This window comes from Arvicanthis niloticus, chromosome 2 (assembly GCF_011762505.2).
Source record: "Arvicanthis niloticus isolate mArvNil1 chromosome 2, mArvNil1.pat.X, whole genome shotgun sequence".
NCBI classification, from domain to species: Eukaryota; Metazoa; Chordata; class Mammalia; order Rodentia; family Muridae; genus Arvicanthis; species Arvicanthis niloticus.
Genome location: NC_047659.1, coordinates 37,895,644 through 38,039,822, shown reverse-complemented (window position 1 = coordinate 38,039,822; position 144,179 = coordinate 37,895,644). Strand labels below are relative to the sequence as shown.

At 37.8% G+C, this 144,179-nt stretch overlaps 2 protein-coding genes across 2 annotated transcripts; both read right to left on the bottom strand.

Moving 5' to 3' along the window:
• Positions 1-24,334: 24,334 nt before the first annotated feature.
• Positions 24,335-34,349, bottom strand: Tbr1 (T-box brain transcription factor 1). The gene is made up of 6 exons (XM_034495618.2): positions 33,090-34,349; positions 32,360-32,514; positions 31,728-31,849; positions 31,036-31,194; positions 29,863-29,924; positions 24,335-26,861 (listed from the first exon to the last, which is right to left on the bottom strand). Exons 1-6 carry the CDS (start codon positions 33,779-33,781, stop codon positions 26,006-26,008), a joined length of 2,046 nt encoding a protein of 681 aa, XP_034351509.1. The 5' UTR covers positions 33,782-34,349; the 3' UTR covers positions 24,335-26,005.
• A 3,830-nt stretch (positions 34,350-38,179) lies between these two features.
• Psmd14 (proteasome 26S subunit, non-ATPase 14) lies at positions 38,180-129,071 on the bottom strand. The gene is made up of 12 exons (XM_034496830.2): positions 128,898-129,071; positions 119,500-119,634; positions 117,327-117,378; positions 76,738-76,809; positions 76,400-76,519; positions 73,615-73,685; positions 72,546-72,696; positions 60,626-60,733; positions 53,685-53,759; positions 52,043-52,168; positions 41,245-41,307; positions 38,180-38,579 (listed from the first exon to the last, which is right to left on the bottom strand). The coding sequence occupies exons 3-12, from the start codon at positions 117,372-117,374 to the stop codon at positions 38,481-38,483; spliced, it is 933 nt and encodes a 310-aa protein (XP_034352721.1). The 5' UTR covers positions 117,375-117,378; positions 119,500-119,634; positions 128,898-129,071; the 3' UTR covers positions 38,180-38,480.
• Positions 129,072-144,179: the final 15,108 nt, after the last annotated feature.

Genomic DNA, 144,179 nt, shown 5'->3' with positions numbered 1-144,179 from the left:
TATTCAAGGGAAGTGACAGTAGTCTGTTAGTTTGAAGATTTCCGTTAAGTAGAGTATTATTATTTCACTAAGTAGCCATACTACCCAATCACCATTAGTATCTATGTTTAGACCCATAAACCTGGGCTGCTCTAGCTAGACCTTGGTCAGAGAGGCTTCTTTTTGCACTGAACTCAATGGAGAGATGCCTACCTGGTCTGAGAATAAGAGATTGAATATTCAGCCCTAAATAAGACACCTATATCAACACTCCCACATACACACCAAGGTTCAGAAAACATGGTGGAAGAGGAGACAAAGAAAATGTAAGAGCTAGAGGATGAGGAGGAGTTTTGGTTGTCAGCACAAGATTAAGCCAGCCAAAATCCAGGCACAGACCCTAACCCGTAATGAGGAGCTATTGTCTAAGTTTCTGGTGTAAAGAGACTCTTTCTTTTTTTTGAGGATGTAGCTACAGATAGGATTCCCATGCTCCAGTGGATGGTCCAATACACATGCAATGAGCAGCAATAACTGGACTTAGTGTGTTAAAAAGGAGACATGAGGTTGGAAAGATGATGTGTTGGGAAATATAAGGGTCAGATGAAGAGGCAAAATGAGGGGTATATATGATCATATTTAATTGTACACATATAGGAAGTTCTCAAGAATAAAGAACAAAAGACATTAAGTAAATATTTACTGAGTAAAACACATGCCAGGAAATACATACTAAAATCAATACAAAGACCAATAGATCCCTGCTTTAGAAATGAGTAAAATCTAGTAGGAGGAATAGGCATGAGCAAATCATTTAAATATAGTCTGACGCCAGGCAGTGGAGGCCACACCTTTAGTCCCAGTACTAGGGAGGCAGAAGCAGGTAGATCTCTGAGTTCACGGACTGATGTACAGACTGGTGTACAGACTGAGTTCCAGGACAGCCAGGACTACATGGAACAATCCTGTCTCAGAGAAACAACACAAAGACACAGCTTGATATACGATACGGGAAGGTAGCACACAAAATGTTCTAAAACACATGACACTTTTTCCTCGATGTTAAACTCTTGTATTAACAAATTTTGCTTCTTGAATTGACCATCTTTAAAACACATTTTATTAAAAATCTTTCAACAAGGAACTAGAGAGATGGTTCAGGTGCTAAGAGCACTACCTGTTCTTCCTGATAGCCTGGGTTCAATTCCTGATACCCAAAAGGCAACTCACAACAACCTACAACTCTAGTTTCGGGGCTCTGACTTAGCATATGGGTTGTACACAAGACAGGCATGCAGGTAAGACAGTATACATTAAAAAAATAAAATATTTCAATAAGAATTACTGAAGACTTGGTAATATTTCAAATACAGTAGGGACTTCCTTCCCCAAATCCCACTATGATGAGTACACAGCATGTTCAAAATTGTTGCTAGAACTAAATTAAATTATTTATAAAGCCAAAAAGTTATTATCAGTGAGACAGTTTGTTTTCTCCAAAATGAAGTTAGTTTTATAGAAATCTTATTTAATCCAAAGTAATATAGGTTTTAGGATTCCTCAAATTATCCCAATTTCTTAAAAACCAGTTTGAACGCCTTATATCAAATCATCTGCAAAAGTTCAGTTCAACCAAACAGCAAAACAATTTCTAAAACCAGAGTTAGGTGCTGGATACTGCTTTCATTTGAGTTAATTAAAAGTATTTGATCCACTATGGTGCAATTCAGTGTAAGATCTTTAAAAGAATCGATTAGTCAGTGCTAGTTTCAGATAACACCTAATCTAAATGCCAGAGCTTGTGACTGGATTTTATCAAGCTCTAGCTATTAATTATTGACTAATCTAAAAGGCGGAAAGGTTGTTTTTATTTTCTATGCTGGCACTTCAATACTGAACAGGCTGTTATTAAAATCAGCATCAATTCCAATTACAAGATATATTGGAAATTTTGTGAACACTAAGCAGAAACAGGCTAATTAAGGGCATTTACAATACCAAATGTTGAGAGACCTAGCAATGCAGGTTCTTGGGAGGGAAGACATATAAATCTGATAAACAGTTTCCTTAACAACAGCTACTAGGATATTATAAACAAGAATAAAACAAATCCTACAGTCTTTTGGCAGATACATTTTGGTAGCCTCCTCTTGATGAGTTACCAGCAATACTATCCCTATGAATAAGCTATCTATTTATGTAATGTGAGTTTATAGATAAACTCCAAGTCTATCCAAGTCCCAAATCTCTCCTTCCTACCTCAGTACCAGCTAACTGTTAGAATTTTCTGGGGTACTTGCAAAATCATAAGTGGCTTACCCTCTGCTCCAAAGATTATTTGTTTAGTCTGGGTGCCTGGTTTGATAGTGGCGATGGTGATTATTGTTTAGTTCGTGGATTGACTTTTGTAACTCAAAAAGGACTAGAGACAAGACACCATCTATAAAAATAAAGGCATAGTTTGGGAAAGCTCAGAGCAGCAAAAAGAGTTACCACTGGCCCTCCAGTAAAATGCAAGCCATAGGTTACCCAAACAGATGCTCATGCTAAAAGGAAAGGGAGCAATGCTTCTAGAGAAAAGATTATTTACCACTACCAACAGAGAAGTCTTGAGAATTTGAATGTTTCTACAATAAGGTATAAAATAATTTCTCTAAAATAATTAGTAAGACCTGGAGAGATGGCTTAGTAATTGAGATCAAAGCAACTCTTCCAGAGGATCATGGTTCAATTCCCAGCACCCATATGGCAGCTCACAATGGGCTGTAACTCCAGTTCCAGGGAAATCTGACACCCTCTTCTGGCCTCAGCAGTCACCAGACACACACATGGTACACAGACAAACATGCAGGCAAAACACCCATACACATAAAATAACAGAATTTTATTTTTTAAAAAATAATAATTATCACAGAAAAGCATTAGCTCCCTTTTATATTCTTTACATTTGCAAACTGGTTCTCTTTTCTTTTCTTTTCTTTTCTTTTTTTTTTTTTTTAAGACAGGACCTCGCTATGTACCCTGCTTGGGCTGGATGCTCTATGTAGACCAGACTGGCCTCAAAAGCACAGAGATTTGCCTGGCTCTGATATCCTGTACTGGGATTAAAAGCATCATCACACCCAGGAAAAATAGGATTTTGTTATTAGAATTAAAAGCAAAGACTCCTTTTTAATATATACTTTATATCACTAAATGAATTAAATCTACATACTAAAGACCTATTGGGGATTTATTCTTCCCTTCAGTTCTTAATTTCAATTTGATCCCATTTTTTCCCTTCATTCTGATTTTTATAATTATAATTCAAAGAGATCAGATACATCATTTGTCCTTTTAGAAAATGTTTTATGTTATCTGTGTAGTGTTTTATCTGCATGCATGTCTGTGCACCATATGCATGCCTGGTGCCCATGGAGACCAGAGAAGGATGTCAAATGGCCTGCAACAGGAGTTAGAAGCGGTTGTGAGCCACTATGAGGGTGCTGAGAATAAAACCTTGGGCTGCTGGAAGAGCAGCCAGTGTCTTCAATCACTGAGCCATCTCCCCCACCCCTGTCATCTACCTTCGAATAATTGTTACCAACCGTCCTTACTTCCTAAAGTCAACCCTGGCCCTTACACTGTTTACTGTTTCTTTAGGAAAGTTGCTTACATCCCTGGCCTCAATTCCTTCATCTGCAAAAGAAAAGCGAAATAATATGGACTTCACAAAATTGCTGGTGCTCAAATTAGTTGATATATGCTTAAGTAAATTAGAAGAGTGTCAACAAAAACAGTCAATGAATATTTGTTATTTATATTATCACTATAGTACTTATAGGTGGTTTTTTCTTTTGTTTTTTAAAACTCAGCTGATTTCCAGAGTTCCATAACGTCTTTGGCAACCATTTTTGCTTCTTTTTAAATGCATTATTAGTTGACTTATATATACTTGATTTGAATTCCAAATCCACTTCTTAACAAATAAATCTAAACAAATTGGTTTAAGGTAAGATTTACATGTATAACAATAACAGTTCAAATACAGTCCAATTTTAAAAATTGAAAGTGCTATACAAATTCTAGAAGGCTATCATTTCTTCCTTCTCTTCCCAGTCCCTAACCAAGTATATGTCTATTGCAGGCAGCCCTGTTCTTCCTTCCAAGACAAAAATGACACTTTACAGAACTTTGAAACTCTTCAGTCAGAGCAAATTTCAGGTGAGCACAGTGATGCAAGCCTGTAATTCCACTTCATAAGAGATCGAGACAGAAGGATCATGGTTCAAGGCTAGCCTATCTATATGTCTAGACCAATTCTAGATGCGTACACACACATAGATTTCACCTTCCACAATAAAAATCTGGGACAAAAGTGGAATGAAAAGGGCAGGGTATCCAGCAATGCAGATCCGGAGTGAAAACCTTGCTTTCACTCAGCAGCGGTTTAACCATAGGAAAGTTTACTTAGTCTGAACTTTTGTACCTCAACTGGAAAACACAGCTGGTACTCATCATGCATGGTTGATAGAGAAAAGTGGTTATAAGCTTTATAACGCATCAGGAATAATGTAACACTCATAGCTGTGGATAAAGATGTGCACAGAAGGCTGGAGAGATGGCTCGGCCGTTAAAGGCTAGGCTCACAACCAAAAATATAAGATGTGCACAGATCATATGTCTCAGAATTAGTACATGAACATAACATGGAGGCAGATATTTCATGAGGAGAAAATGATAGGGTAAACTAAACTAAGGAGTGTGAATAGCTATTTGGGATGTGGAAATAACTGATGATCTAATTCAGCTTTAAAATATTCTTGATACTCTTATACTCTTATCTCTAAATTTAGTAAATAAAAATATAGTTTTGGACTGAGCAGATCCCGGGCGGCAGCTCTGCACCCACTCTCACAAACCCAGAAGAAGTGGGCCTCCCAGGAGCTCAAACCTAGGCAGTATCTTAGGTAAGGAGACAGCAACACCTGCCCCAAACAGGGAGTAACTGGGACCCACTAAGACCCAGGAATTCACTCCTGGCCCGAAGCACAGGTTCCTTCCGGTCTTCGCCTTAGCACTGAGCAGATCTTGGGCTCCAGCTCTAACCCCAGTAGTAACACCCACCCCACAAAGTACTAAAACAAAGAAGATAATAGGAAAGACAGGCTCCAGTCAGAGACAGTGAGTGCACGCACATAGCACTAAGAAAATCCAGATGGCAAAAGGCAAGTGCAAGAACATAAGCATCAGTAACCCAGGGTACTTGGCATCATTAGAAGCTAGTTCTCCCACACTAGAAAGTCCTGAATTTCCCATATCACCAGGAAAGCAAGGTCCAGATTTAAAATCACTTCTAATAAAGATGATAGAGGACTTTAAGAAGGACATAAATAACACTCTCAAAGAATTTGAGAACAGGGGTAAATAGGTAGAAGCCCTTAAAGAGAAAACACAAAAATCCCTTAAAGAATTACAAAAGAACACAACCAAACAGATGAAGGAATTGAATAAAACCATCCAGGACATAAAAATGGAAGGAAAAACAATAATGAAATCTCAAAGGAAGACTACCCTGGAGATAGAAAACCTAGGAAAAAGATCAGGAGTCACAGATGCAAGCATCACCAACAGAATACAAGAGATAGAAGAGAGAATCTCAGGTGCAGAAGATACCATAGAAAATACTGACACGACTGTCAAAGAAAATGCAAAATGCAAAAAGTTCTTGATACAAAACATCCAGGAAATCCAGGACACAATGAGAAGACCAAACCTAAAGATAATAGGTATAGATGAGAGTGAAATTCCCAACTTAAAGGACCAATAAATATCTTCAACAAAATTATAGAAAAAAAAAAACTTCCCTAACCTAAAGAACGAGCTGCCCATAAACATACAAGAAGCCTACAGAACGCCAGAAAAGAAATACCTCCCATCACATAATAATCAAAACACAAAATGCACAAAACAAAGAATATTAAATGCAAGGAGGGAAAAATGTCAAGTAACATATAAAGGCAGACCCATCAGAATTACATCAGACTTATCACCAGATACTATAAAAACTAGAAGATCCTGGACAGATGTTATACAGACCCTAAGAGAACACAAATGCCAGCCCAGGCTACTATACCCAGCAAAACTCTCAATTACCATAGATGGAGAAACCAAGATATTCCATGACAAAACCAAATTTACACAATATCTTTCCACAAACTCAGCTCTACAAAGGATAATAACAGGAAAGCTCAAATACAAAGAGGGAAATTATACCCTAGAAAGAGCATGAAAGTAATCCTCTTCCAACAAATCAAAAAGAAGATAGCCACACAAAGATAATTCCACCTCTAATAACAAAAATAACAGGAAGCAACAATCACTGTTCCTTAATATCTCTTAACATCAATGGACTCAATTGCCCAATAAAAAGACATAGGCTAAAGGACTGGATATGTAGACAGGACCCAGCATTTTGCTGCATACAGGAAACCCACCTCAGTGACAAAGACAGATTCTACCTTAGAGTAAAAGGCTGGAAAACAATTTTTCAAGCAAATGGTCCTAAGACACAAGCTGGAGTAGCCATTCTAAAACCTCCAGCCTGAGAACACAAAGGGAGGGACTCATGGCTCCACCTGTATAGGTAGTTGAGGGTGGCCTTGTCAGGCATCAGTGGAAGTGAAGGGCCTTGGTGCCTGAAAGTTTGGATTCCCTAGTGTTGGGGAATTCGAGAGCAGGGAGGTGGGAATGAGAGAATGGTGGGATCACACCCTCATAGAAACACCCAGAATTATATGGATTAGACATGATAGAGGCAGGCTGCCAGAAGACTAGATTCCAGAATTCAAACAAAAAATTATCTTGATACTAAAGTCTGTTTTGAGAATTGTATATTGCAGAATACATAGCCTTGGTGTATCTACTCATCAAGCAAGCTGAGAAGACCTGCTCAAACCTCTGATATCCTGGAATTCCAGCCGGATGCAGTGAAGACACAGCATCAGAGGCTTATCAATTTACTCTCCCCCCCCACCCTCTTCTAATATCTCAATGTCCATAATCAGCTTGAAGAAGTTAATAAAGAATCAGTACACATATACCCTGGGCTTGGGAACTGAGGTGGTTAATATTGGGCTGTCTTTTTAGGGAAAAGTAGTGGTTTTGTTGGAACAGGGAGGAATAGCTAGGACTTACTGCATAGCCATAACCTATTGGTAGAAATATGTATAATTGTTATTAAGATGAAGTTACAATCTCTTAAATGGTACAAAATTTACTTTGATTTCAAATTTAAGGTTTTCATTGGTACAAGTTTCTTATTGATATAAAAATGAGATTAACATTGTTACTCTCATAGGCATTGTGCCTATATAACACATTTAGGAGTACAAGGCTTAGACCCAGTCCTTCTTTAACTTTTTTGACTGATTTGAGATGGTTAGCCTGTGAGTTAAGGGTCTATAGCAAATTCATGGCTCTGAGTTTATTGTTAGAGTGGTTTCTATATTTTATTAGAAATAGCTGAGAGGAGTTAACAGACAAGAGTCCAGATTACCTTACATGGATAGTTGGTTTTCAAAACGTCAGAAGTCCACAGAATTGACGTTACAAACACTTCTGTATTAGTGTTCATTTTGATTAGAAACCTGTTTGCTCCTGACAGCTTCCTGTCTTGGATTCTAAGAAGAAATTGAGCATCTTTGGAGTTATTCTAGTTGTGGTGAGACAGCCAGTAGGCAAGAATTGCCTCTTTCCATCTACAGACAAATTACTGTCCAGAAAAGGACACACTTGCAGAATAGTCGACTGATTATATCTGCCAAAACAGAGTAATCAGCCCTTAATAATTCTGCATCACTAGGTCTGTCAGATGATCCTGGGCCAGAAGGCTGAAGATCGGATGCTCCAACATTCTGTAGTATAGGGACTATCCAGGTGTTCAGTGGTCTCTATAAATTGGCTAAATTTTAAAAGCTAGGCTTTGTGCTTCCCATAATTTCAGTTAACTCAGTCATTCTGTATTTCTGACAGGGTTGAAGACTTACAGTCTCATAGCCAATCTCGGCTACTTACTTTGAGAGAAAAGATTTGACAGGATGGTTTTCAGCTGACATTCATTCTAAAGCCAAGAAAAAAGTCAGGTTCAGAACTAAGTCTTTTAGTTAGGAGAGATGGCAGAGGTTCTGCTTAGTCAACAAAATGATGGACTGGGTATTAGGTCTATCTTGTACCTTACTGATATAAATTGGTATAGTTATGCTCTAATTTTATTTTGAGAGAAAAGTTTTATTTTAACAGGAAGGGTGATATGTAGGAGAAGCTAAGGTGGGAGGAGTAAGGAGAGGAAGAGGAGAAGAAGAGGAGGAGCTAGGAGATGGGAGGGGGAGGGGGAGGGGGAGGGGGAGGGGGAGAGAGGGAGAGGGAGAGGGAGAGGGAGAGGGAGAGGGAGAGGGAGAGGGAGAGGGAGAGGGAGAGGGAGAGGGAGAGGGAGAGGGAGAGGGAGAGGGAGAGGGAGAGGGAGAGGGAGAGGGAGAGGGAGAGGGAGAGGGAGAGGGAGAGGGAGAGGGAGAGGGAGAGGGAGAGAGGGAGAGGGAGAGGGAGAGAGGGGAGAGGGGAGAGGGAGAGAGGGGAGAGGGAGAGGGGAACATGGAGGCGAATGTCCTGTGTCTCCAGCAGTCAAAGATAGTTGGTATATCTAGGTTGGGTATTGGGTTACACTTTTGATTGTATGGGCATCTTGTTATTGAGCATTACCAAACTTAAAAGCCTTTAACATTTTTTAAAAAGTTACTAATTAAAAAATATAGTTTTGAGGGGTTAAAGAGATGCCTCCATGGATAAGAGCACTGGCTGCTCTTCAGGAAGACCTGGGTTCAATCCCCAGCGCCCACATGGCAGTTCACAACTGTCTGTAACTCCAGTTCCAGAGGGGATCTGACACCCTCAAACTTATGCACATTAAATTAAATTAAATTAAATTAAATTAAATTAATTGTGTGTGTGTGTGTGTGTGTGTGTGGTTTTGAGTTGTATCTTTATCTCAATGTAAAGATTTTGTGTTGAAGAATTAACTTCTAAAAGCCAGCATTTACAATTTTTTTTTAATCAAACCCCTTCATTACAGAAGTGATTATGGACGGTGATTAGTATGGGATTAGGATGTAGAGGTAGTCCATAAAATTTCACAAAAGTTCCCTATTATCAGCTAAGAAGAAATGCATTATGACAAAACCAAATAGCAAATCATCTGTTTGCTTGTTTTGTGTAAATACCTAAGATTTATTCCATCGAGACCAGTAAGCAAAAGGAATGAAATGAAAAAGGCAGAAGGAAGGCCACTGTATCATAAATGCTGTTAAAATATCTGATAAAGGCTATTCACTAGAGGTTCATTGCAATGCACTGAGAAAAAAAATGATCCTTCCATATTTAGACACAAATGATAACAAGCTAAACACCCAAGAAAAGATATGATACTATTACACAACACAAAAATCATGCTTATTATTGCTACCTATGTATTAGTACTGAATTTTGAAAATTCAGTATTAGGACTGAATTTTGTTTGATGAAGATTCTCTGATTACTCTACCCTAAATAGCAATTCCTCAGCTTGGTACTTAAAACTGAACCTTAAATCTTCGAATATTTTTTAAACAAACAACCCAGGACATGAATTTTTTTCCATAATTCTTCTTTTCAAAAATTTCCAAGATCTTTCCAGTCAATACATAAGATAGGGCACATATTGTCAAGAATAAGTTGTCAAAGTGAATATGAAATGTGCTTCTTAAAATATCATTTACACATTTACCAGATGGTAAAATAAACATGTAAATTGTTATCAAGTATATACCAACTTTGTATTAAAATTTTACACACCACAGGAAGGGTGTAAAAATTATCACATATTGTATTACTTGTTCACTTAATAGTTTATTAGCATCTCATAAACATTTTCTTTAAGAAAAATATTATTTAAATGGTCAGAGAATTCATATGCTGCTAGTCAGAACCATATTAAGTTATGAAAATTCCAGAAAATAAAAAGTCTTTTTGTTTAATTGGTTAAGTACAAAAGAACATTGAAAATAAAATGGATTCATAAGCTAATAGACTTAATACCTTTGTGAGATTCAGGATTATAAAGATACTTATAAAGCTAGACAGCATGGTGGACAAGCCTTTAAGCCTAGCACTGGGGATGCAGATACAGGATGCAGAAGCAGGTGTAATCTCTGAGTTTCAAGCCATCCAAGGCTATGTGGAGAGACATATATATTTATATTAAAGATTTCCCAGAACATTCAAGATTATAGAGAGCCCTATTGGTGACAATTACTACAATAATTCGAAGTAGTACATATCAACAAAAACAAGAATATTAAATCTGTTAGATTTCTATCTTTTTTAAGTTTCTCTCTTTTTGAACCTGGGCTTCAAAGGTTTGAGCATCAGTGGGAACACATGGCTCCTTCAAGTTCAATGACAACTTTTAAGGAATTATGTTTATTTTTGTTTGTGTGTGTATATGCATGCCTGCCACATGTGTGTAGATGCCTACAAAAGCCAAAAGAAGGTGTCCCTGGAGCTGACATCAAAGGTGTGTGAGTCACCTGATATGGTTTCTAAGGAGTGCCCCAGTTCTCCAGAAGAAGCATAGCACTCTGAGCTCCTGAGCCATCTCCCCAACCTCTCAAAAGTAATATTTAATGCATAGAACCAGCATTATACTGGCATTATTCATTTGTCACATGTCATTCCATGGTGGACAGATCTATCAGCAGCATGGTCATGAAAAAAATGCTATTTTAAAAACACACTGTACCAGAACATCTTAGAATCACCATTTATCTCTTTTCTCAGAATGAATATTTTGGATCAGGAAAACCTAACAGTCGGTAGCAGAGCCCAAAGCTTCTAGAAAGTGTAAAATTTCTTTGAAGCCACATTTTTTTAAATCCATAGAAGCCAGACATGGTGGCACACACCCATAATCCCAGTACTTGGGAGGTAGAGGCAGAAGGATTAGGAGTTCAAGGCCATATTTGGGTACATACCAAGTTTAAGGCCAATGTGGGCTACTTAACATCCTATCTCCAGTTTTTCAGTAGACAAAGTATGCATGAATGCCAACAAATAAGGCTTTACAAGCCACAGAGTAGCTGAATTTACTGTTATGTTTGGCCAGCTCACATAAATCAATAAAATGTATGTAAATAGACAAATGACTTGCACCTTTTGAATTTTGTACATTAAATCCAGTGATTACTACTTTCCTAGGATAAAACAGCATGGACTGATCCATTAGGCAATATGGAAGTTTTCATCTAGTGTCTGACATAGAAGAACATATTTCTGCACAGTATTCTCAGTAATAGAGATGTAATAGGACCAACATGAGGAGGCACTGGAGAAAGGGAGAAAGTCAGTGAAGAGGAAACCAGAGCCTTACCCTGGGTCAACAGAATAGGTTCATATTTATTTGTTTCATATATGCACACCAGTATATCATGATAGAGTGAAAATATTTCCCAAGATTCAAGAATCTTGTCCTCACTGGAAATGATACACAAAAAATGGTCATTTTATTAGTGCCTCTTTATTTTTTAATAAATCTTCAAAATGAATTAGTTCCTGATCATGTCACTTAAGAAATAATACAGTATGAAGTAACAGAAAGTAACTGATATATTAAAGTTTAAAAAGTAACATTTTTATTAAAAATGAAATGGGGGGTATAGAGACACAAGCCTATAGACCAAGAGGCCAAAGCAAGAAAACTGCAAGACCAAGGCTAGCCTAGGTTATGTAGCAATAAAGTGTCTCATAAAATAAAAATAAAAGTGAAACACGTAATTAACAAGTTATAATTATGTTATTTATGGCAATGTAACAGTTTGCTTACAAACTGAAAGGACAAAGTGATGTGTTAACTGCATGATGCCTTTCGATTAGTATATTATAATTCAATCAAAATTTTTAAATAAATTAATGATTTGCCATTCCTTTCTCTTATACATTGGTAATACATTCTCTAATAGGTTATTAGATAATACAATATCATTTGGGTTTTTTTGGTTTGGGTTTTGGTTTTGCTTTGGTTTTTGATTTGGGTTTGGGTGGGGTTTTTTGAGACAGGGTCTCACTCTGTAGTTCCAACTGGCTGTCCTGGAACTCACTATGTAAACCAGGCTGGCCTCAAACTTACAGAGACCCTCGTGCCTCTGCCTCCCAAGTGCTGGAATTAAAGGTATGTACCACCATGCCCAGTTCAGCATTTATATACTAGATTTCTATAAGCAAAATGCCCTCATACATGAACCTTACTAATATAATAAATGCTCAGTTTATTAATGAAAATTACATTATTTCTGTATTCTACCTTCAGATTTTTAATTTGTTTTAAAATGAAAATAATATACATTCCCCACAATTGTTTTAATGTGTGTGGGTGCATGTATGGCGCTCACAGAAGCTAGAAGAGGTCATCAGGTCCCCTGGAACTGCAGTTACAGGCAGCTGTGAGCTGCCAAGTGAATATTGGGCACTGAACCTAGGTCCTCTATAAGAAGAAGGTGCAAGTGCTCTTAACTGCTAGGTCATCTCTCCAGCCCATTCTTCTCAAATTCTTCAGAAGAAATTGACAATCTAGAAAGGCATCTCACCTTATTCCTTCATGTCTTTCCTTATGTTATCCCATTCCGAGATTACAAATTCCCAGTTATAATGATCCCTAGTTAGTACATACCTCCCAATTTTACATGCCAATTTCTAAATTTGTCAATACTATAAAAATTTTAATTATGTCAAGACTGACATAACTGGAACTGATAAGAAAATGGAGTAGCAAATCTTCATATATTTAGAGAGTAACTACAAATTTTGTATTGCTTATATACCAGAAAATACTTTTAGAACTTTATCCTATGGATACAAGAAAATATGGATAAATATACAAAATATAGTTTTCACAGTAGCAAAATCCTAGCAATAACTACGAGTTCATAAAGAGATGGTTATGTCAGTTATGATTTTTCCACACAACAAAATGGTATAGATATTAAAAAGAATGAAATAGCGTGCAGTGGATGGAAATACAGCCTAAATATATTAAGCAGGAAATATAAATTGATACTAGAAGTCATTTAAGCTTAATCACAGTGACTTCTATTGATCAGAGTCCCATTTTTCAGTGATGGGATAAAATCCAGGGCCTTGTTAATCCTCAGAGAGAGTATAGAAGTTTCCAACCTTTTCTATTGCCTTCTGGTTGCCTCCTGACACATTCTGTTTTCCAAGCATTAACATTTCTTTTCCTTTTTTATTCTTAATTATGTGTTTGTATGTAGGGGTAGGTGCTGAGCCTATAAAAACCAAGAGGGCATCTGATCCCTTGGAACTGAAGTCACAAGTGGTTATGAATCACAAAAGTGTGTGCTGTGGACTGAACCCAAGTCCCGTAGAAGAGAAGTCAACGGTCTTAACTGCTTAGCCCTTTCTCGAGCATCTCACGCCATCTTCTCTGTCTTCTAGACCTCACTAACGACTATTTTTCTATCCAAGTGTCTGTCTATGTTCTGAACTGTTGTATAAGTCCAGCCTCATCAAAGCCACCATGACTCCCTCACCTAGATATAATTATACCAGGTCCTATGTGCTCAAGGATTTTCTCCTATGCTTCGTCTGGAACTTATCACTTAACCATTTTCCATCATGTAGAACAATGTTTTCAGAAACCACAGAAAACATGCATTCAATCCACATGTCTTACATGTGCCTCAGTCACAGCATTAACAAAGGCTCACTAAATTAAACACTCATCACACCTACATAAGTTCTTGCTGTTTCGGTTTATATTGAATAGGGAATCTTCGGGGGTTTGTCTTTCTGTAAAGAGATGCTACTTTTTGAGAAAAAACCAACAGCACAATGAAAGGAAGAAAGTTCATCTCAGCTGTAATAAACCTCACTGGAAAACCACACCACTACCATCACCTGCATCAAAGGAAAAAAGATGAATGTAGCATTACCTATTATTACTCCTCTCTCAATGAGTAGCCCATGATGGGGAAAAAAAGCTAGTGGGACACTTAGTTTGAAGTCCAGCCGGAAGAGCCTCTGGCTAATAGCAGAGAAATCCTGAGGTTTGGTTCAGGTATTTGCATATTAAACACATCTTAGTGAGACACACTTGTTAGGATAGCTAAGAAACAATCGGCAGTATTGCTTTTGGTTTGCCAAGAACAAACTAAAACCTTTTCACTTAATTATAGTTTAAACTGCAAAAAAAGAGCAAGCATAAATAAAACCCATTAGTCCAAAGACTTTATTTTAGAAATATTGTATCTTCTCTCTTGCCAAATTGCATTCACTAATAAACAGATTTCATTTTTACCATAATTTCCCTTTTTTATTAACAAGTGAAACTAAGAAATAAAATAATCAAAAGATTGGCAGATGGAAACAAGTGAGAACCAATGTATACAGCTAAATCAAAAACAGGAAATGCCGCAGTAATAAAAACTTGACTATATATTTTTCTAGGAATAATACTAAGTGAACAAACAAAAGAAGTATACTTTATACAAAATCTAAGGGTCTTAAAATAGTCTAACATACATTATTTTTAAAGGATAGATAAAATATGATTTAGAATGATAAAATATAGCTTCAAAAAATAAAGCCCAAAATAAGGAATAAACTAAAAGCTGTGCATTTGTTCCAATCCTTTTACCATTTTTCAATCTGGGAACACAACTAAATTTAGAAGTGAGCTATAATAAGCCATGGTCACATGACTGCCTAGTTTCTTGAGCATTAATAAATACTTAATTCCAGCACAGATGACATACTGCATTTGAGAAAAGGGAATAGTAGAAATAAGAACCTAAGAAATAAGAATCAATAAGTTTAATTTTTCTTCTTGTTCATTCCCTTAGTTTTAAGTCCTAGAAGCTGCAGATTTGCAAACACAGCAGAAGCTCAACATCAAGTAGGGTATGGTGCTGCACTCCTGCAACCTTAGCACTTGGCAACCTGAAGCAAATAAATGGGAGCTCAAGATTATCTTGGGCTACATAGCATGGCCATGGAAAACAGTTACACACACACACACACACACACACACACACACACACACTCACACCTTACCAAGCCTTTTCTTTTAGTCTTTGGATTTTAGGCACTTTGAGTCTGACAGCTGGTAAGGCTTTATAAGCTACATTATACTTCTCAGCAAATAAACAGGTCTTATTTCATTCTGTAATTATAATTCTTTCATATATATAAATAGTATACAAAACACAAATGCACATAATATACACTTTTTCCCAGGGACAATAATATCAAATAGCCCTCCACACTTCTGAATCTGAATCTGAATAAATAAAAAATGCAAGTTTCTATGATATTTGTATAATAATGTATTGAATAAAACTTCTCAAATATGTAGGTTACTATCTGTTTGCTGAGTGATGTGACCATTAACAGTAAATGACTTGGGAGGATGCTGTGAACTATAAAGCCATTCAAGTAACTAAACAGCTTTGCATCTGGCTTGTACTGATGAGAAGAAATCACTCTACCTGACATATTTAAACATCAGATGCCAAATAGCAAATACTTCCAGAACGTTCTCCAGTTTCATTTTTTTCCAGGTAAAGACTACCATCCAGCTGATGGAGAGTTCCCAGAGGCAGCACCTTCCTTTCTGTTTTCTCATACTGAGCTGCAGAAAGAAAATGGATCTATGCAAGAAGTGAGAAAACAGTGTACTTGAGATCACTATTTTCAAGTCAAGAAACAAAACTGCTCCCCTAAAAGATGACCATACTGATACATGATTTAAAAAAAAAAAAAAAAAAAAACTGGCCTAGAGAGGTGAGTCAGTGAAAAAATACTCACTGCCTTCACAGAAAGGTTCAATTCCCTGCATCTACATGGCGGCTCATAACCCTCTGTAATTCCATCCAGGGGATCCAACCTCCCTCTTCTGACCTTCAAGAGTACCACAAACTCACATGATGCACATACATGAAGGAAAAATAGTCATGCACATAACATAGTAAGTAAACCTTTAAAATGTAGTTTTTAAATAAGAAAATAGTTATTTTAAGGGCTACGAAGTATATCTTGGTGACAGAGCACTTGGCTAGCATCTAAGAGGTTCTGGATTCACTAATCACACCATATGGAAAAATAAAGGTTTAGAGTAAATGATCAGTCTTCGATCTATGTGGTCATTTTTACTTTTTAATTACTATTATACTAGTCCTGAGGTATGAGATTTATAATGGACAGGTAACATTTGCCACCATTAGTAGCTGAAAAATTAAGACAAAGAATTCAACCTTTCTTACCATTAAAAAAAAAAAAAAGGTAAGATCCAGGGCATGCTAGCACACACTTCTAATCACAAAATATTAAAATTTATATAAAAAGATATGATAAAGAGAAAAGTATGCTTAGCTATCAAATTAACAGTATACTTGTTAAGTTGTAGCAGAATACTTGTAACAGAATCTTTTGTTTTTCAAATGTAAAGCCACTACCCAAGAGGATCATGAACTGTGTTTTCTAGGTCATATCTATAATTTTCTATTCAATAAAATCCAAAGTAAGTTTAAAATACTGAGACAAATTGAATATAGTAAAGATAAATAATACGTTGTGAGCCTTTGTGTTTCATTTTAAAAACTTTGAAAGACACTCTCTAGCAGGAACTCTATCCCAGCTCATAACATCTGAATGTAAACTTCATTAAGAAGCCAAATTTTTATCAGCTGGGCAGTGGTGGCGCACATCTTTAATCCCAGCACTCAGGAGGCAGAGGTAGGCCAATCTCTGAGTTTGAGGCCAGCTTGTTCTACAGAGTGAGTTCCAGTCAGCCAGGGTTCCATAGAAAAAACCTGTCTCAAAAAGACAACAAAAAAAGTCAGATATCCACAAACAGACCAATTCACTACAGCTGAAATGCATTTGAAAGATTTCATTTTACAAATGAGAATAGTGTAGATCATCATAAAGTATCATTTTGTAGCTAGGCACAGTGGCATATACCTCTAATCTCAAGACCTTGGACATAAGGGCTGGCAAATTTCTGTGAGTCAAGAGTAGACTGATCTACACAGTGACTTCTGAGCCATCCAAAACTGTGTCGGCAGACACTATCAAAAACAACAAACAATAAAAATAAAGTATCTTCCTTGTGTTCAGTTTCTACAAGCCACTAGAATACAAATGTCCTTGAACTCTATATTTTTAAAATCAATTAATATAAGTAACTTATATTCTAAATGTCCATGGCATCAACTTCAAAATTTTAGTTACTTTATATGAATATTTCTTTAACATAGTAAATTTCACCAGCTTCTTATTTAAATGGAAATTATACTGTGTGCAAATTAAGCAATACTAAATTTAAGGGCTGCTAATCCTTATTTGGAAGTAATTATTTTCACAAATAGATTGTTAAAAGTGTACTATAGACTCTGGTAGGAGGGTATAGTAGTTTCTAAGGCAAAAAAAAAAAAAAAAGTGCATGCAATATAAAATCTCCACTCACTTTTCTTACCTTTCTTTGTTATCACGCTAGTATGCACATGCACACACACACACAATTTATGACTATATAAAAAAAGGAGTAATAATGATGTGCTTATTTTAAAATATATAGTACGTATAATTGTATAGTCGTGAAACCTCTTGCACTTTGATGATACATCTCATATTGCTGCCTTAGAGGGGTTAAATTAACACAAAGAAAAATTAATTTTTAAAGTCTCCATTTTAATCCTCATCATGTTAAACTCGAGGTAAGAATAAAGAGAACATGACCTTTATGTCAGAAGCTTCCAAGAGGAAAGCCAAATAGGGAAATGTAGACTATCAACTAAAATATCAAAGCAAAAGAAAAATCATTAGGTAGGTGTAGACAATGAGATGAAGAAGTATATGAATAATAATGTTTTAAAAATGAAAGTAGCCATTTTTTTCACCACCTGGAAATCAAGGAAGAACAGGATGGGGTGGGGGCAGGTAAAGAATTCTGCATGAGATTTTCAATTACTGTTTCCTGGAAGCCTCATGGAGCCCACTCCTACCAACCAATCCAACACACAGAGCTGTAAAATAAATAAAAGGACTGTCTCTATAAGAGAAGAAGAGTACTGCCAAATAGTCTTTCTCACAGCTATCCTTCCACATCACTTGGGACACGACTAGCAAATTTTCTTATGACAGATGTGTATGTGGTTCTACACATTGAAAAGCAAACTTTTTTAGAAACTTTTTTAAAAAAAAATGAATGGATGAATGAATAGGCAAGCAAGCAGAGCAGAGAAAGCCAGAAAAGAAAAGCTAGCAGGAGAAAGTAAAGGAGTTACAAAATCTATAATAGCAAGTCACAAAAGGGCTAATTATGCCCTAAAATAGCTTGGAAAATAAAACTATATGGTAACGAGGCCATTGCCTTTAATTAGGAGAACACTGATGAACACAGTAAGAAAGATTGTAGTAGTGTCCATACAAATGAGGAAGCTGAATTGAAAAAGATCAAAGAAAGCACTGACAGATGGATCCTAAGTACAAAAGAGATCAAGGATAAACGCAGTAGCTCACATAGCTAAGGAGGTCCGATATAAAAAGAATCCAAACCAGTAATACCCAAAAACATTAGATAGTTCTTTCCCAAATACAAAGAGAAACTAGATCATAGAGAAGTGAGTATGCAGATGAATTGAATACAGAAACATATAGAGGAAAAACCATAATTGTAAGTATGGGAGGGGCTAAATAAAAGGACCACTGCACGTAATATTTGCCTCCCACACTTTAAAATTGCTTTTGGGAAAAGTGTAAAAGTTGTAACCTTAAATAAGCAGACTGATGAGTCAGGACAGAGTTTATAAAGATTCAGGTTGAGGGTGGTAGCAAAAGAAAAAAAAGAGTAGGTTCAAAAAAAAGTTGTTGGCAAGAGCTGCAACAAGGGCAAAATGAGTGTCAGAAAGGGACAGAGACGAGGAGGGAGGGCCACGTTTGTTGAGGAAGAAGTCAGTATGCGTCTTTGACTTTCTCCACAGGAACAAAGCGGAATGTGAGCATAAATTAAGAGAATGAGTGCCAGAGGGGAATGAGCTGTAAGAATCATTAACAATGTAGTCCTTTTAAGGAATAGCAAATTAAAACAGAGGTAGAAAATATTTTATTTGAACAAAACATGTAGCATTCCATGTTAAGTAAATGAGAGAATAAATTCTCCTTGCAGTTTCTGATTTCTCAAAAGAAGGCTTCTCAATAGTAAACACTGCTATTGTTTCGTAAAACTATATCTAAACTTTTAATTTTTCATTCAGAACCACAAGAAATTATAAATGTACTAGCCATCATAGAAACACTTTAATTAGAAATACTGTTTTGTCTTCCACAAATTCTCAATCTAGCAAGACATCTGAAATAACAGAAATATATATGATAACGGAACAGCCTCAAAAAAATTATTGTGCTGATTACAGATGGCCTAAACTGAATCTACATAAGGCCCTGTATATTTTATTCATGGAAGTTCAAGAATATTAAGCTACATATATATGTGTATACATATACATGCATATATATGGTAAGTTCATATTATAAATGGAGAGATTAAATTTTGAATTCCACAAAGTAGCCTATAACTGAGTGCATTACAAAGAGAATAGTTGATTTTATTCATTCATGCTGTAGATACAATCAAGAAAAAAGTGTTATCCCCTGTGCATAACAAGATATTCTGGAACTCTAGAAAGAACAACTTTTTGATGATAGAAGACTACAAATGTCTAAATGTTCGTGCAAGTGCTTATGATAGTGAAAGAAGCTACTTAAATAGCACAACTCGAATGTATCTGAGGTAATGGGGTTTCTATTAACTTTCCAAGGCAGACTTAGGCCTGCCTCCAAATGATGTGGCCTGCACAGTGTGCAGTGGAGTGCGGTGTTCTACTTGTTTGCAATGGTTTTATTTTTCGACTAGTTTTTATCACACTTGGCATGAACAAGGGAACATGTGCTTTGCTAAATTTGAACTTTTAAGATGAAACTGAATTAACTGAGAACCAAAAAATTGCTTCTGAATTTTCCTAAGATTGAAATGCCTTTCTTTGATGGTAGGAATGGCAAAATCTCCTGAGAGTTCAGATGTGAGTTAGGAAGGCCCTGTAGTTTAGAACAATGCTGTGGGCTTTTTTTTTTTTTTTTTTTTTTTTAAAGACATCTAATAAGATTGGGTTGAAATGGCTCTTCCACCCATATAGTACACTTTTTCTAGCAGAAGTACACTACAGTTAAACCTAAAAGGACCTAAGTAAGTAATAAATCTGATACAAGCAAAGTTTGTTCTATTTTCAACCAGAAAGTTTAATTAATTTACTTTTTCTTGAAACTTAGTATCTAATCATCAAAACACAGGTCCAACTGTTACCTTGAAATTAATTCTGTACTTCTTTTTCCTATTGGCATTAGCTATACTGGCTAAAACCACAAGACACATCTTTCTAGAGATGCCTTTCCATCCTGATCTCCATTAGCCTCATTAAAACGGTGTGCCATGATACAAATTACAAATGCTTCTCTGTATATACAATGAACACTCTGTCATGCAGATATTTCTAAAGACTTGAAATCCGAAACAATTTAAAAACAAAATTGAAGTAGAAAGTGCAGGATATGTTTTAAGTAATCTGGTGACAAGTAACAGGTCAAACATCTGTGAAGAATCAGCTTGTGGTTCAGCTTCATTGTACTAATAATGTCACAGTTAGTATATTTATTAAATTAAATATTACCAGCAAGGGTCTTTTTAAATGCCATGTTCCTAATACTAGATTATATATTTATTTTAGAGTTACCATAGTAAGAAGGGGAGCTATCAGTAGAAAGTCTATTAAGCCAAAGTCTATTTTGCCCGCATTGGATTAATGGAACTATTCAAATCAAATTTTTCACGCCATGCCTTGACCACTGCTTGCAAAGCATACTGTGGGTATAAAATACACGCAAGGCACATACAATCAGCTCAGATGAGACCAGTGACTTATACACCATCAAGTTTACTTCATCGTGAAAGCAGTGGGGCTTTCTTTCAAGTGAATATATTTCTCTAAGTGTGGCAACCTAATACACAAGCCAAAGAGAAAAAAGAAAAAGACATGCAACTCTCAAAACAGTTAATCTAAACTAAGTATATAATGCAATGGCTAAACTCTTGCCTGTTTTGTCTGTTTTCTCTGAGAGACTCTCATCTTCTTTATCTGGCAAAAGAAAAATCTTCAATGACTTCAATGACTTTAGTAATTTACAAAGATTTGAAGTACTTAAACGGTCCCAGCTATACTTTAAAAAACTGATTTTATATTAAGCTACAATATTACTTATTTCAATATTAAAATTAGCCACACAGTTGCCACCATACTAAATATTTTAAAATCTGAATCGAGTTAATGGTCTAAAAGTTGTGTAGTTCATACATAAGCTTCTCTGTTGTTGCTGTTTATTTCAAGAGAATCTAGACAGGTTTGTTTTAACACAGGATCATAGGTTCTACTTTTTTTTTTCTATCCCTGTGACTAACTACTCAGACACATGTATGCAAGGTGCCACATTTGAGACCAAGTTGAATGTTTTTATAAAATAATTTATGAACATGGATTGTCAGACTATCAGCATGGCTTTATACTCTTGAAGAATGTATATGGCCTCCATTCAATAAAGTTTTGTTCGTAAACCTGGATCTAAAAGAGCCTTTAAAACTTCAGTGCTAAATGAATAGATAAAGTCACCCCTCAAAACATGAGTCACATAAGAAGTAAGAACTATTAACAGTTGGACTTTTATAGTTATATTTTAACAGTTATATTTTGTCAGAAAATATAACCTCAGAATTTAAGGATATTAAGTTGTCCACATACCCTGTGTCCCTAACTGCTAATCGCTCCTATTGTTTGTTTTTTAAAAAATCGGGAGCAATGTGATTTGTGAAATAAATGGGTAAGTTCCAAAAGATTCAAAAAATAATAATGAAAATGCTGTTAAGTGGTTGAAGGCTATTATTGAGTGCTGAGGACTGGCTTTGCTGCAGACGGGGCAGGAAGAGCCTGAGGCTGGAGGCGCTGACGTCCTGGCCCTGCAGCAGGACCCCAGGCTTGCCCTCCACCCGCGTGCCGCCCACTGTCCTGCTTGTGAGGCCCAGGCTGAGCAGCTTGCTTAGGCCTGAGGCCTAAGGCCGGGGCTGCACGTGCGTGCATCAGCCTGGGTAGGCCTTCGGGTGTCGGCCCTGGCGGCCTCAGGCTGGCATCGGCCTCCGCCGGGCGGGGTGAGGCCCCAGGGCGGCGCCTTCTCGGCCCCAGCAGCCCTGGACGGCCAGCGCGTGGCCGAGAGACTGGAGGCCTGCAAGATGGCGCGCGGGTGGCCACGGGCGGGAAGCGGGCGAAGGAAGGCCGGGGTAGCGAGCTCTCGCCTCTTTCCTGCCTTCCGTTGTGTGGAAAGGCGCCATGGAAGGCTGAGGGGACTGAGTTTCCAGCGAGGGTTGGACCCTCTGGGTCCTCGACTTGGGTTAGCCGCCTGGGGCGTGACCTGGGCCGCCCCCGGGGCCAGAGTCGCCGGTCCTCGGAAAGGAGGCGGGCTCCGCAGCCACGGTCCCCTCACTCCACCGACACCCGGCCGTCTCCTGCCGAGGAGATGGGCTCGTGCTGTCAGGGGGACCAGAAAGCACACAGCTCCCCGAGAGGAGCGCGTGGCTGCAGCTTTACCTCACGCTGACTCAGTCCACACAGCAGATGGCGGAGCTGCGAGGGAAACGACCTCCCCAGTGTTTTTAAGCTCGCTAAGAGCAGCTAAGGCGCAGTCTTTCGGCACGAGGCGCTTCGTTCCTGTGAAAACTCTCCTCCTCGGATGCTAAGGGCTTCGCTTACGCACTTGACACCACTCCGGGCCTCGCCGGGCCCCGGACCCGGGGAGGCGACGGGGAGCTGGGATGGGGGAGCGCGCCCGGGCAGCCCGCGGCCACGCGCCCTGGAGCCCTGACCCCCGCGAACGAGCGAGCGAGAGCGCGCTCCATGCGGCCCCGGGGCTGCACGTGTTGCTGCTGCTGCGGCTGCTGGGCCACCGGGCAGGCGAGCTCGGAGTGCAGCCCCGGGCGGGTGCACGGTCACGGGAACACACTGTTCCACTCGTGTCCCTACACACACACCGTTTTGGGTGCTTTTTTTTTTCTTGTCGTCGTCTTTGCTTCTTAGGTGAGGAGAGGGGAAAGGAAAAACAAAGGGAAAAAAATCAGTCATCGGGTTTTTTTTTTCCCCTCTCCGTGGCACGCAAGACTCCACGGAACGCCGTCTAGCGGCGGGATTGTCCAAGGAAGGCAAGTCGGTGCAATCAAGCCCCTGACTCTTCATTTTAATTGCAATTTTGAAGCTTCTTTACATCTGTCGCACCACAAAGGGGACGCGGGACAGTCTCTGGGTGCTGATAAGTTTGGTTCTGTCACCCCAGGAAACTGAGACTAAAGGAGGAAAGTTGAAACATTCTCTTGTCCCTTTTAGGAGTCACCCTCTTCTTTGGAGACAAAAGTAAAGAAGTCTCCTCTGTGAGGTAAAGACAGACTTGCAAACTTTCTCATGAAATTCCTCATCGCCATTTGCTCTCAAGGGTGGGGACATGAACTGGGTAAAACTGTGGCAAGGATCCCATTACAGAAGGCGACATCACCCTCAATCGCCAACCCCTCTCCAAAGCAAGTTTTTAACTCGGTTCTGTAACAACAACCTTTCCGTGTGTTGGTGTGTTGGTTGTGTGGGTCTTTCTCCATCCACCGCACCCTGAACAATGCCCCGAAACCTCCCTCTCTAGAGATATAGGCCCTTCCGAGTTTGCACTTAAAAAGATCATCTCCAAGGCCTCTTTGTAAAACCAAAAATTTCAGCATCTGCAGACAACAGTTTATACTGACTTGCCTTAAACTGCACCCTATTCTAGCCTAATGCCTCACCACTTACTGTGTGAATTTTAAAGAAATTCTTAGCTCATCTGCAGACCCTCCTCTCGCTTCAGCTTCGGAGAGAATGAGAGCTAGGATAAAGACAGTTTATATATTTTTCTAGAAAAAAAAAACCATACAGCAGCAAAGAGAACTACACTCATGGGGAATAAAATAACTGTAAATAAATAGGAAATAAGTTAATCCCCGGTGGTACTATAAAACAACGGAGTGTCAGAGTGGCTACTGTTAGACTGTCCAAGCAGAGGGGAGAGGGGCTAGTCTTGGTTAACCCTTAAAAGCCATACCTATAATAATTCTTTGCAAACTGTAAACTGCTCTCAACACCGTATTTAGCGTTTTACCAGATTTATTTTACTTGTTATACACAGACGATACAAACGAGCAGAAAACAAAACGATTCTCAGTGGAGTGTGTACTTGTATAAATTATCCAATTCACAGACAAAACAAAACAAATATAAAAATCACAACATTTGATTTACAGAAGAGCCAAAGTATACACACGTTAGACCCTGAATTCCGATTAGGAAAAAATCCCCCATAGACTGGAATCTAGATTGAATATTGTGTATGATGCATATTTCACATTGATTTTAAAGTACAAAAAAAAGTTTAAGTTTGCTACACAACATTAGAAATCCTACTAATCTATTTCCAGGGGGATTAATGCTCCTTATCAAATATAACAAGACTTGGGGGGGGAGTCAGTCTTACTTGCAATAATGCTAGTGTTTTCCCAAGAAAGTCAAATTTCAGCTGTCTCTAAGTGGTGGGGGAATCGTTTTCAAACTAAAATGCAGTAAAATATACAACTCACACAATTTATCTTCACTAGACTACACTATAGTTACCAACAATTCAGTCATCTATATCATTAGGAGATTATTCATTACAAAGATTTACAGCATATAAAGGTGGAGTGGGGACTGAAAAGATAGTCAGAAACAGTTTATCAGCATATTTGGCACCTGCACAGACCAGTAATGGATTTGGCACTTTGGGGAAAAAAAAACAAATAAGGCAAAATAATATTGCTGTTGTGGGGCTATTCCGTTTAGGAGGAAGGGGGAACACATACAACTCCAGTTAAGTCTGCTTGGCAGGCATCATGTCACTTAATCGGCTTGCCTGGGAACAGACAACTAGCTTTCACAGGTGTTCAGGTGGATTCTCCTTAGCTATGGTGTGTGCATTGGGGCACATAGTGGTTACATCATGCAAGGAACTGAGAAGTGAGAAAAACCACCACTATGAAGTGTTTCGTGTTTCCAGAGCCTCTTAGAATATCTTTAATAACTCACAAGAAAACAAACGGGATGGGGGAGAGAAAGAATGAGAGGAGAAAAAGAAAAGGAGAAGAAAGGAACCGAATAAAAAGTTAAGCGTGAACTGGTTTTGTGCCTTGACAATGAGAATAAAAACTAGCCATTCGTTACAATAAATTAACACTATATACAATCATTTCACAGGCTTTGTTCCACTAAAAGTATTAACATCCCTACCATCCATCCATCCATCCATCCATCCACTCGGGTATAAGAAAGGACGCGCTGGGTGGGTGCAGGTTCTAGAGTCAACATCCTATGGTTAAATAGGGAGGCCAAGACAAGGCGTGTCGGAATCGCTGCTGCCTGGCAGGATTGCCCAGGTCTCCTAAAGTTGAAGAGTTTCATTCCAAGAGAAAGAAGGAGAGGGCGATGGGGGTCAAGGAGAGAGAAAACTAAAAAGAGACGGGGAGGATCATAACTTCACAGACGAAAAGTTGGAAAACCACAAGGTTTACAGCCAGGTTAAAGGTCGGTGCGCTAACTGCAGAGATGGCTGTGCAGAAAGAAAGAAAGAAAAAAAGAGTTTTAAAATCATAGTGGGAGACCTGCACTTATCCCCGCAGACGGTCATCGAGGGTCAAGTGAAAGAGCGAGTGCGCAAGAGCGGGCCTGGGGAGGAGGACGTGGGACCGAGCTGAGGGGCCGGGGGCACGGGCGGGCGAGCGGGCGGACGGGCTGGCGGCCTAGCTGTGCGAGTAGAAGCCATAGTAGCCGCCTATGTCCTTGGCGCAGTTCTTCTCGCAGTCCCGCTGGGCCAGCACCTCGCTCTTGAGCGGGGACGAGCTCTCGGACACCGGCGTGTCGGCCGGAGAGATCCGCCTCCGCTTGGCCTGCTCGTAAATCCCCGAGTCGCTCGAGTCGATGGACTTGATGGAGGAGGGCGTCTCGATCCAGCTGGAGTCGGACAGGTCCTTGGGCTTGGCGTCTTCGGCGGCGGGCGCCAGCGGCGAGCGCTCGGCCGCCAGGCCCTCGGCCTCCTCGCCCAGGTAGGGGTTGGCGCCGGCCATGCGCGCGGCCGCCGCGGCGCTGTTGGGCCAGCAGGGGAGCACGGAGCCCGACTTGGCGCCGCAGTACTGCGGGGGGCTGCGCGCGCCCCAGCCCGAAGGGTCGGCGTAGTAGCCGAGCGGGCGGCCCGTGCAGCCGGCGGCCTGCAGCGGCAGCGCCTTCACGCCCGCGGCCGCGTACGACAGCAGCGTGGCCGCGTTGCCGGCGAAGTCCGTGGCCGTGTCGTAGGCCGAGGCCGCGAAGTCCAGCCGGTTGTTGGCCGGCGTCACGAACCAGCGCTGCGGCGACGGCGCGCCCGGGTCCTCGGCCTGTTGCGGGGACAGCAGCCCGTTGGTGTGAGGCACGCTGCGGTCCGTGCCCGGCCCGGGGCCCGCGCCGGCGCCCGGGTGGAAGCGGGCCTTGGCGTAGTTGCTCACGAACTGGTCTTGCAGGAAAGAGCCGGCCATGGCGTAGCGGGCGCCGGGCACGATCTGCGAGCGTGGAGAGTCGTTGGGCGACGGGGTCAAGCGGTCCATGTCGCAGCCCGTGTAGATCCTGGGGGGGGAAGGGAGACAGAGAGAACCGAGGGGTGGCGCGGAGGTCCCTTTAGGGTCCTGGAGGGAAAGCCACCTCTACTTTTTGCCCACCCGCACACCGGCTAGCTGTAGATTGCGTTTGCCATACAGGATGCAGAGGGCAGAAGGTCATACACCCTCAAGTTCCCTGGCCTAAACTGCACTGATGCCAGTTCATCTGCTGGAACCTGAGCGGGGCGCAAAGTGAAGACTAGGGATCTTCCATCGTCCCCTGTTCCTGCTAAATACATTGGGACCAAGATGGGGCCTAAATCCACTTAGCCAGCCAGCACTGGTGCTCACATTATGGCAGAGTTATCCAGGCACCAAGGTGCTATTTGCCCGTGGGGCCTTTCCTCTCTAAGAAATCTGAGTGAAATTTCTAAACAAGTGACCCACTCTCTCCACCCATTTAAGACCTCCTGAGTCCATTGAGTTGTTCAGATGATTCCTTTTCTTTCTTTCTTTCTTTTTTTTTTTTTTCTAGGTAATTTAAGAAAACCCCAGAGGGGAAATCAGCCCGGGGAGGATGTGGACTGATATGTCCAGGTGATATCGTCAAAGGCTGACTTCCACCGGCCTTCAGAGCCCTGGAGGATTGCTGCTGGAATCCTCTAAGGTACTTTTTGTCTTTCCCTTATGTAAGTCCTTTAACTCCCACCTCTACCAATGTAAGCAAACAAGAAACTTGGAAGAAAGACTCATTGATCAATAAAATTCTCTAGAAAGCAATATACTTTACTGTCATCTTTTCTACCCAGCCTTTGGACCATTACTAGAAGAACAAGTAGAAAAGAAAGAGCCTCTGGAGAAACTTACAGTTACCACCCTTCATCAAACAACTCATCCCTAATAACAGCTAACCCTCGCAGAGTTTAGATGTGCCTGACTGTACAGATAGAAATTATTCACATGAGCACAGATAGATTTATGTCGCTCACAACAATCCTCTTAGGTACTGTGTATAACTCGACTTTCCTGATGAGGAAAGTTCAAGAATCTGTCCACTAATCAAGAGAGATTGTGTTTGGGGGAATTACTTTAGGTAAAATAAGTGTTTGTTAATGGGCTTAGGAGATCCCATAAGAATTGGATGATGATAAGTGTTTCCTCACACACATACACACATACCTCTCTACTTAGCTCACACATAAGTGTTTGCATCTTTAGTCAACACACTGTTTGAAAGAGTGCCTCAGTATTGTCACCTCTTAACCCCAAGGGGAGAAAACTCCCCAGGGTGTGGCCAAGCAACCTTCTAGGGTCCTCTGAACTCTCTGGCCCTCCCACATCGCTCTCTGAGCAAACAAGGCCCACATTGCCAACCTTAAGGAGGAAAGAGATCATCAAATATACTCAACTCTCTTCCATTCACCAAACCCAGGGATTACTTTTGTACAGATAAGAAACTTATGTGGATTTAAAGAAAGGAAGGGGCTTATTCAACAGAAGGCAGCACAGGAAGAGGGGCAGATGAGAGTACCTATGGCTGCTCAGGTGCCTTCTGTTTATCCCTCCCCCACCAGCACCAAATAAATAAATAAATAAATAAATAATTTCTTCTCCTGAAACTTAATTCCAGTTTCAATTTAAAAAAAAAAAAAAAGTGGAGGGAGACAGGAAGGGAAACAATTAAAGTACACATATCTTCTCTGTTTACCATCACAATATTTGTTAAAGAAAAAAGCAGTCTGAAAAAGATAGTTTAGATGCCCATCCAGGTCTCAGACCACTTGGGATTACTGAATTGATTTGTGCAAAATAAATGCTATGAACAGATGTTCTTAACAGAATTGAAAGCTCAACATCCATACAACTCTCTTCCAGTATCACTAGTCTCCTGGGCCATGTTCTTTCCACTGTATTGGGCCCACCTTTTTCTTCATATTGTAAGACCTGGAGTGGCAAAGTTTTTATTCCATAGAATCATATTCATGAGGCTGGGTTCCTTTGAACTGCTTTTGGGGGACAAGTAAGAAAGTTGGAGCTAGGAGACATCACTGATTGGTTGGACATCTTCGGAATGGGATGAAGATCTACCTGTCTCTTTCCCCACACAGTCTATTCCTAGTCAAAGACTTCAAGTCTTTAGCTCTATCCCAAAGCCAGAAAATTAAAATGCATATTTTTCCTTTATGTTTTCTAGTCATAAAAAAGTAGGTGAATCACACAATCCCACTTTACATTTTGCTTTACATAACACTACCTGAAAACTCTTAGGACTATTAGTCCCTGAGTGAAAATCCCAGAACAAATCTAGAAAGCATTCAGTTTACACCTCTTGCTGTCCCAGAGGACAGCCTTGCTCTGAGGAAGAGATATGTAAGGGGGCCTGAAGAAAGGGAACCAACACATTTAATTAAACCACAGATGCAAAAAGTAAGTGAAGACATTTTTCTTCTGAAGCTTACAAATAAGAAGCAACCATATCTCAGTGCTGCCCAGAGCCTGTAGTGACTGTAAGTTAAGTTCTGCTCACAAACTTGCCTGGTGAGTGCACATTTTTATTCAGTCCATAGTAAACTTCACAGGAAATGCTTTCACATAAAACTTGGAAATGGGTAAATAAAAGTCACATATGCCAAGGAGACTGTAACAACTGCCAGAGCCACATGCACTTTCAGGCAGAAATGCCTGGTTCAGACAGACAATTTAAGCTGAGTGTCTGCAGTCACACATACAGCATGCGCTGGGGGGGGAACCAGGGCAGCTTCCCCAGCCAGTCAGCCAACACCAGAGGCCACCAATAACTTTGGAATTTGGAAGAAAGCTACAAATGAGTACACGAAACTTTTAACCAGAATCACACAAATACCAAGCCACGAGGTCACCAGAGAGGGAACCAATAAAGTAAGGAAGGGGAAATCTCCAACATTTTTTTCACCCATTTTGACTTTCAAAGTCTTTAAACACAACAAAACATCCTAAACTAATAGCCAATTCAGCAGCTATCTGAGAAAAAAAAATGTAAAACTACTTACGTGTCATAATTATCTCGAAATCCTTTTGCAAAGGGGTTATGATCTATTTTTAGTTGTGTGATCTGAAAAATGCGAAGAAAGAGTGATTGTAACGTCACCTTCTACAGAGGAAGGTGTGTGTTTGAGAATATATCATCCGCCGTTTGGCAGGGGCTTGGTTGGGCCTACTGAGTCACTAAACAGCAAAGCTCTCTAACAAAAATTTAAGAGACTAGCAGGAAAAGAAAGTGATAAAGTATTGGGAACATTGTAAGAACCAGGTTTAAATTAATAATACTTAAAAGCATTTCAGTTAGCACTCCTGTGTGCTATAATTTGATTCAAATAGTCATTTTAAAAGCCCTTAAAAACTATAACTCATTACTGTTTTCAAGAGTTTAACCAGAGGGTTTTTTTTAAAAAAAAAAAAAAAAAAAAAAAAAAAGGACTAATTCCAATTCTCAACACCTCCACCGCAAGCAAGCAAACAAACAAAAACTGTCAACTGCGTCTTAAAATTAGGTTGATTTGAAATAATTGCCTCATTTCTGATATTTTCACTGACACGACAAAACACGGAAACACAGAACTTTTATATCTCTAGAGTCACACCAGCTACTAAAATCAACTTTTGCAAATACTTGGGAAGTTCACGTGCTAGAAGACCCCATCCGTCCCTATAATTTTACTTTATTGGCGTTCACACATTTCATGTCTACGAATGTGTCTGTATGTACTCTCTTTTCTGTTTTGAACTCTCAGAGCGGTTGTATCTATTCATTTTAGCCACCAGTTCTGAGATTTTAGAAACATTTTATTTTACATTTCATAGCTTGCTAATAGAATTCACGGGGTAGATCTGCCTGTTTCCTGAGAGAAAAGGGGGACATTTTTGAAAATTAGAAAACACACGTTTTAATGTATTCTAGTTTAAGGACCAAAGTAAAGCTCGAAAAGCAATTGGTCCTGGAAATAGGTATCCAAAACACAGCTTAGGGCATCGGTATCTTGGAGCTGGAAGCAAACAGGCAGAGCTTTTCCACCAGCTTAGTATCTGGAGGAAGTGCCTAGCAGGCCCCTACCCTAAACCTTGCAGTAGGGCCAGCTGTGGCCCAGGCTAGTCTGCGCAGAAAGATGGAGGACTAAGGGAGATGGAGGTACCACTTGCCCGTGCCCAGCCCCGAGCCTCCTTACATCGGTATTCTGGTAGGCGGTGACAGCGATGAACTGAGTCTCCGGGAAAGTGAACGTCTGGACGCGGCCTGGCTGGCTGGTGTCCTCTGTGCCATCCTCATTCACTTCTACCACGTGCAGACGGGGCTGGTACTTGTGCAGGGACTGTAAAACCACCATCTGTCCAGCGAAGAGAAAGGAGAGCGCCTTTACCGCGCGCCTGTTCGCACCAGCCTCGGGGCTCGCTCTGGGCCGGGCTGAGCCAACTGGAGGCCGCTGCCTCAGACTGGCAGTACCAGGGTAATACCAGGACTCCTGGTGACCGGGTAGTCGGGACACACTAGCCCGAGTACCTTTGGAAGCCAGGATCTTCTGGGCACGGGGAAAACGAAGCTCGAATGCCAATCTTCTGTCCCTTTCCCCTAGTCCTCCTTAGAAGAGGAACAAAGATTTTTTTCACAACCTACACATCTCAACTCTGATTCCTTTCAAAATCAACCAGCATTTGCTTTTGGAAAGGTGAATCCCATAATAAGGTCAGATATGAGGCAGAGAACAACTTTATGGAGTAAATATAATTTGGGGGATGCGGAATTGTGCTTTTTAAAGTCGTCATTGATGGAAATAAATTCTACCGTGTTTTGTGCTGCTGTAAACTAAAGAAGGGTGTGTGTCAGAGAGACAGAGACAGAGACAGAGAGAGAGAGACTGACCTGCCCATTGTTGTTTGATGCTCCCTTGTTGTTGGTAAGTTTTAATTTTCCAAAAGAGATTTCTTGCCGCATCCAGTGAGCCCCAGTGTTGGGGGAATCCGGATGCATATAGACCCGGTTTCCTTAATAAAGAAATAGCTTGTTTACATATGCTGCTCTGGACACTGCCCAGTCTCAACTCCTTAGCACATGAAACACACACACACCTCTCATTACCTGTTTTTTGAGGGGGGTACTTTCTTCTCTTAACTGGAAATTATTAAAATAGCTTTACTGTCCAGTCCCAACTCTGTACCACATCACACACACACACACACACACACACACACACACACCTTCACAGAAAGGACCATTAGCTGTTTTTTTTTTTTTTTTTTTTTTTTTTTTTTTTTTTTTTTTTTTTTTTTTTTTTTTTTTTTGCAGCGATTTCTTCCCATTAACTGGGAATGATTAAAATAGCTTTTGCATAATCCTCTCTTCTTGCCGCTCAGTCTGTCCCCTGTCCCTCTCTTCTTTAGGAAGTCATTGGCCAACCGTTTTAAAAAGTCGTTCGAGCCAGTCCACAAAAGGCTTTAATTAATCATTCTCACCTAAATAAGTGTCAAGAAAACGTGTTAATTGGAAGGACTTGCCTTGCACATTGGTGTCCGCTTTGCCACAAGGAACCCATTTGCCTCCTTGAAACCTCCAGTGATTGGGATCCGCCAAAATCACATCCACAAAAATATTGTAATGAGCGGTGGGATCGAGACCAGAAATGTTAAAACTCAAAAAGGGAAACATGCGCCTGTTTAAATTAAGAAGAGAGAGAAAACAAGAAAAAAAAAGGAAAATAAATGTTAAAGATTAAATGCAAGAAGCGGGGCGCCAGAAAGCTAAGCAAAACTTGTTCTCGCCGCGGGTCTGAACGAATGTTTACTGATCTAGAAAAAGGGGTAGTGGGAGAAGGGGAGACGTGGGGCCGAAGTCGGGAAGAGCAGGGAGCGCTCTGGAGTGGGGGACCGACAGGTACCAGTGCTCGGTGGAGAGCCGGGGTGGCGGCCTGCTTCTCCACCTGTCGGCACAGGCCAGCTTTGATGAGTTGCTCTGAATGCCCGGTAGCGGCCGGCCGCGGCTCTTGCTCCAGCCACTGGCTGGTTCTCCGACCGCATTGGCACAGCAGGCTCCCTGCCACCAAATCACCACGGTGGTTATTATCCCTTCCACTCTCCCCTTTTCCAAAACCAGCCAACTCCAGGACGCACCCGAGCGCCTTTCCATTCTGCTCCCCGACCCCACATATTCGCTGCCCGGCAGTCACAACTTGGGTGCGTTTCCCCAGGGTCACGCCTGGAACAGCGGCAGCCAAGAAAGTAGCATTACCTTCCCTGTTTAGTGATGATCATCTCCGTTTGATGCCGATGGAATTTCAGCCAAAGTGGCCTGTTGCACAGGTATACCTGCGCCTTGCCGGGTACCAACCCCGGCTGGGTGGAGGAGAACTGGTAGAAAGGGGCTCCTTGGTAGGAGTGGCCGTACTGCTGTGGATAGGGGTAGCCGGCCGTGGGGTAGCCCTGTGGCGAAGAGTTGGACAGCAGGCTGTTGTAAGCTCCGTTGGTGATGACCGGGTGATGGGCCATGTAGCGACTGGGGCTGCCGATGGAGAAGGCGGGATGCGCCGGTCCGTGCTGGCCGGGGTACGGGAACATGGCACTGGGAGCGGTGGCCGCAGACTGTGGCTGACTGGACTGAGAGAGGAGGTAACGATCTGCAGCAGAGCCATCGAAACTGTGACGAAGCTCAGAGACCCCGTCCAAGACAGGAGAGAGTTTACTTCTCTGGACGTCCCCTGGTGAGTCCTTGGAGTCAGGAAAATTGTCTGTATCTGACTGATTCGTCATCCCCCTGGTAATTTTTTTCAAAGGTGAACTTCTCTCCAGGTTGTCAGTGGTCGAGATAATGGGATGATCATGCAAGACAAGCTCAGATCCGCCCGAATGTGGGTAGCTGCTGCTCACATTGAGAAATTTCTTGGAGAGCATGATAGAAGGAGAGAGGCAATGCTCCAGCTGCATAGCTCTAGGACCTGAACGCTGGCCCTCCCGTCCCTGGGTTTTAAAGTCCTGTTTATCATAAACTAGGAATCCACAGACCCCTCACTAGACAGAAAGCACTTCAACCAGCAAATGCTTCTCAAAGGTTTGATTTACTTTTTTTTTCCCTGGGAGAAGAGATTGGCCAATTGACACTATGCAGCAATCAGAAAAGGCTCACTTTTGATCTTGCTGCTTATGCAGCCGATGAAACGGCTCTTGCCATTGGTTAGCTGCTGACAGTAATTTAATTAGATAGACATTAATTAGGATAATCACCTGGCTCCTGGTCGCGACGATCATGGCAAATTGAAGGGGATGATTTTATTGTTGGCTTTGGGGGTGGGGAAAGTGTGTTGGTTTACGTGAGCTCTGTTATGTCACCTTTAAGCTTTGTGACCACTGCTTTAGGAAGATTCAAAGATGTGCAATTTACTAAACATTTCCTAACCCCCCCCCCCTTCTCTCTTTCGAAAGGAGGGGCGGAGGAGGGAATTCGATGATGCTAGGAGACTTTTCGGATCTGAATGAGCCAAATATTCAGTTGAATGTAACGATTTCAAGTGCAAAGTATACAAAGCGCGAGCCGGTGGCCTCTTCTCGCCCTGTAAAACTTCCAGAGTCTGTCTTTTCCAGTTAATACACAGAAGCACACACACCTGAGCCAGTGCTTTGTTGAATAGGTACTGCGTGTCCTTGACGCCCCCTCCCCCACCTTTAAACTACACGACTAAATAAATAAATAAACAAACCTCCGCCGCCGCCCAGCCACAGCGTTAAGAGAGGAGATGAGGAGGCGAAGCAGCTAACCCACCCATCAACCCACCTCGGGAAGGTTCGGTTTCCGGCTGGGATACAGAAACAGTGACAATCTATGATCTCCTTTTTTAAGTTTTGAAATAATCATAAGCCGTCGCGCTGAAGTGCTTTAATGTATTTGCAGTCATGTTTACTGGGTCGTTACTAAATATTTTATCAGCCAACTTGGTTGCAGATCATCTGAAGAGCAGCTAGCTGGGGGCGGGCGCCATGGATCCTTTGAGTCCCACCGCACTTCCTCCTTTCGGAGGCACTGGCTTGGTGACAGGTTCATAAGCCTCGCCAGGAAAAAAGAGAGAGGGCTGAGTCCCCAGTGCAAATGGGTTCGCTATAAGCGTTGATCTGGGGAGACAGAGTGGAAGTGGTGTCAACGCGATGATCTTACTGGTGTGTGTGTGTGTGTGTGTGTGTGTGTGTGTGTGTGTGTGTGTGTAATGTTTACATAATCCAGAGGGAGAGAAAAAGAATCCATGCCAGTAATTTTTTAAAAGAGGATTAGCGAAAAGAATCGATTTAAAGAGATTTTGGCACAAGTAACACGATGCCCCAAGCAGCTCTGAGGTATAGAGAGAAAAGATCTCCTAGTATCTGCTGACTAGCCTCCAGCCTCAGGTCAAGAGCCCGAGATCTACAAACCCAGAGCTGCTGCGTGTGTCCAGACATGGCCAGCCTGCTCTGTAGCTTTCCTCCCTGAAGGCAAGAGGAGCAGACATGGAGAGCCAACCCCTGGCGTAGCTCAGATCCCCCAGCAAGGTGGTCTAGAGCTCAGGGGGACTAAGAGAATGCCAGGCGACCTGTCTGGCTCAGGCCCTCTGGACTCACACTCCACCTGTGCTGCAGACAGGCGGGGCCTAGGAATCTATCTCCTCCAGAGGGTGCCTCTGCCCTCAAGACGAAGGTCCAAGTGGCCAGAGCAGCAGAGTTCAAAGCTGAATGGAACTTGGGTATGGTCAGAAAAGAGTTAACAGATTCAAGATGTGCTGGAGTTTGGTCTGCAGCGGCCAGCACTGAGCACAGACTGCACCACCTCCCTCAGAGGCTGGGCGCTGTGGCTGCAGAGGGTACCAGCTGCAACCTCCCACAGGGCACAGGGAGGCCATGTGCAAGACCTGGCACTGGTGGCCATAGGCCGGACAGGTTGATGATCAGATGTCTCAGAATCAAGTAGAAGCAATTTTCTGGGAGAGAAATAATGCCAGAGCCGCCTTCCCTTTGAAAGCAAACCTTAGCTCCTATCCAGGAAGCTTCATAAACAGAATGGATTTTAGCTGTTCAGGCATTGGAGCGCCAAGGTTGGTGGCGGTGGTGGGTGAATAGGTGTGACTGTATTTGACCTCCCGTATCTTTGCTGCTACTTTTGCCCTATTTTACCTGGTTGTGTCCTCCTCTGTTTTTTATCATCAGCTTCTCTTACCAAGTGTCTCTCCTCACCCTCCTGCTTCTTAACCTCATCTTGCCCCTTGAACAGGACACAGAGCCTTAAAGTACATATATGAAGACGACAGCTCACCTGAGCTTTTAGAAGCTTTTTGCCATCCAGAACACTCCAAAGGGACTTCTTAAAAACACAAGAAATTGCAGAGTGCCCATCTAAGTATAAAGAGGGTGAAAAGGAATGCACATTGCTTAGTTTTTAAGGAACTGAATTAGGAGGTGAGCAGGCAGTGTGACCCATTTTTGGTAGTCAGCCCCCAAACCTAGTGGTTCCTCATATACAGGCTTTGCCTTGGAATTGGTGTATTCACAAGGAAAATGAGGACTACCACAGTCGTGTTAACCTTAGGGACTTGGACTGTGTATGAGCTTCCACGGCACTGGTCCAGGCAGATCATTTGAATAGTGTATAGTTTATCTCTGCACTGTTAACTAGGGCGGCTTCAGCTTCTCACAGCCAGCATGTGGTGGTGGTCGCAGTGGGATTACCTTGTGTTTAACAAGATGGTTCGGTATCAGGCTGCTGATAAAAGTGGTTATACATTATTAGATCAAGGTGTTCACTGTCTGTTAGAACAACCTGATTTTGATTACTTAAAAATATCAAAACAGACAAATGATTTTTGGTATGAGGGATTGTGTCAAGGTTCTGAAACTGATACTGTTTCCAACATGAAGCAGGCAGGAGGGAGTGGAACCTGGGAAATCAAGGAAGAGGAAGCCCACAAGGTTAAATAAGAGCAAGCCAGGTGCAAGGCAAGCCCTGCCAGCCACAGAATCTAACTCAGCCTGGGTACTGAACCCAGGCCTAGAAATACTTACATCTCTGTTTTTTTTTTTAAAAAGGACACACACACACACACTCTCTCTCTCTGTCTCTCTCTCAATTCTCTAATATCTGTGAAAGTTGTCATTAATTATAAAGGGTGAAAAGCCTATAGAAAGAAAGAAAGAAAGAAAGAAAGAAAGAAAGAAAGAAAGAAAGAAAGAAAGAAAGAAAGAAAGGAAGGAAGGAAGGAAGGAAAGAGAGAAAGCTCATAGTGTGAATTAGTCAGAAGGAAATTCACCCCTCCACATTTTCTTTAGTTTTAAATGATTAGATGCAATCCCCACAACTCCATGTTGCAGTTAACAAGACACTATCACTACATTTAAAAGATAGGACAAGCAGGAAGTGCCCAGAGCATTTCATTCAACCAGAAAAAGGAAATCAAACAAACAAACAAACAAAAATCCATTGAAATGCATTGGAAACTTAAACAATTCTACCTCCAATTTCTGACAGTTTCATCAGACGGTTAAGTGCATAGATGGCACTGTTTATTAGGACATTATTTGGTACCATGGCATACATGGTAGCCCAGTAGGTGAAATCACAGGTTACCCAGTGTAACTCTCCTTTAATAAAGAATAAGAAATACTTTGACCATATTTTTACAAGGATACAACCTAGAATTAAATATTTGTCTCTATACTGTTGGATATTCCTTGGAGTACTCAGTAAGCTGTTTTTGAGTAAGCATTAACAAAGGAAAGTTACTTGAGAAGCTATGAGAACTGCCATTAATAAATACTATGGTATCAACCACTGAGTACTTCAAACTTAATTCAGGAAAGAAAACAAAATTATTGTTGATAAATTCATGGTATTCAACTAACACTACGACTTTTTTTTTTTTCCATTTACCTTTGAAGAAAACATACACCTTCCAATGCTGGGTTACATGAAAATCTAGTGCTCTTTCCAGCAGCCAACTTCTAGGCAGCTTCAAATTGTTCATAGAATATACTCTTCAAATTTCTGATAGTTTAAAATAAAATTGCCTGTCTTTTAAATGTAGTTTTCTGAAATCCTAAAAGTCTAATGTGAAGATATGAATTTATAATGTTGGAGTGAAAGAAAGGCTTAAAAAAAAAAACTCAGCATTTTATCTGGTTACTCACTAATGAGGAAGGCACTCACTAATGGCAATCATTAATTTGTGAAGTTTTGTTATCACAGTGATGTGTTATGTGTTATTAGATTTCAAAACGCAAAGAGAAACATAGCTTTGTGTGAGATTTCCAAAGCGCTGTCAAATGTTACTCTGTCACTTCCACCCAGTGCCAAAAAGACCTCGGGAGACATGGATTGTAAATGTATTTTATTTTGTAAGCAACAATCAAAATATATTTGTGCTACTGATTTTTTTTTCAAATAGTAAATGGGATCTTAACAAAATTTGTTCACTTTGATGTATTGCTGAACAACTTTGGAATCTGCAAAACCCGGACAAAATCAACAGAAGCAAGTGCACAACTGAGATGGGAGGTGGCACAGGTGTCTCACACGTCACCAGATCACCTTCAGTGCCCTTGACTGAGAGCGTCAGGAACAAGGAAGGATGAGACACTCAGATCGCCACTGACAGCTCTCCACGCACGGCGCTTATTTAAACACAACAGTATCCAACATTGCTGCCAAACACTGGACAATATTTGAAGTCATAAGCACATCCACATGTTCTTCCAAATGACGTTTGGGGTCCTATAAGGAAAAATACAAATGTAAATGAAGAAAAAGAAAAGATGGCTGTATTACTGGTAAACTATTTTTTTTCAAGAGCAGATTAAATTAGTAATGAAGCCTAAATTTACACATACTTTATTATTCAGCTTTTCCAACACATTGTTACCTTCTTGTGGTTTCTAAATTTTTTAAGAAGCTAAGAAAAAAAAAATTACCCAATAAAAGTCTGATCTGTGCAATCAATGCTAGCTATAGGTCTGTACCACAGGTTTTCATAAAGGGGAACAGGTAAAACTCACAATTACCTGATTTTAAGAATCTGCATTTATGCACGTGTATGTGCCCAAGTGGTAAGAATATTGTTATCATTATATTTTAATGTCTGGTGATGCTTATTTAAGGCATGGATAAGGTTAGAATATGAATTCTTACTTTTATCTTTATAAAAATAAACATAAATTCCATATAATCCTAATATTTCAAGAAAATGGTTCAAGAATATTCTTAGATCAAAAGCCACTATAATTAAAAGACTTAAGCATAATTTGGACTAATTCTAAAACATTAAGAATGCTTTACCAGCTATTCTAGAAAATTGTCAGTGAAACTTATACAGGCACAACTCTTAAACCTGATCAGATCCATTTTAAATAGGACAGGTTAAAAATGAAACGTGAAATTGCATTATAATAATAAATTAAAATGTTTACTTAAGTTTAAGGACAAATAAGTTACTTCTAAATTTGAAAGTTTAAAAGATAAATATTATATGTAATAAGAAACTACTTTAAAGCATTATTTTCTTACATGTGTTTAAAATAACTTTAAGAAGTCTTCTTCCCTAGATTATGTCTTAGGTCTGCTTTTCTTACCTATAATTTCAATACACCAATTTCTTACAACTGAGACAATACAGGCTACAAGTCATTCCCAATGACTAGACTATATTACAATTACTTAGTGATTAAATCTTAACCCATTCCAGGTGAAGGACCTAAGAAAGACCAATAGTACAAAAACAGGCCTGTAACCTATTTATCACATTTAAAAAATGGACTCAGTGGTCATGTTTGTAATTCCAGCACCTGGTAAACAAAGGAAAGAGGATCTCTGTGAGTTTGATGCCATCCCAGTTTACACACAAGCAAGTTCCAGGACAACCAAGGATGTTAAACAGAGAAATCCTGCCTCAAAAAAACCAAACCCACCATGATTCTGATGATATCTCTTTTGTTTGTTTGGTTTATTGAGACAGGTAGGGGTGTGTGTGTGTGTGTGTGTGTGTGTGTGTGTGTGTGTGTGTGTGTGTGTGTGTGTGTGTGTGTAACAGCCCTGGCTATCTTGGAACTCACTAGGTAGACCAGGATGACCTTGAATTCACAGAGATCCAACTGCCTCTGCTTCCAGTGGACTGGGATTAAAGGCTTGCACTACTGCTGCCTGGCAATTCTAATGATTTCTAAACCATATCAAATTATACATTTTCAGTTTCAATTTTAACTGAGTCCTTTTATTTTCCTGTGGGCTGTTAAAGAAGAGAGACATTACTAGAAACCATAGCCTCAGAAAGTAATTTATTTAGTGAATTCTAGAAAGGATAAGGCTGATAATCTAACATATTAGATGAAAATAAGTAGTCGGAAATGAAAACAAGGCTAATATCATGCAGACTGGAAAATAGGAACTATTTATTTTGGTTTGCGGGTACTCATTTTTAAACTGTAATACTCAGAATGTACTTATATTTTAGTTCTTTCTTTAAAATATATGATAAAGTCAGGCCTTTTTGCCCTACGACTCTGTGGGATTAATTGGTTTTACGGTGAATTGGTAACTCATTTATCAGTTATCTACATTACTTCTTGTGGCAGCTGGGTGATTCTTAGAGATTTCCCATCCAAGAATGGTCCTGGCCCAAACCTACATAGCGTGTGAGATGTGACGGGATCAGAGCATATGGTAGGATGGCTGAAAGCAAAGACAGCTTAGTGTCTTGCATCTGAAATATCAAGATTCTGCCAACATCAGCAATATGATAACCATGTTCCATGAAATGGGGAAAAATGTAATCAACATTCTTTAGAAAAACAGTCTAATTAATCTGTAGATTCTTTTAATTGCTGGGTATGTTCCCCCATCCTCTGATAACCAGGCTTAAGTATTATTTCATCTTAGAAGAGCAAAAAAATCTATTTAAATCCTTTCTCACAGTGCAGTTAATAGAATTCTAAACTTTCTCAGGGAATCAGACATACAGTAACAAAAATTACCTATAAAAATGGTTACACATGAAGAAAATCTGTAGGAATGCTACCTACTTACTGAAAAAAAGTATCGTTAAAAAATGGTTATTAAATAAGTAAATCTACCACATCCTTATTATTTTATCCCAACTACAGTAAAATGATCTCTGGACCCAAAGTTCCTTTAATTTATTTTTAGTATACTATTTTCAGTAAGGACAGTATGTCACAGGTGGAGACTCATGATTTATTCTCTACAAGCAGCAAAGGAAATTTGACATCAAATAAATATAGTAGCCTTTAAAATTTCATATGTTTAAATAACAAAAGTGTAATATAAACAAGCAAACAAAAATTATGATCCTTAAAATAGTTTTATAGCTCCAAGAGCCCATCAGCGTGCGACTGTAGGTTACTGTGTAACCTATTCGTCTCCTCACCTGCTTGCCAACATTCTTTATTGCCAGCTGTTCAGGTGTCATCTTATCTTCTTCTTCTACAGCCTGTGAAGGAACACAAAAGACAGAGTTTCAAATTCTGATTTACTTTTCCCACTGAACAATAATCACCAAAGCAAAGGTGATCATAATTTTCATTCAGAACACTTTTCATTCCAACAATTTGTTGGAAAAAGTAAATTTTGTTTCAATCCGGAACAATCTTCAGGTAATGAAAACCATTATCACCATCATTTAGAAACACTTAGGAAAATGTAAACACCAGAAAAGATCACACTGGTTCACTAAATGGCACTGAGAGATTAGGAGATGGGAGTCTGAAGAATTTTTCTTTACTTAATTCCCCTCTCTCCCCTCCCACCTCCCAATAGCTTCCTTCTCCAAGTTCCCATTTCTTCTTCATGTCTTTCAACAATCAAGCCTAGTAGCTACTAGTATCTAGTAGCTACTTAATATCATTACAGACCAAAAGGAGCTACAGAGTTTTGATCTAATACATGCATTAAAAGTTCATCTCTACACATCTTTAAATCTCTACAATATGCATTTAGAAAAAAAATTAAAGTTCCATATGAAGTAACCATAAAGAATTTTATGGATTTTAGCATCAAGTTAATTACATAAATTAAAAACCAAATTAAAAGAACATGAAAACCATTTCTACTACTATAGAGTCATCCACAAATTCTTTGTGTCTAGTTAAGCTTTCTCATAAAAGCCCACAACAATGAGAACATTTAGGCCTCGATGGCCATCTTGCACTCTCACTAACCGCATCCCACAAAGGTCTCACGAAGCATCCTAACCTAAGAAATCTGCCTGTGAGCAGTGTGGGTATGTCAGAGCCTCGAGACAGAGCTTGTATTTGGTGAACTCGTGGTCTTTAATTTATTCATGGCATCTGAGAAACAGAAGATGAAGAAAACTTAGTGATCACCAACCTCCAAAACTGCTACCACAGCATCAGCACAAGCTTGGTTATAAATGGGGGTAAAATGTAGTGTCAGAAAGCAGAAACCAAATCCCACTGAGGATTCGATTTGGACACTCTAAACTTAATAATCTCACAGCTGCCAAATTTCTTCATGTGTGAACAATGAACATGTAGGAAATGCAATCATCAGACATTTCCCATAAACTGGGAAGTTGGGCTGTATTTCACACCTTCTTAATAGTTTTGTAAACAGAGAACTTGAAAATGAGCAAAGATGGCAAGTGTCTAATTTTATAAATGGACAAACTATCTAGAGAATTTTCGCCAGAAGAACCTGCCTAAAGAGAAAAGAATGGTGAATTATCTCTTGTGTCTGCTGATTACTGGGGGTGCTTATTTGTAACATATTAGGAATTACTCTCAAACCTGAAAGCAGGAAAAATAAAACTCACCAACACTCCAACTAGAATTCCCCAGACAGAGAATATGTTCATTTTTGAAGTCAGATGTCACTCTATTAGTCTGCTAGTTATGAAAGTATTTTCTAACTAGGAAATGGCTTTCCCACTTTTCAATGTCTTATAAAAATAGAAGCACCGAAAGGCAATATAGTTTATCTTTCGAAATTTCTTTCACAATTATGACACCCTACTTTGCTGACTTGAAAACATGTTAGATGAATGAAACAAGTCTCCTAAGTGTGTACTCCACACCCATTCAGTGTTAGCTGTTTTACACACATAGCAACAACAGTACTTACTACATTACTGGATGGAAGGAGGCAAGAGTTTTGGAATTTGGCTCAAAATACCAATCTACATATAAATAATCATTAGAGAGTATTTTGGATCAAATACAAGTATCAGAGAGAGCAAATATACAAAGATGAAAGTCAAAAGCACGTAAAGCTTTGTAATATTACTTGAAAGAATAAAGAGGATATAAAAAGAGCTGATAAAATTTAAAAATCTTGTTCAACATTTAACCACTTTACCAATTAGTTTTTCTATTCCCAATAATTAAAAGAGAGTTCACAAACTCTTTGAGAAGTGCAGATGGTAAAAAGTACTCCCAGCCATGGATGCCATCTGGGAGACGAGGAGCAGCTGCAGACTTAGGCATACACTAAGGTTGCAACCCCCCACGACAGAAGACGTAAGCACATCATTTCCAGTGTAAGGCAGACCAGGTCATGGCATCCAAGTCCTCCACACTTTCTCTAACCTGAGTTACCTGCATCTCATCTCCAATCTGGGCAAGACCAGTCTGTCTTCACTCACAGTGCTAATCTGGCTAGTCCCCAGAAAAAATTAAGAAATGGTAGCAGCAGTAACAAATGAAATTCAGGCACAGGCAGTGTCCTCACTAGGGAACTTCTGTGTTTATGGCAACTTCTGTGATTTGGCTTCAAAATTTGCTTTTGCATCCGTGCTCTTCGGTTTACTCAACCAACAAAAAAGCACTGAAAATGTTTGTGGCTATTCACACTAGAAACGTTTCTAACAGTTTATCAACAAAGACCCCCAGATGGCTATCCCATCACGCACGGTCTGCACAGTTCTGAGAAATTCTTGGAATTTGGTCTGTTATGTGATCATAATCCCCTCAAATGTACCCTCTATCTTAAAGGGACTTTTATAAACACTTTAACATCATTCTCTTCTTTTCTACTAATGATTAAATTTTTCAAATGAACAATGTCTCAAATTTCATCATTATTTATCTTTTAACATGGTCTGAACCCTTGGCATGTCACGAGCATTCAGATATCCACAGAGCAGCTCCAGTTTTCTGACCACCTGTACAATTAATTACTCTGGCTCTGCTTTCTCTCCCATTTCTTCAGATGCCTTATTCCATACATTACCTCTGAACAGCCCCGCGGCTGCTGTTTGTTCTTTCTACAACATGCTAGAATTCTACCTAAGAACGCGCTCTCATTTATTTTACTGTAGCAGAGGGCACACAAGCTGCTACCCAGCACACACTGTTTCACCGAGAAGCAACCCCTGTAGCACTAAGTGCTCACTTGTTTTGTGATTTTTAAACTTATTTTTCATAGTGAGTAGAACCAAACACCACTATGGGTTATAGAAGTAGAAAGTCTAAATAAATACCTTTTTACAAAGTATATTTTGGAAAGCAAAATGTACAAACATGAAGCAACTTGCAAAACTTTCTAAGGAAGAGACTTGACTATAAAGGACAATAAAACTTTTGACTACTGTCACTACTAAATAGCGATGTATGTATGTACATGTATGTATGTATGTATGTATGTATGTATGTATGTATGTTTTTGAGACAAGGTCTTGCTGTCCTGTAACTCACTATTTAGACTGGGCTAGCCTCAAATTCACAGAGACCCACACGCCTCTGCCTTTCCAAGTGCTGGGATTAAAGGCATGTCCTACCACAGCCAGCAGCATTTATGCTTTTACAAATAGTACTTTATTGAACTCTTTTTTAAAAATTTTATTTACTTTATGTATGTGAGTACACTGTTACTCTCTTCAGACACACCAGAAGAGAACATCAGATCCCATTACAGATGGTTGTGAGCTACCATGTGGTTGCTGGGAATTGAACTCAAGACCATTTAGAAGAACAGTCAGTGCTCTTAACTGCTGAGCCATCTCTCCAGCGCCACTTTACTGAACTCTTAAACCATCTTGGCCAAACATCAATCAACATTCTGCATATAAACTGGGCACTGGTTCCCTGGTGACTTTACATTATCTTTACCAAGGAACTGTCAAGCCTGTCGATCTCTCAAGGAGCTCACATGTGGCCTTTACTTGCATTTAAATCTCAGTTACATGTGATAGGCAGCAAAGCACAGCAAAACAAAAGCTAGCAGCAAAGGGCAGGACTTCGAGGAGGAAGACTAAGCAAAGGCCAGTGACTAGGTCTCAGCATCTGAGGCAGTCAGAACCTCAGGAAGAGACAGCAGCAAGGCTGCCACCATGGAAAGCAGAAGCTTAGCAGCAGGGAAGGTACCCTCAGAGAGCAGGGCGGTTCTGTAGATTTTGGTGGCACTTTAGAATGATATTAGCTAATGATAAAAGCTAATTACTTCTGATAATTTGTTTAATAAGTTCATAATTATGTCAGGAAAACACAAGTATACCACTCATTCAAAACATTTACTGAGCATTCACTGCTTAGGCTAGAAATAGAATGAGATGTGACAGCTCAATTCAGAGAGCTTAATAGTGGTAAAAAAAAAAAAAATACCAAAAATTTCAAAGTAGGAACATACCCATAATCCCACCACTGGAAGGGAAAGGAAGGAAAAAAGAGACAGGAGGCTAGTCAGCTAGGTCCTATCTTAAAAGGAAAGAAGGGTTGATGAAAAGGTATGGCCTTTTCAGATGGCCAGGAAACTAGTCAGGCCAACCATCTACTATTAAGACAAACAGATTATAGAGAGGCAAGCAAGAGCCAGTTCAGGTCTGACTACAATAAAGGGCACAGATTTCAATTTTCAAATGCTTTTAAAAGCAAAGGAATGGAATCTGGAGAGATGCCTCAGCAGTTAAGGGTACAGGTTGCTCTTGCAGCAGACCTGGGTTTGGTTTCCAGCAATCTCTAACTCTATTTCCAGGAAAATTTGATGCCCTCTTCTGGATCCATGGGCTCTAGGCATACACAAGGTATATATATACATGCCAGCACAACACATATACATTTCCAAAAAAGCAAAGCACTGACACAAACCAACTTATATCTTAAAAAGGTAATTTTTACTCAACACGAAATTAATTACTTTAAAAACCACTTTGTGTATTTGTTACACTATATAACTATCACCCATATCCTAAATCATTACACTATCCCAAAGATACTTAGGCTGTTATTTCCTGCATGCTGCTCTCACCCTGAGTCCCTGGTAACCACTAATGTGCCTGTCTGTGGCACAGAATACCTCATACAAGCATCATACAATACAGTCTTCGGTACCTGACTCTTTCATTTACCACACCTTGGAGGTTCATCTACTTTGTAGCATGCATCAATCAATACTTTATTTTTGATGCAGCCAAGTAATAGTTCACTATTTATGTCATAATGTATTTAACCATTCATCTGCTGACAGACACTGAGTAATCTCCACCTTTTACTAGTGTGAATACTGGCTTATGGTGATTTGTGTATAATTTCTGTTTGAATTCATGTTCTGTTTCTCGTGTGTATATTTTAGGAATAGAATTATTAATGGGCTACGAGTTACACATATTTTTAACTTTATGAGGATTGCTGAACTATTGTCTACAGCAGTTGCCTGTAGTGAGAATTCTGAAATTTTGGTTTCTTTTAAGGAAACCTCAGAAATATTATAAGAATATGATTTTGTTTTAATCTCAGGTGTGGGAAAATAGGGAACTGACTGTAGTAGCTGACTATGATTTGCCTGTGCTCTACCAGAGGCATGGTTGCACCAGCTGCAGAGAGTTTCTGTGATCATGTGACATTTGGATCCTGGAAACTTTTCATAGAGCATATATAAATGCTAGGACCAAGAGACAGAGGTAGGTGGTTGTTGTTCGTTCAGGGGGTTGGTTGTGCGTTATTAGTAGTCATGCTCAGAGAAGAAACAAAGAAGAAATGAGATGCAGAGAGCAGCTACAGTTGCCCTGCTCTGCAGTATTAGTAGCAATCAGGTTCCAGTTCCTTTAGATTGTCACTAACATTTCTACGTTTGATTATCTTGACTGAGGGGCAATGATGTGTCACTATAGTAGGTGTTTTTGGTTTACCCCTCCCTGGATATCCAGGAACTAGCTTGATGTAGATCTTGTAATAGTTGCTTTGCCCCTGCCTCCTAGGAGCCAACATTACAAACCAGTCCACTGTCCTTGGCTTCTCACTGTGGTTTTGATGTGCATTTCTCTAATTACTGATGTTGATGCTCCTGTGCTTACTGCTATTTGGAGAAATGACTATTCAAGTCATTGCCCACTTTGAACTGTTTCTAGTCAGTCACATAAGAGATAAGCAATGAAAATCTGACTCCAGCAAAGTCCTATCTAGGCTTCATAGAGACATCTGGTTTTGTTTGTTAAATTTTTGTGGTTTTGCTTTTTGTTTTTGGATGGGTTTGTCTGTGTAGCTCTGGCTGTCTCTTAACTGAAGAGATTTACCTGCTTCTGCCTCCTAAGTCCTGGGACTAAAGGTGTGCCCCACCACACCCAGACTCATAGTAACATTTGTTACTAAGGAAACTCATTACTTTTAAATGATGCATCATGAATAGTAATAAAGTCAAATTTATGATATTCAAAACAAAAATCGTAACAGGGAATCCAATTTAAAGCATAATAACAGTAAATAAGGGATACAAAAAGATCACATGAGTATGTAAACACTTAACTTTCATATGTAATTAGTAACAACAATTTGTCATTCAACTTTTAGAAAATTAAAAATTTCTTGGTAAACTCAGTGTGGTAGCACATGCCTTTAATCCCAGCACTTGGGAGGCAGAAGCAAGAGGATCTCTAAGAGTTCAAGACCAGCCTGGTCTACACAATGATTTCCAGGACATCTGGGCTCTATAAAGAGAAACTGTCTCAAAAAAAGGAGGGGAGGGAGTTTGTGGTAGTATCTTCAAATTGCTAACCTCTATCTCCCTCTTCTTTTGTAACAAAACTCTGATTTTCCTAAAGGTATCAATATTCCCAGCTACAATTATGTAGACTTTCTTTCTGCCAAGGGTTTGCTCATTTGGCCATGTTCTAAGAGATAATCAGATTCGCTGGCTGGACTATTTACAAAGGCTCCTAATGATTTCCTTTCCTCCCAGCTATTTAAATATAAATATATATGATATATATGTGATGGCTAAGGTTTAGCACCACTGCACTGCATCTTAAGATGACTTAAAAGATGTATGTAGATACGATGAATGTAGAGCAGAAAGGTAATTAGAGTCTGACTTTCAAGTTCCAACTAGTCTTAAAGCATACAATTTCCTATCTCCTATCCTGAAGATGACAATGTTACTTCAACAATGTGACATATGACATATATTTAAAATAAAAATCACTTTCAACGGACTGGAAAGATGTAAAAGCCCTTAGTGCTCTTCCAGAGGACTTACTCGTCCCTAGAACCCATATGGCAGTTCACAACTTTCTGTAACTCCAACTCCAGGACATCCTCTTCTGGCCTCCCTGGGCAACAGGGGAGCACATGGTAAACATACACACATGGTGCACATACATACATGCACACATGGTACACAGACATACATGCACACATGGTGCACATACATACATGCACACATGGTGCACATACATACACATGGTACACATACATGCACACACACGATGCACATACATACATGCACACATGGTACACATACATACATGCACACATGGTGCACATACATACATGCACACACACGATGCACATACATACATGCACACATGGTACACAGACATACACACATGGTGTACATACATACATAATACACACATGGTGCACATATATACACATATACTCATAAAATAAAATACAACCTATAAAATATTACAGATTACTCTCCCACTGGTAGTATGTTTCATAAACTTTTAATATTAAAAGCGTATCTACTTCATAGGTTTTTTCCTTTAATAAGTTTGAAACTTCCTCATGTTTAATACCCTTTTCCCCCATAATTCTTTTGTCTTTTTGTTCTAAAAACATTTTAACCACCTACATCATTTTTGACAAAACAGTTCTGAAAATTATCTTTTTCTTCTCTTGGATTTCTGTGTGATTGCAAACAATCTATCACATTATATTCAAATAATGTTGATTTGGCCAACTTTCCTCAATATTTATATCTTCTTTTGTTTTTCTACCAAATTACAAGACCACAATATTTCTACCTAATAAATATAATATAGAAAACCAAATACATTTACAGTTTGTATGAAATATAAAAATATCTCATCATTCAGGTTATTGTTAGTCAGTATATCATCTGACAAGCTAGGTGTCAGGTCTCAGAATCTATAGAGCTATATGCAGTAAAAACAAAATACATTTTTCATCTATATATTCATTTACAAATATGTAAGAAAGATGAGCAGTTTTCAACTCTAGCAACAGCATTTCGGCCTACACAGACAGGGTTGGCCACACAGTGTTGCAGGGGTTACAACTCAGTAATCAGAAAACCCAGTGAGTAATGATCACGCAGAACTCCTGTGTGGAATTCAGACTTGAGACTGAAAACCTGGAACATAAGAATTTAATTATCCTCAAACTCCTTTTGCTCTAGGACCTGACTGGCATCTAACAATAATTACCTTAGCTTAAAAAACCAACCAATTAAAAAGAATGCCATGAAGAACTGTGGTAGCATGGGCCTTTCCTTGTATATTTTAAGTGTTACTATAAAAACTTCAACGTATTTCTTTCAATCATAGAGGGAATTACATTCCCAAATCTGGACTCTTCATATCACAGCTTACACACTGTTTTCATTTTTAACCAAACCTTACAAGATTTTTAGTACTACAGAGATTTTTTAAACTGTAATATAGGAAAAAAACTTCTATGGATGGGCAGCAGTAACCATAAATAGGTTATTTTCTGGCAGAAGGAAATATAAATTTACTTAAATGTAATGTTACAGAGGAATAAAAATCATTCCTACAGTCTACTGAATAACAACTTGTTACAGCTTTTTAAAAACAAACAATAAAAGGTTAACTATTTTAAATGATGAACTACTTCTTTATCTAGGCTATAGGCAACATTTGCTTTTGCATCTCTACAGCATGAAAGCAACACCAGAAAGAAAAAAAATAATCTCAATCTAGTACTGGGGTGGGTTGGGGGGGTGTTCCAGCTCTAGAGTATTCTAGAACATGCTTGTCAAAACCTGACCTACCTCTGCTTGAAATTTAGTTTTGAAGACTCTGTTACTTTCACTTCAAAGCTCAGTTCTTTCAAAATAGCTCATTGTTAACAAAATCTGATAAATCTTATACACTTTCTCTTGTATAGTACTTTTTATATGATATAGTGCTTAATTTAAAAACAGCAATATTACAATTTTAATGATCAGTCTTAACTATGCCTCCTAAATCTTGAGTTTTAGCCTTTACTATTAATTCTCAATACTTCATATTGTTCATAAGATGTAGCTCTGAATGTTGATATGTGAGTATCTTTGGGTATATTTCATAGAACCAAAAAGGGAGCTTGGGAGGGAAAACAGTAAGTGGGCACGGAGGGGGAAGAGAACATGTGACATGGAAGTGGAGAGGACACCGGGAGCGGTGGGGCACAAGCAGGGTAAGGGACAGAAGAGTGGGTGCGTGGGCCCAACACCACCAGGAAAGTTGTTATTCTGAGTATCAATTAAAAACAAAAACAACAAACAAAACACATTCTTCATTCCTTCCTTTTCTGTCTACATTGAAAAGGTTATTACTATCAATAGTTTAGTAAGAAGGATATGTTAAGTTCATCTTCAATTTTCCTCTTTTTACATAATCCTATCAGTGACATGCTTCATTTACTATCAGTGCCTCCATTACCACTGTCATTACACAACACAGCCATTTAGTGTAACTCCCATTCAATCTCCCTCTTACTGTCTCTAACGTCTGAACTCAGGTGGATCATGCCTCTAATCAAAAATAACTCTGTAACTCTCTCCTATGCCTCCTCATATACACTCTAGCCATGTATACCACTTCCTAAACATATCCCATGCCTTTTCTCTTTTCCCAGCCTCAAGACTCCAAAAGCCATCCATGATTTTATATTTCTTACTCCTGAGTTTGGGCTTTTTGGACTTTCCACATGAAGATTTGTCTTTGTGTGTCTAGTTTATTTCATTTAACCATGTCTTCCAGGATCATCGTGTTACAATGGCAGGTTTTCTTTCTTTTTAAATAAAAAACAATATTGCGTTGAAAACACACACACAAACAGAGATGGGGGGGGGGAGAGACAGACAGACAGAGACAGACAAGAGACAGACAGAGAGAGAGACAGAGACAGAGACACAGAAAAATCTTACACATTCATCTGTTGGTGGATACTGGTTGATTCTGTTTTGGCAATTATGAATACTGGTCAGCAAGGCTATCTTTACCTCTTCAGCACCGGGCATCACACCAAGCTTCTTTACACAGGTTGTGGATGCAACTCAGACCTTTACAGAATGAGCCAACTTTCCAGCCCAATAAGCACATACATGTTAGCATTGTAAGTATTTTCAGGGTATTGCACCTAATGATGTTTTGGTAAGACAATTTTTTACTGCCCTCCATACAAAGCCAGTGTCTCCTTTCTGTCCATGGCACTAACTACAATGTACTATGCAATCTATTTCATGTCTTTTACGGAGAGTAAGCTCTCTGGGCAATGGCGACTTTTATGGCTTACTTTTTAGCATGTCCCAGTGCTTGGTACACAGAAGATTTTCAGTTAAGTACTGATTAAATAAAAAAATGTAAAAGTTTATTAAATGTGCTACCATGGCCAGCTTAAGAATTCTATCGGTTATGTGTATTGATATGTGTATGTCATGGGAGCTGGAGTTGCAGGCAGTTGTCCGCTGCCTCACACGGGTGCTAGGCACCATTCAGGTTCTAAGAGGAGCAAGTGCTCTTAACTACTAAGACACCTCTTAAGCTTCCCAGCTACCTATTTAAGAAGCTAATTGCCTTTGGGTACATATTTTCTATGGCTACAAAGGGACCAGATTGCCTATACATTAAGTATTTATTATCAAACCTACAAAAGAGGCCACTCTACTTTCAATTACTTATTTTGTATAACCATTCAGTACCTAATTATATACATTTTGACAGTTGTGAAGAAACAAATGACTTTTACCTTATTATAATTCTTGGCTAATTCCAACATCTCTTTCACCACCGATTCATTGTGTTTACAATGTTCACTGTAGTCCTGAAGTGTCAATCCTTCCATCCAACTCTTCTTATGCAAATTTAACAGCATCTAAAAATATAGGGAAAACATTATTTTGTTGACTTAAAGTTATTTCTTTTCTGTCTTGTAAAAAAAAAAAAAACCCTTCACAAAAATTAATGAGTTTAAATAAAATTTTATTCATTCAAATAAGTACCAGCTGGAAATATCCTAAATTTATACCAATATACGCCAGTGCTCGAAATGCATGCCTTTGTCTCTCTCTGGTACCTACGTCAGTTAAAGACAGATAGATGCCTTTCCTAATACACTGACTAAAAACGACCGACTGTCTCACATTGTTTTAACAAAGAGCTTTCTTCCCTTCTATGACAAGACACTACTTTAATAGTGTCTATGGACATTTTTTCTTTACTTTATTCAGTTATATTTAAAATTACGAGGGTCTAGCTAGACTCTAAAATATCTAACCACAGGAGCTTTAAAAAGCCATAATGAATCAAAGGATGCATTAAACTCTCATATTACACACAGGTTTGTTATAAAAACCTAATACTTATTACTTACTGACAGGACTGAAAAAAACCAGAGCAGGAAAAACTCACAAACATGTTCAGTTTTCAAACTCAGCAATACACTGGGACTGAGTTATCAGTTAACAGTATAAATAACTAGACAACTACACATTCAAAATTTTAAAGAAGGGGTTATGTGCACACGTATGTGCACTTTTTGGGTGTGGGGGGGCAGGGACAAGTCACACTATGTTGCCCAGTTTGACCTCAAACTCACAAACTTCCTATTTGATTCAGCATCTCAAAAGGCTATGACACCTTTCCTGCCTTACAAATTTGGAATTTTCTCTTACTATATTTATTTATTTTTTGGTGGGCACACATGAAGGTGAGTATGCACGTGAAGGTCAGGAAAAAACTTAGAGAGTTAGTCCTAGACTTCTACAACATGGGTCCAAGACATTCAACTCTTGCTATCATGCCTAGAAGGAAGAAGGAAGTATCTGTACCTGCTCAGTTGTCTCACATGACTGAGTTTGTATTTTGTTGTTGTACTGTGTTTCCCTAAGTATCCCCTAGTAATTTTAAAAACATTATTTATGTGTAAGAATGTGCACATGTCTGGAGAGGTCAGAAGAAGGCATCAGTTCCCCTGGAGCTAGAGTTATGAGCAGTTGTGAGCATGTGAGAAGTCTGATGTGGTTGCAGAGAACCAAACTTGGTCCTTATCTTTCCAGCCACAAGTTTATAGTTTTAAGATAGCTTTTTTTCAAAAGTCATACTTTAGAATTTGTCTTCTATTAAGTGCTACCCCTGGAAGAAAGTTAATTTGTTCTTTTGATAATTGAATATATTATGACATGTGAAAAAAAGAAAAACAAAACAAACCTCACAGCAGCAACCTGCTTGATGCTGTTGTGCCACTAGAGCTACAGTGTGACTCCAGTTCTGGGGATCGAGCAGCCTCTTCTGACCCGGAGGGCAACAGGCATCCAAGTGGTACAGAAATAGACGTGCAGGCAAAACATACATCACAGATGTAAAAGAAGAAAAAAAAAGGATAGACTTACCTTCTGTTCCAGTTCATTTTTCCGATAATTAATAGTGATGGAGTAATAATGTCTGTTTAATCCATGAATTAGTGCCTAAAAACAATTTTAAAATGATAAATTAATGTTTTATCTAATCAAACTGTTGATTATCTTATGCATGATACATCCACATCTTTCTTTCTTTCTTTCTTTCTTTCTTTCTTTCTTTCTTTCTTTCTTTCTTTCTGCATTTATGCAACGAAGTCTCATTATGGAGCTCTATCTGTTTTAAAACATCAGGCTGGCCTTGAACTCATAGAGATCTGCCTGTCTCTCGGGGTCCTGAGATAAAGGGTCTGTGTGGCCACTATGCCCAACTTTTCTGCCATGATCTTAAAGGGCATTCTGGGGCCAGTAAGGATTAGTTGGTAAAGGTCCTCATTACCAAGCCTGAGACCCAAGTTCAATCTCTTGGACCCACATGGTAGAAGAATAAAACTGACTCCTGCAAATCCCTTCCCAACAAAATAAATAAAATGTAATAAAAATTTTAAACAACTAGAAGGGATCTTTTTGTAAATGAAGAGTAAATTAAAACATTGTTCTCAGCTGCAGGTTTAAGGATAAAGCTTAAAGGACTACTGACAAACTCTTTAAAGCACTACAGGCACTTCACAAATTGAAAACTTTCCACAACCATGCAGAGGTCACAGCAATGAAGTCTGAGCATCACAGCCTGTCACAAACTAACTACTCAGAATTATTTTCTGATTTTATGTGTTTAGAGGGCAACATGCTTTTTCCAAAGACAAATCTAAAACTCTTCAATAGTGTGCAAAAATATAAAACAAGTCAATAGTACACATGTTTCTTTATCCACATTAATCTGTGTTTCCCTTTTGGTTAATTCAATTTTCACTAGTTGTGTCTTGGCAAGTCTCCAAACTAGCAATGAGGAAGGTGGGTGGGTCCATATGTATGTTCATTATAATTGTCAAGACTTCTGGTCAACTTTAGGAGTCTTCCTAAATTGCTGTCCACCTAGTTGAGATAAGGCCTAGTCACAGAACTTGGAGCTTACTGATTCAGCTATTCTGGCTGACCCATGAGCTTCAGGCATCTTCTGACGAGGTAACACATGCACACTGTCTTGCCCTTGTGTTTGTGCAGCAGACAGTCATCAACTGAGCACCTGACCAGACCCACAAGTTTGTTCTTTACCATGTCCATTTCACTAATGTTCTTCAGTGACAAGAAATTTAAATCACACCTATCAGAATTTATTTTTCTTAGACACAACCTCCAAGACAAACAGATAAATCACAACAAAAACTTAAGCAACTTATAAAACTACAGGGGAAACCAAGGTTATTATTCTGCAAAGGATATACAATAAAATGACTCCTAACTACATTCTGCTATACCCGTATCTGCATGTCTCAGCTATCATCAGAGGCTTCAAGCTCTTGCAGTAGCTGGCAACTAACACAGAGATCCACAACTCTACAAAGTGCAGAGAGTAGAGACTTTGGGGCACTTAGTCCTAAAAGATGTCTTCATCACACTCCACTCCTGAGGGAAAGGATGACACCAAGGAAGCAATTTCTTCCAGACACAACAACCAACACACGCATGAACTCAAGAGACTGTGGCAGCAAGCACAAGGCCCGCACTGGTCCAAAACAGTGAGGGTCCCAGTGCTGAGAGTGAAAAGTATGCACAAGCTCCCATCCACATCCAACTGACAACTACCTGTAAAAGAAAAAGTATTTTTCTCTGACAGAGGCTTACAAACCACACATAAATAAGTGCAGGCCCAGTGCCCAGAAGCAGATAACCAATACAAACCAAACTCAATGGGATTTTTGCCTCAAATTGCTTTGTTTGAACACTTTTTTTTTTCCTGGTCTTTTTCTTGTATACTATAGTTTCCAATTTTGTGTTTTATTTGTGTGTACGTATGCTTCTTGTGCTTTTTCTCTTCTATTTTTTCATTTATCTGTGTTTGCCTGTTTCCTAAAGAGGGCTTGTTAGGTGGGAGGGGAGATAGGGATGAACTAAAAGCAGATGGAGGAGAAGAAACAATGATCAGAACATACTGTAGAAAAAAAATTTTTTTTCAATAAAAAAAGTGAAAGAAAAAGTAACTATGCTATATATTGTTTAAGTATCTAACTCTAGCAACTTAAGTTCAACTGTAGTCTGTAGTTCACAATGGTGTGTATAATATATATACAATGGTGGATATGATTACATATTATATATCATATATATTGTATATATGATATATATATAATCATAATATATATATATATATATATATATATATATATATATATATATATATATATATAAAAATATCCACCATTAGCCTCCTAAAACACAGGCATAAAATTATAATTTATAATTTTTTAAAACAAAAGTAAAAAAATCAAAATGGTTTGGAGTTAACCTTTGGGAAATAAAGACAGAGCTAACCAAATAACCACCATTTTCTAACTAGGGTTTTTATGGTTTAAGTCTTAAAAGTGCTAAGAAGAGGTGTAAAAGTGAATACCCAGTGATTGCCTAGCATGCACTTGACACCCCACCCATTCTAACACAACAATCTAGTAGGCTCCTTCTATGTGTACAGGACAGATGAGTAAAAGGGACATTTTAAATATAAAAATTAAATATCAAATCATTTGATATTTCCTAGGATAGTAAGCTTTCACATTACTAATAGCTTCTATAAAAGTAACCTATAAAGTCAATAGAAAGCAATTGATTTCATGTAGAAATACAAAGTTGATTTCAAATGGTTGGTGTGTGAAATTTAGAGAATCTTATTAAATTCTTATCTATTTCAAAAATTACCAGATGTAGTAAATCACCTTTTACTGAACAAAAATGCTATACCATAGCAATCAGAAAGTAGAACTGCTCATGATTCCCTAAACCTGAACTTAACCTTGCACACATTAGGAGGTTTATCTTCTGGTGGAGATTTAGGTTAAGTCTGAACATTTCTCAAAGCAGACACAGCCTGACTGGGGAATGACTTGGTTGTAACCACAATCTTTGTGCAATACACTAACTGAACTAAAGACTCTACATGGAGGCAAAACTAACAATGGTTACAACCAATAAACCCAGAAGCCAGTCGCTGAATCCACAGACAGGCCTTCATTTCAAAGATTAATCATCAATGCCAATGAAATAAACAATATAATGTTTGGTGGCAGTATTTGGTTTTCAATTATATTACTCTGATAAATGTAATAAAATGTAAGACGAGCACCATAAAAGATTAGCAAGTACATGATAAAACAATAGTCAACAGTCTTACAACTTTACTTACTCACCTACTGCATACCCAGTGCATTCATTCCAGATGAGAAACTAACTGACCAAAATCTTTTTGACCTCACACAGGAGGGCAGCATACACCAGTGGTTCTCAACTGTTCCAATGCTATGACCCCTTAATACAGTTCCTCATGTTGTGGTGATCCCTACCCCCCAACCATAAAAGTATTTCTGCTGCTACTTCATAACTGTAATTTTGCTACTGTTTTGACTTGTAACAGAAATGTTTTTTTTCTGATGGTCTTAGATGACCTCAGTGAAAGAGTCATTTGACCCCCAAAGAGACAGAGGCCCCAAGCTTGAGAGGCACTGATATAGATCCAGTATACTTGTGGTTAGAGCTCTGTACATTATCTGCTGTGGACACAGCACATTACATTACAGCGCATACTTGTAATCACAGCACTTGGGAGGTTAAAGCAGAATTCTGGGTTTGAGACCAGCCTGGACCACGTGGAGCCAGGTCAACCTGAACACAGAGTGAGACTCTATCTCAAAACAAACCAAAGCACACAGGCAACATATGAATCATGCCAAAATTGTATGAAATTTCCAACTATAATAAAATACCTATGACCGTCTCACTGCTGCTGTTTTACAACTCTGCATCTTATAATTATTGAAAATAATATTTTCAAATACTTTTAACTCTGTTGCACAATGGAAGCATGCTCAGGGCTACACTTAGAGATTCAAAGCCTGGTGCATGTATTGAGTACCAATGTTTACTAAATGTCCACAGGATAACAACTTCAAAATTAATTGTGACTTTTAAGGAGCTGAAATATCAAAAAAATCAACAAGTTTTTAAATGAAATATTTAAAAAAAAATCACTAAAATAAATACTGCCATTTCTAAACACTGATAGTCAAATGCTCAAGGTACAAAGTAATATAGTTTTGTGTATTATACTAGAAGCAAGTAGCACTGTTCTAGGAATTATACTTACAACAGCGGCTTCTCTAAGAGTGAAAATAGAATTTATTGTTAACTATTTCAATACTGCCATGAACACATACAAGTAGTACTTTCTTGAGCTGGAGAGGCGATTCCGAGGTTAAAAGAGCTTGTTGCTTTTACAGAGGACCTGGTTCAATTCCTAGCACTCGCCTGTGGGTTTGCAACCATCTAAAACTCTAGTTCCAAGAGATCTGATTCCCTCTTCCAACTTCCAAAGCTATCAAACACATACAAGGTACACACACATATATGGAGGCAAAACACACATAAAATGCATAAAAAAATACTATATTTTTAGTATTCTGTTTTACTGCAAAAAGCTTTTGTTTTTTTGTTTTTGATATAGGGTTTCTCTGTGTAGTTTTGGCTATCCTAGAACTCACTCTGTAGACAAGGCTGGCCTGGAACTCACAGAGAGACCTACCTCTGCCTCTTACGTGCCAGAATTATAGGCATGTGCCAATATGAAAAAAAAAGGGGGGGGGGAAGTCCCATTATTATACTACCTAGACATAATCAAATCCAATGTGTTGGTATAAATATATAAATACAAGTTCTAAAACATGTACTTATGAAATGGAGAACTTATATATTCCATTTAAACTTTCCTATGACTATTACATAGTTTACAATGTGATGATAACCTTCTTGTCTATCATGAAGTGTAACAGAGAAGCAGCGCTAGAAAATCACCAGTGACTTCCAGAATGTATGCTGATGCATTTCTACCACTTACTTCTATGTTGTCTTGGGAACAAGTTCCCTCTTAGCATTAACTTTCCTTCAAAATAAAAGGCATGGTATTTCTGAAAGGTTTCTAATCAACAACTTAATTCTACATAGACACCTTCAAATTCTATTATGGACTTGCTATCTAGCCTGTCTTAATTAATGTACATGTTTTAAGGTGTGTCTCATTTTTGTCTTAATCCCATTTGCGTACTTTAGTGTTGAATTTATCTTAAAATTGTAAAGAACCCAGAGAGATGTCATTCCAATGAACACTACATAAACTATGATGTGTGTGTGTGTGTGTGTGTGTGTGTGTGTGTTTACAGGTTCTAAGTGGGAGACAAGATAAACTTAAAAGAATAGAAAAAACAATGCCACTTTAGCTTTTGTATAAAAGACATTTAACTGAGGCTGGAAAGCTGTTTCAAAGGGTCCATTTTTAATTAAAGATAGAAGGTAGGATTAAACACTACCAAGTGAGTTAGTGCAGAAGAAACAGATTTCAATATCGATTTTGTCTTAAGTTAAAAGGCAGTGTTTGAAATTTAAAAAAGGAAATATGCAACAGGTGGCTGCTGACTTGCAATTAGTAAAAACTTCTGGCAGAAATATACCATGTAGTAGTAATCACAATGATTCTAGATTGTGAGATGCTATTTAACCTTTTGTAGAAAATAATGAAGCAGGATGATGCTATGGGGGTGTATGAGAAAGGTCATTACCACGGGCTAAACAGACCCAATAATATATTCTCTTGGAACATGCAAGTATGGGCTTGTCTGTGCCCAATCAAAATCACTGGTGGCTTATTTCATACTCATTATTCTCTGTAGTTTTACCTTGTTAAAAAAAAATCATTTCAAAAGCAACATACTTCATTTCTTTGAGACAAACCATTTCACTCTGATGAAGTGCTAAAATGAATGCTAACAGCAAAACTGCCTAAAACTACAAAGTTATCAAGTATAACCAAGGCTGGACCACGGTGAACTATTAATGCCACAACTCCCCATAGACAACCTTAAGGCAAAACAAGGTTTCAGAAGGGAAATAGCAGTAGCTACTATAATGTCTTTGTCTTGAATGTCCTATTTAATCAAACATAGTATTTTTGTCCCATTAATTAATCTTTAGAGAAATAATTACCTACACAGACACATAGACTGTGCACTTAAAAAACACATTTAACATAATTTCTCACAGACAATAAAGACTTGTATTGAAACAATGAGGCACATAAATGGAACAAAGAAAACACTAATCACTCAAAGGGATAGTAAGTGTCTAAATACCAAAGATCCACAGTAACAGCGGTTAATATTCACTAGACAAACAAAATATAAACTTATAAAAATAATATTTATATGTGTTTTAGAGGACTTTAATCAAAGGTGGGGATATAACAAAAAAGGTAGAAAGAATTAAATACTACCTAAGAGCTGGTTTTGGGCCCTTTTAAAACACACTGCTTTTTCCTCCTTACTTTATATTGCTCTGAAGCCTGTTTAGACTCCAATCTAGACTAGCTAACTGCTCCCACTTGAAACTTTTATTAGTCCTCCTCTTAGAATGCTAACTACAGAGAAGAAAGATATGATCAATAGAGCGGTTCTCTTATACTTCCATGATAAAAAAAATTAAAACTCTACTAGAAATTGACTCATAAGAGGCAAATGTAACTTTTTGCAATAGTATTTCCATCTTTTCTTGATACATACATATATTCATACATACAAACGTAATGAGTTTTGTCTGTTGCACAGGCATGGTTCAAATCTGTAGCTTCAAAAGGAGCTGGTGTTTTCTTTTAGAAAAACAATAAGACAAAAAAGACTGCTTTTAAGAAAATTAAAATGATTAATTATTAGATCTTAAAATGATGACAGTACATTTAAATAACAAAATAGACTTAACACATTATCAAATATCATCATTACCTGGATAGATGGCTTGTTTAAGTGGCCCAGATTTGAAGTTGTTTGTCTCGGTTCGTGTCCTAAGACCATCATATTAGCATTGATCAGTCTGAAGGCATCAATAACAACCTGTAAAACAAGGTGTCAAGTCAGTTCCTTTTAAAAACAAGTGATGGTGCCAAGCAACAGTGGACAAGGCAAGATCAACTCGCATCTGTTTCTGGCCTATTTCCAGAAAATCATTTAATTATAATATTAATAAAAAGAGCCTCCTGCTGATAGTGCCATCAGTATACCACCCTCTATCTTGTAATGTAAGGTGACACCAATTATTGCGATTTTCATGAAGCAGCAAAATATTAACTTAGCATCTTTATTATTAAAAATATGTCATTACTAAGCATACAGTAAGTAACCTTCATTGCTGTGCTTATTTGTTACCTATAGTTTTCCTAGTCAAAATGAATGACGGAGAAACTAAAACTGAAAGTGAGCACAAGCTAAGGGACTACATCTAAGACCCAGTCCTGTCACATCACTTATGCCATCACCGTACTTGAAATGACAACAAAATTGCAGCCAGCACGTCACTTGCCCATGTATTCTCTACTAGTCAGATACCCTTTACTTTGTCTGATTCTGAAATGCTTTATACCTTGTCTGATGGCTTTAAACATCCAAGCCACTGTCAAGGATAGGAGGTACAATATAAGAAAACCAAGGTCACCCATGCTCTCAGTTAGAAACAATAGGTTACAAGTTCATAGAAAAAAATTCTTTTTGTCTAATAAAGATTCAAACTCCTTCATAACCCGTATCATGGTATTTAGCTCTTTCATATCAAGAGATTAATGAGAATCAGCTATTTTCTATCTTATTACTGACATGCTCATCCTTCAAATTTGAAAGAACATAAAGCATTAAAAATGTGACTTTTTTTTTTTTTTTTCGAGACAGGGTTTCTCTGTGTAGTCCTGGCTGTCCTGGAATTTACTCTGTAGACCAGGCTGGTCTCAAACTCAGAAATCCGCCTGCCTCTGCCTCCCAAGTGCTGGGATTAAAGGCGTGTACCACCACTGTCCGGCAAAATGTGACATTTTAAATATAACCATGTGATACTAAGACAGACCACCTCTCCAAGACAACCTTGAAACAATAATATAGCATTTCTTGATTCGCCTTCAAAAGTATTAAACAACTAAGACTATCAGTGTTTTCAAAGCTACTGTTATCTGGATTTGTTTTCAGTTATATAACTGTTGCGTTAATACACTGACATATTAAAAACTATTGTTTTCAAGTTAAGCTAACTGAAACACAATCAATTTTAAAGATCTATTTAAAGGGCTTTTTAGCCCAGCCTAGTGGTGCATGCCTATAATACCAGCATTCATACCTTTAATCCCAGCATTCCTGAGGAGGCAGACACAGGCAGATCTCTGTGAGTTTGAGGCCAGCAAGAGTTAACATGTGAGACCCTGTCTCAAAGAAGTGTTATTTACATCTATGAAGTGTCTAAAGGTAATAAATAAAGCAAACATAAAATCACACTAAAGCATTACAAGATAGTCTAAGGTCTCTGTACACTCCTGTTGTCCTAATGATAATAATAATAGTCAAGTTTTGATGTTACTTTTAATTCTGAGCCTCAACTTTCTCCAAAACGTCTTTTGCTTCAAAGCCAAGTATTTAATCAAAACCCTAAACAATTGCTTGTAACTATCAATTGTAAATATAAAACAGCCTATCATTGTTTTTGTCAACTGCTTTATGATTCCATCCTCAGAGTTTAGTAAAGATTATTTTTAGGACAAAAATTTGTAAATTATAGAAAATTTCATATTATATATCAATGAAATGCTTACATACATTTTAATGCCAACTATCTTCAAACTAAAACATTAGACAGCAATTTTCATGCAAAACTTTGTCATTTCAATGGAACAGTGTAAGCAGGTATGAAGCATCATAAAAGAAAATGAAAATGCCAGTTAGGTCACAGGTAAGTAGATACCATGACCTATTTTTTTTTTTTTTTTTTTGTTTAACCCTGAAATTGAGAGAGAGAGAGAGAGAGAGAGAGAGAGAGAGAGAACTTTACAACAAAGCTTTAAGAATTTAATATGTTTTTCAACTAGTAAATTATGAGCCAGATGAAATGACATGCTCAGATTGATAGTTCCTGAGCAGCAATAGAAATGATTACACTAAAATTAAAGGAATTTTCTGCCATCGCTATAGCAACTGTCTTAAGGAAACTAACATGTTCAAAAACCTGCAGACCAAAATTAGATTTAACATGCAATAAAAAGTAAATATGGCAATATATTCTACATTTTAATTTCTGTACAATTTTATAATTGCCTTCTCTGCTGTGAGAATAAGTAGATTTCTCCTTTAGGACAACCTATCAAAATAGACTCATTAATGTCCAGTACACTAATGAGCAATGGGTGAAGAAGGTGTTAATTATGCCACAGTAAGACTCAAGAAAAAGCCCTAGTGAGAACGTGGAGGTGTGTTTAAGCTCAGGGCGTTTCTCCATGTTTGTGTATTTACAGAGTGATGCAACAGAATGACAGCAAGTGGTCACTCAGTGTTAGGAAAATAAATCAAAATGCAACATACTAAACAAAGAACCTCCAAGAATTAAAGCACTGAAGGGGGAAGGAGAAGAAAGAATAATGCATTCTTAAAGCATTTTGCTTTTTTATGGCTTACTTTGAAATATGTATAGAAGAAACCAGTTTGTCTTGTGAACCTCAAAATTTAACCCAAAGAGAAAAAGAAAAAAGAAAGACTACATCAAAATCACCTCCTCACAGCAACAATAACCTCCACACTGTAGGAAGAAAAATTAAAAATTCCTGTCTATATTGAAGCCCTAAAACTCACTGGATCTCTATTTATCAGCCTGACCAGTTAATTTTTTCTGGTACAAGTGCCTTGAGACTTTTCAGAGGTCAGCGCAACAGTAGACAGCTTATAACAAAACCATTAGCAGTTTGGCTAGCTTAGGGAAACCTCTTACTTTCCTTTTTTTGTTTATTATCACTGCATGAATCTGCAGCATATGATAGTTTATAATTTCTCAGGCTTGTTAAATTCATGTTAAAGGTCTGTTTTCTTGTTGAATAAATTTTGTTCATATAATGCTGCCTATTTCATACACTCAGTCTTTAATAGCACCTTTGGTCTATGCGCAACTCACAGATCAAAACAGAGGACTAAAATAGGGGTTGATGATGCTATTTACATGTGTGATTCCTGCTGTCTTCTTGTTAGTAGCTTTAATATAATAGAAGACCTTGTCTGTTTTGTAATTAACACATCTTTACTGGAGAGATATTTGGAAGTGATTGCTGTGAATATACTGGTTAGTAAAATAAACACAATCACACACCACTTTCTGTTATCAGACAAATTTGTGAATTGTACACATTATACTCCAGATCAACAAACTGTGATATAACAGCCAAGTAGAAGACACATATTTATATAACCCTTTATTTTTCTGAAAATATGTATTCACTCTGACCTTGCAAATATAATTAGCTGTGGGATGTGCAGACTTCAGTACCATGGTTGCTTTACTAATTGCAACTCTTGGAAATAGATACTAAATATTTGGAAGCTGCCAATACAAAATAAAAACTGCATCTTTCTTGTACATCTGTCTAAGCTTACAAAAGCAAAATAGTTTTGAAAACAATACTGAGTTCCATGTTTACTCCAAGCACACCCAAGGGTCAAGGACCTATCATTTCCATTTAAAGATGAATCTGGCTTAGGATTTAAGCTGTAATTACTTTCAGATTCAGTTTAATCCATATTCTTGACTTCTTCTATGAGTGTGTGTGTGTGTGTATATATATATATGATATATATATATATATATATATATATATATATATATGCTATTTTTTTTAATCCATGTTTTTAATCAATATGCTATTTTTTTTTAATCCATGTTTCTCTAGGTCACTAAAAGACCAGACTAAATTTCTAAAGCATCATTACATTCAAAGGAAGCTTTTTTAAAAAAGCAACACTCAATGTAATTTAACAAAAAAAGTATTTTATTGCATATATACTTCCAGCAGAGGTTACTGTTATTCTCCTTCTCCTCTCATAGTGGCTCCTAGGGGCATTTCCAGCTTTACTTACATAGAAGTCAATGACCAATGGAAGTGTTTTAAAAAACACACAACAAAGGGAAGAACTGATGTTAAACCATTTGTAACACAGTAATTTTCTTGAACTCAAAGGGTTAGGAGATGTAAATATTTAGAATCTTTTATAACTCTATAGGTCACCCTAACACCTATAGCTAGTAAGAAAGAAAACAGAAAGAAAAGAGGGAGGGAGAGAGAGAGGGAAAATGAGAGGGAAGGAAGGAAGGGAGAAAGGGAAGGAGGGAGGGAGGAAAAGATTAAGACCAAAAGCAATGCTTAATACTTAAAAAAGAAAAGAAAACACAGTTAACAGCTAAGTTTCATACTTAAGGCATGTAAACCAAGTGTCATACAGAATTCATCTCTAAACCACTATGAAATGAGAAGCAGGGGAAGAACACTAGAGCAACAACAAGAACTGTTGCCTAGAAATGGCTGCTTATCAACTGCTTAGTTTGTTTCTAGATTCTTTAAAAATTAAGAATGACTGTGACCTGGAGAATACTGTGGGGGTTTGTGACCATTTCGTTACTTCTGCTGCTATGCACTGCCATGCGTCTATAAGATAAAAACATTTTCTGTCTCTTGTAAGCCCACAGCATAAAAAATTCAAAGATATCTTACTTTTTATGCCATTTCCAATGAAAAGCACTAAGAACTAAAACTGAGTCATGCCAAATGCATATCACTGAATTGCTGTGATTTCTTGGTCTCAAGTTTGCAACACGGAAATTATTTATAAAATGTCAATTTTAGCTCTGGAAAAGAAATTCCTATGTGAATGTACAGTTTCTTTCTTCATCCTCAGAGAATTGCTTACTGTAGCTACAGATTTGTAGTACAATTTCAATATACTGGGAAGAAGAGGGATGGGGCAGACCTAACATAATGTACTTTCCTGGCAAGTGAAGACATGTATCAAAATTCAAGAGTAAACCCACAAGTTTTGAACATATATCCCTTAATGAAAATAAATTGATTTTTAGAAACTAGTAATACAAAGGTAATTAGACATTTCTAGATTCATAAAACACTGTGAAAAGAATTGACTTAAATCACAGAAGGAAACTGCACAACTTTTTAGTGTTTGGATATAGTCAGCACAGTATAGGAATTTGAATGCCTACCCCTGAGTCTCCTCTCAAAGTTAAAATTCTAAGTCTATTACCTGCTAGCCAAATGACCTAAGACAACTTACTTAATGGCTCAATCTCTTTGTTTCCTCATGAATGATACTTCACAGAGCTGGTGATAAGATTAAATAATACATGTGTGCTTGTCATTACAATTCTTGTTAACTGTGGTAGTCACAGAGCTGTTCCCTTTAGATCTCTCTCTCTCTCTCTAATAGAACCTGCTGTGGACAGCACAGCTGACTTCCAAACTCCAGCTGCTGCACCTTTTAAACCACTGGGCAGTCACACCAGGCAATATATCCCTGGGGCTGCTCCCAGCCAATGACTGAACACAACCATGGAACAAGAATTTAGCCATCTCTGCCAAAATAAAGACAGCTTTGAAAAGTAACTGTGATTCAACTACTCCTATGGCCAGGCCCTCCCTGCTCAGAGCCACATCCCTCAATCCTTTATCCATTACAGGCATTTTCTCCAAATAAATCTGTCATGTATGTAATCGCATTTTGGTTATGATCTGTACAGCACCCAACCTGACACAGTTAACAAAGGGTAGCACTGTGAGGGTAGACATTGTGAAAAGTTTCCCTAAAAATCAAATCATAATTATAAATTTGCTATCCTGAGACACCTAATACATGAAAAAAAATGAGAAAATTAAAGCTCCCCCTTCCTTTCCTCCCATCAAACCCTCCAATGCACAACCTCAGTCTTTGCTTTCTTAAAAATCCATGGCCCCTCTCTGTTTTACACACACACACACACACACACACACACACACACACACACACACACACGGCAAATGTCTAGAATCTTTATTCATGAATGATAGATGTTTGTCAGCACACAGGTGACAAACAGCACACTTAATATTGAACTCCTTAGGGAACTTCTAATGAGCTTCAAGAGCCCGACACCTATGGGTTGCTGGTCTGATACCAACTCAAGAGTGCCAATTGTCTCCGGTAGCTACAGTCAGCCTACACAAAATGAACAAGTGATTTTAGATCTTGTTCTTCTAATATCAAACTGTGATAATAAAGGTGATGTTCCTACTAATGGGCTCATATAAAGTAAATGATGAAAAAAATCCTAGATACTAAGACTAAAGCTCAGTGGTGTTAACATAGCAATGGGCAAGTAAGGCATCTATGTGCATTTATTGTACTGTACCATCATCTTTAAAGAAAATCAAATTATGTCCTTCAAACTAGCATCACTCAAAAGGCAAATGTATTTAGCATGAAAAACATTAACTAAATTCCTACATATATCATAACAATTTTAAAATTTGCTTATTAATAGGTAGAACTTATCTTTCCAAACCATTTCAGTTATTAGCAAGATAGGTGATATACTAACTACATTAACAAAAAAGCTAAAAAAGAACAAATTTCACTTACACAAAAGCAGGGTTTATGGCTCACTTAATAGATAGCTACTCCGTAACTGTAGATATGGCATGACAATAAAGCCCATCAAAATGGCATAAAACAAACACATACCAAAATGAAAAACTCTAAGAAAGTATGCTTGTATACTATTTTATGTATAAAAAGAAAGCTATCAATCACGATTTTAAAACCCATCATTAGATTTGACAATATAGTCTCATTTCCGCACTACTGCTTAGTTTCCATGCATTTATCACATCTAGAGGCAGATTAAACTGGAAGTTACATAGATTAGTTTCATTTAGAATAAAAACTATACAGTAAGTCCAGTTGTAATGTAAAACATGGCTATAAACATCTCTTTCCCTGGTAATAGTCATATCAATACCTGTAAGGGTCTAATAGGTGTTTTCATATCTAAGAATCATAAAATGTCTTTGAAGAAATTTGCTATAATCAATTCTACTCTCTTTAAAAAACTAAAGAAACACATTAAAACCTCACAAAACTAAGGCCAAGGTTCAGAAAAACCTCAAGAGCTAATGTCAAATCAATATGTTCTTAAAAATTAACATGTGATGCTCCAGGAAAGATTCTTAATTCAACTCACTGTTTACGCACACAAAACTAACAAACTAACACTAAGGGTGAGAGCAGAGCTTCCTCTTTTCTGTATCTCCAGTGCATCCCTGGCACACAGTGCTCGTCAGCATGGCTGGATCACTGGATCACTAGATGATTACAGAAGCAAAAACATTCAGTAAACCAAAAGTCTATAATAATCTTATAGGTAATCGGGTATTGTCTTAAATTACATTCCTCTTAAACCAATACAGCAGCATTCAAATTATCTTTAAGCATAATCACACCACTGAAAGCAAATAGCAAGCACTAAAGTAACAATAATTAGCTCAGTGTGCAGTCACACACAAGTAAATTTTACCTCTATATAACATTTATTCCTTCAGTATTTTAAATCTAAAATTGCCATTAAAGTCCTAGTTGAAAACATACAACTGTATCATGTATATAAATGTAGCATATCAATACCTGTGAGGGTCTGATAGGTGTTTTCATATCTAAGAATCATAAAATGTCAAACTGTTCAAGTCCACGGGCTAGAGTTCCAGCAAAATATATCCCCTTTTCTCTTCATTAATATACCTGGAGAAAGTATCCTTGAAATGTGATATGCCCACTAAGAACAATTCTGAAATGAGAAGGCTCTCTTCTTTTGTAACTGTTACCAACATTTTCCTAAGCATGAACATATTAGGAGTTAATGCAGATGTATTTTTAGTAAGATTTCCAAAGATATTAATATCCTATATATTTTTTAAAAAGCTAGTTCTTACTTTCTACACTAATAAAATACCATTTATCACATGGCAACTAAGAGACGTGTACATCTATATCACTATGTATATGTGATACATACTTTCTAATCAGTGTATCATCCCAATATATTCAAAACAGTACAAAATGAATACAAAAGTTCCTGTTTTACAGATAATAAAATGAAGCCTCACAGAAGTTAGGTAACTGGTTTAAGGTCATGTTGCTCTTCACTATTTTATCATATCTCTTTACATAATTTATATATTTTTTAATAAGAGAAAAATAGAGCTGTTATTTAAATAACTTAAAACTACCACAATTTTAAAATTAACATGTGAAAATTACATTTTTCCAACTCCTAAATATGTGAAAAAAGAAAACAGGAAAGCCCTTAGAAATATTCACTTTCTAATTCACTTTTTCCTCTATTTATACTTCCTTCTAGTGCTCCATGTTTGGTGAAAGATCTATCTGAGAAAAAAGGAAACTCTCCCAGAAGCACCTAGTGCAGTGTTCGTCCTACACTCTTCCCACACGGCTGAGTCCAGCATGGAAGCGGAGCCACAGCTTACCCTGCCCTTCACCGGGCTTCCTAACTTACTCTGCGTCAACCATGGATGCTACCAAAGTAGACTACAGGCACTGTGACTGCTAGAGTTAGCAGACAGCATCTACATATTAACTAAAAGCAACCTATCAAGGAAAATCAATTCTCTAAATCTAGTATTTCTTTTAAAGATAAGTTTAAGACCACATTGTGCAGTAGTTTTCCTATGTTGCTCAAAGTAACCCCATATGAAAAATAAGTGTGTAGCAGTGTTATAGGTTCAATCAACTTGTAAAGTCACTGTCTGTGCTGGATCAAGTCCTGCTGCAGGGTGACTACATGGCAAATTAGGCAGGAAGTTACCACTGTGTCATCTGAGGCTCTGAGTATATAATATTTAGGTATGTATACCTTACAAATAAACTGAAAACTAAAGCAGAATCATTATAGTTGAAATCAAGAGCTCACTGGTAATCTCTATGATTTACTCTCTACAATTCAAATGGCAAAGAGTTTTTTCTTCTATCATTTAAAAATATTTGTGCTATATAATTCAGCACATGATATGGATTCTTTATCATATAGATTATTTTATTATTATGGTGGTTTTGTTGTTTGGTGCTAGGGATGTCACCAAAGTCCAAGGGAATAAACTTATCTAACATTTTAAAGTTAACATAACTCCTACCACATAAAAAAAATTTACATGTAACACCTACTTTAAATAATATGAACTAGTGTTTAAAATTAGAGAAAACCTCAAGTCCTCTCCTCTGACTTAGGCTGCAGGAAGCTGAATGCAGAGAGTGATAACATTGTCACATGAACTTAAAAGGCTGTGCAATGACCTCTAGTGCTCACATTCCACTCCTGAGTTACTCTGGTTATAAAGGACCTATAAAATGTAGTAGTCAAAGCAAAGAAAAAAAGCTTAAGTGCTGTATAATCTTATAGAGTTGGATTTCTGTTTATTTTTTACCAGTAATAATAATAACAGCAACAGTAACAGTAGTGGTGCCTATCTCTAGGATTAAGTCCAAATGGTTATTAATTTAATAACTGGATATTATTCAATTTATAGTTACCCTAAATAAAAACTGAGCTTACTGGACATGAATTAAGATGACAAAGAATCCATACTTATCTAAATTGCTTAAAACAAACAAACAAACAAACAACCAAACAGGTAATATTGGAATTTATAAAAACTGAAATATATAGAAAAGAGGTTTTAAAAGTTTAACAGAGTTTCAACTTTAGTTATTTACATATAGACTGTCATTTTAACTCTTGATCTAATCAGTTTTATTAAATATTTTGACAGTTTTGATAAATCAACATACTGGGAAAAGTACCATAGAATTCTTTATTTTTATAAATTATATTCTTAAATTTAATGATTTAAATAAATATCCCATCATGGATTTACTAGCATTTAGTTGATCTGTAGTGTCAAAAACTCTTGACAATTAAAAAGTAATAAATTACAACCAAACTCAGATGCCATACAGATGGACTATATACTGACAAAGACGTGTTCATTCAGTGCAGGTAACAGAGCTGTATGAATCTGGGTATAACAGGCAGAAAGAATCGCTGCCTGTATATAGTTACATTTTAAAAATGCAACAATATTTTATGACTTAATAAAGCTAGGTAATAATATGTATAATTTAATAAAGTAATTTTACATAGTTTTAAAAAATTACATAATAGTCAAGTCCTTTTACTATAAGTATAGTTTTAAATGTTATCTTCATTTTTAATATGAATTACAACTAATTTGAACTAATGGAAATTTGGTATTACACAATACTTTAATTCAAGTTTTTAAGCTAAAACTGCTCTCTAGAATTATACTTCAGAGATAAGCCATAAACACTGCTTGTAAATTACTGCGGTGGGAGCTTCACAAGTTTTAATTCTTTATTTCTAGAATAATAATTATTCTTAAATTATATTATTGAAAAGATACCTTAAACACCAGAAAATTACATTGTACTTTAAATCCGGTAAGCAATAAGGACTTTCAACTTCTTCATCTGTATTAAGTAACAATTTACTTAGTAAAATAAAGGGCAAATAATTTGAGACACAGGGATACAGCAAGCGTTCCAAGTTTCCTTAAATTGCCTAGTAAATCAGTTGGTACTATTATTGTTTTGGGGGACAGTTTCTGCCTTTGAAAAGCTACATTACATCTTACAGGATCAAGCTTTAAATAAGACCTCAATTTTTATACATCATAATAATATGGTATCAGAAAACATTCCATTTCAAATTTGTAACACAAAGCATCCATGTTTTAACAATCACACTTAGTTTGCTTCAGCTGCTGCGTACATGTAAATGTAATCCACACCACTGTAAACTCCAGGTCTGAGAGATATCACGCTAATATTTATTTTTAAGTGCTTTAAAAATTATTTGTAAAACCTGCATAAAAAGGATTCCGCAAGTGTATTGTGATTTTACTTTAACAATTATTCTGCACTACAATGGAAGTACATGCTCAAACAAGACACCTCAGCAGTATTTTAAAGCAGTAACCACCTAGCCAATTTCTCTCTGTTCTGTAGTTTTTCTAATCCACTCTCCCTGTGGTTGAGCAAAATCGAATTGCCTCTCACATTTGCAGACAGCTCTGTGAAGGTGATAATAGAGCTGCACCCTGCTGTCATGAGGCAGGAAATAGGAAAATGGCATATGGGGCTAGAAAGAAAGAAATAAAAAAGGAGGAAAGAAAGAACGAAAGAACGAACAAAAAAGAACTAAACAAGAACAAAAGAGATTTCAACAAAGGACAATATAACCCAATGTGCACTGCAAGTTAACCTCTTTTTAGAATCAGTCAGCATATTTAATCATTCATCTGGGTCCTCACTCCAAATACATGAATGGTTGATTATTAAGTCTTTGGGACAAGTTTTCATTGTCTAAAATATTTAGAATATCCAACTCCAGAATATATCCTGCATAATGTCTGAAAAACAAAGCTCTTTAAAATAATATTTTCAAGATATGCTGATATTTATTAAATATTAGTAGAAATGTATGAAGCAGGCTTTTAGTATGATTTAACATTCAAATTTATGAAATTTTTAAAAATTAAGAAAAACATTCATTAATGATTATAAATTAAAAATAAGACCCCTACATAATTTTTTAAATCGTTAATACTGTGACATACATTTAAGGTCTTGCATAATTTCAATAAAAAGCATTCCTCGTGTGTGTGTGTGTGTGTGTGTGTGTGTGTGTGTGTGTGTGTGTGTTTAGTCAAATAAGGATTTCATTACACATGTGTGTACAGAGTGGCAGTAGACGCAATGACGTTAGAAGTGACTCTACCTTTCCTTTTACACTCTGAATGGGATCCACAACCACTGCCACAGCTCTCTCCGACAAGGCTTCAAAGCTCTGCTGAGTGTTGATATCCACACCAGAAAGCCAACAGCCAAAGCCAGGGTGACTGTGATACCAACCAACAACCATCTCGGGCCTGAAACAAAGGGCACTCAGACTCAGAACACAGCAATGCATGATGAGAGGAGAGAAACAACACACTAACAGGGTATAAATTAAGAAAAGATGAAAGCACACAGGTGTGAAAAAGCACCATTAGAAACTCTGAAAGCGGACACCATATTCTCCAGAAAACATGGAAATGAGTAAGTGTGACAAAGGAGGGCTATCATTAAGAGCCGCACATTAGCAGTGGTAGATAAGGCTTTCAGTTTTTCACCTTGTTACCACACTTTCTCAGAGCCAGTTTTTACCCTTTCAGCATTCAAGTAAATATCTACTCTTTAACTCCTTAGCTCTGGGAGCTGGGTTTTCCAGGCACAGAGTACATTTTTTAACAATGGACACCAGGATCCACTGTTGTGAAAGGATTAAATATCAATTAAACCAGCAGTAGAACTAGGAACTCAGTCAAAAACCAATTTGCACTGCTCTGCTCAGCTGCTGAGCCTTTTGCTAACATTAATTTTGAAGTTTTTTCCACAGTAGAAGAATCTGAGCAAGAGAATGACAACTATTGGGAGAGACTTAGCTTGAAGGGGAAAAACACTGGATTACTGTCTTTAAAACTCATGTCTACACACATTTATTCAGAACAACATTCGGCTGCAATTCTCAAATACACAGAACATACTAGGTGTGTTGTTTACACATAAAGAAAACATAATTCTAGATGCTAAACAGAGGAACAGTATAGTCCAAGCCTATGACATGACAGCTGAGAATCTTAATAAAAGGCAGTTTTCTGATTGATAGACTTTCATTCAGGATGTTAAGATGCATCACACAGCCAGATCAACTATACTGATTCCTCCCCTAGGAATGATGTTTATAAATACCATTAACTTTAAGGCTTATTTCCAAAAATATTTCTCACTCATAAAAAAATACCCACCTTCCTGTTTGTTTCAGCATATCCAACATTTTGGCTTGGAACACTGGATCAACTGCTTCTACACTGACACCCTATATTAGAAAAAAGAAAAATTTTTTCTCTGAGTAAAATGGGAAAAGAAATATACTGTAAAGAAACAAACAAACAAAAAAACCCTACCCCCAATTTTGTATTGTAATTTTATAGGTTTTGATACATTTGCTAGCTACTTAAATCACTGATTTCTAAAACTGTCAAGTACCAAACTGCTGTTAGCTAATGACTGAGACAACACTCCGGGTGTTAAGTTTATGGCTGTTGCTCTGTATTTACAAGAAGTACCAAATAACTGACAAACTATGATTTTTTTCAGTTATACCTACCTATGGCAAGCATACCTCCTAATACTATTCTCTAACTACAACTGGTCAGTTATTGTACAATACTATTTTTTCAAAAATAAAAATAATTTGAGGGCCTGGCATGGTGGTGCACATCTTTAATCTCAAAAATACTTTGAAGAATAAGAATAATCATATATTGCCTCATAAAACAGCAATCTCAAAAACTCACCACTAGAGACAGACCACATAATCAATTCTCTTAAATATTGTCTTAATTTGCTAGTTTAGTAAGAAATGTGATTTTAACATACAGACTAAGAAGGATTTATGTTAATAAAAGTTAATATGAAGGATGACCTATTACATACAGGTCAGTGTCATTTACCTCCTACACAGCTTTCTTCCAACATCAGGACTCTAAGTCTAGTCTAGCTAAGCAAGCAGTTTAACAGAAACATTTCCACCTTACCAAAGCAAATAGCGTACTCAATTCCAACGAGGACATCCTTGGAAAATAAGAAGATGCACTCTGTTGTTGGGCTAGACTATCTTTTGGGGATTTTGTTTTCATTAAAGAGAAGGTGAAGAGAGAAATGAAGAGGTGTGGAGGAGGGTGCAGGGAGAAGGAAGAGAGGGAGAAACTACAGGGGATGACTATGTAGACATATTCTTTATAAAAAAATCTTGAGCCAAAAGAAATACTTTCTGACTCTACTACACAGAGTGAATATAAGAATCAAAATGGCCTATCTCACACCATCAAGCAAGAATCTACACAGAGGCATCGTAATGATGTATAAGAATCATTTATTATCCTAATTTTCTACATAGGGGCTACCTATAACAGAAATAAGTTAATTTTTATGTACTTTATATATTCTGATAGAAAAAGAAGATAACAGCAGACTAAGATTTAAATCTAAATATAAATTTGTGATTAACATAGCATTTACATATCCATATGAACAAAAAGTATAATGGATATTCAGAAAGACAAAACAATTCCAAATCAATTTACCAAAACAAAACAAAAACTTACCTCATCTAGAAGTACTGTCGATTTTCATATTGTTTTATATTATTTGCAAATATGTTGACTACTACAGCAGCTGCTCTGGAGAAAACTTTTTCATGTGTGTGTATGTACACATATGTATGTATGTGTATACACATACAATGGCATCAGTTAAATGTTTATAATTTGTTCCTTAGTATGTACCTTATCAAAGCAAGCTCATAGTAAGGGCCTTTAAACAGAGCAAGCAGCTTTACTTTAAGCCTTAATAAGAATACTGGTACAGTAAAGGACAAAAACCATCAGAGAAACACAAAAAATGCACAAAGTGAGAATGGTACACATCATGTTTTGAAAAGTAGAATTAATGCTGACAATTTTTAGTTTAAGCCGGTGTTTCAATGTGAGGCCAAATGGCTTCAAAATGACTATTCCACACAAGAAAGACCTTGAATTCCTCATCTCCTTTCTCCACCTCTCAAGTGCTGTGCTTCAAGGAATAAGCTACTGTATTGGCATTTAATATTGTGTTTTCACATTTTCTTTAAATCCAGCCGGGTACCATAGCACACGCCTTTAATCCCAGCATTCTAATATAGAGGCAGGAAGATCTCTGTCAGTTAAAGGGCAGCCTACTCTACATACAAAATTCCAGGCCAGCAAGAGCTATACAGTAAGACCCCTATCTCAAACAGCCAAACAAACAACAACCATAAAAAAATCTCCAAACAGGACTGGAGGGATGGCTCAGCAGTTAAGAGCACTGACTGGTCTTCCAGAGGTCCTGAGTTCAATTCCCAGCAACCACATGGTGGCTCATAACCATCTGTAATGGGATCCAATGCCCTCTTCTGGTGTGTCTAAAGACAGAGACAGTGTATCGATATACATAAAATAAATAAATCTTTTAAAAATATCCAAACAAAAAAGTATAAATGCACTACTTTTTATAAAAATCTACTGGCATAAATAAAAGGCAAAGCAAAATTGTCACTACAAGTAGTAGATTTGCTTTCAAAAATCTACATTTTACTACTTAACCGAATGTCACTCACTACCATATATAGCACACAGACTTCAAAACAATAGGAACCTACAGGAGGACTAACAAACATGTATTCAAATTTTATACAGCTTCTAAAAACTTTTTCAAATTTTTTTTCAAATGTTCAGAGTAATTAATGTAACAAACACCCTACTTTTATAGCAACTAATTTTTAAATCCAGTAAGTAATTCAGTACTACCATCATTCAGCTGATAAGAGTTCATGGTGCATTTAAAGGACTAATGATTTAATTAAACACAAGATAAAATGTGTATTACTAATCTTATGATTGCTGCTTCCTAAAACAAAGAAAAAATATAAAAAGATAAAAATTATTTTGAATTAAGAAAAAAAGGAAAAAAAAAGAAAAAGAAGCAGCAGCCAACATAAGTAATACTCACAGTTCCTGACTGTGGCATAGCAAACACATCAATCACTCTGACGGTGTAATCATCAACAAATTCGCCAAGCATTAGACCCATAACTTCCATAGGAACTCCAGCACGGCCATGTTTTAACATCTGTGAAGAGGAAGAGATATGGACACAAAGCGCTTGACACACACACCCATGTGACAAATAACCTATTTTGTTTCTGTGGAACTAAAAGTCTATTTTATAGAAATACCCTAATATTTACATAATCCTTATGCCTGAGGGAATTAAGATGACAAATACACCAAAGTAAAAAAGTGAATGCAAAGGAAGCTCTGGAGCAAGTAACTCCACCCCCTTCTTACCTTTAGCAAGGCCAAGGAAGAGATATAAACTTGTTCTGCTGTGTCCACGGCAGGAGCATCTGTAGGTGGACCCTAGAAACAAGTCCATCAATTAGTATAATATACAGAATATTGTAGTTAAAAATTAAACTTACATGTAAAATAAACTTGATTATTATGAAAGCTTCAGGAAAAAAACACCAATTTATATCCAATTACAATACAAACAATCATGAAATATTTACAAATATCAAGCATGAAGGCAACAGTTAAAACTCAGTATCCTGACAACTTTTTGATGGGCATAAAGTTTGTGTTCATCTATCTTGGCTACAAAATAATTACTGCCAATTACTGTAACATTAGTTAGCATTGTATCACAATACAATATCCTCTGAATGCCACCTGCTATTGGACTAGCTTGATAAACTGAAGGATCAACAAACACAGCAGATCCTCAGAGCTGCTTCAGCTTGAACTACAGACAGCATGCAGATTAAGGAATGGGATCACTCTGCAGAGTCATAGATACAGTGGGAGGGAAAGTGGAAGAAGACTTCTAATCCCTAGGTGAGAGAGCTGTGAACAACATACTCTCTGCACTTGTCTAATGAAGTTGTTGCCTTCTCCACACACAACAAATTTAGCACAAGAACCTCAGGTGTGAACAAACTAGATAAGGTTGGGCAGCCATGAAAATACCTCCAGTGACTGACCACTGCCTTTAATGCTATTACAGATTTAATGAGCCAACTAAGTTTCTTCCTAAAAGATGCCATTTATTCACCAAAAAACAAACAAACAAAAAATCAAAAAACCCCCAAATCTCTACTGGATATGACAGTGAACTGCACAGGGCCACTTGTGGTCTTTATCCTCAAGGTGGCCTCACCCAGCAGCAGTAAGTACAATTTCAGGCCAAGCACTACATATCATTGTAATTTTCTTTTTAAAATACTGGGCAGTCTAGAATATAGTTTCTTTTCATTTACTTTTATTTATTCTTCTTTCACATATTTTATCCCAACTACAGTTTCCCCTCCCTCCTCTCCTCTCATTCCTTCCCTGCACCTAGGTCCACTCCTCCTGTTTCCCTTCAGAAAAGAGCAGGCCTCTCAGGGATATCAACCAAAGATACTGTGACTAGGCACAAACCTTTAAATCAAGGAGGGACAAGACAGCCTAGTAGAAAGAAAAGGATTTCAACAGCAGGCAGAGTCAGAGACAGCCTCTGTTCCCCCTGTTAGGAGTCCCACAAGAACACCAAGCTACACAACCATAACATACATGTAGAGGGCATAGGTCAGACCAATACAGATTCCACGATTGTCCCTTCAGTCTCTGTGAGCCCCATGAGCCCGGCTGAGTTGATTCTGTGGGCCGTGTGGTGGTGTCCTTGACCCCTCTGGCTCATACATTCTTTCCTAACCTTCCTCAGGATTCCCAAACGCTGTCCAGCGTTTCTGATGGCTTTGACCAGTTTTACTTCTCTATACCATGTCAAATACATTAACCATTCACTCTCTCTTGCTTTTATGCTTTTACTTGTTGAAATTAAATAACTGCTTTACGCATACTCCAGTAACAATCTACATGTATTTCTATTTATACACTAAATCTGTCACCTTTGAGGGCTGTTAAAAATCTTCCAATAGTCATTGGAAGCATTAGAGCATAGCCAGTTCCCAAGTGCAAATACTTCACATATCACTGAATGCAGTTTCACTGTTTCTTTCAGATAAACTCTAAAAGAGAAAACTTAGTGGTAAGCTCAAGTACTTTTTGATGAAGCTATAGAAGCTTTAATAATCTAACTTTGTTCCTCTCGCTAAGAAACTTAAGAAAGATTAAGAAATGGAGCTGGAACACAGTTCGGTGCTTAAGAGCCCTGGCTGCTCGTTCGGAGGATCCAAGCTTGAATTCCAGCACACACGATGGCCCACAACTGTGGTAGCTCAAGTTTCTGGGGATGAAACATTCGATTCTGGCCTCCAAAGGCACTAAACATATATGGTACACACACGTACATGAAAGCAAAACTCCTATATATAAAATAAAAATAAACCTTTAATAAAAATTTTAAAGAAAGATTAAGAAAAAATTGAAGATTGTATCAAGTTAGATGTGATGATATATTTGTGTAAATTAAACTTCAGCCTTAAGATGATAAATACCATATTCAAATTATTCCTTGGACACTGAGCAACTTTAAAAACTGTGTGTGTCATCTGAGGATATTAAAATAGCCTTTTTCAATCTTTCAAATAATTATTTGCCAGAAAATAATTATTTAGAAAAAAAAGACCACATTATTACCTTAAATATATCACTGATAGAATCCAGAAACTCTTTTCAGTCATCAATGAAAGAAAACCCTGCCTCTGTTGGGTGTTATATATAATCAGTAGTTAGCGAAGCACATAGCAAGAACTCAGCAATATTTGCTGGAAAAAAATTAATCAATAAAGAAGGTACTGAAACTAATAGAACTGAGAAGGAAATTTTCCAACAGTTCTTTATGAGAGGGAACAAGCAATGCAAATAGAAAGAGCTCTTAGCTTTTCTTATCATCTATTTTCTCAGGGTTCAGAATCATACTACAGAAAGCCCTGTGTTAGTAAAAACTAAGACCCTCGCTCCTTTTCAGTATGAATGATGTCTGTAGAACAACAGCCAGTGTTACGTACTGTTCTGCTCTCTTCTCGCTCTACCTCTTCTGACTCTGCCTGCCCTCCTTTCCCCCTTCCTTCAAGTTCTTCCTAAGTGATCCAGGTTGGTTTCAAAGCCTTCAGCCTCCTGACTGCTCAGGTGTGGTCCACCTATTTTTATCTCTTGATTATGTGAGTCAGTGACTAAAACTCCTGGTGTGGGGTGCTGACTAGAAGTAAAGAGGGGTTGGTAAGTTAATTTACAGACACAGAAGAAAGCAGAGGGACGAAAAACTGGGATACATACAAAGACCTTGAGAGCAGTGAGTATCTACAGTATTTCTACATTCATCTGTTCTGAATGAGACTCAAAGATGCAATAAAGAAGAGACCTCATTAAAGACCCTGCAAACTGAGTTCAGAGAGAAATGTAAACTTACAGACAGCTTAACAACAAAGATGATCTACCCAGCCCTCAACAGGAAAAAAATGTGGTATTATAGACAGTCTACAACTAGTGTCTTTTGGTAAATAGTTCTGTGGACCAGCACATAGGTTCATGATTCAATCAATGACCTGTCTAAAAATTGGAGTAACAAGCAACATTTAAGAAATTCTTTAAGTAAGTAGAATAGGATTTTCTTTGTAATTTAGCACTGGAAGAGAAACAAGATTTTAAAAAGAATTAAAGTTACACAATAAGAAACAAGGACAAAATAACATTATCGTAGGTTCTTAACACTGACATAGAATACAACATTCTCTCTTACAAATGGTGAGGGATAGAGCTCATTGGTGATTGTTACAAAAATTAAAAGAAAATTAAAATTGAAAGATCTTTTTGATCTTTAAGTTAACTGCTTAAAAATGAAACCATAGTGTATATTTTACCAAGTCACTGGAGGAAAAAAAAGCAAGTAGACACAAGACTAACAGTAAAGCAGGTGCAGAGGTGCATTCCAGAGTTGCTCAAGGCTGCCAAGGGAAGCCTGTGGGCTGGTTCAAGGCCGGTGGGCTCATCATAGGGAGTCAAGTATTTCTGTTTTTAGGAACAGGATTGTTAGTGCACTGCAAGAGTCAGTGGACTGGACAATAAAAAAAGTTCCACCTACAGGCACCCAATTTTAGATCTTTAAAACACACGCACGCACAATCGTACATGTGTGTGTGTGTATAACCAAAATACAAGAACAATTTAAAATACTAAGTGAAGTTAAAGTAAGATGAAATAAAACTGTTTATTGACAAATCAATGATGAACAACCTCCAAGTGGATTTAAAGTAAAAATTCATAATATGTTGCTTAAAAGTAATAAAGCAAACACTAAGAAACTTAGTCAACAACAACAAAAAGACTTAACTGAATGATTAGGACAAGACATGTTTCACATTTCAGAACATCTACAGTCTAAAGCAGTTAAGCACCCACAATCCAAAAAATTCAAATGGCTAAAAATTGGAAATTTTTTTGAACGCTTTACCATTTTGACTTCAAAACATTTTGAATATGAGTCTGGAATGCACAATTTGGGCCTGAATGTTTCTGTAGAGGCCACAGTGCTGCTATGGTTCACTTGTCTTGTGCTGCTCTGCTGAACAGAGGAACACTGCACACTGTTAGATCATCTCTGTACTTCTGAAATCAACTGAGTTTGTATTTACAGTTTGTTTTTCAGAACAAAAGTGACATTCAGGCATTCCTGTTTTCTGTTAAATTTATTTATTAGGTTTTGATATGATTATGAAGAGTTTATAGAATAATATGGAATTTCAAAGCTTTCTATTTTATATCCTGCTGTGTGTATACATTAATATTACCTAGCATTTAAAACTCAAAGCATTCACTATTAAAACATTTGAGTCTAAAGCATCTTTTAGAGCTAACTGCTCTAAGTTTTTCAATCAGTATATTGATAAATCGGGCTTCTCTCCATCTTGAACCTAACCAGACTATATACTACTGTAGACATTGCATTTCATTAGCTTTCCACGTTGTCACCATAGAACTGAATATCTTACATCTTCCTGTCCTGCTTAAAGACCAGACTAAATTTGCTTCTCTGTATCATGCTATAGCATTAATCAGGAAGATTAAAGAGTTACATTAAAAAAGAAAATCAAAGCACAGCAAAAACTTTTCTAATAATGAATGTCTATGTGATCAGGGTGCAGGAACACATGACAGGCACAAAACAAACTGAATCAATAAAAGAATATACAATTAAAAACATAATATAAAATTTCTGTGTATTAAAAAGCAAAATACTCTGAAAATTTAGTTGCCTCATTTATGTCAAAAAAAGTCATTAAGTAAATAAATTTTAAAAATTACTAAGCCCTTAGCAGAAACACGGGCAAAGAATATAGAAGCTAATTATATAAAAAATACAAAATGATATAAATATGAAATGTGTCCAACCTCCCTAGCTGACCTTCTTTAATTAAAGAAATACCAATTAACACATTAAGACTTTTTTTCCCAACAAGACAAGTTTTACAGTGTCCACTTTTGGAAAGGATAATAAAGGAGACACTGAGCAGCACTGGTAACAATATAAACTGGTATAATCCATCAAAAGCAGCTGAACAATGGATAGCAATAGCATTAGGGTTGCACAAGCCTTGTGACCTATTTTTTCACTCCTAGAAATTATGCGAGTAAATAAACAAAGAATGTTTAAAGGAACTAAAATGTTCATAACTGTCTTTAAATAATGCAAATAAAACCAAGAACTTAACCTACAATTAAAGAACATTGTTGAAAGCCTCACTTTCTGATTGCTTTAGTCATCCTAAACAGCAATAGCTATACATTTAAAGCCAATCTGTTGCTATATGGACAGGGTTTCTCTATGTACCTCAACCTGTCTTGGAACTCACTACATAGATGAGACTACATCTGACCTCATCACAGAGATGCATCTGTCTCTGCCTCCTGAGTGCTGGGGCTTAAAGAAGTGTGCCACATGCACAGCTATAAGAAATATTTTAATTTAGAATCCTGGAAGATGCCTACATTAAAGTAAAAGAAAAGAAGGAAGATGGGTCAGTCAGAGTGAAAAGGCATAATGCACACATAACTACCATGCCTGTGAGAATCCATCCACAAAACTGTGGGCATATCAAATCATCACACATATGTATATCTAAAGACCAATCTTGTCAACGATAATCAATGAAGCTGAGGTAACAAAAATGAAAGCTACAAGAAGGGCGCAGCCACCAAATACACTAACGGGAAGGCAGATTCTCCACAGCTTTGTTGGAAGGGGAAGCTAACTAGTCATCAGTTCATAAATGAAACAGGTAGACTTAGTGTTTCCCAATGCAAAGTAAGTTAAAGCACTCAAGGATAAAATATTTTGGCCAGTTCTTGACTTTTAAGTAAGAGATTCCACTTATAAAGAATTCCTTACTCTCCAAATCTAGAGCTACACAGGACAAGATCATGACAGAAATCATAATATCATAATACATACAAAATACTAAGAAAACTGTGAGGATGTTAGGAAAAGATCCAAGATACAATACAGCTCTTTAAATACCTGAAAGAAAAAAAAAAAAAAGACGACAGAATACAGCAGTTGGTTGGACTAATAGTTCCCAAAGTACAAACTCTGAATCAGTCCTATTTCTATCATTTGGAAACTTGTGAGCAATACACATTTTTACTGAATCACCAGAAATCAGGGTTCTAAAAAGGTCCTCCAGTGATTCTGAGTCCTGATGAAACATCAAGATCGATGATTTCAGACTACATCAGAACTATAAGCCAATGGGAAAATGATGCAAGCTAGTAGACTGGGGTTCACTATGAAAACACTCTTGTACCTTGCTCAGGTTAGACGGCTGAGGGCTGATCAGCTCAATCATAGGCTCTCCAACTCCATCAGCACAGTAGTTCCAAGTAAGCCATTCCCAACTCAGTGTCATCAGACACCAAAATTAACATAGTCTCTATAAATTAATCTTTTCAACTTATTTAATGTCTTGAGTCTCATACTAGATTAATACGTAAGTCAATTTTCTGCTGACTCAATTCATTCTTATACCCAACATAAAACCAAGTTTATAAAAAGTTTTACTCTACAGAATGGTAGAGATTTTAAAATATTTATTTTTGAGAAAGGAGCTGCAAAACATACTATCAAAAAGGTTTATTCCTGGTTGTGATGGCTAGTTTTTATGTCACCTTGACACAAGTGAGAGTTAACTAAGAGAGCAGAGTTGAGAAAATGCCTCCATAAATCTACAGGGCATTTCTTTTGAGACTGATATGGGTAGGTCCACCCCATTGTGGGTGGTGCCACCCTTAGAGACTGGTCCTGAGTTATACAAGGCAGGTTGAGCAAGCCAGGAGGAGCAAGCCCATATGTAGTACTCTTTCAGGGCTTCTGTTTCAGTTCCTGCTTATGGGTTCTAGTTCTGCCCTGATCTCCCTCAGTCTGTCACCTGAAAGTGTAAGATGAAATAGTCTTTCTTCCCTAAGTTGTTTTTGGTCCTGATGCTTTATCACAGCAATAGAAACCTGAACTAAGATACAGGTCAAACAAGTTTAGAAAATACTGTGTATCTACCTGAACTCCCATGTTTATACTGTATGCTAAACTCTTACTGTAAACATCCATCATAGGAGGAGGGAGAAGAAAAATACATTTGTCTAAAGTTTTTAAAATCAATGAAGAAAATCTGAGGTTTCTGTTTCAGGGTAAGGAGGAATTAAAAACAAAATTTCCAAACATGTGACCAGTTACAATTCATTAAGTATTAAAGTGTGTGGATGCAAAAGTTTCCAGAACTGTGTGAGACAGTTAAAGCATATATTGACATAAAGACACAAAGCTAAAACTTATCACCAACTAGAACTAAAGTATAATTCTGATGGATAATAATATACAGTTTCCACTACAGCATACCAACAAACAATCAAATCAATTTTTCTTCTGATAGTTGAGCTTTCATGCTTTATAGTTTTAGAATTTGAAACCATTTCTACTAAGAAAAGGAAAAGGAAACATGAGTTACCCTTCCTACTTAAAAATAGTTAAGATGCCCAGAGAGGAGGAACACCAGGGTCTTTTTAATATTTTCTAAAATTTGGATGAGTGCACTGAGTTATACAGAGCAAATGCAATACTGAGCATACTTGCAACACTAGGGGTGTGTGTGTGTGTGTGTGTGTGCGTATGTAGGGGGTAATAGGAAAAAATAACAAATTGGATTAAACTCTACCATGAGAAATTTGACTCTAACAAAGCATTTAGGGTATTTTTAAAATCACAGCACAGTGAATAGAAGAGAATAGTTCTTTACTTCCACTTCACATCACAATGTCTGCCCTAAAGTCCTTCAAAAGCTGCAAATACACCTTAATGGTGCTCTCTCTATTCTCGGAGACCTGCTACTGATAAATCTGAAATCTGTTTTCCTCTCTCTCTTAAGTTCCTATCTCTGAATCTATAATACATTTCTCTGTGGTCACTGAATTTGACTCTTCAAATTCACGAGACAAGAATCTAAAATCTCTTGCTCTTAAATACAACCCCAATTTTCCCCTAACATTAGTTTAATACAGTGGTTCTCAACCTTCCTAATGCTGTGACTCTTTAATATAGTTCATCACGTTATGATAACCACCCCCACCATACAATTATTTTTGTTGCTACTTCATAACTATAATTTTGTTTTTAATCTGAATTGTAAAATAAACATCTGATATGTAGAATATCTTATATGTGACCCCAGTGAAAGGGTTGTTTTAACACCCAGAGGTTACAACCCACAGGTTGAGAACCACTGCTTTAATACATTTTAAACTGAATAAATTTAAGCCACAATGAAAATCAGATAATGGTTTATCTCTGAAGCAGAGGTCTCAAACATCAAGATACTGTATGGTAGCCTGTTGTGGTGGTGCACACCTTTAATAGCAACATTTGTGAGGCAGAGGCAGATGGATCTCTGAGTTCTAGGCCAGCTTGGTTTACATAGTTACATAGTAAATTCCAGGTCAGCCAGGACTACAGACACCCTGTCTTTAAAAAAAAAAAAAGAAAAGAAAAAGATTTTATAGCTATTCCCCAGATAAATAAAAATATTGACAGTTCTATTTTAAATATTAAGTAACTTAAATGTGTATATTTATTGAATGACTTAAATGTGTGTAATACATTTATTAAATGTGTATATTAAAGATTTAAGTCAAGAATCCCCGCATTCTGGGAGCGGAGGCCTGAAGACTGAGAGATACAGTGAGACCATGATTCAATAATTCGGTGAGGGAAAACACAAAACCAGAAATGGTCAGGATAACAATGTGTCAAGGTGTACCTCAGAGTAGCAGTTGGTTTTTATCCCTGCCCCACAGAGGCTTCCTGACCCTTTAGGTCTTTCTGCCCTCCTGCCTCATTTTCCCAACCTAAGACTATAATGAGAAAAAAAGTTAAGTATGAACTAATACAAACTCTTTTCCCCCCCAAGTCAAACTTAATTGTTGTTAGGATAAACCTACACTCAATTAAAATATACAGTAATGGGAAAAGGTATCTATAAAATTATCAGCGTCTATAGTGTGCCAACTATTCATGTGAACTCTTACTGATCTTATGACAACTATTTTATCAGCATACTAAGATTGTAAGGCACATTTTAGTAACTGAATATGATATGGGTTAAACTTCAAGGTTCTTTAACAACACCTTCTACAAGAACTAAAAGCACTAGAATCTACTAAACAGGCATCTAAGCAAGAAAAAAAAATCATCCAGAGCGAAAGAAAGACAGTTTGACAGTTTGTATTTAATACAATACCACTCAAAATAAACACACACACACACACACACACACACACACACACACACCACACACACACACACACACACACACACGCACACATATCCAGCAGGCCCATAAAGTAAGGAGCAATGTTCCCATCTAAAAATGAGAATCTGCCAGGCATGGCAGCATACAGCTGTTATCCCAGAACTCAGAAAGCTGAGGCAGGAGGACTGCTATATGTCTGAGGCCAACCCGGCTACACAGTAAGGACACAGTCAGCATGGAATATACTGAAGACTCTGTCTCAAAACAAACAAAAAATAAAAATTAAAATATGATTTATAGTTATATAATCCTATAAACTCATGAATTTATTCAAAGATTAGGAATGGAAATGCTTTCGTTACTGAATCTGCAGTACTCAATTCCCATTGGCTACTTTAAAATTGCTTAGATCTAACTGCTTAAAGTTTGTTTGCTTGAATGTTTTAAAGTGAGGACAGGGGATCTACATCTGTAAGCTGGAGAAATAGTCAACAACGTAGACAACTATAAATAACTGACCCACAGGCAACATAATCAGCCCTATTCAGTCATGACCATCTACCCAGCAGCGATGGGAAACAGTGCACTCCACAACAGCACAAAGCTTACCTGTGCACAATGATTCAAGCAGAAATGACCACACAGATCCAAACATTAAATACAGCTAAATTAAATGATACATGAGTTTTCTGTTTTGGTTTCTCCTCATTTAGAAGGTTAAAACTCTGATCTAGCATAAAAAAGCTGTGACTTTTACTTGGGCAGCCCTTGTTGACTAAGTGTTAAAAAAAAAAAAAAAAAAAAAAGGCATTTGCCGTTATAACGACATAAAAACCATTGCCTCAAAGTGTTACCTACTCAGGCCTTTTAACAAATTTGTTAACACTATTAGTTATACTACTCCACCTTTCTCTTAGTGTGAACTGCTATCAATTATTTAGCCAATTTTATTATGTTATTAAAATACCTGCTGATTAATCATGAGCCAAAGTGTCACATAAAAGAAATGTAAAATAAATAGTATCAGTGAGTTGTAACATTTCCAAATATCTAAGAATACACATTTACTTTGGAAAATGACATGAAACCCTTCAAAATTGCAATTAAAATGTTACAGACTTACTTTTCATTATAGCTGTTTAAGGTGTATACTGGGTCTTGAGCTTTAGAATGATCATTAAAGTGTATTAAAATGCTTTTTAAAAAAGAGAAAGAGACTTTATTAATGAATGAATTTTATGTTTTTATTAACAAAATGAATTTAAAAGGCCTGAGTAGGTACATTTAATATAAAACAAAAGCTAAGTGTACAGTATGCTAAACAGTTAACAGAAAATATTTTTAAATTTTATAGTACCTAATACTGGCCTCAATTCTATTAGAAAATTAATAAATTTACTGAAACTACCACCTTCTGTTTCCTCAATTAGAAACCAAAACTAAACATAAAATAATACCTGAATCCAAACATATACATATTAACTACCGCTGTATTGTTTATCTCTTACCCAGCAAGGTAAGAAAGAACCTTTTAATACTTTAATTTTTGAGTATTAAACAACTAGTGTGAAAAACAAGCTGCATGTAAACTATTTCGACTGCCTGAGCTTCAATGACTAGCTGAAGCAACCTGTTCTAGGAGGTGTTAATTGGCAATGGGAGAGCAAGTCAGAAGCATGTTCCCCACCGTCCTAACCCAGCAAGGCTAGGTCATTAAAGTGGAAATGAATTCTTTCATGTGGACTTAACTCTTTCACTACATGATTTCAGCTGTTTTCTCTCAATTAATTTTTTAAAAACTTGTTACTTTTTAGAGTTAAAATTGTTCCAAAAGAGGGGGAAGGAGTCCTCTGGCTGACAGTTCCAGTGACTGTATTATTCAGAAAAAAACACAGCGAGTTAATTGCAATGTAACTGCAACTCTCTCCTTAGATAAACATATAAACTAATTGTATTTGCTTAACACCAGAATAAAAATCTAGCATACAGTGTTTAGAAATAGCTCAGAACCATTTTAGTCATAAGAAATTTCATTTACATTCAGGTTCGAGAATCCAACAACTATACAATTAATCACCTTAACACTGAGATAAATTTTCAGTAATTTTTTTTATTTTCAAAGTGCAAATAAAATTCTGAATATAAAAATTCTTTGAAGCACAGGAGTTAATACACCTTTCTAATTATGTTTCATGATTCTGATTAGGTGCAGTCACAACATATCCTGATGACTGGTTGCCAAAAAAAGCCAAAATTCCTTTTATGGCATGATCTCAGGTTTCCAGATGGCACATTAATTCTTTAAAAAAAAAAAAAAGAGAGAGAGAGAGAAAGAGAGAGAGACAAAAAGAGAAGAAAATAAGAATGGAAATGTCAAAATAATGATGCATTGCTTTTCAAATGTCACATTTATAAATACTATTATTCTCTATATTTTTAAGAATTTAAAACAAAAAATTAAATAGACAAGATACTAAATCTTATAATTAAAGAGTAATTAAATCCTATAATTAAAGAGTAATTAATGTGCATACACTGTACCTCAAGTCTGAATAATTTTGAAAGTACTGACTTTAATGAAAACATCAGGCTGAAAAGTAAACATGTGAAAACTTATGCCTTATATCTGACACTAAATATTTGTGATAAATTGATAAATAATTACAATATGATGGTGGAAATATAATTTTACTCATTGTTGAAATGCTTCTGGGCTCCTGAATAACTAACTCTAGCTCCTCCCCGCAAATGTACTTATTTATTAAAAGCTTAAAATAGTGGAAACTGCAAAGGTCCCAGGATGTAAAAGCTGGGATTACAGCATGCTCCTATATAAGACTCCTTTGATCCTTTGCCCTCCTTACTGACCTCCTGTCAAGTTCTCTAATTTATCTGACAAACTCAGCTCCTTTCTGAAAATGTTGCCATCCTAAGCCTACTGAACTTCTCTAATACAACACACTAAGTGGCTGCCTTAGAGCCAATATTTTAAAAATATAAAAATTTCAGTGGGGGAACAGGCAGTGGGGTGAAAGTGATACACTAGCAGGAGAGATGGGGAGATAACACCATTATCTAGTTATAAAAAGATCTGGTCAAAGTAACTTAAGGACTGGTGGCCAGGTGTCTGGTACATAACTCTGATATTTTTTTCCCTTCAAAACCACTCTGACAGTCATTTTGAAACAATTTTCACCTATTTAAAAATGTGTGTGTATATATGTGTGTAAAAAATGTCATGAATATCAGTCACATTACACATGTAAACTCTGTTTTACCAGAATAACTAAATGCCCTCCATTCTGGGTCACTACTACTATCGTCACACAATAGGAAAGAATCAAGTTCAGTGACTGCTTTTTAAAAGAAGAAGTTCAAAGGAACCCAAAAGATAACTATAAACTTCTGAGAGCAGCAAATTACAGTGTTTTTTATAAATCAAATAGGGGACCAGGAAAAGCAAAATCTTGAATTCCCTACAGCAGAACATTGAGGCATCAGAACTGTCCCATTAATAGACACTATATACATACATTTTCATTTTTCTTCCATATTTATATTATTTGTGTGTGCACTGTGAACTAGCCTACACATACAGAGGTTGGAGGACAACTTGTAGTAGTCAGTTCTCTCCTTCCACCATGTATGTGCATGCTACAGACATCAAATTCACACCGCCAGCTTAAGTAGTAAGCAATTTTATCAGCTGAACCATTTTGCTCACCTGGCACCATTTTAAAATACTGTTCAACTAGTACTGCTTATTTTAAATGTTTAAATTACAAAATATAAACACAAAATTACAAATGAAATGATCATTTTGAGAAGTTTATAAATCATTACTTCATACCCTACATTAGGCAAACTTACCACTCATACATGCATATATACAGGGATATATGCACAGAGAATATCTTGTGTATTGTATGGATGCATTACCTGTCAATTTAAAAGCCTATGGCCTATGGGTTAGGCAGGAAATAGAAGGTGGAACATCAGGGAGGCAGAAAGAACTCTGGGTTAGAGCCATGTGGGAGATTCACCAGGAAAATGCAGTAAGACAGGCAGACACATGGTACCTGAGCACAAGTAATCAGCCACATGGCAGAATGTAGCTTAGAATAAATGGAATGTTTTAAGTCCTATCTAGTCAGAGAAGAACCAACCTATATGGCTAAGGTGTTTGTAAATATAAGAGTCTGAGTCTTATTTCTGGGAGCATGAAGCTGGGAGGAAAAACCAATGCCAAACTTCAACATATATTAAGAATAAATGCTTTTATCTATTCACTCAATAATCACAAGCTTAGGGGACCTTCTGTCAGGTGTGCTACAAAAAGGTAGGCAATTATCCTCCTTTAAAAGGTTTACAAAGTAGACGCACCCAAGAAAGCAACAGTAAAATAAAAAGTCCAACACAGTGGATAAATACAAAAATACGAGAGAGCACATAAGTCATAATAGCCAATTTGATACATCCTTCCTTATGCTAAGAACTAAAGAATATGCAAGGCTTTCCCAAGTCAGGAAGAAACAGTACAGAGCAAAGTGAAAGACTTTCAGGCACACAAAAGGCTTTCACACACTATCAGGCACAGAGAAGACATGGTAGTAATTGTTCTATGCACTGTTCAAAGATTTCCAAACAAGAATATTAGCTGGTTAGCCTGCAGAGACTTTAGATGTCAAAAATAATTTAATGCTGTTTCAGTTTGAATGAATGCTTTTCTAAAGGACTTTTTAAAAGAGGAGATACTTTGGGGCTGGCAGTTTGGCTCAGTTAGCAGAGTGCTTGCTTTGTGAACATGAGAATCTAAATTTGATCCCCAGCACCCATCCATGTAAAAAGCTAGGCATGGCAGGGTACACTGGAAAGCGCTATCTCAGCACCAAGGAGGCAGAGATAGACAGGAAGATTCCCTGGGGGTCACTTGCCACAGTCTGTCTAGCCTAACTAGTGAGCTCCAGGCCAGTGAGAAACCCTATTTCAAAGGAAGAGGAGGGCATTTCTGAGGACACCCAATGTTACCTCCTTGCCTCACTCACACATGCACACACAAAAGAACAGAGTCCTGCAAATTGTTCTTTGATCCCTATAAATGTGTTATGGTGCAGGAGTGCATACATGAGCAATCACACACACAAATAAGCAAACAGTAAGGTAAACTTACTTGTATTTTTCATTTCTGAAAATAGTTTACCTCTTAATATAAATCAAAAGTAAACAGACACATCTGAAAGAAACAGGGCCTCTTACTCAAAGGGTAAGATACAATGTTTTCCCATACAAAACCTCTTAGAATACAATGGCATTTCATTATTGTGAGTTTAAAATATCCCTCTAGTTCATGAAATTTGTATAAATATTATATCTGTCTTGTGCCAAGGACCAGCTTTGCCTTGGAGAGGGGTTCTGAGAGAAGGGGTGTCTGGGAGCATCAAAACAAATGACTTGAGTCAAACTGTGTCCAAGCTGGCAGCCTATGTTCTGCTCGAGATGGCTCCCTAGACAGCTCTCTGTAGATAGTTCTTGGCTCTTTAGTCTGCTTGAGACAGCTTTCCAGATCTCTCTCTCTCTCTCTCTCTCTCTCTCTCTCTCTCTCTCTCTCTCTCTCTCTCTCTCTCTCTGTGTGTGTGTGTCCTGCTCTGCTCTGCTCTGCTCTGCTCTGCTCTGCTCTGCTCTGCTCTGCTCTGCTCTAGACAGCTTTTTCTGACTATTCTAAAAAAAACTCCCTGGTTGAAACAGCTAGCTTTCTGCTTAAGAGAGCTCTCTTTGCTAGTAAAAATTACAAAAACTCTCTGGATAGCTCATGGGTTTTCTGACCAAAGCCAGAAAAGCTGCTATAAAAAATTCTTGGATCTTCCGACCAAGTCAGAAATTCTGTTAGAAAAATTTTTAAAATGATTCATGGGTTTTCCCATCAAAATCAGGAAGCTAGAAAAAAATTCTACAAGAGCTGTGTTCGCTCTCTGTAATTCTTGGGATTCCCGACTGGGCTCAGAAATCCAATTAGAAAAAATTCTTTAAGAGCTGTGCTCACTCTCCAGAGATCTCCAGACAGCTCAGTTCTCCTAGAAAATTCTAGAGAACTGCTACCACTCTTTGCCCAGGTTTTTATTTACATATCAACCCAGTTATTTATTCCAGGTTCCCTCTTGATCATCCCATGAATCAACACTTGACTCTTGGGAAAAGGACAGCAAGTATATTTTAAAAACAAACAAACAAACAAACAAACAAACAAACATTGCAAACGAATTCAGAGATTTGACTGCCTTTGTAAACTTAGCTCGGTGAGACCTGGTCATGAGAGTAACAGTCCAACCACACCTGAACCTAGATTAAATTAACTCTTTCCCAGGCTGACCCTGAACTCAGGAATCTACCTGCCTTTGCAAACAAAACAACAACAACAACAAACCCCAAGCTGGGTGGGATCTTGCCTTTCAACCATCACCCCCTAAATCTCTTCATTTCCTTCCTTTGAGTCTTTCTGACAAGCTGGCTCACAGTACATCTGCCTCTGCTCCTTTAGAGTTGTGAAGCTCCTTACACAATTCACACTACAGCCATATATTTTTGCATAGTTGAGAAATTATATATTTTTCAGAGTTCTTTTCTACAGCCATAAGGGCTGTCCCAAAGGTCCCAGAGGTTATCATTTACTGAGACATTAGCTACACCTTCCCCTCCCAGACTCGTGCTGTCTCTGATTGTCATGGAGTCATTAACGTTGACAAGGAGGACATTCCTTAAAGGAGGAACATAAAAATATGTACATTATTATACAAACAAGCTATATGCCCCCTGCAACCATCAATATTCATGGAGGCCCACCCCCTGCTGCCTCAGTTCTAGGAGCAGGAACCATGTCCCTTACACATGATACAAGTCTCAAATCTGGGTTTCCTTTTAACATGCTATTCTCAGAATACAGTATTCTTTCAACACAAACTGTAAGAAGCTGATTATCTGACATCCAAGCAATGGGCACCACTGGAAGGGAAGACAGAGTTCAAGACTGGATTAGTTGCATCACTGATCAAAAAAGCTGAAGGTTAAGTAGATGCTGCTGTGATCAGCTGTTAGAAATAGCAGCCACAAAGCCAGGCTCTGGGGTGTTAAAGGAATACTAATAACCTTGTCTGTCTGTGTGCAGTTTTTGCTTTCTATTTCTAAAATGTTATCCTCATGTTTCTTTGTTTTCCAAATGTTATTTATCCGACCTAATGAAAGAAAAAGACAAAAGAACATGTAAAGAACACATGTATGTAGGCATGGGTAACAGAATATAGAGAGAGACTTAGAAAACCTGTGTGACAGACAGTATGACAAGCACTAGATATGTATATGATGAACTAATTAGATGTAGTGCTAATTCTTAAAATGTAGTGTCTCCAAAACTACATATTATATTTATACACAAATATAAAAATGAATATATAACACAGGTTTGGGGCCAAAATAACAAGAAACGTGATAAGCTTTAGGAATAATAAAAGCAGAACAAGGCCTGATGTTCAAAGAGCCTCTCCAGAAAACATGTAAGGAACATAGTGGTGCTTTTCAGTCCTGTGTGTTATCTCAAAACTGTGTCAAGTAAAATAACTCTGATGCCTGAGGTTCTGATTTGACTGCTCTGGGGTGAGATTCAAGTACCACTTGGTTTTTACTCTTGATTTTGGTTTTTGTTTTGTTTAGTTTTGTTGTTGTTTTTTTTCTTTTTTCTGAGACAGGATTTCACAATGCAGCCCCTGCTTGCCTAGAACTCACTAAGTAGACCAGACTGACCTAGAATTCAGAGATATTATCTGCTGCAGTTTTGCAAGTGCTGATATTAATGTGAGTGCTACAATCTATGGGACAAACCAGATAGTTAATTTCCCTTTTTCTTTTCTCCCTGTCTCCACCACAGGCTTTCATTGTTTGGTCCAAATATTCTTCAAAATTGCCAGACTCCTGTACTGTTCTCTAGAGTACAAGGATTACAGGTGTGTGACACTATGGTCTGCTCTGAACTTTTCATTTCTTTAAACGTACTGGAGACTAACCTAGGATCTCACTTATGCATGTGAAAAATTACTATAACAATATCACAACTGCACAGTTGTAAACATACTAATCACTTCATAGTCAAAAAATACAAGAGTGACTTGAACATATTAAGTGTTCCATAAATGCTAACTAAAGAAAACTCTAAATGTTATTTTGAGAAAACAGGTTTCAAATGTTGATGTAAATGGATCAATCCGCCTCTATTATTAATACTATCACACTTAAGAAATCTTGCCCTATACATCAAATTTTAATTACACACAGAAACATATCTGCCTCAGCCTCACAGTGTTTATTCACTCCCTCTAAGAACAGTATCATTATCTGTTAAATTCAATTAAACTTCTTCAATTTGAGTGCATTCTCTTACGGTCTAAGTAGTATTACACAACATGAGGAACTGTATTACAGGGTCTCACAGCATTAGGAAGGTTGAGAACCACTCTTCTAGAACATGTATCCCAACATAAATTTTTCCACTAAAAATAAATGAGGAGTAAGGTATGGTGGTACTTGCCATTCACCTCAGCACTCAAAGTTGAAGCAAGAGGACCAAATTTTCAAGGCCTAAACTATGTAATTGTTCTGTGACATCACCTTCTCACAAGAGGGATGATAAAAACAAAACAAAATAACCTAATTTACATTTCTATCCTCACCTTACAAAGGACAAAGCCAAGTAAAAATAGTTTGTGACAACATAGCAGACAAGTCAAGGTAACAACTGGGAAACAAATGGGATAAACCTTCCCCCATGGCCATCTTAATTTCCCAAGGTAAAGTGCAGGATGGTGAATCCCAAAAATCTGCTGTGCTCTGACATGAAGCGAGATAGCCAAGATTATAGGGAGACTGAAACAGCTTGAGCCATCTTAAAATTCTAGGGGTCCTCCCATTTTATGTATTCAGCTATGTACCAATCAGTACATGTATATGAAAAAGCACTGGAATCTAGAGAATCACCCAAAAGAATTACTGGGAAAAGCAAAACTCCCAGAGCACTGGAAACAAGTGTCCTTTCACCAGTACACTAATGAAAACATTTAAATTAACAAAACACATAGAAGGGCCATTGCTCCTAAAGGAGGAGGAAAAAGGAGCCCAAGAGAAGACACCATACATATACATAACACAATATTAAAACCAGAAAACTTGCAAAGCTATAATGCTACACGATAGGCGACTTCAAAGTTAAAGCTTTTGTTCTTCAAAGGTCACCACCAGGATGCAGAAAGAAGAGTCACAGATTGGTAGAAAATACTTGAAATTATGTAAGGTGATTGTGCCTTAGAGAAAAAAATCTCTAAACTCAACAGTTTTATTTTTTAAAAAAAAAAAATCTTTGGAAAAAAAAAAAAAAGGTTTTCCAAGAGTAAACACAAACGCTTAGCTGTAAAAAGGGTGGGAGGATTGGCTAACTGTTAAGATGGACAGCATATGTGCATCACAAGATGTTATGTCCTTTATAGGCAGAAAGAGAATGACGCTAAAGAGAAATACGGCCCTTCAAAAAGGAAAGAGCAACTGGAACTACTTAGTCATTTTTTCCTCTCTTAAGTCTTTTCATAAGGTAATGGACTGCTGAGAAAAACAACACATTAGTTTTTCAAAAACCAGCAACTCACTTTTGATTACATTTACAAAAGAAACCTGAATGTACAGAGTCAAACAACTATGTCTGCAGTGTTGATAGCAGAGTTAGTCACAACAGGCAAGAGTGAGAGATAGCCCTACTAATCACAGTGGATGAATGGATAAACACAAGGTAGTACACACATATTGTCAAAACACAGGTCAGGAATGGAGACGTGCAAGGGCAATTCTGAGTGCTTGTTAAGAAACCTCAGTTTCTTCAAAACCTGGAACTGTTCTTGGAATATGTTTTTTGTACCCCTCATAGGTGTAGCAGATAGAAGAGTTTACTCATTATTGCTTGGTGTTGTTATTCAATTAAATGTTCAAATTATCCTTTATATTCCTTTATGAAAGAACAGTTTTGCCATAGGTGGCTTGTCATTGTGATTGTTTACAGCTTAACTCATGAGAACTTTACTCAGGTGACTTTTCTTCTTTTTTTTTAAAGATTTATTTATTTATTCATTTACTTTATGAATATGAGTCCACTGTAGCTGCCTTCAGACAGATAAGAGGGCACTGGGTCTCACTACAGATGGTTGTGAGCCACCATGTGCTTACTGGGAGTTGAACTGGGGACCTCTGGAAGAGCAGTAATTACTCTTAACCACTGAGCCATCTCTCCAGACTCCTTCAAGTGACCTTTCTTAACCCTGAAAGTATAAATTGTCTGAGACTCTGACTAAAGTTGACCCTTACATGAGTCTTTAGTGTGCCTTATTTATTGGCTCAATTCGCCCAGGTTCCATCACCTTTAGAGCAATATATGATGACAAACTACTCAGCAGTAAAAAAGAATAGAAATTCTGAAATTTACAATACATGTGAAACATGCCTCAGTCACAAAAGGACTTAAAAGTAGCCAAAGTCAAAAATACAAAGTACAGCCAGGCAGTGGTGGCGCACATCTTTAATCCCAGCATTTAGGAGGCAGAGGGAGGTGAATTTCTGAGTTCAAAGCCAGTTTGGTCTACATAGTGAGTTCCAGGACAGCCAGGGTTACACAAAGAAACCCTGTCTCAAAAAAAAAAAAAAAAAAGTACAATGGTAATTGACAGTGAGCAGAGAAAAAGTGGTATATGTAATTTAAATGTAAAATGTCTCCCACATGGATGTGAACACTCGGTCCCCAGCTAGTCATTCTGTTTGGAATGCTGTGGACCCCTGTGGACACAGAGCCAAGCAAAGGCCAAGGGCAAAGGGCCATATGGCTAGAGGATGATAGGTAGCCCTTGTTCTGGCCTGAAGACTCAGTTTTCTGATCAGACTGGATGTAACAAACTCTCTGTGACCATGGCAGGAATTGGCATCACTGTCTGCCTTCCCAAGCAAGAAACTGTGAATTAAAATAAATCCTCTCCCAAGTTTCTTCTGCTCAGTACTTTCTCCCCAAGGAAATAACTACTGCAGAGAAAGCGGCAATTCTTGCTTAATGGGTACTGAGCTACAATTAAGGAGGTAAAAGGTTCCAGAGATGTGCCGTGGAGACAGCTGTAAAACACTGTGACTGTTGGCTAGCTTTATTTATGTTGACATAAGCTCAGCCAATGGTTGGGGAGCTGCACCTATACTGACCTTTCTACTCTCTAGACAAGACAGTTTGATGACTACTAATAAATGTCTTAAGCAATCTAGAGACGAACTCAATTATACAGGAGTCTATTCGGAAATACTAATAAAAATACCATGACCTTCCCAAGGTACTTGTGCACCAAAGACTTTACCTGTAGGGGATTCTAAACTTGTCTTCCATGAATATCTAGGAACAACTGCACACACTTGCAAAAGCACCACTACAAGCAAGATGCTGAACATCCCTCATTCAGTGTGCTTAGTATGCCTGGGTAATCTGCTCGTGATCCACATATATCTTCTGTTGTGCTGTCATTATATGTTAGTTTTCATTTTCTCTATAGTGCTAATAATAGAATCAATCACATGGCACTTACCTCTATTTGGTTTTTATTACTTTAAAGACAGTCCCTGACTTAGTGTGGTTCTACTGATATTTCTCAACCCTCCTAGCACATATTTACAATAATGGGTAGTCAGAAGAAACCACACTTCCCACTTTGAATTTTGATTTTCCTAGGTTGCTATGATAACAGTCTTTAGAGGCTGGTCAGTCTCCTCATCATGAGTATAGCCAGGAGGGCAAACTGTTGTGGTAAATATTATGTGAGGGTTTTTAGCCCACCTTAGATCAGTTAGTTCCCAAATAAAAGACACAAAGCCTTTATATTTATAATAAACTTTAAAGCACTAGAGCTGGGCAGTTATCAACCCTCTGTGCTATTTTGTCTATTTCCCTATCAATAACCTTGAGATATCACTTGCCATGTTCTGCCTGGGCCGCTCCTACTCCAAAAGGCCGGCCTCCATGGCTATGTGCTCAAGGTCCACCTACCCCATGTTGGCTTCCCTCTTCCTCCTCCACAGCCCCCGCTCCCTTTCTCCTTCATGGTCCCTACCTAAGACTCCAAGCCTGCAAACCTTTGCTCTGCCTTTCTTCTGCCCAACACTGTAGGCATCTTTATTAACCAGGTATAACTTGGGGGACAAGGTTTATTCAACAATTGATTCAGGTTGTTTGGGGCACAACCAAATCTTAGGGATACAGAATTTAGAATTTGAATACAAGCAACATCAGACTAATCCCCTACAACAAACAGTGGATACTCTACACTGTACTCTGTTATTAAGCTCTGATGCTTGGCAGGTGTGGTGTTAAATGCATTTTCTTCTTTTTTTAATCAAGACAGTAATTATACATACTTATGAGACATTATATGATGCTTTGATATATGGAGTTCTACTTTTCTGAGATCTTTCTTTTTCTGTATTTAAGATCATGTGTTATTTGTGTTTCTATGCATGGCTTATTTCACATAATAATGTTCTCCAGTTCTACCACATTTCGTCTTTTCTCACTGTTAGATAATACTACATTATGTAACTCATGCATCACTTTTCAAAATTGTTGATCCACCGTTGGACACTCACTTTGATTATATTTTGCTTCCTCCCCATCCCCTTGCTACATATAACAAGATACTTGAAGTTAGGAGGCTTATAAAGAAAACTGGTGGATTTAGCTTAAGCTATAGAAGTCCAAGAAACTTGTTCTGCTTTGGGTGAAGACTTTATAGTTAATGGTGTTTACATGACGGCAGTGTATGCGAGAACAGCCAAAAGCTCATGTGGGAGAACACATGCATTAAAGATGCTGCTCAGAAGTGGTACTAGGCTGGCTTTACAACAGCTCAGTTTGGTGGTTAACTAATCCAGTCTCAAAAGACTTAATGTATTCTCTAGAGACCCAGACATGTCCCTGAAGAGAATGACTCTGTTGTTTTGTTTTAAACACAGGAAGTTTTTAACCTTTTAGCTAGATCAAATGTAAATACAAGGAAATATAGATAGATGAATAACTTGTACAAGCTAGAACTCTAAAGACACATTCAAATTTTGAACCCATATTCCTGATCCAATTTTCTTTCTGCCAGTTACTTCAAATGATTTTTTTTTTCTTTTCTTGAAGACAAGGCCTCACTGTGTAATACTGGCTGGCCAGCACTCTCTATAGATCAGGTTAGCCTCAAACTCACAGAGATTTGCCTGACTCCCAAATGCTGGTAGGGTCTAAATATGTGGGTCACTATGCCCAGCAAATGTACCTTATTTATACACAGTGCTAACCTTAATTACCTAAGCCTCAAATACAGTATATAAAATGACAATGCCTGCAAACAATCTGATTCATCCTTAATCCCTTCCCAAATAAAAATATCAATGAGGATATCAATGACATATGAATATTCTGGAATCAGAAAGCCTACATCTGAGGTTGCATCTTTATTGCTTAAAATTAAGACTCACTTTTTTGTGAATGGTGCTAATCATACCACATGGTACTTACTGGTTAATGTAAGGATTAAATGAGATAACATATGGAATACATTTGGTATAGAGCCTGGCACATAACTGCTATTCCTCCTACTACTTCTAACAATAAACCTTTAATACTTAAGATTACTGGCGTCTACTAAAAAATAGCAAATCCAATTTCAATGTAACATGTACACTTAAGAAATATGTACTAAATTCAGATATAAAGTTCAATACTTTGTTTTTCTTTGAGCTGAGTTTAATACACAAATATGCTTTTTAGGTAGAGACTAAAAAAGAAAGGAAAACAAACCAAACACATTTCCCTCTCCCCCCATACAAATACAGAACATGTCTGAAATTGATTCTTAAAGTAGATACTTGGAAAATTTTAAGCACTAATTTCAAACAAACACCTCATTAAAAAAATATAATTTGAGGGGCTGGAGAGACAGCTCAGTGGTTAAGAACACTGACTGCTCCTCCAGAGGTCCTGAGTTCATTTCCCAGCAACCACATGGTGGCTCTATAAAGGGATCTGAAGGCTTCTTCTGGTGTGTCTGAAGACAGTCAGGGTGTACTTACATAAAACAAATAAATAAATGTTTTATATATACATATATATATAAATTATATATGAAATTTGAGTATGTTATATCTCTGTTTCTTTGTGCTTATGTGCACTTGTCATGACATACATGTAAGAGGTTAGAAGACAACACTGCGAATAGGTTCTCTTTTTCTGCCTAGTGACCAAACTCAGGTCAAGAGCCTTAGCAGCAAATGCCTTTACCTGCTGAGTCATCTCACCACCATGAATAAGTTAAACATTCAAATGGCAGTGCTAAGTGTTGCAGAAGCTTTTATTATGAGCTCATCTATGGCCAAAGAACCAAGTTATACATTTTAACTTTCTAATATAATTCTACGAGTTTTGTTTCAGATAAGCAAAATAATTGAAAATACTTAAAGAGATAAACGGTATTCAAACATATAAATTTCAGACTGTAAACTGCTTATTCTAAATATCATGAGCTTTTCCATTTTCTGTGTTCTACTGATAAGCCATACACTACTCAAATATATTCAATCCTGTACTAAGACAGTGACTATGCCTACATTTAACTACTGGCCTATAAATAAAGCACCATTAACAACTTTAGTTAACATAAAAATGGTTTTAAAATGGCCACACACAATTTAGGGAGGTCCAGTAAGTAAAAGGTGGAGTTACTGGTCATACTTACAAGTCTGACGAGTTAGCTAAAACTATCTCAAATGTCCAACCATATTCACCTTTGCGCATGTTTTATGTTTCCATTACCAATCAAATAAATAACAGTACTGCTATCATCACCACCTCTCACTTGAACCTCTAGCACCATTTGGCATTAATAACTTCAAAGTATCTGGTAATTTAAATAAGATGTCCCCCACAGTCATGGGCATTTGCATACTTGGTCCCCAGGTGGTGTTGGTATTTGGGGAGCTTGGGAGGTGTGGCTGTGTTGAAGGACATATGTCACTAAGGATAGGCTTTGAGGTTCCAAGTCCTGATGCCACCCCCAGTTTGTCCTCTTTGCTTACAGTTTGAGATATTCTGCTCCAGCTACCAGATCTGCTGCACTACTTGCTACTAAGCTCCTTTTCGCTCTGGACTCATAAACCCAAACAAACCTTTCCTTTTATACATTGCCTTGGTCATAGTGTTTTATCACAGCAACAGAAAACCAACTAACAGTAACTGTTATAAATGAAGATGCTTGGGCTCAAAGTTAACCAGAATGTTCAAGTACATGGTAAAGCTTAAATTCAGAGCCAAAGCCTGTGGTATTTCTAGAGCAAGCTAAACGTATTCTGATTAACATGATTATCCATTCTAGAAATTTTAGCTTCTGGACATTTGTATGTATACCTTGGAGAGGGACTGTAAACCAAAGGGTAACAACCACCCAAAGTATGATAGAAAACAAGTATTTACCAATAGAGGCCTGGCTAAATCATAGTTACTCCAAAAATTAAAACAATAGCAAAAAAACAAAAACAAAAAACCCCACCAGAGCAAGGTGAGTTAGGAAACACAAGCTGTAGAGCTCAAGACCTAGCTCCATGGCAGAGCATGTTGTCTACATTCACAAAGCCCCGAGTTCAATAGCCAGCACCTGGGGAAGAGAGCTTTATACATACGGATATGGGGTGAAATAATCCCTAGTATACACCATAAGCAGTATGTACAATATACTATCTAATATAGTAACCACTACTTCAAGAAGCTATTTAAGCACATTATTTAAAGTTAAATAAATATTTAGTTTTAGTCATGATCAGTTATATATGGCTTTAGCCATAGCAGGCTAAAGGCTACAGCGCATTGTTTCTATGTATTTCTGCCTTCCTTTCCATTTCATCCACCTGATGAAAGTCTCATCAGACACAACTGATAGAAAGGCCAAAAAGAAACAGGAAACAGTGGTTTCTACAGAAGGGAGCAGGGAATGGTAGGGGCATGCAGAATTCAACTAAATTCTGCAACATATCATATATACATTTACTATAGGTATATTTAAAAGTAATTATCTGCTTATAAAAATATCTTGCTTATTTCTCATACAACAACAAAAATCTACTGATTTATGCTGCTCAAAAGCACAAAAGGCTGAGAAGTTCGCAGGCATAATAGAGATCAAAGAATAAAAACCACCTTTTTGGTACTTCCTAGAAATACTGCTATTACCTGATTATTATTAAGCACTTATTTATTCAAAACATTGCTTAGGAAGGGATGGAAATGCCCACACAGTTCCTATTTCTGAGGAACTAAGGGGAAAAGAACAGAAAAAGACATCAGAAGAAACAGGCTTACAAAGCATTCAAAGGCACAAGGGGAAGTTCTATCACTCTGCGAAGAAACTTACAGGTCACTGTGTATCGAGTTCTCTTCTCCTTTTTTATACTTCTGCTTACTCACTAAAGAGGTGTACTTAAAAGCAAGTCTTTCAGTTGTGCTATAAAACCATTTGTTATCAAATGTAATTTTTTTCAAAGATATACTAAGTTACTTGTTACAATGCCTCAATTTCTCTCCTATGTAGGCAAACTCCTGGTTACTTAATGTTATTTATCTATTTAATACTGGGCATTTTCTTACAGAGAAAGACTACCACCCAAACTTACCAAAACGAAATGGAAAATGCAACCCATGATTCCAAATGACAAGAGTTCGTAATTTTCTCACTGAGACTGTCTACAAGTGAAAGTTAAGGGCCTGGGAATGATACCACTATATGAAGAAAATCTACACTGAGAGAATAAAAAATTGAACCCAAATCACCTACAAAGTTACCCAACATTCTTATTCTCTTGCCTTTGCCATGGATTTCAGTCCCTGTTTAGATCTTGACTAACTCCAGAGCAAACTGTCAACTATTCCCCAAATAAAGACACTCCCTCTCCCAGTGACTTCAGTGCCAGGACAGGCAGAGAGGGCAGTCTCAGATTTCTTTCCTACACAAATTAGAGACCAGGAAGATTGTTCAAAATTCAGGGCCCACTGAGAAGAGAAGAAAAGCCTGGCACAAGCCTACACACAGGACTGTCACTCAGACTCTAGTATCTAAACACATCCACAGGCATTTAAAGAATCAACTAAGGAAAGCTTCCTATAACACAGAAGGCCAAGCCATAAAGACAGAGAACAGTGAGAAAAGATTTTTTTTTTTATTTATAGAAATTTATACTCCCTAGTTATTGAATAAATTTTAAATGTGAGCTACCAATAAGTGATTTAAATTTTCACAAAATGTAAAGAACAGTGTAAAGTCATTTCACACATGAGAAATCTCAACACTCACATGGCCTTAGGCTACTACACACTTCCATAAAGGAGACGTTTGAAAATGAGCTCTTATTGATGGCAATGTACAAAGAAACTTGCCAGTGTGCCAGTTACATGGCCAACAGGCAATGCACACTGCCTGCCTGTGCCAGTCAGATCACCAACCAACATGACTGTGAAGGCCATGAAAGAAGCTGTTACCACTGTGGTTTAAAAGCAGCACAGGCCAGAGCAGCAGATTAAGCAGAACTTTACATCAGTGGCAGGTCTCCCAAGTTCTCTGGATGCCACAGAATTCATAAGTGGGATCAGTGTGTTCTAAAAAAACATGGTGCTGCAAAAGGAAAAAAAGGTTCCACAGCACCAAGCAGTGTAATACTTGAAACCTCATCATCAAAGTGACAGTTTTCAAGTGCCATTTATGATGCCCTAGTCTGGAAACAACCCAGCTAACCCATCTGATCAACAATTTCACAGATGGAAGCACTTGATGGCTAATTGGCAAGTCTATTATTCAAATAAACCAGCTCTCTGTGCCTCTTTTCACTATACAAGTCAAGGTACAACCAAACGGTCATTATATTAACATGAAAAGCTTCATTCTCAGAATAAATTTTTTAGTAAAACAACATATTTTGGCAATTAGTTTAGGGCAATAACCCATTTGTGAGTAGCAAGAAAACTGGGGTTTTTTTAGGAGTCAAAATGCAAATATTCTTTTTAAAAGTTGTACTATTTGTAACTTCAACCTATATCAACCAGCCTAGATAACATATTATCACAGGAAATAAAATAAAAAAAATTCTCATGGTTTAAATATTCTTAACATGGAAATCAAATATTCCATGCCAAAATAAAGAATGGCTCTCTCTTTTCTATTTTTAGGACTTAGGTTAATTATTGTAGTTGTATGTATGTGTGAGAGTATATAGGTGTGAGTTCAGGTTACCATAGAGGTCAGAAGCCCTGAACTGGAGTTACTGGTGATTTCGAGCAGTCTGAGTGCGTGCTTAAGTGATATGGGGAACTGAAGTCCATTCTAATAGCAGTATGTGCTCTTAACTATTAAACTCAAGAACAACCCTTTCAAACACTTTACATTTTCTAAAAGTTTTAAAAACACAAGTATATTACTCTTCATCTACATTTTGCAGTATAAATAATGAGTGCTTCAATTTTAATTAACTTTTGAGGCATATAAGCAGTAACAACAATATAGTTTATCCACCTAAGGAAACATTAACTATTGACATAGCATAGGCTTTGGCATCTGAAAGATCTGTAACTACACTTCTTATTAGTATATAACGCAACCCATAGTTAGGGAATAATTATCTCTACCTTTGCAAGACTGTTACGAAGAATGAGTGAAAAGATTGAATAGAAAAATCTCCTGTCAGAACACCTAATGTTTTGCTAGCCCTGTGCTCACCTGACACATTTCTGTTAAGTACTAGATAGGAATCTTGACAAAATGTTCAACATTTAAGTAGATTCTTTTTCAGGACCCATACACTTGCTCTAAATTCCACGAGCAATGACTTACATAATTCCAAGTACTTGATTGTCTGTCTATGAGACTACAATTTTTATAGTAGATCAAACTGAAAGCCTTCAAGTTAGAGCACTGTAGCAAATCAGCAATAAAATATTCAGGGGTACCTTTTACTCTGGGATGTAGGAAACAGAAAATGAGCACAGCAAGCAGAATCCACACGTGAGAAAGAAAGACGATCAGAAACAGAAGAAGGAACATACTAAATTAAAATCAAAACCAACTCTATAGAGCAACAGTTATAATGGAAACAGAACACATTCTAAGTAGTTTCTCAAAGGTGTAATAGATCTGCTTTTCTGCAATATCGAGTGAGGCACTTATCAAGAGCTGGATTTCATTGTCTTACTATTTAGTCTTCGTTGGCAGTGCTGGTGATCAACCCCAGGGAACTATGCTGTCTGAGAAGTGCTCCATTACAGACCTATACCCCAACACTACAATATATGTTTCTCTTTTTAAATTTTGTTTTTGTTGTTTTGATTTTTGAGACAGAGTATCTCTAAATAACAGCCCTGACTGTTCTGGAACTTACTATGACCTCAAATTCACAGAGGTCTGCCTGCCTCTGCCTCCTGAGTGGTGGGACAAAGCCCATGTGCCCAGCTCTTTTTTAAAAAATGTTTTATTTATATTTGTGTGTGTGAGAGAGAGAGACGTGTGCTCCTATGTGTATGAAGGCTAGAAGAGGGTGTTGGATCCCTTGGAACTGGGATGAAAGCTGGTAAAATTGGAGTCAAACAGAAAGGACTCTTAGGCATTCTCTCCAGCCCTCTTAACAGAACTTTTATAAGCATTTTCCTTTCAACTATTCAAGCTCTAATGTTTGCAATATAAAGAAAGAAAAAACAGGAAGCCACACTAGGCAAGAATGTACTCCAATAAAACAGAGTACATACAAAGGCCAGAGTAAGAGAGAAGGAAGGTTGCCACTACCATTAATCTCCTTGTTCAGCGCTCCCCAGTGCTCCCCCACTCTCACAGCATTCTCTCTTTTAGAGGGAAGGCTTGCAGAAGCACTGGGAGCAGTTTAGAATGTAATCCTGAAGGTAGCCTTGGGAAGAGCACTGCACTGCTCAGTGGCATGCTTCTTGAGCACTTAACGTAGACAACATCCCACAAAGAACCATGAAGGTGTGCGGTGAAGGGGAACCCTTCCTGCATGAACAGGTTTAAATAGGTATGATGAAAACAAAACTGTCTCAAATGATAACAAGAACTGAAAACTTAGAAGCTCAGTATGCAAATTTAAGACGAAAAGCCCAGTGTGCGCCAGTAAGTTGTTCAACCGGAAAACACTTTAGAAACGCCATACCATGCACCTGTAATCAATCATAACACTCACAGAATCGTGAAGCAGCCTAGACTATACAATGAGACCCTTCCTCAAACAGAAAACAAAAATACATAAAAAATCATGGAAGATAATGAAGAAAACACAAATTGGATTTTTAAGATCATAACACCCAGTCTATTAAGTAATTACGTAACCCCAGTAATTAATATTATACTGCAGTATCTGCGATTCCTGTATTAAACATAGGTATCTTATTCTTGCCCCATCTTATAAAAAGATAACTAGATAAAAAGATATATAGATCCATCCCATCATTTCACTTTTCCTCAGTTATGATTTTATCATCAGAAGCTGATGTTCTTGTGAACAGTTTCAGTATAAATAAAAATATATGACCATCTCTCTTTGTTCCAAAGAACTCAAGCAAATCAACTGTTATAATTCCATATCAAAACTGAAATTTAGTACCCACAAGTTTCTCTTCAAAACCCTTTACAAAATAGCACAGATTAACTGCAATGCCAACAGGAACTGTTTCTACTTATTTTTGAGAATCTTCAAGAACACTATATTTTCATAGTTTATCTATTCAGAATCTCACTACGATGACTAGAAAGACAATGTTCTCAATAGTTTACTTTTGACTTGACCTTTCTTCTCTCAATACTACCTCAAGTCAAGCACATGAACAGAATGATTAGAAACTATCAGAACTATAGTTTTGAAAATAGCAACCATATCCTGTATTCTTGCTTTGTAACTATAGTAAACTATTATTTGTAGTTAGGCAAAGAAATAAACTATTAAAATATTCTCATTTTTCTCTACTACTCAGGAAGAAAAAGGCCCAGTTAATTTAACAATGTTTAGTGAGATTCTTTTTAGTCTATGGCCATAAAATCCTTTATGTACCTAATCTGATAAAGCCCTTCATAAGTATATGGAGGAATCACATCAAATTAAAAAAAAAGTTTTCAAAAGAAGGTAAAAGTAAAAATACAGTAAAAATATCTGATGAGATAAAATCATAACTGAGGAAAAGTGAAATGATGGGATGGATCTATATATCTGGGTTATATTGTTTCTATCCACAGAAACAATATAAAGGCAATTCACTAAAAAAAAAATCTATTGAAAAGTCTGTTCATTATATGATGTCACACAAGTGTTGATAGCAAAATTAAAACTTTTATTTCAAATGTAACAGCTACAAACATTAACCTTACATATTAAACTATGGTGGCTCATGCCATTATGTGATGGCATAATTTTTGCTAGCAGAATAAAGTTGAAATAAAACTATTATAATTATCTATAATTACTGTAAAGCATCACTGCAGGATCTGATTGTCTCTACTTTCATTCTTACTTACCTCTATTCCATCTTCAAAACAGGAACTCTAACCAGGGACAGGAGTTACATGGGGGAGCCAGAGGCATGTAAGACTCTGAGTTTGAGGCCACGCTGGTCTACTCAGCAAGAACCAGGCCAGCCAGAACCACATGGTAAGATCTTGTCTCAAAAAAAGATGATGATGATGGTTTAATGTTTTTTGTTGTTAAATTTATTTTGCCTTAGGGTATGTGTGTGTATTGGTTTCTTTGAAGACAATCCTTTCCTGGAACTGACTCTGTCACTGAGGCTGGCTTCAAACTCAGGAATGTCTGCCTCTGCTTTCTGAGTGCTGAAATTGAAGGTGTACACTACCACACCCAACTCTGTATATTTTTTAACATTATATATAACATTATATATGAAGCTGAAATACCTTGTGACCTGAAATACTCTCATGACCTGTGAAGAATATCTAAGTTGTACTATACAATACTATTAGCCATGAACATAATGCATTTTAATGCAGTTCTGAAGTCATACTAAATATACTATGGTCTTGAAAGGTATATAAAACTTAAGTGAACATAAAGTTCAGTTCTTGGGCTACTCCTATCGTATTTTAAGTGCTTAATTGATAGGACAGATATAGCAAACATTATCATTATGCAGGATGCTGTAAAGCTGAGTGTTTCCATAGAAACTGTAGTACTTTACTCAGTTCTGTCTGCTTTAGAAGTACTACTTACTGTTTTTAAATAACCTTGATTTTTCTTGTACTATGTTTATAGGGTCTACTGTGTATATTGATATACAGATTCTAGTTTATTTCCACGCCTACATAACACTGCCTCATACAGTAGACATTTGTCAGTTTGTCAATATTTCTAGTGTTTCTTAATATACATGTTTTAAGTGAAAAAATTGTACTTGCTGAATCACATAAGTTTGGGTATTTTCAGCTTTACTAGATACGCCAAAGTGATTTTAACTATTTTAAGTCCTATACAATGTGTTCATTTAAAAGATATTTGCTAGCTGACTTCTAAGTACTGAGTTACTTTAACCAACTCCTCTTATTCCATATACCATCACTCCCCCAATAAGAAAAAACAACTTTTATGAGAATTTTTTCCCTTAAATTTTCATTACCATACAACACAAAAGGCTTCTTTTAAAAAATTAAAACTGCTATGGATATCACATTAGTTACATTTCTATTGGTGTGACAAAACACCATGACCAAAGCAATTCAGAAAAGAAAACATTTAATTTGGAGCCTCATGTCTCCAGAGGGTTAGAGGCCCTGACCATCATGACAGGAAGCATGGCAGGAATGGCACTTGAACAGTAACTGAGAGCTTACATGTTAAGACAACCACTAAGAGGGAGGCATGCTTTTGAAACCTCAAGCCCACCCTCAAGGACACATCTCCTCCAATGAGACACACCTCCTAATCTTCCTCAAGCAATTCTACCTAATAGGGACCAAGTATTCAAATATATAAGTCTAAAAGGGCCGTTCTCATTCAAACAAATACATGAGAAGTCCCAGGACAGAAGACACAGAAGCAGGAGGACAGTGAGTTCCAGGCCAATCTAAGACACCTGTTTCATTTAAGAAAACCACAGAACTAATTGTAGTTGTCATTTCTCTGATTTAGTGATACTAAATTTCTTTTCATATTCATGTTGGCCATTCTTAACCTTCAAATTAAATATGTGTTCTTTTTCTCACTTTTTTTTGTAGTTCTTAATGACTTGTAGTTCTGCTAAATGTGCAGTATTATTTTTCTTTTTCCTTTACTGCTAGTCTGTAAGTATTAAGTCTGTCTGTCTTTTTGAGAAAGAATTAGTAATATAGCTAGCCAGGCATAATGGTACACATCACTTTTAATCACAGCAGTCAGGAGGCAGAGGTAGGTGAATCTCTGTGAGTTCAAGATGAACCTGGTTTACATAGAGTTCCAGGACAGCCAGGGCTACATAGAAATACCCTAACTCCCTTCCCCCCCAAAAAAAATTAGAGCTACTTACTATCCCAAGGCAGACAACTTGTGACTAACTTGTGACTTCATACTTTGTGCTGCTCTATCCTAAAGGTCTAAGGACGTAACAAAATGACTTGTTAGGTCCGGCTTTGTTTCTCTTAAAATATAAGTTTACAGTCATGGTGACACACACCTTTGATCCCAGCACTCAGAAGGCAGAGGCAGTGTGGTGCCTGCTCTTAATGGCAATTTCCAGGACAGTTCTAGGTATACCTATCTTACAGCATATGTCACAAGTTCATTCCTTTCAAGCTGAATAAATAAGAATCCATGATGCAAATATACACCATAGCCCATTTACCCATTCAACTACTGGAGGACATTTGGGTTGTTTAAATCTTTTTGGCTGTTATATAAAAATCGCTTTAAACACTGGTATTCAAATATGCTGTAATTTTGCTGTCAATTCTTTGGTCCATACCAAGAAGCAGGACTGCTGTATCATGTGGAAATTCTACTGTAATGTTCTGAAGACCTACCACACTGCTTTCTACAACAGCTACACAATCTCGTGATCTCTGTGAAGGTGCAAATGCTCCAATTCCCCATTCCTAACAATGCCTACTTTGGTTTGAGCTGATAATAGCCATCTAATAGGTATACTGTCCAGAACTATAGAGTTTGGTTTCCTATGCAGATGGTTCAACCACCTGAAAAATACTTTGTGCATATATAAGTATGGGATCTAATTTCCATTTTCCCATGCTGAAACCACTTAATTCAACAGCATTTACTGACTGTACTTCCACTTCACCAGCAATACCACCTATATTATAAATCACGTTCCCATACATACATAGTCTATTTCTGGACAGCATCTTCAACAAATGGTGCTGGTCAAACTGGATAGCTGCATGTAAAAGAATGAAAATAGATCATATCTATCACCCTACACAAAACTCAATTCCAAATGGATCAAAGGACCTCAACGTAAGACCAGCTGCCCTAAAAGTGGTTATTTTTAGAAGAGAAGTGGGGAACAGTCTTGAACTCACTGCCACAGGAAAAGAGGAAACTAACAGCACAGGCACTAAGAACAACAATTAATAAATATTCATGACCTCATGACGCTGAAAAGCTTCTTTACAGCAAAAAACACCATTACTCAAGCAGAGTGGCAGCCTACAGAATGGAAAGATCTTAATCAACTAAATATCTAAAATTGGATTAGCATCTGGAATAAACAAAAAAAATTGAACATCACAGAAACAAATAACTTGATTAAAATAGGGTACAGAACTAAGAATTTTCAAGCAATGAAATACAAATGGCTGAGAAACACTTAAAATGTTCAACATCCTTAGCCATCAGGGAAATGCAAATTAAAAATACTCTGACATTTCATCTAACCCCAGTCAGAACGGCCAAGACCAATAAAATAAATGACAGCACCTATCCATTGCTGATAGGCGTGTAAACTTGTGCAGCTACTATAGAAATCAGTGTGGTAGTTCCCCAGGAAGGTGGGAATCAATCTACCTCAAGATCCAGCTCTACCACTCTTGGACATATCCCCAAAGGACTCTACATCCTACCACAGAGACACTTGCTCATCCATGTTTACTGCTGCTCTAGTCATAATAGGCAGAAACTAGAAGTAGCATAGATGTTCAACTGGTGAACAGATAATGAAAATATAACCATTTACACAATTTGCAAGTAAGTGAATGAAGCTAGAAATAATCATCCAGAGAGAAGTAGCCCAGACCTAAAAGGACAAATATTACAGGTTTTCTCTGTAAAAAAAAACATTTCTTAGCTTTCAATATTTGTATTACAATCTAAAAACCAGAGAGGTTAGGTATAGAGTAAGCGGATTAGGGTAGGACAGCATCTCTCAAAGGGATACAGAATAATATATTGTTATGGCAAGACAACAGGGAAACTAGAATAGATTAAACAGGAAGGGGAACAGTGAGAAAAGGTGATATTGGGAAGGAACAACTAACACTAAAGACCACTTGAAACACCATATAAAAACCTACTGAAGTTTTTATAAATGAGAGAGAGGGGAGAAGAGTAAGGAGGGAGGGAGGGAAGGAGGGAGGGAGAGAGAAGAATCTAAATGAAGTCATCAACTAGTCAGGGAGATAATGTTCCAACTAGATATCTTATGCAATCTAGTAAAAGCCAATGCCAGGAATGGATTACATCTTGATTCACAGACCAAAGGGGCCATGGAAACCTACCAAACATTACAGCCTATGGCCAAGGCTATTTGGTTGCTCTCCACAATCTGAAGGTAAGGTTCTACCGCTAAAGACAACATTTATTTATGATTTACATCATCAAAGTCAGAGAACTTGGTCTCTAACTAGAAATTTCACCCCCATTGGCTAGCACTGATGACACTAGAAGGTATTCTGCATGCTATTGGGTGAGAACAATAATTATCAGTATCACTTAGGTACTAACCCTGCAGTCTACAACAATGAGCTTCCTGCAAAATATACTAGTGCAATAGTGGCACAAATGTTACAGGACCAACCAACCACTTACTACTTGGACCTAAGGACTACTTCATGAGATAGAACTCGCCTACCACTGTTCACGTGCTCAAGAACCTGAGATTAGATGGGTCATGAGTCTAGGGGAAAACCTAATACTATTATTCTTCTAGAGTGGCATAGCAATAAAATGACTCCTAATGACATGTTGTTACACCCATAGATCAAAGCAGTACTCAACCCACATCAGAGAAGCTTCTTGTAGTAGATGAAAATTAACACAAAACCCCACAACTAGTCAATGTATACAAGGAGTGAGAGACTGTGAAGCACTCTGTTCTAAATAGGATGTCTTCATCAAAGCCCTTCCCTCAAGGATCAGGAAGCTATGAGGAAGAGGAGTCAGAAAACCTGTTAAGAGACAGAGGTGATAGATGATTCTAAGGAAACAGTATCTTCCAGACACAACAGGACTAATGCACATATGAACTCAAGAGACTGCACCAGCATCCACAAAGCCTACAAAGGGTCAAGGCAAACAAGGTCCCAGCATTAAGAGGGGGATGTAAACTCTGGGTTCCAAGAAATCATCTGCAGTTGGTATCTACTGGCAAAAGGAAAAACAGTTTGCCCAACAGACTGTCACTGGGAATATCAAACACACTTCAGGGTATGCCCTACATCCAGTAGTAGCCAACAACAACAAAAACCTCGATAGTATTATTATGAACTTTTTGTTTCATTTTGCTGTTTTGAGGGGGTTTTTTTTTGTTTGTTTGTTTGGTTGGTTGGGTTTTTTTAAATCCTTTGCTTGTTTGTTTTAACTTTTGGTTTCGAGTTTTCTTGTGTGTGATTCTGGTTTTTATTCTTGAAAAAGAACATAAAGTTGGTGGGTGGGGAGCTGGGGAGAATCTGGGAGGAATTGGAAGAAGAGGAAAAATAATCAAAATAGACTGCATGAAAAAATATTTTTCAATTAAAAAAAGGGGGTAGAATACTTATCTAGTAGTTGTGAGAACCTTGCTTCATTTGGGGAAAGGGACTGTGGTTTGGCCAAGAGACTCAGTAACTTGAGTAATTCAGCTCAGTAATTGTACAGTATTTAGAATACAGTGTTATGAGAGTGAATGGAGTTAATGAAACAAAAAGTAGGAGCCTGAGTATTATTTCAGAAAAATCTAGAAACAAATAGAGGAAACTTAATAGCAAGCTACCCTGGGGGTAGTTTTTTAAATACAGTCTCTGAGGCTGAGAAAATGGCTCAGTAAGTAAGGGGCTTGCTGCACATGCAATAAGGACTTTTGAGTTCAGTCCTCCAACACATATGTATAAACCAGAGATGGGAGCACACACCCGAAACCGTACCACTGGGAAGAGAGACGGGAAGATCCAGGGCTTACTTGCCAGCTAGCCTAAAAGTCAACTGATGAGCTACCAGGCTCAGTGAGAGAACCCTTCTCAAACTGGGGGACGGGCAAGGGGAGTCAGCAATTGTTTTGCTTGCAGAGAAGATTGGTTTGGTTTCCAGCACCTACACAGCAGATAACCTATTCTGGCCTCCAAATGCACTACACACCCATGGTCCACAGATATTCCTGCATGCAAACCACTCAACCACACAAAATAAAAATAAAAATAAAAATAAAAATAAATCTTCAAAAAAATTTTTGCTAAATAGGGTTGGACTCCAAACTCTCTCTACCAGACCTCCAACCCATAACAGAGAATCCAAAAACAGCTACCCCAGGTAAGCTTCCTTTGCAATGAACTATAGTGGTCACAACGATAAATGGCTGCGTATGGGAGGATATCTATTCCAGCCCATTGAAGGCTCAGAAAACATAGAAGAGGGGACAGAAAGAATCTATAAGCTGGAAGTCAGAGACAGGTTGCAGAATGCTATATTCTGAGCACAACACAACCACTGTAGTCATGACATCACAGCTTTTATAGTGCCTATACTGGGCCTGCGTGAGGCTGACACTCTCGTCAAATCAATAAAGGATCAGAGAGGGAGTCATTTAATTACTGGATGCTAGTGAATTCGATGGCAGAATTCACCAGTCCTTGTCTTCACTTCTCTTCCCACAGGTGAACCTATCAGGTTCCAACCATATAGTTTGATCCTATGGCCACACAGATGGCGCCCGGTTAAACTCAGTTGTTCACAAACAAGACATAAAGACGTGAATGTAAGGGGATGAGAGTAACAAGAATACACATATACAACTGTCAAAAGAAATATGTATGAGAGAGACTAGAGCAATAGAAGATAGTCACTGTACCTCAAGTGTGCACACCCATATACATGCATATAATACGTACATTACAAAAGTGCAATACACACATAGACAACCTTACAAGATGTGGGGTCCTCTGATAATATGTAAGGATTAGCGTGGGGAAAGAAAAAGAATCTAGACATATATCTATACAAAAGTAATAGTATCCATACAAAGTCAATCGACCAGGATGTTTGGAAACTAATTATTCTTCTTGTCAAACACAACAGTAAAACAGAATAATCAAGGCAAAGTAATTTTAAATACAATGAAACACCAGTATTTGTGACTGAAATTCCTATATTATTTCTGTGAACTCTTCCATTTAAAACAGCCAGGCTTAGTGGTGCTGGTGTATGCGTTTAATCCCAGCACTCGGGGGGGTGGGGGTGGGATGTGGGTTGGCAGATGCAGGCAGATCTCTGAGTTCAAGGCCAGTCTACAAAGAGAGTTCCAGGACAGCCAGAGCTATTAGAGAAACTCTGCCTAAAACATTAATTAATTAATTAATTAATTAAAAAAGAAAGAAAAATATAATCAACAATAACAGCACAGAGCAAAACTCATGTCCTCTGTCCAGAAGTCTAATACGCAACCATTTTTCTTGTCAGGGAAGAAGAAAACCATCAATACCATGACTGGTGATATAACTAACTTAGTGGTATAGTACATCTGCCATGGCAGAGGCCCTGAGATCAATCACCAATACCACACACACACACACACACACACACACACACACACAACCCACAAACAACTAGCATTAAATAAGAATACAACAACATCCAAATGAAATACTGAATTATTTCCATACAAATAATCAGACTAAGTATGAAAACAAATCCTGGTTATATAATTTGCTCTGAGTTCTCGGCATGAAGCCTCAAAAATCTTTGGACTTCCCTAAGACAGCGTTTGCTACTTTGGTGAGTTGCTCTTTAATGATCTAAGATGGCATCAGCTAGCCACTTAAAGACCAAATAAGATCAACTATATGACTAAAATACCGGGATGCTGGACTGGCCCATTTGTTGTGAAGAAGAAAAAAAGGCTCAAGAGTGGGCTTAGTTTTGGTCAATGGCAGAATCAAGCAGCCCAGGTAATGAGATCTGAATGAAGACTCTTGATATGTAGGGCCTACTGAAGCACATGGTGAACACAATGACTTGCAGAAGTAAAATTTAAAAGAGAAACAAAAGAACTGATCATCTAATATTTTAAAAAAGATACCACAACAATAAGAACTCTACACATTATTTTTCTGAGAGCTTGCCATCTAACTGCAGAGAGAAAAATACATGAAATAGTAGGTTGTTAAGTAACACATATTAAAGTTCTAACAAACACACAAACTGAGGACCCTGAGGCTAGCTAATAAAATCAGAAACAGGAGAAATTACTAGACAAACATTGAGTTTCCTATATTCTCCAAAGGGGTGCAGAGGTCACAGTGGAACAATGTATCTCAGTCTGTGGCCATTATTTCATGTACAGCAGTTTTTCAGAACAGATTTACAAGATGAATAAATAACATACCTAATAATTAAAGAAAGTTAATTTGGTATTCAGATATGATTCAACTTCAGTTAAAAATTTTTCTAAGGCAATGACTTAATAATTTACACATAAATTTGTAGTATCTCCATGACAGAGAATGAATTACATCATCAAAGAAAATGAAGTACCATGATGAAACTGGATAACAATAAGCATGAGAAATGTTCAAAACTAACAAAAATGAAAAGTAAGTCTGCTGCAGCATACAATAGAGAATCACAAAAAAAGATGGCACCTTTCTAAAAGGAATTCTCAGTGACAAACCAATGACAGGCCAGGCCTAATCAAGATTCTTGTAGGTGTGCTTTTAAAACACACATACACATACACACATACACACACACACACACCATGCAAAACATGAAGTCTCAAAACTGTATTTCTTCCTCTAAATACACCTTAGTTTGAATGAGGAAGACAAAATCCTGATAGAAATCTAGAAATGAGGGAAAGCTGGTAACTAAGAGACTAAAGTTGCAGGGAGGGAATGGTGCCTAATGACCCCTTCCATCAATTAAGGAAAGCAGAAATATAATCAAAACTTAAGAGGCAGGGCAGTGGGCTTGGTGAGCAGTGGTAGAGCCCTTTCTTAGCATGTGTGAGGCCTGGGCTTTGATCCTCAACACAAGGAGATTCCTTAGCTGAGAGCAAACAGATACCCAGTAGTAATGAATAAAATAAATAATAGCCAAACAATTGAGAAATCACTGAATTCTAATCAACAATATAAAAGAAACCATAAAAATATCAAGCTTAAAAGGAAAAAACAGCTATTATCAATTCATCTATGTTCAAAAAATTACAAGCAGAAATTTAGTTAAGACTGAATACAGATTGATTTTCAGGATCTACTAAAAAAAAATATGCCATGTTGTATTTTTCATGTATAATATAAGAAGTTTACCTTATGAACTCAAGAATATCATATTTTAAGTTCTCTCTTTTCTTTTTTTGTTTTTTGTTTTGTTTTGTTTGAAAAGGCAACTTTATAAGCTCACCTATCTCAATATTTTAAACCAAACAACTAAACATTAAAAATTCTTATTCCCAGGAGAAAAGAAAAAAAAATCTTTCCAATGTTACTTCATGTTGCAATTTAGTACCCACCAATAAGGTATGCCTCTTATCATGAGGTAGTATGTTGGTTCTTTCTCTTAAGATAACTATATAAAGACTGTTGCTTACATACTAAGAAACATACTGACCTGGCCCAGTCCAGGCATACCTCCTCCAAGTCTAAGAAGTCTGTCCATATCTCTAGAAAACAGAAACAAAAGAAAACGTTCCTAAGCACAAAAGTGTTTACTCAATTGCTATCTATATAATTCACCTTCAGTCACTCAGTATGTCAAAAATATTGGTGGTAATTACAACACAACATCAGACTTCCTGTTAATTAACACCACATATTAATTCAAGAAGCTGTCTTCCATGCTAATTAACAGACCTTATTTTACTGCTTTGGTTTTGGGTTATCCCCAGTTTTAAAGACAAGCAATCTTAGCATACTTTCAAAACTTTGCTATCCTTAAGTTAATTATATTTTCTTATTGTTATCTAATAAAACACCTGGATGGGGGAAAGTGCCTAGAATGCTTATCATATGTATGATTGAATTTCCTTCAACTTGTTCCGAGTATACAAATAAAAATCTACACTTTTAAATTAAATTTTAACATCCTCATTAGTAAGTGCTGTGCTAATTAACTTACAGCTTGTCAGTTATCATCAAAACTACATGTGAAAGACATTGTAAGTAGATTACGGATCTCTGAATTAGCATCAAAGGCTTTTTAAAAATGAACTCATTATATAGTATTAAAAGAAAATACTATAAACATAAAATGCATTAAGATAGTGTTCTAGAGCCCACACAGATACACTTATATCAGCTTTTGTAGAGATACACATCCCTTCACAGCTGCTATTCTCAAACACAATTCCGGAGTTAATTATTACAACTTTGAGATATCAGTTTATCTTCAGCATCTGGAATATCTAAAGAAGATACTCATAAGCATGAGAAGCTCACAAAGGAAATAAAGGAAAGAAACGTCAGTTGTACTTACGTGGCCTCAGATACAGAACGAGGAATCAAACTATTCAAATGAATAGCAGTGTAACTAAGCATGTAAAAGTGAAAACAAAGCATTTTTTAACTTTAAAACTATTACTGAGCCTTAAAATTTGTGTTCTTCCTAAGTGTATAATTTAGATCATCACAAATTATGATCTAAACTAAGTGCTAAGAGTTAGGAATTTTTGTTCATGTTTTATCAATTAGAAAGGCTGCAAACGAAACCTCAATAACACACTAAAATCATGACAATACTGTCCAACTATGTTTGCTCAATCAACTGGTAACAACTTTGACAATTGTAACACCACAAACTTTATTCAAGTCTGCATACAGAAAGGCACACGAATGATGGACACGGACAGCACACTGGCTGATGTAACCATCACCTGTATTAAGAGCCACACCTCTCAAGCCTCCCTCCAGGCTCTACCACTGCAGACAGGTGGAATGCTGATTTCTAACAGTACAAAATAGTTCTGCTGCTTTCCAATTGAATAAAAACAGAATCATAGATTTTTTTTTTTTTTTGGTCTGACTTTTTCTTTCACACAACATGTTTATGAGATTCACAACAGATGAATTCATCTGTACAAATGAAAAGGCAAGAAAATTTGGTATTTCAGACAAAATCTAATCTTACAACCATACTTATCTGCCTAATTATAAATTACAAATAACATACCCATCAAGTTCCTCAACTCAGTCATTCAATATAATCCCTTTTAGACAACCCTGTGTATTTTAAAATATTAAAGATTATTTTCTAAAATATATTTCTAAAGAAGAAAAATTCTTTTGGACCATTTCAAGTTCACAAAACTAAAGAATCAGTGGAGGTGGCAACATACACTTCAGAATACATACATATATGTACATATCCATACGTTCATTCTAGGCCAACGTCAGCTCCCAGCTGTGTTAGTTTATCTACTTTCCCTGTGCTGTTTCTGATGACATTACTCAGACTCCAGATGCTGTGAATATACATGAGCGATGTGGGGAGCAGAGGGAAAGAAAATCTGGCAGGTCAAATTTGTGTTTTTCACAAAATTAGATGTCTGAGCAAACAGGAAAAGATATTTAACAAATTAAAACACTTAAGATGAACACATTTTATAAAAATACTAACATTTGGAAATGAAATATATTGATAAATATTCTAAATCACCCAACTTTCTAAAATCTGGTTATCACACATATTCGTAATTTGATGCCTGTTAAAAAAAATAATACATCTACATAGTGTCTATCATATCCTAAAACAACAGTTAAAGATAAAATACATTCTTAAACCTCACCTGTTCAGTAACTGTAATTCTTACGGTGTTAAGCTTCAATTTGTTGAATTTGACAAATTTCTTATTAACTCCAATTCTTGCTAATTCTGGCAGATACAATTTTTCACAAGTAGTTCTTTTTCCTCTCTCTCTCTCCTAAAAAAGAAAGGTACTTAATTATTTTGAACATATTATTATTAACCCCCCAAAAAGAAGCAAAATTCTGCAAATGAAATAGAGGCCACCATTCCCCCAATGCTGGAGACTGGACTCAGAGCTTCACCCATGCTAGGCAAACACTTTTACATTATGCTCTAAAACCCGAATTTTAATAATTATCTCTTGAGAGCAAGATTTATTTACCACCTAAGCAGATATTACGAAACAAGATTACTCTGTTAGAATGTATTTATGAACTGTATTTTTTCTTTTTTCTTTTCTTTTTTTTTTTTTTTTTTTTTTTTTTTGGTTTTTCCAGACAGGGTTTCTCTGTGTAGTCCTGGCTATCCTGGAACTCACTCTGTAGACCAGGCTGGCCTCGAACTCAGAAATCCGCCTGCCTCTGCCTCCCAAGTGCTGGGATTACAGGCGTGCGCCACCACCCCCCAGTGAACTGTATTTTTTCTACTGACTTTGAAGACTGACATTTTATAGCTTTAAGTATTCCTTGAGGTCTCTTAAAAAATATTTACTTATATTTTTAAAAAGAGTTTTAAAAAATCACTTTATATAATAGCATAGGCTCAATACAAATTTCTACACTTGTACATATAGGACTCTACTAGTAGTTATTTTTCTTTTATCTTGAAAACCTGACCACCATGATCCCTGAAATTAGTTCATCATTTATTATTCACAAATATAATGAAAATTATAAGAACATGTAAAGAGTTGTATAAAATGTAAAGAGGGATAGTTATAGCAACACTGTCACCCCTTAATTACCACTGTGTTGCCCAAAGCATTGATTTATCTTTCAAAAAGATGCTAGACACCCTGAGTTTAAGCCAGTCTAACACAGAAAAATTCTGTCAAAAACCACAATAAAACACTATTACTTTCTTTACTTTTCTCCTTCCCTCTCTGAATACACTTCAGAATTTAGAACTTTAGATTTTTCCACCCATAATCGCAGAGGGATAAACACTAAAGGAAAAAAATTTCATTTCATTGCAGCTCACAGATGAATGCAAAGTAGCAAACAATTTCCCCTCTGATAATAAGAGTAACTTTCAGGCCACGGATCAGAATAGTAAGTCTGGTACTACTGACATTCAGAACCATATGGAGTCTGTCCGCTGTATAACAGAGTGGTTGGCAGTACTTTTGACCTCTATATATTATATGTTAGCAGAAATAATTAACTTGTGACAATAAAAAATGTTTCCAAACATTGCTAAATGTCCCTTGAAAGGGCAAAATCACTCTCAAGTGGGAAACATTTCTATAAAGATAATCTGAAACTATGCATCTTGAGACAACAATATCCTTACTTTTTCAAACTTATGAACCAAGGAGTTCTGGAAACAATTTGTCAGTTGTTCAAAAATTTAAACACAGAATTACTATATGGTCCACCAATTCTATTCCTTGAAATAAGCTACAATGTATTTAAGACAGGTCTTTAAAACAAGACACATACAAGCATGTGTATAGACAGCACAGGGATTCACAATAGTCAAAATATAGAAATAGTCCAAATGTCCATCACATGGTGAGTAACAAATTCTATCATATAGGCATACAATAGACTGTATTGAATATTATGTGGCTACAAAAAGGAACAAAGTTGACACAAGTATGTTACAATTTGACCAAACCTGAAAACATTATGTAAAGGCTGAAAATGTAGCCCAGACACTGAGTGCTTGCCTAGACGTATAAAAAGATCTGAGTTCAATCCATAGCACAAGAAGAAAGAAAGAAAAGAAGGAAAGGAGGGAAAGAAGAACAGAGGACGGGATGGAGTAGTAGGGAGACAGGTCTAAAAGGTGACATATGTAATAGTTTTAACTTCCAAGTTGGCACAACCTAGGATCACTTGAGCTGAGAAGAGTCTCAATAAGAGATTATCTAGATCAGGTTGGCCTGAAGGGGATTGACTGTCTTGACTGCTTTTATTCCTTTATTTAAATGGAAAGACACAGCCAGAAACTGGGTGATACCATTACCTGGTTTGGGACCTTAGACTGTGTGAGAATAGAGAAAACTAGCTGAGTACTAGGTATATACTCACTCCTTACTCTATTACCGTAGATGTAAAGGGACTACCTGCTTCAAATTCCTACGCTGACTTCTCCAAAATGATGACTGGGTTTGTAAGATAACAGTGATTCATTTCTCCCATAAGTTGCTTTTGTCAGGGTGCTTTTATTACAGTAACAGGGACGTCATGTGATTCCACTTAAGTGAACCATACAATAACCTATTAGATAAAATGTAGACAACTGAACCTCACAGTACCCCTGCCCCACTCCTTTTCCCCATCTTCATGTCCCCCCCCCCCCCACCTTACAGCATTCCACTCCCAGTATTTCCTTCCACGTTCATGTTGTACTTGTTGTTACCCTACCCATTTCTCCTTTTTAAAAGCTGTTTCTCCCTTTAATAGACCCCTGTAATCTTTCTTGATATCTACCCATACTCAATCTCACACATATTTATAAAAATTAGAAGACAGGATTAGCATGTAAGAGAGAACATGTGATATTTGTCTTGATGAACCTGGGTGATCTCACTTAATGTACTATCTTCCAGTTTCATCCATTTTCTTGCAAATTTCACAATTCTGTTTTTCTTTACAACTTAACAAAAATTACATTGCATGGAACAAATTTCCATTGTCCATTTATTCATGTATTGGTGGGCAGAAAAATTAGCTCCATTTCCTTGCTATTGTCAGCGCAGCAGCAATAAACATAGATATGCAAGTATCCCATGGTAGGCCACTGGATTCTTTGACTGTATACCCAGGAGTGGCAGAGCTGGATCTTCCTGTGTTAATTACATTTTGCTTCTAAAAAACAAAACAAAAAAACAAACAAAAAAAAACCTCATAGAGTTCCATAATGGTTGCGCCAGTTTTGACTTCCACCAATAGTGTGCAGTGTGTATGTTTCTCTTTCCCAACACTCTCATCAGTGTGTGTAGTCATTATGCTAGCCATTCAGCCTGGGATGAGATGGAATTATAGAGTAGCTTTACTTTGTTGTTTCTCTGGTGGCTAAAGTGATGGAAACTTTTAAAAATAGCTATTGACCATTTGTGTTTCTTCTTTTAAGAATCACTCTGAAAGACAGCCACTAGCCAAGAATTGCCACTTTCCTTCTACAGACAAATTACTGTCCAGAAAAGGACACACTTGCAGAATAGTCGACTGATTATATCTGCCTAGACAGAGTAATCAGCCCTTAATAATTCTGCAGCACTAAGGTCTGTCAGATGATCCTGGGCCAGAAGGCAGAAGAACAGATGCTCCAATGTTTTGAAGGAGAGCGAGTGTCCAGGTGTTCAGAGGTCTCTATAAATTGGCTAAGTTTTAGAAGCTATGCTTTGTGCTTCCCACAATTATAGTTAACTCAGTCATTCTGGATTTCTGACAGGGTTGAACACTTATAACTATTTACCTTGAGAGGAAAGATTTGAGTGGATGGTCTTCAGCTGACATTCATCCTAAAGCCAGGTTCAGAACTAAATGTTTTAGTTAGGATAGATGACAGAGGTGCTGGTTAGTCAACAAAAGGATGGACTGGGTATTAGGACTATCTTGTACCTAACGGATACAAATTGGCATAATTACGCTCTAATTGTATTTTGAGAGAAAAGTTTCATTTTAACAGGAAGGGTGATGTGTAGGAGGAGCTAAGGTAGGAGGAGTACTGAGAGGAAGAAAAGGAGTAAGAAGAGGAGAAGAAGAAGGAGAGGAGAAGCCAGGTGATGAAAGAGAGAAAGAGGGGAGAGACAGGGAGGCAGATGTTCATGTATCTCCACCAGCCAAAATTAGTTGTTATATCTAGGTTGGGTAGTGGGTTACACCTCTGATTGAACAATACCAAACTTAAAAAAAAAAAAAAAGAATCACTCTGTAAAACTCATTAGGCCATTTGTTGACTAGCAGCTTTTTTCTTAACAAACATTTATTTCTACTTATGTGTTGAGTACACCATTTGTGTGGGGGTGCAGGTGTGGTTTTGATTTCTTTGAAGTTTAATTTTTGTGGTTCTTTATATATTCTAGATATTAACTCCTCTGTCTGAAGTACAGCTGGCAAAGATTTTCTCCTATTCTGTAGGCTGTTAAGTTTTTTTTTTTTTTGCTTGTTTGTTTTTTGCTGTACAGAAGCTTCTTGAATTCATGTAATCCCATTTTTCAATTCTAATTGGTATTTATAAATCTAAAATAAAATGTTTTACAATCAAAGCAAATATGATGGCTCTCCTCCATTCAACAAAATCAATCTTTTTTTTTTAAAGTATTACAAATGGGAAGATGAAAAGCTCTAGAAGTGGTTGGTAATAATACGGTGATTCAACAAAGTAAATATACTAAACACTGCAGAACTACATACAAAAAGTTAAAATGATACATTTTACCAGGTCTATTTTACACCACACCACACACACACACACACACACACACCCCTCACAAAAAAACAAAACAAAACAAAAAAAAAAAAACAGGGTCAACTACAAGTGTACCTACACTTCCAGATTTTTTGGCAGTCCTAAGGATTGAACCCATCGAACCTAGAACTCTGTCCATGCTAGGCAAGCATTCTATTACTGAACTATACCTCCAGTTCCTATTGAGGTAGTTTAAATACAAAACTCATCTTCACAAGAGATATATTTTCCAGGTTCCTGCATGGAAAATAGTGAGCAATTAGCTACACTCAAAGGACGTTGTTAATCTGAGTTACCTATACTTTCAAAATCAGGAAAATACAGAATAAGCACTTATATATACTACATGTACAACTCACTAACATCTCAAATATAATTTTGACAATCTTTATTTCATATCATTAAGTTGTTAATAAGATGATCTAGAGGTGCAAGAAACAAAAACTGCCCATTGGGACGAGATAAGTAATGACAACTACTTTCCTTAGCATATGGGGGTCAATTCTGTCACTCTGCAGGAAGAGCCAGGAAGACAACACTGGCTCTAACACTCATTCTTCAGTCAACTACCTCTCCTCAATTTTCTCATTCACACAAAGAGAATAAAGAGAACGTCTGTTTCATGCAGCTGTTTAGAATAAAGAAATCAATGCACAGAAAAACATTTAAGACAACCATAGGCATAAAACGAGCAAACAATGAATGCTACTTCTATAATGAGCGCTCACCATCCTGAATAGCCACCCTTCTTTCTCACTCTGAAGCCACGTAGAGGGCCTCAGAACACCAGGCATATGCACAGCAATAAATCTGTCATATTGGACACAGGGATATACATTTTCAGAATTTAGCAATAAGGTTCACAAGTTAAACTGTATACAATAACATAAAAGAAGTGAGGGTTTTTGTTGCTGTTGTTTTGTGGATGGGGTTCGAGACAAGGTTTCTCCATGTAGTCCTGGCTGTCCTGGATCTCGATTTGTAGATAAGGCTAAGCCTCAAACTCACAAAGATCTGCCTGCCTCTGCCTCCAAAGTCATGAGCCATAACCATCAGGCTAAAAGAGAACATCTCCAATTCTCAGAAACAGAGCAATGTAAAAGGTTTCTAAATCTGAACTAAGTTTCCACCTATCAAAACTCTGACGATTTAGTCATTCAGGCTTCACACTGTGTCTCCCACTGCACTGGGTTACTCCCCATTCCACTACATAAATAGTAATACTCTCAAACTAACAGCAATTCCTTTAAAACCACTCCATACTTGGGATCTCACTACATTCCTACATTTAATTCCTCTATTCTCTGATTTGTGGAGGATAGGAACTTCTTCCCTACTTCTTCAGTACAATCAGAACTTGAGTTAATACTAAATGTAATTCTTTAAGGATTTTTTTTTCCTACCAGGGTCTCAACAGCCAGGACCTTGCTCTAGAGCAGCTGGCCTCAGGCTTGCAGCAATCCTCCCACCTCTGCCCCGGGAGTACTGGGATTACAACATTTTAAAAGCAAGACTGGGAGCCACCAACAAGGTGGGTTAGTAAGTGAAGGGCTTGCAGCCATGCTTGATGTCTTAGTTTGAGCCCCAGAACCCAAATGGTTTAAGTGCTGAACTGACTTCTGGAGACTGTCTCTTCCCCCCTCCCCCAACCCACTGTCTCCATCTGTCTGTCTCCCTCCCTCCCTCCCCTACAAATACCGATCAGTGAATCAGTATTTTAAAAATTAGAAAACAAGATTCCACTCCAACCTCCATGTAGAAGACTGAGGATTTATTCTTAAAAGAAATATAGCTATCCACCACATTGTCCCTAATTATAACATCTAAGCAAAATATTTGCTGAGTACTACCATATAGACAGTAATATAAAATAAAAATGCCTCTAGAATCAATCAACTCAGATTTGAATCCAGACTTCACCATCTACACACTGTATTATGCAGAAACATTTATTTTGTTCTGGAGCTAGATGCTAAAGTTCATCTACAAAATACACAACCCTGCTAAGTCTGTTGTCACACTACATCCAAGATGTCTAATAGTACCCGAACGGAAAATCCTAGGCACTCAACAAGTGCTGCCACTGTACATGTATTGCATGTAACCATGACTATGGTTAGCCCTCTTAAAATTGACAAAGATCATTCAACCTAATGCTTTTTTTTTTTTTTTTTTTTTTTTTGGCAGCTAAGGATAACAAACTATCACAAAGCAAAGTATGGATTCTCCAGTAAGAGCAGTGACACTACACTAAACTCATCCCAAGCAGACTTGGGGTGCATACTCAGTTAAAGCTTTTACAGGTAGCCCCTGAGTCATCACTGCTGTAACACTGAAAACCAAAAAGGCACAACTACTTCCTGTTACTGATTTTCAAACAAATGATTCTGAGTCTAGGGCCTACGTATAGGGTTTATATGGCAAGTATAAAAAGAAGATGAACCCAGTTCTTAAAGCTAAAATCCAGCTTTTTAACGAGAATAACAACGCTTTAATTATCAAAGATATTAAGGGGTGCAAGTAGGATGGATGTCCCAAATCCAATAGATGAGACTAAAATAAAAGATCAAAACTTCTTTTGACAAGATTTAACTTTTAGACAAAGTCAATTTTCAGCTCTTCACCAAAACACCTTAGCTATAGTTAATGATGAGCCACTGTATATCCTAATTATCTCTACATCTACTATACACTGTAAGTCATGTGATTTATTTGTATTACTTTAATTGTGTGTGGGAGGGTATCTACACATCAGTGCAGGTACCCAAGGACATCTGCAGAACTAGAGTTACAATCCACTGTGAGCCGCTGGAGATGGGTTCTGGGAACAGAACCTGGGTGCTCTGCAAGAGCAGTACACACTCTTAACCACTGAGCCATCTCTCCAGGCCCTAAGCAATACAATTTAAACATTAAAAACAAGCCATTTATTGAGGTGACACAATAAGGCGGCACCAGTATATTAACTATCTTCATTGACAATCTGTCCAGTTTCCAACTTCAACAGAGGTGCTTGTCTTGTTGCTTTCCTTACACTATGTTTGCAGCAGTACAACCAACGGAGGCTGGGTACTGACCCACACACCTCTAAAGCCATCACTGTGGAGGCTAAGGCAGGAAGATCACACCAGTTAGTGGTTAGCCTGGGTTGTAGAGAGAGAAGCCACCTCAAAAACAAACAGACAGACAGACAGACAGAAAAGCAGAACCAAGACCAGAAAAAAAAAAAAAAAAAAAAAAACTCACAGATACTTTTAATCAAAGTCAGAGAACGAGGTTAGAGAACATGTCCTTGCCTAACCTATAATCAGCTATATGACCAGGCCAGACTCAAACCACCAGATTTCCTGCTACCCTTTCCTCTCTGGTACTGGGAGTGTTCACATGAGAACTGTATTTCTTTGCTAATTTTTAAGGCCTTTTATATAAATCTTTACTATATTAGTGTTTGGGTTTTTGTTGTTGTTGTTGTTGTTGTTGTTGTTGTGAGACAGGATCTCACCATACAGGCCTAATTGGCCTGGAACTCATTTTGTAGACGGACTGGTCTTCAACTTAGAGATCAGCCTGCCTCTGCCTCCTGAGTTCTGAGATTAGAAGTGTTCACCACTGTCTTGGAGTTTCTATTGCTATGAAGAGACACTATGACCATAGCAACCCTTATAGAAAACATTTCATTGGGGCTGGCTTACAGGTTCATTGTCATCATAGTGGGAAGCATGGTGGCATGCAGGCAGACATGATGCTGGAGAGTTCTACATCTTCACCCACATACAGCAGGAGACTGTGCCACACTTGAGCATGTGATACCTCAAAGCCCACCCCTCCAAGTGGCACACTTCCTCCAGCAAAGCCACACCTCCTAATAGTGCCACTCCCTCATGGGCCTATGGCGGCCAATTACAAACTACCACAGCAACAAAGTGGAACTTGGTTTTCATTTTAACTTTTTTTCCACTCTGTGCTAAAGTGGGATTACAAGCCTTTAACTGCAACACTTGGAAAACTACGCAGGATTGTAGAAGTTTAAGGCCGGCCTGGTGTACATAGTTTTAGACCAAGCAGAGGTACTCAGCAAGAGCCTATCTCCAAATTAATAAGTAAACAAGCAATCACAGAATTTCTTAAGAATCTTTTGAAATGCTGGCATCATTCTTTGACATACACTGAGCTCCACTCACAGGAAAACTGAGTTCCAATAACCCACAGAAGCGGTAGTTGATTTCTACTTTTCTCAAAAATGGAAATGTAACCAATTCACAGACCAGTCCTCCTGTCGAGCAATACAGTAAGTAATGGCATAGCAGGAATAACCAAACTTTATTCTGAAAACATCCAGGATTAAAAGTAATGCATCTCTGAAGGTTTTAAAGCTAACAGGACAAACGATTAAACGAACATGCTCTTTGCTGAAATTCGGTCCATCCTCGTTCCTTTTCTTCCCTACACTGGAAGTTTTTCAACACAGGAGGCACTAAGGACGAACATTAGAAGACCATAAACAGGGTTCTGCCAGTTGACTGAGTTAAAGTTCCCAAGCTAGGGGAAAGCAGAAACGCTTGCAAGGAGATGACATCCAGACCTAACCCTGCCAGAGACCCGTAGTTCAGGGAAGAGAGGACCAAGGGGCCCGCGCTCCACATCAGGCCCGGACTCCACCAGCAACCAGGCTGGGCAACGTGACTCAGGAAAGCCCAAGGCTTGCGACGGCCTAGCAAGGCAGACTCCAGGACGTCCCAGGCCCGCCTCGGGGCTCGGCTGAGGTCTCCTGAAGAGAGGTCACGGTCTGCATCCTACCTGGCCTAGCGGCGACGCGGCGGCGAGGGCAGCGACTCACACTCAACAAGGACCTGGATCGGAGAACCGGCGATGAATCAGCCCGATTCCATTCAAAAGAGTCGCCCAGGCCTCTGCTGAGAAGTACTTCCGGGTTCCCGGCTTCCTTCGGCTTCCTTTCCTCTACCTCCAATTGGAGTCCGCCGGGCAGTGTAGCCGGCTGGGGGCGGGGAAGCGCACAGCGCATGCGCAGGCCGCCGCTGGTCCCAGTCCCGGGGAGGCGGAAGTCAAGCGAGCTGCTCCGCCCTCCTGGTTTTCCCACAGCGCCAATCTTACTTCACCGAGGACGTCTTGCTTTGGAATTTTGGGAGGTATCCGCGTTGTAGAGCCTAGAATCTCCATGGTTCTGTCTTTCGCCTTTGCGGCCTTCCTCAAAAAGTAAAATCTTGAATTAAGGCTGTCTTGGTCACTCGAAAAGCAAAAATTAAAGAGGGAAAGGGGAGATGGTTAGAGATAAACAGGCTCTTTCCTAATCGGAATTTACCCCTTCTTCCTTAAAAAGTGTTATAGATCTCAAGGAAATTCGACGTGTTTCCAATGTTCCTGCCTCTTATTTTCAGCTATCAATAAACACAAAGCAAAGAAAAGGTCGTTTATTGATAATTATGTAGAGACGTAGTTTTTTTTTCAATACGTATTGAAACAGTTATAACAGGCAGTAAACAGCTGAAATTATCTTTGCTTTGTGTTAGATTTTCAAAACAAAAGTTACTCAAGAAATTAATAGTTTATATCAAACCAAGGAACTAGAAACAATCTCCGTTTATGTCACCATGTTTATGGATTACTCCCACTTCCTCAAATATGTTAAAATGCATCGTTAAAGCATTTCTAATTTAAAAAAATAAAAGCATTCCTGAATCAAAAACCACAATGGAACTACTGAATAGTGGAAGAAAACAGATTACAGAATCATTCCCCTTTAGTAAAACTCACAAGGAATATGGTTATTACTCACAAAAATATGGTTGTGATGATCTGTATATACTTGACCCAGGGAGTAGCACTATTAGAATGTGTGGCCCTGTTGGAGTAGGTGTGTCCCTGTGGGTGCGAGCTTTAACACCCTTATCCTAGCTGCCTGGAAGTCTGTATTCTGCTAGCAATCTTCAGATGAAGAAGTAGAATTCTCAACAACTCCTGCACCATGCCTGCCTGGACACTGCCATGTTCCCGCCTTGATGGTAATGGACTGAATCTCTGAATCTGTTAGCCACAATTAAATGTTGTCCTTATAAGAGTTGCCTTGGTCATGGTGTCTGTTCTTTTACTGCTGTTTTACAGCAGTAAAACCCTAACTAAGACAATGGTTAAGATTTACTGGGCCTGGAGAGGTGGCTCAGCAACTAAACACTCTTGGTTTTGCTCCTCTTCCAGAAGACCCTAGTTCATTTTCCAGCAACCACAATCAGCTGCTCACATACAACTGCTTGTTTCTTTAACTCCAGAGGATTCAGTGACCTCTTCTCTTCTCCCAGGAGCACCCCACCCTCGCATGCATACATAAACACGCACATTTTAAAACAATATTTGCATTAATTATCAAAGAATTTATAAATAGTAAACATATTCATTTCCCAGCTCATTCTGTAACCCCTCTCTCAATCCTTGCCTCTCTTCTCAACCAACTTGGAACAATTCCTCCCCATCTAGTCCAGTTTGTGTTGCCCAACTAGACTTGGGAAGGTGGTTGACCTCCCAGGAGTCACATAATTAAAGAAAACTGTCTCTTCCTCTCCCTTTCCTAGTGATGGGATTTGGTGCCTACCTTCCCCACACTATGATAGGATTTTGTCTGGCTTGAACTTGCTTAGATCTAATGCATGTTGTCACATCACTATGAGTTTGTATGTGCAACAACGGCTCTGTGGTGTCTAGAAAACAGTTCCTTTGATCCACCACCTCTGCTTCTGGCAATCTCTTCATCTACTCTTCTGAAAAGATCCCTGAGCCTTGGAGGAAGGGGTGAGATATGAACGTATGATTGAAAGCTGAGCACTGCACAGACCCCTATTCCCTGTGCATTGTCTCACTGAGAGGCCCTGTGTTCACTGACCTCTACTCCAAGCAGCATCTCTGATGAAGGTTGAGGTATGCTCTGATCTATGCTCTGATCTAACAGTATTAGAAGTCATTTCAATACTATGTCCATTTAGCAAAATAACAGGATTAAGTTCTTTCTTAAGGCCTCTGGCCTATCTAGACACAGTTCTTGGCCCCTTTAACAGTGCCAGGTATTAGTTCCATTTAATAGAACAGACCTTAGGGACAATCAGAAAGTGTTGCTTACTCTTATAATATTTGTGCCACTATTACATCAGTTGATGTAATAGATACATGTAGTTGATGTAATAGATACAGATATCTCGGCAGGCCAATTGTTTTTGTAGCTTGCAAGATTCAGGGTTGCGTGAGACTGATGATTATTTTTCTCTTCTGGCAGCATGCATTGCATCTTTTAGCACCATGAAAGTTAGCCAATAGCTCTGCCCCCAATCTCCAAGAACCCAGAGGAAGCGGGGATCCCAGGCGCTCTAACTCTGGCAGTATCTTAGGTAAGCAGACAGCAAGGCCTGCCCCAAACAGGGAGTAACTGGGACCCACAAGGACCCAGGAAGTCACTCCCAGCCCTGAACACTGGTTTTTTCCCATCTGGGACAGAGCACTGAGCAGATCTTGGGTGGCAGCTCTGCCCCCAATCTCTAAGAACCCAGAGGAAACAGGGATCCCAGGTGCTCTAACTCGGGCAGTATCCTGTCTGAGCTTGAGCACTGAGCAGATTTTGGGCCCAAGCAATTAACCTAATAGTTACACCCACTCCACAAATTCTGATACAACCAAGAAAATAGGAAAGACAGGCTCCAGTCAGGGACAGGGCAGGTAGCACTAAGGAGATACAGATGGCAAAAGGCAAGCGCAAGAACATAAGCATCAGTAACCCAGGGTACTTGGCATCATTAGAACCTAGTTCTCCCACACAAGGAAGTCCTGAATTCCCCATATCACCAGGAAAGCAAGATTCAGATTTAAAATCACTTCTATGTTACAGGACTTCAAGGACATAAATAACACTCTCAAAGAATTTGAGGAGAGCACAGGTAAACAGGTAGAAGCCCTTAAAGTGGAAACACAAAAATCCCTTAAAGACTTACAAGAGAACACAACCAAACAGGTGAAGGAATTGAAGAAAACCATCCAGGACATAAAAATGGAAGTAGAAACAATCAAGAAATCACAAAGGGAGACTACCCTGGAGATAGAAAAACCTAGGAAAGAGATCAGGAGTCATAGACACAAGCATCACCAACAGAATACAAGAGATAGAAGAGAGAATCTCAGGTGCAGAAGATACCATAGAAAATATTGACACAACTGTCAAAGAAAATGCAAAATGCAAAAAGTTCTTAACACAAAACATCCAGGAAATTCAGGACACAATGAGAACAAACCTAAGGATAATAGGTATAGATGAGGGTGAAGATTCCCAACTTAAAGGACCAATAAATATCTTCAACAAAATTATAGAGAAAACTTCCCTAATCTAAAGAACGAGATGCTCATAAACATACAAGAAGCCAATAGTACGCCAAATAGACTAGACCAGAAAAGAAATACCTCCCGTCACATAATAATCAAAACACCAAGTGCACAAAACAAAGAAAGAATATTAAATGCAGTAAGGGAGAAAGGCCAAGTAACATATAAAGGCAGAACTATCAGAATTACACCAGACTTCTCACCAGATATTATTAAAGCTAGAAGATACTGGACAGATGTCATACACACCCTAAGAGAACACAAATGCCAGCCCAGGCTACTATACCCAGCAAAACTCTCAATTACCATAGATGGAGAAAACAAGATATTCCACAACAAAACCAAATTTACACAATATCTTTCCACAAACCCAGCATTACAAAGGATAATAGCAGGAAAGCTCCAATACAAGGAGGGAAATTATACCCTAGAAAGAACAAGAAAGTAACCCTCCTCCAACAAATCCAACAGAAGATAGCCACACAAAGATAACTTCACCTCTAATAACAAAAATAACAGGAGACAACAATCACTGTTCCTTGATATCTCTTAACATCAATGGACTCAATTCCCAAATTAAAAGACATAGGCCAATGGACTGGATACATAAATGGGACCCAGCATTTTACTGCATACAGGAAACCCACCTCAGTACAAAGACAGACTCTACCTTAGAGTAATAGGCTGGGAAACAATTTTTCAAGCAAGTGGTCCTAAGAAACAAGCTGGAGTAGCCATTCTAAAATCTCCAGCCCAAGAACACAAAAGGAGGGACTCATGGCTCCACCTGTATAGGTAGTTGAGGGTGGCCTTGCCACTGGAAGTGGACAGCCTTGGTACCTTAAAGTTTGGATTCCCTAGTGTTGGGGAATTTCAAGAGCAGGAGGTGGGAATGAGAGGATGGTGGGAGCACACCCTCATAGTAATTGAAGGGGGGTAAGGGGTTAGGCATCAGTGGAAGTAGAGGGTCTTGGTGCCTGAAAGATTGGATATCCTAGTTTTGAGGAATATGAGAACAGAGAGGGAGCACACCTTCATAGAAATGCCCAGAATTATATGGATTAGACATGATAGAGGCAGGCAGCCAGAAGACTAGATTCCAGAATTCAAACAAAAAATTATCTTGATACTAAAATTTGTTTTGAGAATTGTATATTGCAGAATACACAGCCTTGGTGTATCTACTCATCAGGCAAGCTGAGCAGACCTGCTAGAACCTCTGATGTCCTGGAATTCCAGCTGGATCCAGTGAAGACACAGTGTCAGAGGCTTATCAATTTATTTTTTCCCCGACCCCTCTTCTAATATCTCAACATCCATAATTAGCTTGAAGAAGTTAATGAAGCGTTGGTGCCCCTATTCCCTGGGCTTGGGGACTGAGGTGGTTAATGTTGGGCTGTCTTTCTAGAAAAAAGTAGTGGTTTTGGTGGAACAGAGAGAATTGGCTAGAATTTATTGCATAGCCATAACTTACTGGTAGAAATATGCATAATTGTTATTAAGATGAAGTTATAATTTCTTTTTTTTTTTAAGATTTATTTATTTTATTTATATGAGTACACTTTAGCTGTCTTCAGACACACCAAAAGAGGGCATCAAATCCCATTACAGATGGTTGTGAGCCACCATGTGGTTGCTGGGAATTGAACTCAGAACCTCTGGAAGAGCAGAGGGTTCTCTTAACCACTGAGCCATTTCTCCAGCCCGAAGTTATAATCTCTTAAATGGTACAAAATTTACTTTGATTTCAAATTTAAGGTTTTTATTGGTAGGAGCTTCTTATAAATATAAAAGTGAGATGAATATTGTTACTATCATAGGCATTGCACCTGTAATACACATTTAGGAATACAAGGCTTAGACCCAGTCCTTCTTTAACTTTTTTAACTTATTTGAGATGGTTAGCCTGTGAGTTAAGGGCCTATAGCAAATTCATGGCTTTGAGTTTATTGTTAGGGAGTTTTCTATATTTTCTTTAGAAATAGCTGAGAGTAGTTAACAGACAACAGCCCAGATTGCCTTACATAAATAGTTGGTTTTCAAAACATCAGAAATCCACAGAATTGACATTACAAACATTTCTGTATTAATGTTCATTTTGATTAGAAACCTGTGTGCTCCTGACAGCTTCCTTCCTTGGATTCCAAGAAGAAATTGAGTATCTTTGGCGTTATTCTAATTGTGGTGAGACAGCCACTAGGCAAGAATTGCCTCTTTCCATCTACAGACAAAATACTGTCCAGAAAAGGACACACTTGCAGAATAGTCGACTGATTATATCTGCCAAGATAGAGTAATCAGCCTTTAATAATTCTGCATCATTAGGTCTGTCAGATGATCCTGGGCCAGAAGGCTGAAGATCGGATGCTCCAACATTCTGTAGTATAGGGACTGTCCAGGTGTCCAGTGGTCTCTATAAATTGGCTAAGTTTTAGAAGCTATGCTTTGTGCTTCCCATAATCTCAGTTAACTCAGTCATTCTGGATTTCTGATGGGGTTGAAAACTTATAGTCTTATAGCCAATCCTTGCTATTTACTTTGAGAGAAAAGATTTGAGAGGATGGTTTTCAGCTGACATTCATTCTAAAGCCAAGAAAAAAAAAAAAAAAAGCCAGGCTCAGAACTAAGTCTTTTATTTAGGAGAGATGACAGAGGTTCTGCTTAGTCAACAAAATGATGGAGTGGGTATTAGGTCTATCTTGCACCTTACTGACATAAATTAGTATAGTTATGCTCTAACTGTATTTTTAGAAAAGATTTATTTTAACAGGAACGGTGATATGTAGGAGGAGCTAAGGTGGGAGGAGTACAGAGAGGAGGAGTAAGGAGAGGAGGAGGAGAAGGAGAAGGAGAGGAGGAGCTAGGTGATGAGAGAGAAAGAGAGAGGGGGGCCAGACATGGAGGCGGATATTCACATGTCTCCGCCAGTCAAAGATAGTTGATATATCTAGATTGGGTATTAGGTTGCACTTCTGATTGATATTGAGCATTACCAAACTTATAAAGCCTTTGGTTGACATTTAAAAAATTGTATAAAAGCAAAAAGGAGAAGGGGGTATGGGATAGGGGTTTTCTAGGGAGGGGAAATGGGGAAAGGGAACGGCATCTGAAATGTAAATAAAAATATCCAATAAAAATAAATAATAAAAAAAAGAAAGTTAGCCAATAGAAATGAGGCTTCCAGGTGAGTACCAGCTTGTTTTCTCCGTGTCCTTTGTATCTAGTATGTGGGCTCTTTAACAACAGGTCAAATCATCAAGTTCTGGGGAATAGCCGGATGTATGGAATAATGGCCTGCAATGTTTGGGTGTTGGTATATGACTCCATTGACCAACAACTGAAAAATAAGTAACTCATTGCTAGTTTTCATTTATTAGCATGTGGTGTCTATTCAGGGTACTACTCTGCATTGTACAGTAACACCATTAAACCTCTTTTCATATACGTATTTGTAAATATTTTAGCAAGTTTCTATACTAGAAGGATAATTTTTAAAGATTAATTTTTATTATTTTTGTTTATGTATGTATGTCTGTGTGAATGAATGCCACTTCTGTGCAGATGCCTTCAGAGGCCAAAAGAGGGCATCAGGTCACACATGGCTAGAGTTACAGACAGTTGTGGGCTTTCTGGCTTCAGAGTTGGAATGGGAACTCATCTTCTGGAAGAGCAACAAATATACTCAACCACCAAGCCACCTTTCCAGTTCCTAAAAAAGTATTTTAGTGTGTTCAGAGTTAAGAGTGCTCACCATTACGTGATGGAACATTTTAGTGTGTTCAAAAAGCTAATGAAAACTATTTCTGAAGAACCAAAAAAAAAAAAAAAAAAAAAAAAAAAAAAGGTATGGGAAAAGAAAACATCAGAAATTAATAAAACTAAGTAGCATGAGGGTACACACATTTAATCCCAGCACAAAGAAGGAGGAGGAAGAGGAGAAGGATGAGGAAGGAGGAGGAAGAGGAGGGGGAGGAAAAGGAGGAAGAGGAGGAGGGGAAAAAGGAAGAGGAGAATAAGGAGGAAAAAGAGGCAAACTCTGTTAGTTCTAGGCCAGCCTGGTTAACATATTGAGTTCCAGGGCTACATAATGATACTCTGTCTCAAAAAACAAAAACAAAAAACCCAAAGCCTTAAAAGTATTTTAAAAAATAATTATTTTAAAGACATAAGTTGTAGAATTGAAAAATACATTAACAAAAGTGAAAACTTTACATAATGGGTCTTAACAGCAGGTTTAACCAAGGGAAGAAAGAATAAGCAATTTCAGTACTGAGACTATCCAATTTGAAAAACAGAAAAAAACAATGAAGAAATATGAGGAGCTCAAAGACCCATAGAAAATAGTCAAATATTAAAAACAAAAATTACAGCAGTGCCTTGGAGGTCCTGTGGATCTGTGTCTTGCTTCAACAGTGTTTGGACAAAACCAATCCTGGGACTCCCTCTTTGTTTACTTCCAGCTGCCTTGCAGTCTCTTCAGTTGCAGCCTCCAGGACCATCTCTTCCCCACCGCTGGCTCCTAGGACTGGCCAATACCACCTCTTCGTGGTTAGGTCCATACTCATGGACCAACCATGACCTCTGTCTCAGATTTGCCAGTGTTATCCCACCAGAGTTGAAGCTGCCGTGAACCACCTGCACAACCTGCTCCTAGGGGGCTCTTCCACCTACCTCTCTGGGCTAGTATTTTGATCGATTGACTGGATGATGGCTCCGGAGAGTGTAAGTCACTTCTTCCCCCAATTGGCGAAGGAGAAGCCTGAGGGGGCACCAAGCAACTTCACAAGTTGCAGAACGAACACTGGTTGTGCACTCTTCCAGGGTGCACAGAAGCCTTCTCAAGTTGAGTGGGGTAAAACCCAAGAGGCCATGGGAGCTGCTTAGGTTCTGGAGAAGAACTGGAATCAGGACCTCTTACATCTTCATTCCCTAGGTTGTACCATCACAGACCCTCATCTCTGTGACTTCTTGGAAAACTGCTTCCTGAATAAGGAGTTGAGCTCATCAAGAAGATGGACAACCACCTGACCAACCTCCTTAGGATGCCTGGCCACAGCGAACAGACTGGTGTGCCCCAGCCATCTCTAGGCTAGTATTCTTTGAGTAGCTCACTCTAAAGCATGACTAGGAGGCCTCTCACCTTCCAAGGGGCTCCCTCCTCTGCTGTGCACCAGCCAGCCTCAGGACCTCCACCTGAATGACTCTCAGCTTTGTAACCACCCTAGAGCCCCTCCTAAGTCTTGGACCAAATAAAAAATAAAGCTTTTTAAAATAGAAAAAAAAAACACCAAAAGAACCCTACATCCAGGATTATTATATTTCTAAACCAGAGGGAATATTAACACATTTTCAAAATGTATCTACTAAAGAAAATAAAGAGGATTTGCTAATAGGAAATCTCAACAAGAAATACTAAAGAGAGTCCTTCAGTTTCAAATAAAAAGACACTAGATATTCAAAACCACGTGAAGGAAATGAATATTTGTAAAGACAATTGAATAAGTGTAGAAGACCATATATATGTCTGTAACTCATTTTCCTGTTTAATCTAAAGGACTGAGTGAAAGAATTATAAATAATAATTGATAGAAGTATTTCATAGAAAGATATAATTTGTATGATGACAACCAAAGGAAAGAAATGAAGTTGCATAGCACAAAACTTTTATACAATATTGAACTGAAGTAGATTTGTCTAAACTAGAGAAGTTAAATTATAATCTCCAGAGCAAGCACTTAAAAATACCCAAAAGCAGGGTGCTGGAAGAGCTGCTTATGAGTTCAGAGTGCTCACTCAGTGACCATGAGGACTGTACTCAGATCCCAGTAGTCACCCACAAGCTGCCGGACAGACCCTGCAATCCCCTGTGACCCTTCCTGGCACAGGGTCAGTATGATTGCTCAGGCTTACTAGTTTTCAGCTTAGCTAAAATGAAAGCAATAGGCTCAAGAAGAACCTGCCTCTGAGAAACAGGTGAGGAACGATGGACACCTAATGCCCTCTTCTTGCTTCTGTGTACACATTTGCAAGTGTACACATATGTATTCACACACACATTTGTGCACGCACATAAATGAATAAATGAAATATTAAAAAATAAAATGCCCAAATATGTCTGTGTTCTTATAATCAAAGAACAAGATTGTTAAATTAATGTACACTTAAGGCAAGGTATGGTGCATCCATACCTATAAATAGATACATAGATAGATACACACTGTGTGTGTGTGTGTGTGTGTGTGTGTGTGTGTGTGTGTGTGCGTGTGTGTGTGTGTGTGTGTGTGTATCTCCAGAGGTGTGTTTCCATGGTGATTTTAAATATAGCCAAATTCACAACAAAGAACAAAGACTAACAATCACTGTGGCACATCCTGTAATCCCAGCACTGTCGAGGCTGAAGCAGGAGGATTGCTGTCAACCTAGTCTACAGAGCAAGTTCTAGATCAACCAGGGCTACAGTATAAGACAGTTCTTTAAAACTAGAGAGAGAAGCAGGCATAGGCCAGATTACATTAAAACTAGCAGCAATGAAGAAATACAGAAACAAAGACATAACATGAAACAAGTAGTTGCCCTTGGGATGCTGGGGAATGAAGACTATGCTACTTAGGTTCCTCTAAGTTCCTTTGGCTCTAACCTCTCCCTGTTTATGTCATTCCTTCCCTTAACTAATCTCTTTGAGGTCTGAAAAGGCCAGCAGGATGACTCCTTTTACTGTGTTTTCCCAGCCCCACACCCATGGTTTTGGCTATTGTGATACTTACTTTCTTTGTACTGGGAATGCTTTGTGAAGATAGGTCCATGGCTGTCTGGTTCACGGTCATCTTTTTAGTAGCACCCTACCCGGGGAGACATTTCCAATAGATTCAAAATCCAAATGCACTGGATTCGTTGCATAAGCCATAAGGAGATGTTTTTAAAATGTTCTCTTTAATGTTCAGTGATGAAGAGTGCTGGCTGCTCTTCCAGAGGACCCAGCACCCATGTGATGGCTCACAGTCATCTGTAACCCCAGTTCCAGGGAGTCTGATGTTCTCTTCTAGCCTCCTTGTAGCCTCAGTACACACTAGGCACACGTGTAGTGGACAGACATATATGCAGGCAAAACACTTATACACATAAAAAAGTTACAATTTTTTAAAAAATTAAATAGCTTTTTCTTTAAAACTTCTTGTCTGTTGAAATAATATATGTATTAAAAATAAAGACTTACTAAAAATTGGGAAAGACCAAGCTGCTACAAATGTATCGGGGGTCTAGGTCCAGCCCCACATGCTGTCTGGTTGGTGGTTCAGTCTCTGTGAGCCCCCCATGGACCCAGGTTAGTTGACTCTGTAGTTTTTTTTGTGGTGTCTTTGATCTTTTCAGCTTGCTCAATTCTACCTGCCCTCTCTTCCACAAGACTGACTTCCTGAGCTCTGCCTGATGTTTGGCTGTGGGTTTCTGCACCTGTTTTTCATCCACTACTGAATGAAGCCTCTCATTCAGCAGACAGTTGTGCTAAGCTACCATTTGCAAGCATAACAGAGTATCATTAATGGTACCAGAGGTTGGTTCCCTCCCATGGATGGCTCTCAAGTTGGAGCAGTTATTGGTTGGCCATTTCCTTGATCTCTGCTCCATCTTTGTACTTGAACATCTTGTAAACAGGACAAATTTTGGGTTGAAGGTTTTGTGGGTGGGTTGATGTCCTCCTCCCTCCCACTGGAAGTCCCACCTCGATACAGGAGATGGCCACTTTATTCTCCAAACCCAAACCTCACCCTGCTTCTAGGAGCCTCAGCTTGGATCATTACATAGACTCTCAGGAGTCTCTCCTTCCCAGGTCTCCAGCTAGTTCTACAGATAACCCCCACCAATTTCTGCTCTGTCTTCCAGCCCTCTCCTGTCCTCCATCTCCCCACACCTAATAGTCTTCATGGCTTCCCTAACAATTCAAGTGGAGGCTGTCTCTGATTCTGTTGCCTGACATTGGATCCCCTTCCCCTAGCTGGACTGCCTAGTCAGCCTCAGTGGGAGAGGATGTGGTTGTTCCTGCTGAGACTTGATGTTCCAGGACAGGCAGGTGCCCAAGGGGGCTTTCCTTTCTGAAGAGAAAGAAAAGGGGTAATGGGGGGAGGAATTTGTGAGGGCAGAACTGGGAGGAGGGAGGAGGGGCTGTGACCGAGATGTAAAGTGCATTAATTAATCAATTAATTAATTAATTATTGGAAAAAAGGGGAAATGACAGGAGAAAGGGACGGAGGAGAGGAAGGAAGGGGAGAGAGACAGCAAAGTAACAAATGTAAATTCTGCCTCATCAGTAACTACATTAAATATAAATAGAAGAAAGATTCAGATATAAAGCAGAAATTAGCAAAATGGTTGTTTAAAAATGTTTCAAATGTTCCATTCATAAGAGATTAATTTTATATTGAAGGACAAAAAGGATGGAAGATAAGTCAGACAGACAGCAATTTAAAAGGCAAAACCATTATTGTAGACCCTCTTTTCTTTCTTTCTTTCTTTCTTTCTTTCTTTCTTTCTTTCTTTCTTTCTTTCTTTCTTTCTTTCTTTTTCTTCTGTGGAATGGGTCTCACCATGTAGCCTAGGCTGGCCTTGAACTTGCTGTGTAGTTCAGACTAGCCTCAAGCTCAGAATCTTTCTGCTTCAGCTCTTGAGTACCAGATATATGCTACCACATTTGGCTTGTGCTAGCTAAAAAAAAAAAAAAAACAAACAAAAAAAAAAAACAAAAAACAAAAAACAAAAAAAACAACAAAACAAAACAAAACAAAAAAACTTCAAAGACAATTATTTTGCCAGGATGGCAAGCATACCTATAATCCTAACACTCAGAAGGCCGAGGCAATGGGATCATATATTCGAGGCTAATAAAAAGGAAATTATATGCAACAAGATGGATAAATTTCTAAAATATCATCATGACAAGTACATGCTATAAAAACACATTAAACTCTAAAATAAATCACACATGCATACATACATGTACTCTTGTATTATACTGACAGAAGATCAGTTGCCTTAGTGATTCACAGTGAATTTAGTGCATGTCACTGTACAAGAGCATAACAGAATTTACTGAGTTGTTATTAGTGTTCAATATATTTATTGTGGTAGTGGTTTGTCAGGATTTATCAGACTGAATCTTTGGGTTCATTAAACTGAAAATAATTTGGTTTATTTAAATCATTTTTTTTTTTTGTGCCTTTAGGATCTTCAAACTTAAAGTTCCTCTTATCTGTTGGCTTTTCTCTCCTCTTTACTCCCACACTACGTCCTACATATTGGGGTGGGGGTGATCAATCCATGGCATCCTGTGTAATCCTCTCATATAACCTTACTTACAAATTTGATTTACTTAATCTGCCTTTCATCTAAATTTTAAGTTTTTTGTTTTTTTTTTTTTAAGAAGAAGAGATACTGTGGTCATAGTAGAGATTAGAATTTAATATGCAGTGCTAGACATGCTTATCCAACTACTCTCTCCTACTTACAAAGAATACTTTAAAGCATTGAGAACATTTAAAACCAAGATAAAATTCCTCTTGAAATAATAAATTCTTTAAAAGCAAACAACAAAGCTTCTATTGCCACATATCTGATAGGAATATTACACACCAGTGATAGCACATTCTCTTTCAGGTTAGGCCCATTGTGGTTTTAAGAACACCGTAACATAACGGGCTATATTTAACATGCTTCCTAAAACTTATGCTGCCAAAATTCCACATCACTAGATGTATAGTGTACATTGTGTTTTGTCAGAGAACAACTTTGTTGCTTATTTAGCATTCTCTGAACCTAGTGTGTCTATCAAATAAGTGCACGACTAAATTATTACCATTACTACATGCATGTTCAAAACCTTAAGATGCACTGATCCATGCGTTTCTTATTTTTTTTTTAATTTTTCCCCACATCCCATCCCCCCTCCTCCTGCTTCTATGAGGATGTGCCCCCTCCAACTCCCACCTCCCTACACTCGAATTCCCCGCACTCGGCGTCCAACCTTCAATGGGCCAAAGATTTCCTCTCCCACCTATGTCCGACAAGGCCATCCTCCCCTACATATACAGCTAGAGCCATAGGTACCTCCCTCTTAAAAAAAGAAAGAAATAAAGAAACCCTTCCTATTTTAAAGAGCTTTGATGGCATGCTTCATAAGTTATAATAGTAAAATTTTCATTAACGCAGCTTTATAATTATGAATGTTAAAAAAGGGCCGTTGCCATTTAAATTTTTAAGACATGTTTGATATGAATTTAAGGAATAGTTTCTGTTCAAAATTCAAAATTGGTTTTAATTGTTATACCTAATTATAGTTTTTGAGTTATGCAGTTTGTATTATAAATAAATATAGATCCAGCACAAGGAAAAGAAAAAAATAGGAAAATATTTACATTTTAAAGTACAGTGAATTAATTTACTGTATAAAGCCAATAGAATAATTGTTCCTTTTGCCAGATGGTATTTTACATTTTGATAAAAAGATATATTCTTAATCATATATGTCAAGGAAAAGAGACCATATGTTGTTAAACACTTCCAATTTGTCATTTAATTTAAAAGGCACTTACTGATATTGCTATGATTTTTTTTGATGATGTAGTATAAGTATCCTTGATGTCAATTAAATTTCATCTTTCCAAGTAATTATTTTTAGTTTTCCTCAACTATTTGAGCAAATAATTCAACGAAGAATTGTCTCAACATCTACTAAGAATAAGACCCCCTAAGAGGACGATTCAGAATCTACAGTGTATATTCAAATTACTAGTGGGTGAGAGAGAGTATCTCTGCTTCAAAAGCTTTTAGAACTTTATTTTTCATTCTAGAAAAACAAGCAGAATGTACAGAGTAACTCAAATGATTCATATTTACTTGCCTTACATGGAGGAATCCAGGATAATCTAAAAATTGTTTTTAAGTGATTATATTACAATTTTCCAGTGTACAGAAAGGGTTTTTAATGAAACAGACCCTATGGATGGCACAGAAGTAGCATTTAACCTACACGAAACAGTATTAGGCATCTGGCCCTAGTTAGTTAAAGCAAACATGCTTGGAGCCTTTCTCTCCCTTGCTTTTTCCCCAAAAAGGACATTGATGGGTCTTTTTACCCTATTGGCTTTGTTCCCCCACTCTTTTTATGCTATAGAGCTCTATGGAAGGTTTCTTTGGGGAATAGAGTCTTAATTACTGTGGACATACATGGAAGTTTTTGTTGTCTCTATATGTACATTCTTCAGGAATTTTTATTGTTTTATGGCTGGATCACTATCCATTTTTTAGCTGATGGATATTTGGATAATTTTTTATTATTGTTACTATAATCTTCTATGAATATTCTTAGTGTATTTCCTTTATTGTATATGACCAAAGGATCTCATGAATGTACCTACAAATAATACTAATAGATTGTAATATATTTTATTATATATACTAATAATCTATAATAATATATTTTAGTAGATATATCAAATTTGTACTAGTAGGTATATATACTTCTAATATACTATATATTATATATTTGTAACAATATAATACATTAAATTATACTATATCATAATTTTATAATAAATTATAATATACTAAAATATATAAATAACATATCAGAACTATGATTTAGTGGTCATTATCAGAGGGAGTGCTCAACTAATTTTAAAAGCTCCTAATTTTAAAGTAAGCAATGATATAAACAGT

Bases quoted from the DNA above. Each gene is read 5' to 3' on its own strand.
- Tbr1 (XM_034495618.2), bottom strand. From the start codon at position 33,781: ATGCAGCTGGAGCATTGCCTCTCTCCTTCTATCATGCTCTCCAAGAAA. The intron at 31,850-32,359 runs GCAAGTCCTTCC...TTCTTTATTAAG, and splicing joins AGCGGACACCAATGTGCAAG to GAAACCGGGTCTATATGCAT. The intron at 26,862-29,862 runs GTAAGTAGTTTT...TTCCCCCCCCAG, and splicing joins TTTCGAGATAATTATGACAC to GATCTACACGGGCTGCGACA.
- Psmd14 (XM_034496830.2), bottom strand. From the start codon at position 117,374: ATGGACAGACTTCTTAGACTTGGAGGAGGTATGCCTGGACTGGGCCAG. The intron at 76,810-117,326 runs GTCAGTATGTTT...ACTTGTTTCTAG, and splicing joins GTATGCCTGGACTGGGCCAG to GGTCCACCTACAGATGCTCC. The intron at 60,734-72,545 runs GTAGAGTCACTT...CTTGTTTTACAG, and splicing joins TTCAGAGTGTAAAAGGAAAG to GTTGTTATTGATGCCTTCAG.